This window comes from Scomber japonicus, chromosome 15 (assembly GCF_027409825.1).
Source record: "Scomber japonicus isolate fScoJap1 chromosome 15, fScoJap1.pri, whole genome shotgun sequence".
Classification (NCBI taxonomy): Eukaryota; Metazoa; Chordata; class Actinopteri; order Scombriformes; family Scombridae; genus Scomber; species Scomber japonicus.
This window is the reverse complement of record NC_070592.1, coordinates 18,746,558-18,889,861: the sequence shown is the minus strand read 5'-3', so window position 1 is coordinate 18,889,861 and position 143,304 is coordinate 18,746,558. Positions and strand designations below refer to the sequence as shown.

General features: G+C 40.7%; 10 protein-coding genes and 1 pseudogene across 11 annotated transcripts in view; 2 read left to right on the top strand and 9 right to left on the bottom strand.

Moving 5' to 3' along the window:
- The window catches only part of LOC128374165 (serine/threonine-protein phosphatase 6 regulatory ankyrin repeat subunit A), a 15,529-nt gene extending 1,564 nt beyond the window's left edge, over positions 1-13,965 (top strand). Inside the window, exons 2-29 of the mRNA XM_053334434.1 lie at positions 2,235-2,318; positions 3,072-3,150; positions 5,177-5,247; positions 5,923-6,123; positions 6,199-6,286; positions 6,420-6,562; positions 6,721-6,828; positions 6,906-7,010; positions 7,575-7,653; positions 7,851-7,965; positions 8,301-8,383; positions 8,465-8,528; positions 8,714-8,782; positions 8,958-9,098; positions 9,240-9,351; positions 9,504-9,530; positions 9,941-10,015; positions 10,139-10,340; positions 10,511-10,598; positions 10,760-10,877; positions 10,993-11,212; positions 11,313-11,400; positions 11,491-11,574; positions 11,672-11,820; positions 11,909-11,991; positions 12,267-12,349; positions 12,459-12,550; positions 12,636-13,965. Coding sequence (XP_053190409.1) covers positions 2,235-2,318; positions 3,072-3,150; positions 5,177-5,247; positions 5,923-6,123; positions 6,199-6,286; positions 6,420-6,562; positions 6,721-6,828; positions 6,906-7,010; positions 7,575-7,653; positions 7,851-7,965; positions 8,301-8,383; positions 8,465-8,528; positions 8,714-8,782; positions 8,958-9,098; positions 9,240-9,351; positions 9,504-9,530; positions 9,941-10,015; positions 10,139-10,340; positions 10,511-10,598; positions 10,760-10,877; positions 10,993-11,212; positions 11,313-11,400; positions 11,491-11,574; positions 11,672-11,820; positions 11,909-11,991; positions 12,267-12,349; positions 12,459-12,550; positions 12,636-12,934 — 3,150 coding nt within the window. The 3' untranslated portion in view covers positions 12,935-13,965. The remainder of the gene's footprint in view (positions 1-2,234; positions 2,319-3,071; positions 3,151-5,176; positions 5,248-5,922; positions 6,124-6,198; positions 6,287-6,419; positions 6,563-6,720; positions 6,829-6,905; positions 7,011-7,574; positions 7,654-7,850; positions 7,966-8,300; positions 8,384-8,464; positions 8,529-8,713; positions 8,783-8,957; positions 9,099-9,239; positions 9,352-9,503; positions 9,531-9,940; positions 10,016-10,138; positions 10,341-10,510; positions 10,599-10,759; positions 10,878-10,992; positions 11,213-11,312; positions 11,401-11,490; positions 11,575-11,671; positions 11,821-11,908; positions 11,992-12,266; positions 12,350-12,458; positions 12,551-12,635) is intronic.
- btd (biotinidase) lies at positions 13,947-17,558 on the bottom strand. The gene is made up of 6 exons (XM_053334413.1): positions 17,272-17,558; positions 16,270-16,419; positions 15,939-16,090; positions 15,113-15,290; positions 14,428-15,012; positions 13,947-14,348 (listed from the first exon to the last, which is right to left on the bottom strand). The coding sequence occupies exons 1-6, from the start codon at positions 17,494-17,496 to the stop codon at positions 14,076-14,078; spliced, it is 1,563 nt and encodes a 520-aa protein (XP_053190388.1). The 5' UTR covers positions 17,497-17,558; the 3' UTR covers positions 13,947-14,075.
- A 6,830-nt stretch (positions 17,559-24,388) lies between these two features.
- On the bottom strand, positions 24,389-46,965 carry snx13 (sorting nexin 13). Of its 2 annotated transcripts, none has more exons than XM_053334411.1 (25): positions 46,828-46,965; positions 37,849-37,961; positions 37,628-37,730; positions 37,408-37,497; positions 35,015-35,136; positions 34,805-34,923; positions 34,537-34,641; positions 34,262-34,350; positions 33,916-33,999; positions 33,627-33,765; positions 33,387-33,475; positions 33,025-33,124; positions 31,959-32,152; positions 31,734-31,838; positions 31,399-31,569; positions 30,978-31,047; positions 30,077-30,219; positions 29,838-29,945; positions 29,618-29,728; positions 29,305-29,466; positions 28,869-28,940; positions 28,638-28,783; positions 27,968-28,036; positions 27,770-27,882; positions 24,389-27,185 (listed from the first exon to the last, which is right to left on the bottom strand). In XM_053334411.1, the coding sequence occupies exons 1-25, from the start codon at positions 46,837-46,839 to the stop codon at positions 26,950-26,952; spliced, it is 2,865 nt and encodes a 954-aa protein (XP_053190386.1). In that variant the 5' UTR covers positions 46,840-46,965; the 3' UTR covers positions 24,389-26,949. The 2 variants fall into 2 exon arrangements, with proteins under 2 accessions (XP_053190386.1, XP_053190385.1); XM_053334410.1 differs by having other exon boundaries at positions 46,471-46,959.
- A 13,388-nt stretch (positions 46,966-60,353) lies between these two features.
- On the bottom strand, positions 60,354-60,902 carry twist1a (twist family bHLH transcription factor 1a). Its single transcript, XM_053334425.1, has one exon. The coding sequence runs from the start codon at positions 60,900-60,902 to the stop codon at positions 60,354-60,356; it is 549 nt and encodes a 182-aa protein (XP_053190400.1).
- Positions 60,903-63,169: 2,267 nt separating this feature from the next.
- Positions 63,170-63,634, bottom strand: LOC128374164 (fer3-like protein). Its single transcript, XM_053334433.1, has one exon. It carries the CDS (start codon positions 63,632-63,634, stop codon positions 63,170-63,172), a length of 465 nt encoding a protein of 154 aa, XP_053190408.1.
- Positions 63,635-75,422: 11,788 nt separating this feature from the next.
- Positions 75,423-81,035, bottom strand: polr1f (RNA polymerase I subunit F). Its single transcript, XM_053334415.1, has 4 exons — positions 80,742-81,035; positions 78,661-78,802; positions 78,347-78,555; positions 75,423-76,421 (listed from the first exon to the last, which is right to left on the bottom strand). The coding sequence occupies exons 1-4, from the start codon at positions 81,029-81,031 to the stop codon at positions 75,923-75,925; spliced, it is 1,140 nt and encodes a 379-aa protein (XP_053190390.1). The 5' UTR covers positions 81,032-81,035; the 3' UTR covers positions 75,423-75,922.
- A 2,936-nt stretch (positions 81,036-83,971) lies between these two features.
- Positions 83,972-92,516, bottom strand: LOC128374161 (transmembrane protein 196). The gene is made up of 5 exons (XM_053334430.1): positions 92,352-92,516; positions 89,136-89,192; positions 84,870-85,005; positions 84,132-84,250; positions 83,972-84,043 (listed from the first exon to the last, which is right to left on the bottom strand). The coding sequence occupies exons 1-5, from the start codon at positions 92,514-92,516 to the stop codon at positions 83,972-83,974; spliced, it is 549 nt and encodes a 182-aa protein (XP_053190405.1).
- Positions 92,517-94,933: 2,417 nt separating this feature from the next.
- LOC128373914 (4-galactosyl-N-acetylglucosaminide 3-alpha-L-fucosyltransferase 9-like) lies at positions 94,934-97,206 on the bottom strand. Its single transcript, XM_053334110.1, has 3 exons — positions 97,189-97,206; positions 95,670-95,785; positions 94,934-95,321 (listed from the first exon to the last, which is right to left on the bottom strand). Exons 1-3 carry the CDS (start codon positions 97,204-97,206, stop codon positions 94,934-94,936), a joined length of 522 nt encoding a protein of 173 aa, XP_053190085.1.
- A 1,023-nt stretch (positions 97,207-98,229) lies between these two features.
- Positions 98,230-121,952, bottom strand: LOC128373913 (4-galactosyl-N-acetylglucosaminide 3-alpha-L-fucosyltransferase 9-like; annotated as a pseudogene).
- Positions 121,953-137,487, top strand: itgb8 (integrin, beta 8). Its single transcript, XM_053334107.1, has 16 exons — positions 121,953-122,095; positions 123,231-123,316; positions 125,315-125,483; positions 125,648-125,754; positions 127,361-127,500; positions 128,389-128,554; positions 129,778-129,936; positions 130,120-130,215; positions 130,531-130,623; positions 131,720-131,860; positions 133,011-133,431; positions 133,595-133,817; positions 133,924-134,027; positions 134,624-134,740; positions 135,829-135,992; positions 137,359-137,487. The coding sequence occupies exons 1-16, from the start codon at positions 122,023-122,025 to the stop codon at positions 137,485-137,487; spliced, it is 2,388 nt and encodes a 795-aa protein (XP_053190082.1). The 5' UTR covers positions 121,953-122,022.
- Positions 137,488-138,696: 1,209 nt separating this feature from the next.
- sp8a (sp8 transcription factor a) lies at positions 138,697-142,331 on the bottom strand. The gene is made up of 3 exons (XM_053334106.1): positions 142,190-142,331; positions 140,308-141,516; positions 138,697-138,702 (listed from the first exon to the last, which is right to left on the bottom strand). The coding sequence occupies exons 1-3, from the start codon at positions 142,208-142,210 to the stop codon at positions 138,697-138,699; spliced, it is 1,236 nt and encodes a 411-aa protein (XP_053190081.1). The 5' UTR covers positions 142,211-142,331.
- Positions 142,332-143,304: the final 973 nt, after the last annotated feature.

The window sequence follows — 143,304 nt, the reverse complement described above, 5'->3', positions numbered from 1 at the left end:
TGTTTGTTCACGAGGACAACACCAGCATTCATGGGATTTACTGCTGACCTTTGTGTTGCTCGTTTGTGCACGTATGTAAGACGGAGCAGTGTGTGTGCATGCGTATGTGTGTGTGTGTGAGGGAGTGTGAATGATTGCGGTGCTACGTGCGAACGTCTGTCCCTGATGCGGTCGGAGCGGGCTAGCCGTGTGTGTATCGTGGTGCTGGAGGAGGTGGAGGAGGACGAGCCCTCTTCTTCACCCCCACCTCCTCCTCGGCCCAAATCGTCCCCAGACCGCAGATCCCATCATGCTCCACGAAGGGCCGCTGCTGCTGCTGCTGCTGCTGCTGCTGCTCAGGAGGACAAGGTGAGACGGGCCCTTCTCCTCATGTCCCTGGTTGGTTGATTGTGCTCAAATTAGATGAAAATCTTTGTTTCGCCAGAGGTTTTGTCACGTTTTAAGGTTTCCGCAGCTTTTCGTAAGACTGACGGCATTCATCAGGATTTAAAATGGATAACCACACTTCTCACACCTGGCCTGAAGTTAAACCTGTGCTTTTAATCACAGTTACACAGCCCATTGCATGAAAAATACAATGTACTGCCAACACATGTCATCCTAAATATAGCACCAGTGTAGTCACCGATATAGCCGTGCCATATGAGATGACTGCTGGTTTGTATAGATTATCAGCAAAGCCTCGGCCTTTGTAGTCTCCAGCGTTATCTGTATAAAGGGCAAGCCTACCATGAAACACAGTAATACGTCTTTTCATCCTCTTTGAAGTGGACAGCACGGAGAGGGAAGACAGAAGACATGCCGGCTCCGTCGACAGGGTTTGTGCTGCTGGTCTTCGGTGTGTCTACCTATCAATGTAATAGGCATGAGACTGATGCCGACATGTCTGACATCCCACTTATTTTTAGGATGGATGAAACGAGAGAGGGATGAGGGGAAACAAATAGTGGTTGAGAGTAAGGTGCTGGGTTTGCATCATACTACGTATATAGTACTGAATGGCATAACTTAAATCTCACTTTACCTTTTGTGGCACTCTGGGAAAAAGGGTGCATATGTGACAAAGTGTTACAGATGAATGGACACAGAGCCTCCATTGACTCAAAGTGCTGGATCAGACTGAGGATAGGTTGAGAGGGCAGCAGTATAATTTAGAAGGGCTTTGACATTTGAAGCCTCTTCAGTATCATCGTGTCATATGTACATGTAGGAATTTTGTTTATTTCATCGAAGCATTTTCAATGATGCAGCAGCAAAGGGCAAAGCAATGACAACACTAAGTTTCAAATATGAATTAATCCCTTTCATGACTTATTAAAACATATTAAAACATAGATATTCTGCCATAGTTGTAAAATGAGGAGAAATGCTGCAAAAAAAGATGAAAAGAAATGCTCAAACGCTTGAATCTTAGTGACAAGAAATCATTTAATGAGACAAGTTAATTAGTTGATAATTATTTTTAAGGTTTTAGATTCTATTTATTATCCAAGATAAAAATAAAAAAGGCACAAAAACAACAAAATAACCACAAATATGAATGTATCATAAGGCTACTGTGTGGCGTTGAATTGTGAGCTGAAAACAGCTTCACTTCCTTTAACCTTTGATTTGAATGGACTCCCGTGTTGCCCACTAACACCTTTTTGAAGGTTTATGGTCGGGATTGAGCAACAATGTCTTTTTAACTCCCACTCAGTATCAGACGGCACCACGCTCTCATGCCAATAATAGAAAAGTGTTCTCCGGATGTTTTTGTATCATGTTCATTTGCAGCTTCCTCCTAACTGAGGGGAATCTCTCACCTCTTCTTTGTATGACTTTGTTTGATTGCCCCAATAAATAGTTGTGCGGAGGACATGTTTAAATATAATAACCCTGTCATTTTCTCCCACATTCCTCTTGTCTTTTACTTCGCTATTAACTTTTTTTAACCGCTGGCCTCGCACCACTAACAACAGAGCACAGCTTTAACCCTTCAAACTCAAATACTTACATTTACCTTTATGCTACATGCTGCTCCGTCATAAACAAATCGAATATGTACAGCCGCGTGTGACCTGCGGCCTGGTATTATAGGGTCTGTGTGTGTGAGAGAGTCGAGCGCTCACACACAGTCAACTCTCATAACTCTCACTGATAACACAGTTGTCAGGATACAAAATTACTGCCTTGCAAATCGAGGATGTGGTAGTGTAACATCAGCTCTTTTTCTTTTTTTTTTGTCTCTGTAGCCGTCTCTGCTGAGAGCCATCTTCAACGTGGACCCAGATGAAGTTCGCTCCCTCATATTCAAAAAAGAGGATGTCAACATTCAGGTAAGTCGCACTCTTCTCGGTACCTTTCTCCCATTTTATTTGATAGTTCTCATCACACACACGTCATATTAAATATGACTGAGGAAAGCAACAGCGGCCAGACATCACTCTGCGATTGATCTGAGCTCGTATCGATCTCCTGACTGACTGAAAGTGCCTTCAGGCAGCTTCTTAACCATTAACCAGGAAAAGGCTGTTCATGACAACCCGTCACCTCCTGTTGTTGAAGGACATACACTTCACCTGATCTCTCTCCTTTTTTTGGCTCTCCTTTTACTTTCGCTCTGTGCTTTGTTTTTCTCTGTGTGTTGCTGTGTTTCTGTGGGACTATAATGCTGGGGTCATCACACTGAATCTTCCTGTAGTCAGCAACACTGGCCCGAGCCTACTGCGGTCACATGACATTTGTTTATAGCCCCACTCTGCTGATTGCTCTCTACTGCACTGAAAGAGAGAGGTGGGGGTGCAGCAGCAGCAGCAGGGTGTGTTGAAGTGATGGAGAGAAAGAAAGAATACAAGTGAACATATGATAGATATTTTCTTTCTATTTGTGGGTCTAGTCTCATGTTTCTTGTGGTTTATACAAGTGTGAGTTTTATAGATTTTTCTCTGGCATGTGATTTGTGCCTTCACTTATTCATGGGGTATGTTTGTGTGCCAGCATGTGTCATAAGGCCTATCTTTGCAAGAAAAAGAGAAATAAAACACATACTTAAATTTGTGTTTTTCTCTGTTTTTGGGTTCTTCTGTCAGGATAATGAGAAGCGGACGCCTCTGCATGCTGCAGCCTACCTGGGAGATGCTGAGATCATTGAACTGCTCATCCTCTCAGGTAAACATCAGAGGTTTCCACGAGCCCCGGCTGCCAGACAAACAGCTACGTCCTAAGTCCAGTCAGCTACTTTATTATATTAATTTTTCATTCTAATAAAATAGTTTTGATTAACAAGTCATGTTTTGCTATTTCCACTTCAAAACAACACAAGCATAATGATAAAGAAACATGCCCATCTCTCTGTATCAGTCCCAATCAACAAAGGACTGAACAGAAGGGCCTGTCTCAACCCCACATGCTTTATTTGAGTATGTGTGGTGCACTCAGCTAAGAGGTTGTGTCCTGCCAAGTAGGGAGCGGGCAGTCGTCTGCAGTGTTTGACAAATATTAGCGAAATAACTGATGACAAAACACATTAGGAATTGCATTGATTGCACAAACAAGGGACATCCTCATTACACGTGCTACTTTGGAAAAACACTGGTGGCATTTTAAAAGTGCCTAAAAGGTTACTGAAAGTTGTGCATTTTCCATATACGTCACACAGAGCTTTATGGGCTTAATGAATGAATGAATGAATGATCTGCATTGCGTTTTTTACAGCAGGGCCGTCTCTAAGCCGCATTGCAAAGACACACGAAAACAGGCAATGTTGCCAAAGTAACAGGTCAAGATGATAATGAAGATGACGAGAAGTTGAGTTGATTCAGTAGATTCACATGATATGAGTCAAGTGATTCACTTGTTTTATTTTATTTTTGGCATAGGTTTATTTTAAAAATAATTTAATTTACAACTGATACAAAAGCTAGATAAGACATGCAGTTAAAAATATGGTGCCACTTTGTTGAATAAGAGTGCACTTATGGTTCTAGTAAAACAATACATTAACCATCATGGTGGCATGATAAACCTTACAGTGAAGAAGGTCATATAAATATATAAATAAATAAATAATAATAATAAATAAACTCATTAAAACTTAAAATATGCAGTAATAAATAAGTGTGTATGATGGAATAGTAACAACGAGCCAAAGGTCACCAAATTTGAGCATTTATTACCTCTACTGTAATTTCTATTGGAAACTTTACTCATCCATTAACATTAGCTGTTTGCAGCCATTCCTGTATGTGTCCATTTGGCTCTGTGTTTAATTTGTGCAATCATATTAACCCTCATCATGGTTTATTAAATTCATTTATTCACATATCAATCAGATTCACTTTGCTGAATGTTAAAATCTACTATTGTGGATGAGATACCTGTTATTATCTTCATATAAGTTCACCTGTATTAAGAGAAATGTTAGAATAACTTGAGCTAGATACTAATGTAGAGGATTTATCTCTGCCTTATTTTAAGAGGAGTTTCAGACAATTTGAGTTATAATACCAAATTAAAGTTAATCATTTATATTTTTTGCCAAGCATTTGAAAACCGCTTTCATTTATCCTTCAGGCTACATTGTTTTGTATCAGTTGACCTACTCTCTGCCTGCCTGTTTTCCATCTCTCATTCTCACATGTTGCTCCTCTTCTCGTCACTAGTTTGTCATGTGTGTATGTGCTCTCTGCTCTGTGACTGTCACTCTGCCTCTGGGTGACTGGTGACATCGCTTGTGATTTATCAATCATCTGATAGGGTCTCTGTCGGCTTGGCTTTTTGCGAGGTGGGGTCAACACAAGCGGAAGGGAGGAGTTATGTGCGTGTGTGTGTGTGTGTGTGTGTGTGTGTTCACTGTTTCTCAATAATGTGAAGAGCTAGCAACAGGTGCAGTTTCAGGTCTATTTTAACCCCCAAGCTGTGCCAAACAGGATCATGAGAGTTTTATGTCTTCCAGGCAGTATTGGCTCAGATAGTGCTCCCCTCTCCCATAAAGCCCTGAAAAAGGAGCCTTTTAAACTTTTAATTTGTGTTAAAGCTTTTTCCTCTTCATCTTGATCCTACAAAGTATTTTTTGAAGATCAGACATTCTTTTCTGGTTTAACTATGTTTCCCTCTGATGTATCCACTAATGTTTACATTTACCTGGCATCTCTCTTCCTCTCTCTCTCTTCCTCAATCTCTCTTTTCATCCAAGGAGCCAGAGTTAATGCCAAAGATAACAAGTGGTTGACTCCTCTTCACCGAGCTGTCGCCTCTTGTAGTGAGGTAACAAATTACTCAAATGCATACACCAAGTTGTACTCTGGTGGCAGACTACCGCAGCCCTGTGTCTTTTTTCCCCCTGTCAAAAGTAATTAAATGAGTCTCACAATTTAGGTGGCTAAAATTAGGTTAGCCACCACAGTGGCTATTTGATAGACACATTTGACCTGTCTCGGGGGTATTTCCCTATCACAACAGTACTCTGGCAAAAAAAATGCTAATTCATAATAATTCATAATTCAGTGAGAGCAGAAGACATAAGGTGGTGCAGCAACACACATAGAAGACAGAATATCTTGTAGTTGTAACTTGCGTTGAGCTAATTTTCTGCTTACCTAACAGTCATGAGATTGAAAAGAGTGCTGCCATGAAAATTTAAAATCTGACCTGAAAGGGACAAATAGATTTATTCACTGCGCAGTGTGTTGCTGTTTGATAAGCTTCGAATCTCTTTGCCTACTCTGCCTAGTCATGGGCAACATGCCCACTCTGACACAGCTCCTTGCTGTCAGTATGAAAACACCCCCTAAAAATAGCTAAGATTTTTAAAACCACCCACACACAATCAAACAACCTGCACACTCTGACATGTGCTTTGTCAGACCACTGAGACATGTTCGAAAATAAACCCTCCGTCTGCACAATCTGACCCATGCTGCTCTCTCTGTCATTGTCCAGGAGGCAGTGGCGGTGTTGCTGAAGCACAGCGCAGATGTTAACGCTCGGGACAAGAACTGGCAAACGCCGCTCCACGTAGCGGCTAGTAACAAGGCGGTACGCTGTGCTGAGGCACTGGTCCCGTTGCTCAGCAACGTCAACGTGTCTGACCGGGCAGGACGCACTGCCCTGCATCACGCTGCCTTCAGTGGTCATGTAGAGGTTTGTCTCTTTTTACTTGTATAACACACAGACACATAGGCGACAGCACCTTTTTCAATTGTTTTTGTGTGACAGATGGTGAAGTTGCTGCTGTCCAGAGGAGCCAACATCAATGCATTTGACAAGAAGGACAGGAGAGCCATCCACTGGGCAGCCTACATGGGTAAGATTGTTATAATGTGGGATTTTATTTCAAGTACAATTGCCACTACTCCCCTAGTTGGGGCAAAATTAACATGTGTGGACTGGATTGAATCTGACTCATCTCATACTCTCCCCTTCCTAATCTGCTTCAGGTCACCTGGAGGTGGTGAAGTTATTGGTGGCCAGTGGTGCAGAGGTGGACTGTAAGGACAAGAAGGCCTATACCCCACTCCATGCAGCCGCCTCCAGTGGCATGAGCAGCACAGTGCACTACCTGCTGGGCCTGGGAGTCCATGTCAGTACACACACACACTCATATATGCATGCATTAACCTCGTTTAACTTTCAATTTACAAGATATTCTCAATGATACTGATATAGTATTAAAATTTTAAAAATAATGTTTCCCTCTAAAAGCACACATTAACACAGATTGTTTCTCTCTCTGCTTAGGTGAACGAGGTAAATGCCTATGGCAACACTCCACTCCATTTAGCCTGTTACAATGGACAGGATGTAGTGGTCAGTGAGCTGATCGACGCCGGAGCCAACGTCAACCAGGTGTGTGTCTGTGCATGAGGTATAGTAAGCACGGTAATTACATGTGTTTAATTACTGTTTGCTGCCTTTTTCTCCAGGTGAACGAGAGGGGGTTTTCTGCTCTCCACTTTGCTTCTTCCTCACGCCAGGGAGCACTGTGCCAGGAGCTGCTGTTGGCACACGGAGCTCACATCAACATGCGGGTGTGTTCACATGCAAATGCTCAAAACTGTAGCTCAGGAATTATGTTTCCTTTATAATTATGTATGAAAATCAGCCTTATTTATCTTTAAAAGCATGTGTGATCATGTGTCAGCATGTGTGTCAGGGCCAAAATATTCCTGTTTCCAATCTTTAATAGAAAGTAATCAATAGAAAGCTCCCACTTACACATGTGATGTTCTTTTCACTTGGTAGTGACCAGAAAGTTGAACTGACAGTGTTGTTAACACTTCGGTAGCTCAGATGGAAACTGATATGGGGTTCCCACAGCCTCAAGATGTAGGGCCATATGGAAGACGAAGGGGGAGGTGGGCGGCTCCCTTAGGCTGCAAGCTGCTCAGGGAATGCGTGTGTGTCGTCCACAGGGGGTTTCACATAGCCTCCCTTCATTCTCAGCTCTTTATAACACTATAGCAGCTAGAGTAATGTACCTCCACATGTACTGCAACACTGATATTTAGACTTTATACTTTATAGAAAAATCATAATCATGTTGTTTCTCCCTCTCCGCCTCTCTCCCCATATCTCTCCCTCCATCTGTCCAGAGTAAGGATGGTAAGACTCCCCTCCACATGGCAGCTACCCATGGCAGGTTCTCCTGCTCACAGGCCCTCATTCAAAATGGTGAGAGCCCCTACAGTGTGCTGTCTGCTTTATGACTGAAGTCAAATTTGCATTTGTGGATACTGATTATAAATGTTCTACATGTGTGACACAATATGCAAAATAAATGTCATCCATCTTTTTTCTTTCACTGCGAGTGCTCATGTTGTTTTCATGGGAATACATACATATACTTTTTTATTTTCGTGTGTGTGTAGGAGCTGAGATTGACTGTGAAGACAAGAGCAGAAACACTGCCCTTCACATTGCTGCCCGCCACGGCCATGAGCTCATCATCACAGCACTCGTCAAACACGGAGCCAACACTGCCAAGTTAGTAGCAACTGACATTTAACCATCTGTCAATCTTCTCATTCAATGTAATCTTTGTTTCAGTGATAAGAAGCACATTTAAATGATTTTTACACTTTTGAACAAAAACATTACACTGTTAATTTTTTTTATTGTTGCTCTCTTAATTACCTTTATTTGTGTTAAGCAAATTCCTCTTCCTGCAATATGAATGAAAGCATTTTAAAGCCTGAGGAGATGTTTAAACTCAGGATAAACTTGTCTTTCAACCTGTTCAGTTTTTCTTTAGAACTCTAAATGTAGAATACCCTCCATATCATGCAACGACTTGTCTTCTGTGTCTTTTATCTTTTCAGGAGAGGCATTCATGGGATGTTCCCTCTACACCTGGCAGCTCTCAGCAGCTTCTCAGATTGCTGCAGGAAGCTGCTGTCCTCAGGTACATTAATGCTGACGTTTTTCTTTTCGCTGGAATTACCTAGTTGACATCAAAATTGATTCTGTTTGCATATTTCCTCAGGATTTGACATAGACACCCCTGACGACTTTGGAAGGACCTGTCTACATGCTGCTGCAGCTGGAGGGTGAGTCATTATTCCTGCTTACCGCCTTTCTAATGTTTCATTTCTGGTCCTCTTTTTGGGGGGTTTCTATAATATATTTTGTTGAATGTGATGTGAGCAGAGAGCTCAAATGCATTTGCATATGTGTGTTAAATTATGTAAAAAAAAAAATCAGTAAAATTTGTTTATGTTGTCTCTCTGACCAGGAACCTGGAGTGTCTGAACCTGCTGTTAAACATAGGAGCAGACTTTAACAGGAAAGACAACTTTGGAAGGTGAGTCAAGCAAAGTTAAATTCTTTTGAAGGTGTTAAACCAATAAGAGTACAGAGATCACAGTGATAGTGCCAAAATGACAACTAGAAAAAAACAATAAAAAAAGCTGAAGACAGGAGTAGAGTGAGAATCCTCACTGGCACAGAAAATGACTTTGACCCTCTGACCATCCCAGGACTCCACTACACTATGCATCAGCTAACTGTAACTACCAGTGTGTGTTTGCCTTGGTGGGATCCGGGGGAAGCATCAATGAGCTGGACCAGAGAGGCTGCAGCCCCCTTCATTATGCTGCTGCAGCTGACACGGATGGAAAGTAAGTTCTGATGTTTAATTGATCCAATTAAAAGCAAAGTATCTCAGTGTATCAAATAATCCTTAAAGTTAAAAAGGGTTATTGCTTACAAATGTATTTTCCTCCTGTTTATGTTTCTGGATGTTGTTTTGTGTTTGACAGATGTGTAGAGTACCTGCTGAGGAACGACGCTGATCCAGGAGTGAGGGACAAGCAGGGCAACACTGCGGTGCATTATTCTTCTGCTTACGGACGCACACTCTGCCTGGAACTGGTGGGTACAACTACCACTGTGAATGAAAATGTATTTCCAAAAAGCCTGCAAATCATGTAAACTAAATGCGTTCACTTTCATGTCCTAAAAGGTTTCTTTTAATTGCAGAGAATACTCCCATCATGATCAATCTTTGTGTGTGTTTATTTTAGATGGCGGGTGAAACACCTCTTGATGTGGTAAGAAAGTTATATCTAATACTTGGACTCTTTTCACCTAACTCAGTCTCCCCTCACAGTAACTCTTTGTGAAAGTAGCTCCCTCTGCTGGACAGATGGGGAACAGAATGAGTATATCATCTGCTAGTCAGATGGAGCTGGTGTAACCCTCTTTTATCTTGTTATTGGTTTGCTAACAGTGCAAATATTTTTTTCTCTTTTAACCTAAAATTAGTTGAGGGACATGTATTTGCAAACACTGTCCCTGTCTGGTGCAGCTGCTCAGACATTGTTAATAACGCAGAGTAGTGTGACCATTGCTTCATTTTTGTGTAACATCAATGTGGCGCAATGACTTATTTGTAAACATAAACATATTGTGCAAACCTCAATCTGCAATTAGTAATATGTGAACCACCTTTGTATTTTAGTTAATGGAGACATCAGGAACAGACATGCTGAGTGATTCAGACAGTCAGGCTCCCATCAGCCCACTCCACCTGGCGGTGAGTTCAGGAATGTGTCAGTATTAAGATGTTTGTCTCTCTGCCATGTCGACTCTCTCTGTATCTATCACTAGTCAATATGAATTGTGTGTGTGTGTGTGTGTGTGTCCTCCATTTATCCAGGCTTACCATGGACACTGTGGAGCATTAGAGGTCCTCCTGTCTTCCCTGCTTGATGTGGACGTTCGCAGCCCAGAGGGCCGGACACCCCTCAGCTTGGCCTGCTCGAGGGGTCATCAGGAGTGCGTCTCCCTCCTGCTGCACCACAGCGCCTCACCTATGATCCGTGACTACTCACACAAAAAGACGGCTATACATGCTGCAGGTATACATATATGTGTATATATAAGCGGGAAAGCCCACAGACACATATTATCATGTTGAAATGCCTTAACATCACACAAGTGGGTTTCACTGTGTAGCTTTTACAAAGGAAAATCTGTTGTGTTAATGTAAGTAAGACCCTGTGTATGTATGTGTGTGTTTCTGCCATAGCTATGAATGGCCACCCAGAGTGCCTGCGCCTGCTCATGAGCAACAACGACCAACACATTAATGTGGACATACAGGACACCAATGGACAGTAAGTGTGTGTGTGTGTGTGTATGTGTGCAGAGAAAGTGGCTTAGTGTCGAAGCGTTTTTCTTATTTTATTATACCATTCATGTATAAGTAGTTTCAATTTAACAGTAAATAAAATAAACAGTGTTATTGTGTGTTGTCATTTTCCCACAATTTGTAAAGGACACCTCTGATGTTGGCAGTGCTGAATGGACACACAGAGTGTGTGTACTCCCTGCTCAGTCAAGGAGCCAGTGTGGAGGCTCGGGACCGCTGGGGCAGGACAGCCCTACACAGAGGGGTGAGATAATTACACACACACGCACACTAACACTGCAATCATATTATATCATATTGTATTATAAGATTTATTTAATTATTTAGAATGTTTTACATGCTCCATTTTTTTCACACAGGCGGCAACAGGCCAGGAGGAGTGTGTAGAGGCCCTCCTCCAGCGGGGAGCCAGTATATGTGTGAGGGACATTCGGGGCCGCTCACCTCTTCACCTGGCATCTGCTTGCGGCCGGGTCGGTCCCCTGGCTGCCCTGCTGCAGGCTACCAACTCCTCACACACTCAAACACACCTCACTGACAACCAGGGCTACACTCCACTGCACTGGGCCTGTTACAACGGTACTGAAGCACTTGAGACTCATCATTTTTGTTCCTGTCTGAAGCAGAAATCTGTTTGTGACTCAATTTATATAATCTTTTCCTCTCTCTCTCTCTTTAGGATATGATGCGTGTGTGGAGGTGTTGTTAGACCAGGAGGTTTTCAAGAAGATTAAGGGCAACTCATTCAGCCCGTTGCACTGTGCTGTGTAAGACAGTGTGTTTGTTTTTTCAATAATGCTTTCATGCAGATACACTCTGGTTTGAGGGTATGTGACAGCATATGTTGTGTGTTTCAGTATGAGCGATAACGAGGGAGTGGCCGAGATGTTAATTGACTCCCTGGGCACCAACATCGTCAACACCACTGACTCTAAGGGCAGGTGAGAGATGCTAACAGATTCAAATGGCTTCATCTTTTTATGAGAGTTATTCAGTTGCTCTGTTCTTATATTGTGGACCATGTTCATGTTGATGCAGGACCCCCCTTCACGCCGCAGCTTTTTCTGACCATGTCGAGTGCGTCTCCCTGCTGCTGAGCCAAGGAGCTCAAGCCAACGTAGTGGACACGCACATGCACAGGACACCGCTGATGATGGCTGCTCTCAATGGACAGACCAACGCTGTGGGTCAGTACACTTACTGACACACAAATACACTGCAAGTCTTTGATTTTTAAAGCATTGATATATGACCATCTCCATTCATCTGTCACAGAGATGTTGGTGAGCAGCACCAAAGCAGACTTTACACTACAGGATAACAACAGGAACACAGCCTTACATCTGGCTTGCAGCAAGGTAACCACACACATTTACAGAGGAAAGAAATGCTTTGTAATTCACTGGTCATGTTAAATTATAGATTCCTGATTGGTCTGGAAAGCAAATTTGTCCTTCATGTTGGAAGAGGAAAGCAAAATATATGTTCCAGAAATTCCTTATAAGTGGTTATCAGTAGTTAATCATGGCCATGTTGGTGGAGGGACAAATGTACTTTTATGAAATGCAAGACATGACTATACTGCATCGTTGAGTGTTTCATTTTTCACTTTGTTCCTCTCTGCTACTGTCAGGGTCATGAGACGAGTGCCTTGTTGATTCTGGAGAAGATCAGCGATAGGAACCTCATCAACTGCACCAACGCTACTCTCCGGACGTATGTATTTCTGTCAGGTTGCAGGCAGACTCTCAGCTGTACAGCGGAGTAACTTACTGACGTCAGGTTGGCTTATTTTAACAGAGTCTGTCCCTCCACCTCTCTGCAGGCCCCTGCATGTCGCAGCCAGAAAGGGCTTGACGGTGGTTGTCCAGGAACTTCTGAGGAAAGGAGCCAGCGTGTTAGCAGTGGATGAGAATGGTCAGCATTAATCTCTCTGCTTTAACCCATGTTTCACTGTTCTCTCTCACACACACTCTCTCTCTCGCTCCTCTCTTATCTCTAGGCTACACTCCAGCTCTAGCCTGCGCTCCCAACCGTGATGTTGCTGACTGCCTGGCCCTTATTCTCAACTCCATGATGCCCACCTCACCTATGGTCACCATAGCAACTTTGCCCGCGCTCTCTCTTACTCAAACAGTCATCAACCACCACCCCACCTCTAACAACATCTCCAAAGGCGTGGCCTTTGACGCCCCGCCTCCTCTGAGGCCTGATCACGCATCCTACTGCAGGCCGGAGCGCCCGCTGTCCTCTATCTCTGGTGATGACGAACTGAATGACTCAGATTCAGAGACGTACTGAAGACACACCCCTGCTATGGGACAGAAACCCACAATTCTGGCAGGCTAGCCAGCCACTCAGGAGCCTTAATAGATCACTGACAAGGGACAAAAGGAGGGAGAAAATGGAGACAGTGTGCAGATTTTTTCTTTTTTTTTTTGGTAAGCCTCCAAATCCAAGATGAACTAATGTTGTAAACCAGATGTTTGTTTCCTTAAGGTGCATACCTGTGTGAAAGTAAATGTACTAAATTATAGAGTAAGGTGAATACACATTACATTTCTCTCAGACAGTATCACTGTATGGTCAGTAAAATGGCCGGTGTCTTTTTAATTATAAAGCAATGTCATTTTTCTTTTTAAATGATGCTCCTCTGTGCTGATATCTTTTTTGAGTTGTTTCAAGCCTTTTCACAGTTTTTCTTCAACTATTAATACAAGCATTTACTGAAGAAAAGCTCAGAGGACTACGATTGTCTATGGGAAAGAGAGAGGGACAATCTAATGGGACCAGATGATAAATTAACTGTTTTCCCTACTGTACTTTTGAGTTTTTATTCTCCTTCAAGCTGTCACGACAGACACTGATGCCTGTGACTTGGTAATACCAGGTCCTTGATTTTGAACCACTTCTCAATTCCTAGAAGAGGAAGTCATCATTGAATCCTATGAATTTATTCTGAGTGGAGAGAAAGACTGAATCCTTGGGAGCTGACTCTGACAGCAGGTGGATGTAAGAACTGTTTACTGTTTGATTGGTTCAGGAGTCGGTCGGCTACATGAATGAGCAACACCCGAGGAACTTTTAACTTGCAATGCTGTAACTACTTAACGTCTGTGTACTGTACTGGAGACAGGGAAAAGTGGCTGACACTGTGTATCTGTGTGTGAGACGGCGTGTGTGTGTGTGTGTGTTCGTGTGAGAGTGAGAAAGAGAAATTAATAAATATTGCCTTTTTAGGAACAAGCAACTTTCAGGCAAAGGATGAACACTTCTTGGTGCAATGTTTGTAAAGATTGAGTAATGAATGAAATAAAGATATTTGTTTTTAATTTTTTTTTAAGTTTAAAATAATGTGACTCAATACAAATGTGTGCAATTTTTGGTCAGAGAAATTCATTTTTTAAAATCAGGTGTCAACATGTGTTTCATATCTCTCAGTTTATTCATTGTCCAGATGATACATGCGGCTGTACAGACAGGCAGTGACCAGGCCACCTGTCATGTTTGAATGTTTCATAGTCACCAGACCATTTGCAGTCTTCTCCAGATGTTGTGGCTGCTCTAGCACCAGACGGCTAGCCAGAACTGACGGGTACACATATTTCGTATTAAACTTCCCCTCCAAGAGGAAGTCCATTTTAGTCTCTGCATTTTCCACTTCCTGTCCACAGGAACTGGTCTCCAACCCTGCACAGCGGACTACTGCACACACCTGTACACAGAGATAAGATAAATGTAAAAAGTGTCACGTGAAGCAGTTTTAAATATCCCAAATTATTTTCAGTCCCTACTTGTACAGCGTAACGCCCGTTGATGATGTGTGTTCCAGCAAATGCTCCCAATGCATAGAGCTCTTCGCTGCTCTTAAACAGCTGGTACTGCAAGCGACAGCAGAAAGCGCCATCACACACATTCAGTTCGCCCTCTGTGGCGTTCAAGAGGACGAATTTAAAAGGGTCGTACATCATGGATGAGGTAAAGGTGGAGAAGGGAGGGACTGGAGGAGAAGGAGAATCATCAAAACAGCTGTCCTGGTGACAAAATCCAGAGTCTGCAGCTGTAGATGATGTGGACTCACTCCTAACTTCCTCCTCCTCCTCTGTGGCCATGGTCTGCCCCACCCCCAGTGGGTCTAAGACTGGCACCTTGGCTACCAGCAGCCTGCCCTCCTCTGGGTCTCCTCTCTGGGCGTGGTGGTAGATGGCAGAAAAAGGAGTGTAGATGCCACTTCCTGTCATGATCAGTCGGTCGTCACGAATGTTGGCTGCAAGTAAGGTGATGTTGGCACCCAGGCTGAATGCATGCTGGAACTGGATGGTGTCCAGCAGAGGAAGCTGGTTCATCCAGGCTGTGGGGAAGATCATCTGACGCACACCCTGAAAAGGAGGTTAGAACAGAGCAGTTGGGGATCAAACACAGAAAAGTAGACCTGGATACACATTTTGAGTCAAGATGTGCATGCATATCATTTCTTACCCTCTCCAGCAGGGTAACAGTGGGCTTGTGGAACAGGATGTCGAAGCAGGTGATAAGACCAAACCTCCCAGCGAAAGGTGTATCAAATGTGATGATTTCAGGTTGTGGCGGACTGTCAAAGGCCTCCTCGAAGTAGAGGTTGTGTTTATGATAGCGTGCCACCAACAGTCCATCTGAGCTGTATGAAAGAAGATATTGTACAGTTCAAATCGATTACACAAATAATTCAAATGCTCTTTTTACCACAGATTCACTGAATGGCATCTTATAATTCAACAAGCATTCATATATCTACAAGTACAGGACTATGGAGGAAGAAGTATTCAGATCTTTACTACCAATACAGCAATGTGAAAACACTCCATTACAAGTAAAAGCAAAATGTAACTGAAGCATCAGTGTTAGAGCAGTATGTTACTGTTGTAGCTGCTGCAGGAGGAGCTAGTTTGAACTAATTTATATACAGTTCGCTAGTTTAGTCTGATGGTTCCCAACATAGGGGTCGGGCCCCTCCAAAGGACCCTGACTACACACTGCTTTTTGTAAGATGTCAAACACCAAAAAGGTTGGAAACCACTGGTTTCATCTTTAACAAGGTGTTCATATAGAAATATTTAGAACTAGTGAAGTAAATATACCTCAAAATTATATTCAAGTACAGTACTTCAGGAAATGTACTCTTTCATTGACTGACCCAGATTGTTCATCATGTTTCTGTCGCTGTAATGAAAAAGTCATACTGGGTCACACTAGTTGGAGGAAATTACTTTTTGAATTTGCTGGACTGAAATGTTTCTACAATGTATCTAAAAGGGTTGCATTGCACCTGAAAGCCACGTTGGTGTTGAACTGCCAGTGTCCATCAGAGGGACAGGACGAGGAGGGGTCAGTCATCAGGGGGCAGGGCTGCAGGTCGGCCATGTTGGCCACCAGGTAGAGGCTGTAACGACGAGCCATGCAGCTCAACCGCTGGAGAACCTGTGGGACACAACACACACATTTACATTGTGATTGTGATAGACTTGTGTGAGTTAAGGCGTAGAACAGCCTATGGTGTCTCCAGGTGAAGATAATCCAAGATACAGAAGAACACTTGCCACCATACAAATATCACCTACATTCTTAAAAATGTAAAATCTGAAAGCATGTCTGTGCACCTCGGTATTGTTGTATCTGCCCGGCTCTGTGCATGGGTTCCAGCTCTCCTGCTGAGGGTCAGGGATGGTTTCTAAGTAGCTAGAGATGGACGTACGGGTGAAGTTGAAACCCTGAAGACCATCCTCTGGAAACACCAGGATCTGGGCACCCTGAGAGAGAGAGAGAGAGAGAGAGAGAGAGAGAGAGAGAGAGAGAGAGAGAGAGAGACTGCTGTGGTGACTATGTGACACATTTCTTCATCTGAACATTATAGAGATAAAACATAAGTTTACTGTGGTTTACTACTACACTAGTAGTTTGCAGTATTTCATAGGGGTGGGGGAAAAATTCGATACAGCATAGTATCGCAATATTTTGCATGACAATATTGTATCGATACATGGACGCCATGTATCGATCTTTTATAATTTTTGTTATTGCAAATGAAAATTGAAGTTTATTTTCCTTTGGGGACATAATTTGCAGGTGAAAAAAGATAATGAATCGCAATATATCGCAGCATATCGCAATATATTTAAAATCACAATAATATTGTATCATGACAAGTATCGTAATAATATCGTATTGTGGGGCCTCTAGTGATTCCCAGCCCTAGTAATTCATACCTTTATGTTCCAAGAAAGCATAGTAACAAAAACAGGGCACTAAAATTACTGTAACTTAAGATATTACATTTATTTGAATAATTAGGACAGCTAAGCCCTCATATTAAATCATTGGACATAAAAAAATAACTTAAAATAAATTTTAGCACAGGAGGAGTTCAATTCCAATTCAATGGGGGGCCAATTCAATTTTTGGCCCCCCATCACTTACATTGTAAAAGCATTATGATGAAGGGATGTCTTAATGGCCAGTATGAACAGGAGGAATGATTACAATAAGAGTCAAGTGTGTCAGTGTTCAAAATCGGTTAGGAGCTGTTACCACACCTCACAGACATGAACTCTGGTGTTTCTTAAGTGATCAGCACTGTTTCTCTGCTCTCGTGTTGTCCATACCTGCTGGGCAGCCAGGGCAGCCTGCTCCTGGTAGACATCCAGGTTCTTGTGCATGTGCTGGAGGGCAGCGGAGCGGGATATAGGAACATGAGGCTCCGGGTTCAGGATTACTCGATGCTCGTACACGGCAGCAACGTACGAGGAGTCCACATTGTTGGACTCAGTTTGACCAACGACACAGAAACTGAGACAAACGGCAAAGACGAAAAACATGTTTTCTACCATTAGAGACAGAAATGGTTACACCACAGTACCAGAGAGGTCAGAGGGTGGAACAAAGTCCTTCTTCAGGCACAGTCTCAGCTAATCATTGCCAGGTTTAGAAGTGATGCAACTAAACTGCATGAATCTGAATCCACACAAGTATTGTCTGCATTTTCAAAGAGCACTAGGCAGCAAAACAGCTGGGACATAAACAATGCTTTTATGTTGAAAATACTACACAGGAAACATAAAGCAGCTGATCCGGAAGTACTTTGTAAATTTGACCTCTACTCATGGATGCCTTTATCTCAACAGCATGAGAAACTCCTGCGATAAGTTTGGTGATTCGTGTTTGAACATTTGAGGGTCGTTTGAAGAGACAGACTTCCTGACCGCTTTGTGTTTCCATACACCTTTATATTAGCGTGTTAGCATTAGCTCACGTCCGTCCAGTACAATGTCAGCAGCACCAGAAGCAGCAGCAGCAGGAGGAGGAGGAGGAGGAGCAACAACAGGAGGAGCAGCAGACGCCCCTAAATCCAACCAGATGTTCAAGAACTGCTGGAGTTGCCGCCTCATCTCCGGTGGTGGTTTGCTCATCTCCGGGGCTTATGTGTTCAACGCAGCCCGGAAAGTGATGCGTCTAGGCGGAACCACATCAGTGGGGACAGTGGCTCAGATTACATTCGCTGCATGTGAGTTGAACAGTAGCTTTAGTTCATATTGATCAGTCAAGTCCATTCAATGTGTTCATGTTGGGTCCACACACCATTTAAGGTTTTCTTTCAACTTGATTGACAATACATACATATTACAATACACATAACTATTGAGAGTATTAGAGATCAAATAAAAGAATCAGAAAAATACAAGCAGACAAAATGATGCAAAGTAAAAACATACATAATGCAGAAACTGAGAGAAATAAACAAACATGCTTAACCCTTTGTAGGTCTGCTCAACCGTTTGGTAGAGGTCACTTTGTGTTATGATATCTGGTTAAAAAGAAAATCTATGTAACCCAAACATTTATGGCAATATTTACCACTTGTGAGGTATGTAATGTACACAAAGACCATCCTGTGTTATGATTGCTAGATACAGGTTGTGTGCTGGTGTATAAACGAAGAATAACACAAATCACTGCTGCCATAGAGATCCTGCTGGAGACATTTTTGAAGTTGTTTTATTTTTTCATCTTGTACATGAACAGAATGAGTTTTGAACCAACAATGTCTGAATGAGGTCTGTAAAACATACAGTTTAGGGTAAAAGAGGAAAAAAATCCATGTTTTATGTTGTCATGGCCTCCAAGAGGTAGGAAAAGCAAAGAAGTTATTTTTTAAATAGCATTTCTTGGTGTGACCTACAAAGGGGTAATAGACTGTGTTTACTGTTTCAGTGCACTGATGTCTTTTTACACAATAAAGTTTGTTAAACAATGATGATTGATTAATAACCACATTTGAGGGATCACTGCAACAAAAAAAAGTGTGGTTATGTAACCATTCTGTACATAGAATGCTCTCAGCCAATATATGGATCCCTCCCCCCTAATATTGGTATCAGCACCAGCCCTTAAACTCCAGTATCGGTCGGGCCCTAATACTTGAAGTAAATAAGCAATATAGCAGAACAACTTGAATACTGATTTTCATTTAAGAGTTTGAAGGACATAAAATCAATTGCTTGAGAGTAGGGTTGCAAAGGGGTGGAAAATTTCCGGTAAATTTCCGGAAAGTTTCCGGTAAATTTCCATGGGAAGTTAAGCTGGGGAATTTTGGAAATATTCCAAATTGGAAACTTTCCATGGGAATTAAGGGAATTATGGGAATTTATGGGAATTAAATGGGAATTTATGGCAACTGAGGGTAATTTAGTGGAAAGGTATCATCATTTGATTGATTAATTGGATAAAAAAAGTCCACCCCTTCATTAAAAAACAGAACATTATTTTAAGTTGACGATGAAAAAAGGTGCACAATGTCGCTTGATGTCCCTGAGCTGTTGAAGTTATATTAAATTATAAAATTATTTATAATTTAATATTAAAAATATATATTAAAAAAGCAACTAAATGTTATTATTCTTAATGGTTTCACACACAACTCTGAAAAAATACAACAATGTGTCTGTGAAGCTGTACATCCCTGACAGGGGTGTGTCCAATGTGTCCTGGTGGAGATACAACTCATAAAATCCAAAATATACAAGACATTTTTAAAACTATTAGTTATTGTTATTTACTAAGGTGCAAATGATATAACTAGTAACATCAAAGTTCCACTCCTGTCTGTTAAAGTGATATTTACTGTATAAATTGTGGTTTATTTGGTTTTGACCAGTTTTATTTTTTCCACCATAAGGCTAAATATAGCACTTACACATAAAAATATCCCTAAATATATTACCATATAATGTCATCAAAACCACAGGCTCAAAAGTCTGGCTTCAAGTTGTGTGCTCTGGGCTCAAAAGGGTGGTCCAGAACTGTAGAAATCATCTGTGCATGTGATGGAGGAATGCACAGTGCATGTAGGGGGCGTGGTCTCAGATAGCATAGATATTCAACTGTACTGCATGATATCTGGTTGTGTTAGTCAGGATTATACTAAAATATTATTTTACACAACTATATTTAAGTTCCCTAATAAGAACCTACCTTCAGTTTAGTAAATTCCCGGTTTATTCCCATTAATTCCCATTAATTCCCGTTAATTCCCGTTAATTCCCATGGAAAGTTTCCAAGTTTGAAAATTCCCGGAATTTTGCAACCCTACTTGAGAGTTTTCTTTTAGAGCATCATTCTTTCAAAACCTTGTCTGTCAATCCTCTGTTTATGTTTCAGGTTTGGCTTCATGGGGGATCGTTATCATCGCTGACCCAGTCGGAAAAGCAGAGAGGAAAACATGAAGACTGTTCAGGAATGGATCATTTCAGAATGAATGTGTATATTATCTCTACATGGACTGCAGGGTGTCATTCTTGGACATGAATGACACAAAGTGAAAGAAGCTGCTGTAAATGATATGTGGTGTTTGTGAGGTTTGATTTGTGTTGGCACTGAATGGACTGACTGAGCATCGTGTAATATTGTATGCTATTAAAGATTAAATGAATCTTATGTTTGGTTAAAATATGCCTTAAAATGTGTCATCATTGAAATGTTATGCATAACACATCCAGGATTATCAATCATGCACTTTATTTAATACAGTCAAGATAGGAATAAGATTATTGTGGAAGTGAAAAATCATTGAAAGAGTGACATATAGTAACAAGATATAATAAAATAACATAACAAGGTCTATATGTAGAAGTTTCTGTTCATTAATGGTTGTTGCACACCCCTAAATCAAAATATTGAGATGCATGTCATATTTAATGAACCCCCCCCCCTCCCCCAAAAAAATCATTATAGAGGGTTCTTCATGCTAATTAATATTTTCAATTTGCTGATTATTGGCACTTCTTAGTCATATCACAAGCTGGAACAGAAAATAGAAACAAACCATGAGAATCCTACCAAGCCTAGTGGGATGTGTGTAATACATGACAAACATTACAGCAATTAACTTACCAGATGTGCCCTGGTGTTGGCTGGTTTTTCAAAAAGGTGCAAAACTGTTCATGACTCCTGATAATTCACATCTACTGTAAATGTTCTGGTCCAGATAACTAATTAGTTTTTTTTAGGTTTCTTACCAAGAAGGTCAACCTCTGAAAATAGCCAACACAGCAGCTGCACTGAGCCACTCACATTACCAGCAGCACATTTACTGAAGTCAATATCACTTACATCATTATCATATGTTTATTTCCACACAGTCAATTTACTGAGCTGAAAGGATTCGACCTGCTGACTAGCCAAAGTACAAAATACATTTCCAACTGTGACCTTTGTAGTTCAGCTTTGTAGATCTATGCCTTAAAAAAAAAAAAGAAATCCCCAAATGTGCATCTTATCACTAGCCTTAATGTTACTTGCAACAGGTCTGAGTGTTCTAGTTTACTGCTGTCCTTATCACAGTTTCTTTCATCATGCAGCACATGGTATGATATGATACAATCCACAAAACTCAAATATTATAAACCATCTCTTTCCTTATTCATTTAGATCCATTAAGCCATAAACTGTCCTACATATCATTAATTCAATTAATAACAGTTATAGGATTCTGAGGCAAGTTTTAAAAAAAGGGTTTTTCTGATTTAATGTCATGAGAGGTAATGAGGGCAGGCGAGGGTGGTGCAGCACAATATAACACAAAGTCCAACAACCAACTTACACCAGGTGTCAGTTTTCCTTTTTTAAGTTGTCTTCTTATACTTGAACAGTTCTGATCATTAAAGTGCTTTCCTGAATGTAGGTCATCTTTTCAAAGCTCCTTCCAGCTATGTGCTCTCTGTCCCTCTGCTCCCCAGTCCTGTTTTAATCAGGTGACTTAAGCATCCACACCTGTCTGAGTGGCGATGATGCATTCTGGGAGATGTAGTGTGTGCAAAAATGGCCATTTTGTGAAGCTGCAGCCCATCCTGTATGGGAATGTACTGTAGCACCCCTCTGCTGCACCTCGTATTACTGACAGTGAAATCAGCAACCACAACCACAAGATGTTTTTAATAGGGAAGAGGAAACATTATTTAATTGTACTGTCTCACCTGTGCTATCATATGTAATCCAACACAACAGCCCTGCCATAAATTCTACTTTTATGAAGCTTATCCAAAGTGTTCCTTATAGTTTTCCCCCCTCATGTATGTTAATGGGGTGGGTGGACTAAATATTGGGAACACTTTTCAATATAATGCACTCCAGTCCACCGTCACCCACTACGACCTATATAATAAACACACAGTTAAATGATCACCTTTCTGACAATGTCAACAAAAACTGAAAATGTATACGCTTCCTGAAAGTACAATTTATGGAACAGCTGTTGTATTGTATTGCAGGTTGGCACCATGCATGGCTGCCTCTGCTATCAGTGTATGAATGTGTATGTGAATGGGTGGAAGGTGACTAAAAAGCTCTATATTTATGGAAAAACTGACATTTGCATTAAAAGGGAAAATCTAAGGACTTTTAAAAGATGTTCTCATGTAAGGACATGGTTTGGTCCTGTTTGTGTTTTGCTGTTGTTTTTGTTTCAATTTTTTATTTCTATCATTTTTTATTATAATAAATATATACATAAATAGCAGTGCTCTGTCTTTGCAGGTAGATGACAAACACACACACACACACACACACACACACACACACACACACACACACACACACACACACACACACTGTCACAGTGATATTCTGGCCAATACCACTGCTGTGAAGGTCAGAGTGGATATAGGAAAGTCCCATGATAAATACTGACACAGTTTCACTAACAACATCCAGCTGGTGGTGTGCTTGCACAAAAAGTAGTGAAGAGAACCCTGAAATGAAAAGGACACTAATTATTTATAACTTCAGGTATACAATGCTGTTTTTATTTGCTCCATTGTAGTCCTGAAAAATTGTATTCCTGGTATAAATTATGAAGTGACCCACTATTCATTTTAAACTAGCCTGACTGAATAGCCATAGAAAAGACCGAGAGATATGATTGGGGAGTAATAAAGAAAGGACAGGAGGTAAAAGGGAGCATTATACTGTAGCAGAGATAAACATCAAGGCCAGTTCAGCAGAGAAAGTCACACTGTTTCAAGGTCAAAAAAGACATCATGAGAACTGGAGTAGAAAAAATGTGTTGTTGAAGTGTTAAAGTGTTTTTTCCCCCCAATCCTAAAAAACATCATCTTTTTTTTTCCTTTGTCAGGGTACCAATTATATAGACTCTCTGATCTGAATCTTGCTCTAACACAGTTAAAGGGAGGGGTGGGGTGAGGAGGTGGGGGCTGCTATAACAACTCTATCTGACCAGGATGAGCAGTAATGTGGAAGCCGAGTCATTTAAATCTAAACTTCTCTTGTGTGTGCTGATATAATAAAACTATGACAATACAGTCCACCGTAAAGGCATTTATTTAATTGTAGTTCATTCCCACTTACCTGTATTTAGTAAGTAAATGGGGCATGTGGTATTTTTCATCTATGAAAACAAAATGACTGGAGCAAGTGAAAATAATGATGACATTTTTGCACAGCTTCATCATCATGATGGTACTTTTCTGTTAAAAGACACTTCTCCATTTCACAGCAACTTGGTCTGATTCAGCATTTGCCTCACAAAAAGACATCCATCATATGTAGGAAATAACATCGGTTCTTATAAGATGAATAAATGGCAGGATTTTTACTGGTATGAAGCTGAATGATGATAAATGATGAATATTAATCAGTAACAAAAACTGGCATCACAACATCTTTAAACTGACATGTTTCCATTGTTTTGGCTCTCTCTTATAACTAATGATAGAGACAGGCATTTTAACTCATTTTAATAAAATACACGCATTAAATTACTATAAAGTGTTCAAGTACTCGCAAACACAACCCAAAATCTAACTTGAAATTGTGTTTTAAATTAACACCAAAGTGAAAATGTGGTTATGCTAGTGCACTGCACATTCATTTTGTTGAAATAGCTCAAAACATCACTCTTATGTCTGGTTGCCATTCTACCTGTAACATTAGACTGAGTGACATCTATCTGTGACTGTAGAGATCTATCATTTTTGCTGTGTGGATCTGTGCAAATAATCACAGATAGATAGCATCATAGATAACATGGAACATTAATTATATATATTTTTATTATAAAGCAAAAAAAGAAAATGCGATCACGTTGAATGAATACTGACATCCAAATCAAGCACTCTGGCTAAGACCCTAACTATTGATACAGAGTAAACACATCTAGAAGGATGTGTAAATGCAGCAAGAAAACACACTGAAGACACCGTGCACACTGTGGGTCAGTTAGTCTGAGTTATCTTTTATTAGTGTTATACTGATCTGAGCACAACTGCTCACAAGGAAGAGTTTGATAAGCATGATGCAAAAAAACACCCTAAAGTCGTTTTCAGTCGCGTAAAATGATCATGACATTCTGATTGATTTTTTTTTTTTGAGGTTAAAGAAAAATATGAAAATAGAGTTGACAGTACATTTAGGCACACTATTAACACATACTGTACACAGATATGCACAATTTTCATTATCATAGATTCATATATACTGGGGTTAAAAAACAAACAAACAAGCCTTCCTGTATGGAGAGGTGTGCAGAAAGTTAAAGGTGATATCTCCTTCTCCACCGTGGGGACAAAATATTCGCCTCTCTGTATGAGCGGCTCGAGTTCATGTCCTCCTACTCAGCCAATCAGAGTCCACCAAGGCTGCTCAGTGCAAGCAAATCACAGCAGACGAGGGAGTTCCATCCAATGACTGCAGCAGAATGGGGCTCCGTTCAGCTCCGTTCATGGGAGACGCTCTCCCACAGTTGCTACGGTAAGTGCTCATTAGCAGTGATTCCATTGGTCACAGGACACGGCTCTCCTGCGAGCCTATTGGACAGGAGGAGGGGGTAGCGGGCAGGAGGGGGGGGGGCTCCCCTCCAGCTGTCAGTTCATAACGACAAAGGTCTGTTCACACTCAACAGAACAGGCTTGAATGTGTAAAACACCACTTATGGGTTAAAAAGAAGCAGTTGTCGGTGGCTACCTCTGAATAAGCTGTAGCCCGGTGAGCTGATCGTCACACAGAAAAACACCCCACCACTGCCGAATCATTACCCAAAACACAGGTTCTGCACGAGTGGGCGGGGGATGAGTGGAAAACACCCCCCGCACACCCAAAACTAAAACAAAACAAAAAAAAAACGTCAGACTTATAAAACAAGTCTGTAAAAATAAATGTAGTACTTTTACAACAACGGAATGTTAAGTTGTTGGGATAAGAAGACATTTCTGGGGAAACGTTTCATGTTTTCTTCTATTAAAACAATATGAATTACTTTTTTTTTCAGTATACAATGATTCAAAATGCACATGCATTAACAAAAAAAATATTGCACAAAATTAAAGACCTTTTGTCTGAATAAAAGTGATTAGGGATATATCTCCATATCTCTATCTTGACTTCCTTGTAATGTTCAATCTTGTGAAGGAGAGCTACTTCTAGCGTGCATCTCTCGGTCAGTATATACTGTATATAGTATTAAGGCTGGTTCACTAGCTCACACTGGCACGGTTTCTGACTGAAGAGGGTTGCATCTTCTTGCTTTACTCACTCACACACACATATTCACTCACTCACTCACACACACACTCCCATTCACACAAAATTCTACACAAGCCAAATACAGACTAGACCAGAGAGTACATTCTTTGAAGCGTACATGATCGTGCGCTTTGGACAGCCAGAGCTGAGCCTCCCACAGAGACCAACTACAACACACTTCAGTGGGTCCTCAAAGCCTCACCTTTTAGATTAAAAAAAAGGGTTAACAATGCATTCTTTTTCTTCACATGATTAAAGATATGAAGCACAGTAAAGTTCAGCGTTTCCCAACATTGAACCAGTACACACACACACACACATACACACACACACGTATGAACAGCATGAGCTTTGGTTGTCACAGGGTTACGACAGTAGCGTTAAAGGGGATGTGGCCTATTTTTTTTTTTTTTTTTTTTTTTAAAGGATCATGAGCGGTACAGATGATGTAACACTCTGGGGGGGAAAAAAGTCTCATCATATCTCACGTGAAGCACTGAGGATGGAGAAAAAAAAAAATCGGACAAAAAACCTTTTTTAAAAAATCATCCTTTCGACCCATATTTGTTCAGTCACATTTTAAAAACAGTGCCTCTTAACCCAGTGCTATTGACATATTTGGTTGCTATGAAAACAAAATTATTGTCTGCCGTTTACAAGTATGCAGCTTTTGCAGATAAAACGTCTACAGCATGAGGGTAAGTTTGACTACAGCTGAGTGGCCAGCTCACTGAGTTGGTGGGACTGTGCTGGCCAGAAGACAAGAAGCGGGAAAGGTAAGGCAAGGTGTGGGTCTATGCTATCTATTCCTGCAGTTTAAAAACAATACAGTATTTGTGGTCTGCTCTCTGGACCGTGAGAAAGCAGCATTGACTGGCCCAGCCAAAGCTAAGCACAACAACAACAAAAACTAAACAAAAAATTCAAAAAAAAGGGGGGGGGGGGTGGGGAACATAATGTAGACTAAAAGAAAGACTGTCATGGTCAGTCTTGGTGCAAATTACAGATTTTGTGTTTGCGCATGTGTGTGTTTTTCAACCTTCAGTTCTGTCTTGACAGAAGTAATCAGCTGGATAATTGGGAGTGTTTTTCACTGAAAAAGTGTGTGTGAGGGAAGCGGTAGGGGCAGAAATCACACATGCATACCTCAACGTTCACCTCAAGCCCCTCTCCCCCCACACTCTCACTTTTAGCTCTCAAGTCTGCGTGTCTCTCGTCGGCCCGTGTCCCGTTGCCTTGGTCCTCTCCTGTCACCTCTTGAGGGAGGAGGATTTGAGTTTCTGGCTGTATCTGTGTATGCGTGGAGAGCGGGAGTGCAACTTGACAAAGAGCTCGGGGAATTTGTACTGAGGGAACATGGTCTCCAAGAAGCCCTCCAGGAAAACGTAGACAAGACGACGGTTCATGGGTTGGTACTGAAACATGTCGAAGACGCGCAGTATGCCCTTCCGCGTGGTGTCCGCCCCAATGATGTGCTTCAGCTCATCTGAGGCAGAGAGAGATATACCATGGAGACATCAGCAGTGTGCACAAAATTCACTCAATTTTTTGCCCTGAGGTTAAAACCATTGTAGTATTTGTGCTGACCAGAAGGGGAGCTATTCTAAGAGGCTGACATCCTGTGTTTAAGTGCATTTACCAAACTAACCAGTTTAGCCCTCTTCTGTGGAAGTCTTACTTGTAAAAAGTGAAAAATACAATTTTACACTTCCATTACATTTCACATTTGTGTGGCTTGTCCAAGTAAGTTTTAGAAAGTGATCTGCAGAGTTGTAACAGTTTCATTATTGCCCCCATGAAGTCAGAGGGCAGAAAACACCCACTGCAATTACAGTTGGTGACAGTCACAGTGGCCACAAGGGGCAGCAATGAGTCCAATCTACACTCCAATCTAAACGGAGAAAACGCACAAGGTGAGATTCACGCCCTATCAGATTGTCTTTCAAGTGTTTTTTGGCTTCAATGATGAGGACTGAATATTTAGTTTCAAGTTTATTGACAGTTCAACCTCTCATAAAGTGCAGCAATCCCAAATGGACCCAGGTGATAAGTGGAAAAAGTGTTTTTCACCTGGCATGATACCCAGCAGGCTGGTCTTAGCGGCGATTCGTGTCCTCATGCGGATGTTCTTGTCCCGACGGGGTGGCGTCTCAGCCAGAATACCATTGGGCCAGTAAGAATCCCTGTACAGGAGCAGAGACACTGAATGTTACTCTCAAAACTCATTTAACAACTGTGAATGATTTTCAAGAAAAGGTGAGGGGTTACCTAAATTTCTTGACATAATCTGCCACCTGCTCTGGTGAGGTCATGTAGTCAACATGGTCCACAATTTTCCTGCAGAGACAAAGGGAAGATGAGTGTGTGAGAGTGTGTGTGTGTGTGTGTGTGTGTGTGTGTGTGAAGCCAGTTGTACAGTGCTCTTTTTGTCTTGTGTGGAAGTTGACTGAGGGACTGTGAGAGTATTGTCGTGTGTGCTTGTTTTCAGTGTATGTACTCACACACATTCTGTAAACTTATTCTAATTCTACTGTTTGTCCAAGTTGAACTGGTTTTCCCATAAATATACAGTTACATACTATGCATATTAGGTCATGAGTTGTTTGTTTTAAGTACCATATTTGGATTTACATGCCTAAAAAACAACTGCTCTCTTTTCACACCAAGAGAACAGCTTAACATAATGGAACAAAAATGCAGATGCCATATTATTATATGATTTATAATTTATAAGTCCTCTTAAAGAAAATACATCAAATTCAAAAACTAAAAATCATTCTTAAACCAAATTGGGTTCTACAAAATTATTAATAGATTTAGTTTGGGATAATTTACAGACATGTTTGGTTAGCGGGTATTTAAATAAATGAGACACTAAAAAATATGCTCAGTGTATGGACTGTGTGTCTGTCTGTTCTGAGGACTTTGTGTGTCTGACCTGTTGATGGTGTCTCCATATGTGGCCCTGATGAGCTGCTGCAGCAGGTTCTTAATGTTCCTGCGTAGCCACTGGTTTTTCTCCTTGAGATCAAACACCTCGTCCATCAGCAGCAGCATTACCCGCAGTGGAATGTTATCATCGACCTGGACGCACAAACACGTGTGAATGACCACTTCACCCAAAACACAGGAAACAAACATCAAGCGCTCAGACTGCACACTGACTCACGTTATCGTCTAACTGAGCGGAGACTCGACAGTGTTCAGGGTCGATGTCTGACTTGGGGAGGAGTGGAGGCACCTGTTAAAGTAAAAAGAAGACACTGGATGGTTAGGAGTTGGATTAACTGTCTCATCAGAGTTGTGTTGAAAAAGTGGTGTCAGACATTTAGATATTATTCACAGATACAGCCTTTTTTATAACACGTTTCATTGTCAGCCTGGCAGGTTTGATCAGGTTACATGAGTTTGGAACAGGTGTAAAAGTGGTTGGTAGTAGAGAAGATCCAGTGCCAGGATTTTTGATAAACACAGCGGAATTGTGTTAAATTGAAATCTATTATAATTATAGCAAAGTGAGTGTAAAAAGCTAAAACATTTAGAATCAAACAAAAGAACAAAAGCAAGGATGCAAAATACATCAATGCAGTAGCTGAGTGCAGTACCTTGAATATTGACTGTTTGATGTCCTGGCCCAGTCTTTCTGACATGCGACCCATGTTGTCAGAGACTTTGGTCATACCCTCAGCCAGACTGTCTGGCAGGGCCTTCACTGCATTGGACACGTTCCTCATGGAGCTCCGGAGAGGATTCACAAATGTGTCTATCTGATAGTGGAAAGAATCCAAAATAAAATGTTGAGGTTTTTTATTTTATTTTCAAAAAACACACATGCCAAAAGCTTAATTGTGAGCATTATATTTTGCAATTGTTGTTAAATTACACTGAAAAACTTTTTCTTTAAAAACATTAAATGACCTTGCGAGCAAACTCTCCTTTGCCCTTGCTGTAGGCCTTGTTCTCTAAGAAGTCATAGACATAAGGAATCAGAGTTGGGCAGGCCTTCACCATCTCTGGGTTCAGCAGCAACTAAAACACACACACACATACACACAGATGATACACCCTCGACAAAATGATGCACAGCAATAAAGTTGTTAACATGAAACTAATCAACACTATCACATAAAACTGGTACCTGTAAATAAGCATTGAGGTCCTTTTTTCTCTTCTCCAAGAAGTCTCTGTCCATGTTGTTGAAAGTCTTTTTCCCTGGCAGCTTGAGGATGGACGCCAGGTTCTCAAACTAAAGCAGAACATGAAAAACACAAGGAGAACAGTTGTGATGTGTTATTTCTGTTGTCTTTCCTCTGGGACCAGCTGCACTGATCAAGAAAAAAAAAAGTCAGTTTTGTACATCTGCTACAACAAACTCACCTGTTCAGTGATCCTCATATGGAAGTCATGGAAGTCAGAGTAGCGCCGGTAGGTTTTCCAGCAGTCCTCGCTGCCGTCTTGGGTGCGTCTGAACACAGTGATGGCGTAGAGTGCGTAGGTCTTACCGTGGTCGTTGCAAACCCCTGCAGCACCCCAGAAGCCGGGGAGACAAGCATCAGCTACCCCGCCCGCAAATACATCCAAAAGGGGGATGATGGATGGGGGGGTGGATGAAAGCAGAAGAAAGGGAAAAGAAAGAAAGGAAAAGAAAAAAAAGTGTGTGCAGGTACAAAGAGGAGGGGGTAGGAAGAATAAGTGAAAGAAAGAATGCAGTAAGGCAGAGGGCATGGAGGGGTAATAAAAGGGAGGAAAATGAACCAGAATGACAGGAAAGGTAAGGGAGGGAGGAGGAAGGAAAAGGGGAAAAACAGAATAACGGTGAAGGTGATGGAATGAAAGAAATACAATACGAGAACAGTATGTAGTGACATAGCAGACATGCAAATGAAAAGAGCTTGGAGGTGAAAAGTTGAAAGAAAAAACAAAGAGTGCAGGGAGGAGCAAGAAGGGACTGACAGATACCCATGTTTGAATTTGTCCTGTGCAGGACAAATTCAAACATTCTTCAACATAAGCTGTTACAACACCAAAATACCACACCAAGCATAAGTCAAATTAAACGTCTTTAAACCCTTTAAACATGTGCACACAAGTTACCAGGATCTAGCATTAATCCACAACCCTTAATCTAAGACTTATACTTGCAAAACCATGTTAAACACCAAGCAAAAAACTGCCACCGTGTTTTATTTTTTGTAACTTACAAAAGAAGTATACTGAAGACTAGATATGTGTGTGTGTGTGTGTGTGTGTGTGTGTGTGTGTGTGTGTGTGTATGTACCTGTGTCGGAGATGAAGGCATGTAGGTGCATAGTTTCATCATGGCAGGAGTTGGACAAGTCGTCCAAAGACTGAAATCACAAGAAATAAGCATTATTAATGAAGAAGGTTACCAACAGCGACACAGCACATGTAGTGCTGCTTTTACTGTGCATGATGAGCTACAAAGATGAGCCAGTTGGCGCGCAGGTGGTCGAGTGGTTAGAGCGTATGCCATATACGCAGCCGACCCCGGTTCGGATCCCGATCGGAGGTCCTTTGCTGCATGTCACCCCCCCCTCTCTCCCATGTTTCCTGTCGATCTACTGATTAATAAAGGCGTCTATGCCAACAAAATCTTAAAAAAAAAAAAAAAAAAAGATGAGCCAGTTGTGTCTCCACGTCTGCATTTCTAAGCCCTGCAACAAGAAGTGAAGACTCACTAGGTTTATGCTTCCTGTTGGAGAGCCATTGAAAGATTCCCCGTCGCCGTCATCAGATCCCCGGTAGCTCGGCTCTTTCAGCATGTCCAGCTCTGCAAGCATGCGTACGTACAGAGGACTCTGCTTGAAGGAGGGGTAGAAACGCTCATCACGCAGCATCATGTCATACACCTGTGGAAAAACATGTGAAACCATTTGTTAACAGGCAGAAAACAGGCAAGCAGCACATGTAACAAAAAGAAACAAACTATAGAATAAAGAAAACTAAAACTTATGCAAGTAACAAACATGTTTTGATCTTATACATATTAAAGTCTGCAGAAAGGATGTAGTACCTTTCTCTGGATGTCATCAAATATCTCAGGTGTGGGGTCGTCTTTCTGTAGCGCCTCCCCCAGTTGTATTACTGATAATTCATCTACTTGCACTCTGGGAGACGCCTGTTGGAGAGTAAAAAGAAAGAAAGGAAATGGTCTGAAACGCCACAATATTTGTACATTTAATCTCATTCATGGGAGAAACGACTTGTAATTCTCACGTGACCTTCACATGTGTCCTACCTTGTCAGAGAGGTATTGTTCATAGACACCCAGTGCAGCGGCTTTCAGCAGCCCCTTGGTGGCACTGGGCTGCTTCTTGCCATCTTTCTGCCAGCCCAGCATCGCCTCCAGCTGCTGCTGCGCCGTCACCCTGTAGCCCTCCACAGTGAGCCAGAAGAATAGCTCTGCCTGGGCCCCCGCTGCCTGCATGAAATCTGAATCAACAGACACACAAGTTGGACCAAACAGTCTGTGTCTACTGTAGCACACAGTAAATGCCACACTACTTTGAAATTTAGCACCTAATATGTTTGGCTGTTTGAGATCTTGTAACTAAATTTCCCTCTAGTGTTACATGCAATTTATAACAATCTTTCTAAACTGCTTTGTTTAATATGAAAAAATGATGTAACTTTGCCTTTGGCAGCTGATAGTAAAACCCAGCTGTGAAATTTCTGATTTGGAGCGAAACCTTAAGTGCAGCATACTTGATCCCACAGAAAACAGCAACTGATTATGTGTGAAATTGACTTTTTTTACATTTGTTACAATCTCCAACTTCATTCAAATCTTGTTCTTCTACTAGAATGTTTTTCTTCACTGAAATATGGATCTGATAATGGGGGCCTTTCTCTCTTTATCTTTGGTTGGTGACTAATGGTGAACAAACCTATTTTCCTATAAAAGATGACATTTTTTCATTTTAAAAGCAACATTCATTCTAAAATGACAGAACTAGTCATGCAGTCCAAGCTGCTTGCCGGTGCTCATTTTTCCACACCAAATCTGACGCAACTTGGCTTCACTCCTGGTTTTCAAAAAATGCATTTAGACACAGACACACATACACACTCAATCGTAATCTGATCTGTAAAGCAGAGTGACCTTTTAAAAATTCTGGCAAGGTCATGTGAGACGGAAAAGGAGTGTATCTAACGAGTCAGGTTGGGGTTATAAATTCTAGAGGAATGGAATAAGTTATGGATTATAAAGATGATTAACAGAAATGTTCAGGATTAAGGCCTCTGGATGACGACAGTGATGTTTGGCATTCGTGGTACATGTGATGATGCATTTCCAAAATTACCCATGAAGAACTGCAGGGCAATGTTGTGGACAAGGATATGATCCAGCGGAATAACACACAGCTTGCCGAAATTGGCTGCCAGCTTCAAGGCATCCACCTCCTACACAGCACAAGGACAGGATAAGCGAAGTCTAGTACACGTAGCAGAATCAATACAACTGTTTTCTTAGTCTAGCTGATGCAACAAGACAAAACAAAACAAACTGACATCATGCAGGCGGCATTTAAACATCATACTAACAAACATCACCAATGAAAAATCAAAAGTGCTGTTGGTTACATCAAGATAAATAGTAATATATGTCTTTATACATCTGCTTAAAGATGGCTCCTCCAGTGTCACCTGTGCAGCAGTTTCTCACCTTGCCCGAATGTAGTCTCTGGATCCTGGTCTCACACACCTTCTTCACAAACAGAAGACTGTTAATCTGGTTCTTGATTACATTGATGTCTAAAGGACAAAGAAACAAAAGGACAAGATGAGGAAAAGAAGAGATGAAAGCATTGCATTTATTTAGTGTAACTTTTCAGATATCATTTGTGCTTCCTCCATGACAAATTGCACGTGTCTATCTGTGTGTAAATTTAAAAAAAGTGTTCACCATCTCCTGCTGTGTCCAGCGAGCGGAGGTACTGCAGCTCCTCCAGCACTTTGTCCTTTACGGCCTCCAGCTCAGCAGGCTTGTCTGTCAGCTTCAGGATGTTCATGAAGGCTTCATAGTTACAGCTGGAATCCCGAATCTACACACACATACACACAAATGCAGTTTCTGTCAGGATTGTTTCTTAGATGCAGTCTTGCTTTGATATTTTTCTATTATTTAAACAAAATGTCAATTCAAATAATTGCTGATAGGTTGGAGGTATGGATGTATGCGAATCTTAACTCACCATCCAGATGACAAACTGATTGATGTAGTCTGGGTCGCTCAGCTGATTGATGAGAGGAAGCAGCACACCACGCGCCAGCACTTCCTACAGGAACATCACAGCACATTTTCTACATTTTCACAGAACAATTTAGGATACAAATATGCAGTCACATGTGCCGTGTAGACTTTTCTGCAGTCTGTTGTTGGGAAATAATACTCAATCAATGGCTGGGAACCAAAGTAGCAGCAGGATGTATATCTATATTTACTACTCAGACCATTTAAGTTACATGAGTTGTGATCATTCTTCATGCAGTGTAAGTGAGAGTGAGAATTTGGTGTTAGTGTATCTTCTGTGCACTCACCCGTAGGAAGTATCTCATGTTCTTGTTGTGGAAATCTCCAGGAGGTAGTAACAGATACAGAAGCAACTCACACAAGTCCCGAAGGAAACCTGATACACACACACACGCGCACACACAGGCACACACAGGCACACACAGGCACACACAGGCACACACACAGAGTTTATGTTTAGTTTTTACCAGCTATAGCATGAACCAAAGTAACACATTTGTGGGAAGGATTGTGTGTGACAGTGTGAAATGTAAGGTCAAGGAGTCTGCAGAAGTGTGTTTACCTTCTTCATCTTTGTGTGAAGTGCACACTACATCTCGACAAATTTTCCTTTCCATCTCCACCTCGGCCTCAAAGAACGAGTCCACCAGCTCGTCTGTTATGTCCCCTGTTCGGACATCGCTCGTCGTTATTGTCATTATCACCACTAATGTCTCATCATCTGACTTTATCGTTAACCTCTTCCCCTCAACTGTAACACAATTTGACTGTGTAGTCCATCACATGGTCACGAGACTCTGAACTGAGTGAGAAAGGAAGTGTGTGCTTACTTTGCTTGTCCTCTCTGTCAGCGAGGCGATCTTGGGCTTTTCGAAAGACACGTAAATGGGTGGCAAAGTCGTCCACCAGGCGAGTGGTGAAGTAAGGCTGCCAGTCCACCTCTTTGGACCTAGACACAAACACACACATAAGTTTACAACTAACACATTTGGCTGGTATGAAAGTCATCACTTTTATTATTTATTATATGTGTCTTATACCGTGTGGAAAACTGGACGAGGGCATTCTGCAGCGTCTGCCTGATCTCTAATAAGAAGGACTCATCTTCGCTCAGAGTGTAGTACCAGTATTGGATATAGTCTCTCAGAGCAAATTGGATCACCTAGAGACACAGAAACATGGGAGTTGGCAGAGAGCGATAAATAAACAAGAAAGTAGAGGGGAAGGGGAGAGAGAGAGACAGAGAAAGGGAAAACAAGGGAGAAATTGAAGTAGAAGTGCAAATTAGTACAAAGCAACACAATCAACTGGATTGAGGGGGATGGAAAGTACAGAGAGGCAGGGTGGAGCAGAGTTGACTGTAAGACGGGTTAATAAGACTTCTCTGGAAGAAAATCAAATCTGTTGATAGTCAATGTCTAGTACAAACAGCCAGGGAACAGATTACTGGACTATGAGGTCCATGGAGACCTGGATAAATCAATCATGCAGCTGTAAGTCTGTTACACACAATGGGGATGCATCTGAGTAGTATGATTAAATCATGTCAACACATGAATCAGTGTAACCTGCTGCTCTGTCTGCATCTGCTGTATGAGACACACTCTCTTCATATATACAGCAGGTAGCAGACAGTATTCCTAAAAAGTATGAATATGTCTTTTTCTTTTAAAACCTAAGTTATTGAAGGTTATTTCATCAGCAGAATTTGTTTTTTAGAATGTGACGAAAGCTAACCTGATGTCATGGTAGCTGTGTGAAATCTCACAGTACAAATGCTGCTGAAATGATTAGTGAGCGTTCTCAGGGAGGAAGGGAGGACAGAAACACCATAGTAGAGCAGTGTCATCTGACCATCCCAAACTGCTGTGTCTGCACTTAATTGCGCCAGCCATGCTGCTTTGCTGTGAACATCATGCTAAAAGCTTGTTTTCTACTGCAAGTGTTGTGACCACAAAAACACGTGAAAAGGAAAACTGTGACCGCCAGACAAAAGCCAGTAAGCCCGTCTTCTCTGTCGGTAATGCTGACAGACTAACCGCCATTTAGAGTGTCTATTTACTAATGTGTGAAACTGAAAACATTGTCAGTTGAGTCGCAGCTAGTGAGCAACCAGCCCTGCAGCAGTCTTTTAATACACAATAGATGAAGGAAAGAAATTTGGTGCAACACTGACAGTGTAACAGTACGTGGAATTTCAGTTCCGCTTTCTGTTAGAACAGTTTTCAGTTTTCATCTTTTTCTTCTGTACAGTAAGTTTGATAAGATTTCAGAAGTCTACATAAGTGCAGCAGTATCCGCTGGCATGATTTAAGTAAGAATATTAGAGCTGCAACAATTAGTGGATTGATCGATTAGCTGCCAAATGTTAAATTAATTACCAACTATTTTGATGATCGATTAATTGTTTTTAGTCATCTTTTAAAAAGGAAATTTTCCAACTTCTCTGATTCCAGCTTCTCATATAGAATTTCTTTTTAAATATCAAGTTATTACAAAGGAAATTTGATTTAGTTTGAGCCTTTATGAGGTTAGAAATATAATCACAGTGGATTCCAGTACTTAGTGACAAAATTCCAGTGACCTGGATTTTAAAAGCAAATTTGTTGTGTCGTGTCTAGAGAGAAAGTGGTGATATTAACAGCCCAGCATGAGGATACAAAAGAAAAGAAATGAACAAAAACTAAAAATAATGTGTGCAGGAGACTTGCCCATCCACCCTCACCCTAATGTAAATGTAGGAGCAGAAGTGAGATTCATTCAAGTTGAAAAAATGTTTGTGCAAACGTGTACCAGCAACATATTTTGTAACACAATATGATTTCATTCGGTTATTAAGTTATTTTTCACAATGTTTACCACAGTAAAAAGCAGCTGATTATGTGTGAAATCATGTTTTCCTTTGTTGGAAAAACAGATAGAAATCAGCAGGCATTCATATGCATATATATCAGTTAACAGACATCCTGCTTAGCATTCATCTACTGACACACCAACAACATGGAACAAACTTCCTGTAAACATGAGGCACCAAGGCTTTAGGGGGTCATGGTGAAGTGGCTGGACCAGCTGATGGGTCAGATGGTGACTAAAGTGGACCGGTGTCCAAAAAGTCTTAAGTGTTACTATTTATTGCCCAGTGTTAATCCTGTTATATTTGTTTCTCTCTTTAGTTGTTGTCTCATTATCATCTAAGCGGACTGAATGAACACAAACACGATCTATATGCTGGTGATACTATAATAAGTGGCAAGAAAAACTTCAAAAAGGAAAATACAAAAATAATGTCATTAATACAAGTCACATCTGATTTTTTCGCCCACTGCATTTCCCCATTTTGACTGTCGAGGTTACAAACATGTCGCTGGTGGAGCTTTGACACAAGTGCCAAATTCACAGGAAGTCATGATATGTAACCCATAGAAACACACACCTGTTGTAGTGGCTCATCTATGAAACTGGAGCCAGTCAGTCTCCTGTCAATCTTTATCGGCTTCATCTCCAGCCGCATCTCATCCAACGTCTGAAAGAAACAGAGAGATGTGGTGAAGTGTGAGTAATCCAATCAATGAAAACTTCAATGTGCTAACTGGCAGTTGATTACCATCTAATTAATCCATTTGTGTTGGTGAAGTCAGAGTGTGTGCATTTACCTTCACTATACCAATTTGAGTGGGCGGCAAGTAAGAGTGCTCGCACTTCTCCAGGTGTTTCTCTGAGTTGATCTTTCCATAGAGCAGCGTGACCGCAAAGCCCCTAGAACACAGAAGTGAGAACAAGAGACGATCTAAATAACCTGCTCTATGTATCTTCGGTTTCTTGTGGTTACTGAGAGGGAAAAGGTTTATGTAAAGGCATGAAACTCTTCTCTCACCCTCCAATGAAGCAGAAGATATAAAAGGCCAGGTAGAATATGGCAAAGGGTCCAAAGGTGACGAGGAACAGCACGACTCCAAGACCCCCCCATCCCCAGATGGACAGACTGGCCTAAAACACAGAAAAAGACAAAACAAAGGATAAATAATCCATGCATTTCAGCTCGTGCTAAACAATATAGTCTGGCTAACTTCACTAACAATGATTGTCCAATTTAATGTTTATGAAGATAGTAAGGAAGTAGAGTAGAGTAGAGAAGTAAGGTTTGTCTACCTTAATAATGTGACTAATGGGCTGTAAGTAGTAATCAGTACTACATTTTAAATTTTGATTCAAACTCCTCAGTTATATATGTAAACCTATGATTTATATGATATCAATTACGAATTGCCCCCGTCAGTACTCCATCTTAAAATGGCTTGTTTTTTCCCTTCTCTTAGCGCCATCATAAATTCCCCATATAAAACTCTCAGAGCTCCGCTGTTCACTCCATTGTGAAGGAAAAATAAATGAGCAAAGCACTCTCAAAATCAGACCAGACGATTGTACTGAACAGTGACGTCATCCGCAGAACAGAAAACACACTGGTCTTCAACTTTAGAAGTTGGCACAGGAAACAATTATTTAAAAATGACCCACTGTGGTGTGTTGTGTTGTTAGAGAGTATCACACAGTGTGTGTGCATACTGTGTCACATCCTATGGTTTTCCTGTTATTGTCAGTGCAGGAAACCAAGCTCTCTTTTCCAGCTAAAAACTCTGTCCCAGTTTTCCACATAAATTACTCTAGTTGCTGTGTACCTTTTTGGGGACAATTCCAAACCATGCTAATGCTACAGATGCAACGATTGCATTTGTAAAAACAGCAGAAAACTTGATGTTACTTTTATCTGTTCAGTCCTCGAGCCGTGGAGTAAAGGCCCAGGCTTCAGACCAAGCTGTGTAAGCAGCACTGGCACAGACAGCAGGGCTAATATTCAGGTCAGTTCAATGAAGGCTAAGAGTATTTAAACTGGCAGTGGCCTCCATCATAGCTGCTGCTGAGTGAAACTTTATTGATCCCACATATTTACATATTACACCCATGACATCCAGAGCAGGTGATAAGGTATTTTGCATGCGGGCGTATGCTGGAGGTTCCTGCTCATAAAATTTGCAGTGTCATGAGATAACGCAAGAAATTGAATTGATCTACGCAACCCATGGTGACACCAGATAAACTCCCTGAGTCACTCACACTGTGACTGTGGCAGAAATAGGAAGAAGCACTGACAACAGGATGATTATCACTGATGATCTTCAGCTGCCAATGCCATACATTCATACTAAAGTCTGCTAAATAATCAGATCCACTGATGGAACCAGAGAAGCACAGACCGAAACACTAACACGTTGTTTTCACTGCCGCCGTCAGCCATGGACAATTGGATGACACACATTAGACTTGCTGCCAACTGTGTCACATTCAGAAACATGGGCCAGCCAGTTCACTGTGTATAGCATGACCGCAAAACACAGGCATGCTTCAGAATCAGTGGTGAGCCAACACGAATAAAGTCAGTTTAACAAAAACATGTTAAGCTAAGGGTAACCTGCGTCTCTGCTGACGTGCAAATCCAAAATTTGATTTATGATAGAAAACACCTCAGAAAACTCATAAGAAGGAACCACTGAACACATCTGCATATGCATAAGGCAACTGCGGTGGACAATGAGTATGAATTTCATTATGCTTCATTTCATTATACTTCATAAACTCACTGGGATTGTTTTGGTTCATGGTGAGAACATTTCAAGGCAGAGCTGAACTCCTGCCAAGCGCAGATGCAAACCTCATGACTAAGATGTCCTGTAGTTGGTTTTATGTCCACCCCTGACCAGAGTATCTGCTGATACAAAGTGCCAACACCAGTGGAAGTAATCGCCTGGCCTGTTACTGGTGGGCTGCGTATGGGACGGCTATCTCAACCATATGAAAACTCTTCTCAAAATATGACTAAATAAATCATTCTCAACATCTCATCCAGTTTCAACACTTTAATGCAGCAGAAAACAGAGATTAAAACTGTAATTAAAATACTCCAAAGAGTAGCCTAATATCCACAATAACTACAACTTTTCTTTAATTAAGCGTGGCCTATTTATTCCACACAATATCTGGACTCTTCTGGCATTAGCTGTTGTAGTGTGATTGGTTGTTGTTGCATTTTGTGCTGACAGCCTGTCAGCGTTGATGTCTTTATTGCAACCGGCTGCCATTGTTCTGCTCCACAGTGCATCCAGAGCACGAAGGGTTACAGTAAAGAAATCAGATCTGGCTCCATTGTAGCCGATAGCAGTCAATTAAAAAAATGACTTGACTGGCTTCAGTTCAGATTTTGCAGATCAGCTTGTGACATGCTCAGTCACCACACCAGCTGATAACACAGCCCACTGGAAAAATTAAAACCTGATGCTGATGGCTGCCATTGACTCTGACCTCACCGGCTCATTGTTAAACCACATTTACACAATTTAAGGCTTGTAGGAGTGTAGGCCGAGACAAGACAGCAGAACTGGTTTGAAACATATGGGGTTAACAGCATCTCAGAGCACACCTTGGAAAATTATGACGCACAGTAGACAGTCACTTAGTTTACTAACGTTGTTATGAGCAGGAAATATTAGAACATGTTTACATGCAAATGCAATAACCTGATTACTGTAAAACCCTAATTTACAGTACGTGCAGCTGGTCAGTAATCAGTTTAATTTCCTACTACCACATGTACCACATTTTGAACCAAGGCTGGTGTATTTTAAATGTTTTAGTTATATAAGACTTTGTAGACTGCAGTTTCCTTTTTTCTCAGGTCATTTGGTCTGATAGAGACACAGTGAGAGTATGCAAGGTTTTTTTTAAGCTGTGGCTACAAGCTTATTTAGACTTATCTCAGTTTCATTCATACACTGCAATTATTTTGGATAAAAAAGAGGCATTGTTAATGTTTCCTTTCATCATTGTGCAGTGCTTTCTTGTCTTCAGTCTTTGTCATGTATATGTGCACATGCAAAAAAACGCCCCAAAAAACCCAGTTATGCATATAAACTGTGTAGCGACTGCTTAACCCACCAGATTAAGAAAGCCAGGTTTCTTATTGACAAGAAGTTTACGAAATGGGGTTATTCCATGAAACAAAAAATAGCCAGGAGCTTTTAGTGCATGTCAACACATGTTTCTGGGCTGCAGAATGTGTCCAAACTGGCTTGACTAGACCGCTTTCATTACGTCAAAACTGACTGAGACAAAGTCAGGTTTAGGACAGTTTAGGAGTGGTAGAAATACAAAGGAATTCTATTCACACCCTGCCTCAAACATAAACTGTTTTTTAAGTATCTCTGACACTTCACAGGCAACTACAGCACAGTTATCCGACACTGCGTTGTCGCCATTTACAAGAACACAAAAGGTAATGACTTCCATGCAAACCACATTGAACAGTGTGACCGTTAGTAACACATCTCCTCTATTTACCTTTCACCCACACAGCAGAAACAGAAAAAAGGCAGCTGCTCCACTGCTGGCAATGTTCAGAGGCTTTCAGCAGCTCACTGCAGCCATTGCTGACACTTTTATTATCATCAGGCCAAAGCTACATGCAACATGTGACTCTATTATACACAAAGACGATAACTGTGACAATAAAAGCCTCATAACTGTCTGTATTATCCATATAGTGTAGAAAATACATAATGCATCTAATTTTTTTGGTGCTGGTGCATATTCCAGTAAATACTGCAGTTAAAAAAATATTTTCTTTGAACAAATATATCATTAGATGTAATGACAAGTTAAAGTGTAACTTTTAGAGGATAGAGTGAAAGTATCTGAATGTAGTTGATATGGGAAAAGGAATTCCAGTGTGACGTGAATGGTGCCAGTGAGCGGCTGTGAATGTGGAGGCTATCAGTAGAGCTGTGTGATGAAGTGATGAGGCTGCCGAGGCTTGGCTCTGTAGGAGAGATGATAACCAACACGCTTGAGTCATTACAGCTTACACTGGATTTTAAACATGAACCATCTGTTCCAGTGATTAACACCCAAGCCCGTCGGGAACACACACACACACACAGACATAAACATCTAAGCAATTCCTTACACAACCCACAATAAATGAACACACAAGCCTAACAATACACAGCAGTACAATGTTTCACAAGCATTTTAATCTTAAATATGGGTGGGTGACACGTAGGCCAGACAGCATGGCTTAAAATAAAATTGTTTTACTTTTGAACAATTTCTGACTGTATAAATATAGTTAACATCTTGTTTGTGAGCATTTCATTCAATAAAAACTTAAAAAGGGACATGTAGCACCAATTTTCAAGGCTATCACTGTTTTTTCAGATCTATCTTATCAATGTTTTAAGATGATTAACTGGCAGACTGTCTGACTCCACAGTCTGCACCTCTCTGTATCAGAGTTTATGTTACTGAAATGAGTCAAACATTGTTTGTGAGAGAAAGATAACAGATGGCTTCACATTATAAGAACAAAACATACTGGATTAATTCAACTGATCTCCAGCCTCTGTGATAAAGGTTTCTATTGAAAAAAATGATATAATGGCCAAGAATCAAGTAGAGAAATATTAACTGTTCAAACTCAATTAACTCTAAAACATTTTATTACTAAGCTAAGCTAACCAAAATTGCAGCTTATGTTATATTATCACAATATTGAAGCAGTGCCACACAGAGGCAAGTCTTCCTGAGAGGCACTCCACTGTTTGATGCCCTTGACTTGAAATACATTAAGGCATACACACGCAGCCTCTTATCAGTGTCTTGGAGATTATGATTTTCCAGATCTCCTGGTGCAACTTGAACACGACTGCACACATACACACACAACTCCAGCACTGCACAAACACACTTATGGGAAGATCTGCTCAAGGGTGGATATTTCTATTTTTGAAACCCATGCACAAGTCTGCAGGCGCTTAGCCGCAAGGCCGATCGGTGTGGTGGTCATCGGGCAAGATGTTACCTCAGCCCATTAAACCTCTCCTCTGGGAGATCCATGGTTAATGCCTGAGAGAGAAAGTGAACAGGGCTGACTGGTCATGCTGGTCTAATCCTCCAGGACCACCATGACAGAAAGAGCTTCTATATTAGGTTTAGGATTAGTTTTTAAGACTGAAAAGAATAACCAAACTGAGGCTGTGCATTTAAAATAACTGCACCAGTAATGATGGTTAATTCATTCATGTACTTTAGTTACTGTTGTCTTGTTAGTCTTTTCTTGAAAAAAAAAAAAAAAAAAAAGACCTACCAATCAATTTGGAGTGACAGTAAGGTCCAATGCTGTATTTTGATGGCAGGTGTAACCTTGTGTTTACATTTGCAAAGTGATACTAACATGTTTAAAATTCAGTAAATACTCTATTAAAGAATTTAGCTGAAATCCAGTTTACCAGCACGTCTCACCCTTTCTATTCTGCGAAGGTGGTCTTCATCATCAGATGGCGCAACAAGTACAGCAGGAGAGCAGACAATTGTCAAAATGACTCAACAGACCAACAAACAACAATGAACCCAGCAGCACTAACCTGAACAAATATATGACCATGATAACTGGATCAACTAAACCTCTTTTTTTGTCATTACAATTAAACTAATTGTTTTTTATCAGTAGAGTACTTCACCTTCAACAGATCTGAAGTACCACTTAAAATGTAACAAGAGGGGTATGTGAGGGTATACTATGTACACACTTAGCCCTGATATGCATTTAAATTAGATGTCAAGTGGGACTAAAAATGAGAAAAACATCCAACTATAGCCCCACCCACAAATTGCACTACATTTCACCCTGGAAGTATAGATAGAGGAAGTATTCTAAATTATGAGGTGGTAAAGACTACACAGTGTAATACCGTGTGTATACAAATGCTTCCCTAACTACATTAACTGACTGTAATGTACAGTCAAATTCAAGTTAGATGAGTAGAGAAACATAAATATAGATACTGAAGAGTTTGATGAGAATGAAAATTATGTGAATCATATGCTGTGACCTTCGCAGTCATCAGATCTCAACCAACATGAACCCCTATGGGACATTTTGCAGTGTGGGTTACACAGCCATCATCAAAACACTAAATAAATTCAAATGTTTTGGAAGAAAGATAGCTGCTCTGGTGATTTGTGGTGGGTCAACACCTTATTAAGAGACCTCAGGTTTGTTCTGATGTGTCAGCCATCTGTAAAACAAAACCCCAACAAACACAACCTGTAGCTACAGTGAGGTACCAAAGCCAAGTACGTCTTGGCCAAGCACTATGTTTGTCCCTATTTTTCTGTTCAATTTAATGTATCCAGTTCCCTTGTGCTGGGTTTGACTCTGCTAAATCTGCTGTTACCCTGGGGAAGGTGAAGTCAGCCACATGCTTCCTGTGATACATACTGAGCCCCCAGTTACTTCTTTTCACCTTCTAGTGAGGAGTTACTCCAGGAGGGTGTAAAGAACTGAAGGCTTATGTGCCATAAACACAAGAATACACCCAACTAAAAGCAATGACTGAATCAGCAACCTCCCACCTGTAAACACTGCTCAGAGAAGTCAGCGGCACACCTACTAAGAATTGAACTCCAGCCCTGCAATAGTAGCTGACTGAACTCCCTGTGCCACACCAAAACTCAAACAACAATAAAATCCATGTTGACTCGTGTCCCATCCTGATGCCACATGTGAACTACATTCTGTCTCAGCATGACCTGGACAGACAGTGGATATATCTGGATACAAGACAGAGGTCTGAATAGGGCTTAATTCTTAAGATGTGACAGCTTGTTTGGCGGGGCGACGACTTCTACTGACAGAAGGAACGAGGGAGAAGTAGACTAGATGACAAGCAGGCCTGATGTGACAAGTGAGCTGGCCTTAATGTCCACCAAGCTTTGATTAAGACACCTTAATGAGATTTGGTCAGGGGTGAAAAACACTGAGATAACTTTGTATGCCTATGGATAAACACACAAAAGACACTCCCATCTCCCTACAAACAAAACAACTAAGAGTACGAGGGTTTTATTCAACAAGCTATGTGGGCAAGCAATTTGCTCAGGTGAGTATATCAAAGTCAGCTAGAAAAAAAAGAGTTAATGCCACTGTCCACAGCTAAACTTGATCACACTATTCAATAAGCATGAAAGCATGAAAAACAAGAGCAACAAACATTCGAATAACAATTAACTGTGTAAACATGGCTTTGACACCACATGACACAAAAATGCAAATCATAACACACAACAAATAACTGACTAAAACAAACACAGTCCCAGCCTTAACCCTGGAGGTGAGGCTGATAGAGGGGGTAGTTAAATGGACTGAGGATAGTAGTTTATTAGCAGAGGATAAGCCTTGGATGATGATGATGATGATTATGACAATGGTAAGGAGGGAGACTGTGTAAAAAAGGTGAGAGTGGCATCTATCCCAGTATGTCTGACCTCACTTCACACCTCCCATCCATAATATCAGTGACACTACAAACCTGGTTTAAAGCCAAACCTAATCACAGAAACACATGCCCATCATTCACTCCAGACTAAAGGTTACTCAGGAGGTACACTTTACAAAGAGCAAGTGTTAAGCTACAGTTTAACACCTGACTGCATATTATACAGACGTCAGTACTCCCTGTCAGACATGAAGAATAGTGCAGTGGCAGCTAAAGCCTAATTACTGAGGCTAAACCTGTACTTAAACTGCTGGAGCAGTGCCAGGATGTGGTTAGGTCACCTGCCACTCAGGTGAGGTGGACAGTGTGACCTGTTTGCTTATCAGCAGATGTAACGGCCAGCGCTCAATCAATTTAAAACAGGAGACAAGCATGCACTGAGAAACTGCACTGTGAAACTGCATCAACTGTAGCAGAAGTCCAATGTCATCATAAGTCACACTTAAAAAAGGGCCAGTCAAGGTGTAATCAGTATAACCACTGACCATCAACAATGGACTGAGAACAGCTTATTAATATTTGAAGACAAGCCTGTGTTAGGCCAGTTGTCTGACTGGCAATCTGACTACCTAATGTCACTGAAAACATCTCCACTGGACAACTGTGCATTAATGTCTCAGACTCAATGCACAGCTAAAAGTAAGCTAAGGAGGAAATGCCACGACATACATTTTGATCCTAACAAGTAGCTGTTACTGCTTCTTATCAGAATCAGCTTTATCTTTACTGGCCATGTATGTTTACACATACGAGGAATTTGACTCCGGTGTATTATCTCTCTGTGCAACAACGCAACACTCTTCAAAAATATACTACACGAATGACTACAGGTGAACTATAAACAGGATCTAAATAGTGCAAAGTGAGCCGGGATAAATGTTAAATGGTAAAAACATATACACGTATATGCATAAAGTATCCATGTAGTAGGGAGCATGTATGGCATTATGTATGCTTGCCACCAACATAAATTATAGCTAACACTTAGAAAAGACAAATAAGTAAACAGTCCACAACTATGCAGACAATCACCCCTGACACCAAACTTTCTTTCTCTTTTAACGTCGGACTTCAGTCTCTCTACCTGTGCAAACAGCTAACGCCCAGCTCACCTGTGTTTGTTGTGATGTAGAAACTCGTTGTTGAGGGACGTTACTCATAATCTAAACGCATATTACCGACATTGCCGATGTCGAGCTAATTCCAGTACGGTGTTGACAGTACGGATATCCTAAGCTCCGCGTATTAACGCAGCGTTAGCTGTGTAATCCCAGGTTGACTGCCACTTATGGCAGGCAGCCTTCCTGGAGACACAGAGGCTGTGTGCCGCCCGTCCTCTCCCCGCTCAGGCTCTGTGTTTACCTGCGGGGCTAAAGGCGCTAGCTGCTATAAGCTAACTAGCCTTGTCTATCACTGGAAAACAAACTACAGTAAGGATAAACGCGTCTTTTCCGCCAGTGCAGACTTACCTCTGCAAACATCGTCTAAAAGGCTGCGAGTGCGGTGGCTCTGGCTAACCCCACCACATTGTTACAAACGATTAAGACTGTTTTTTCTCGGTTAAAATCGCTCGTATTCCCAATCTCCGTACTCTCCTCGGAGCGTCGCCATGTTCGCTGGGTTTACGTCCGTCGGCTGTCCCGTTTTTCGACGTCGTGCTGCGATTGGCTATCAGGCGATGACGCAGAAACACACCCGTCACTGATTGACAGACACAAATGCAGAAAAAAACAGACACAAATGCAGTAATAATCTCTCCTGTAGCTTTCATGAGTTACTGCCACCATGAAAAAAAAATCACTGTGCAGTTATTCACTCTCAGAAGTGACTCTCAATTCTTTTAGAGGTCTTTTCCACAACACTTTTCCTAACACTGTTTACAAAGAATTATGGGGGATATTAAGACATTTCACAGCAAGATTATTCTTCAAATATATGTTCTTGCAACATAATAAAGACTGCACTGTAAAATAGTTGATCAATTATTTAATAGGCTAAAAGTAATAATGAACGTAAAAATGAAATAATAAATGACTTAATTTAACTGAATGATGAATTATTAGACGGTAGGGTACTTATATTCAAGCAGACATAACTTAAATTCTGTGAGATTAAGTGGTAACAAGAAAAACCACAACTTTTTAAAATATTGTGATGATTATTTAATAAATAGAAAATGTGACCCAGAGCACAATTTAACTTATAGTATGTATATATCTGTGAGTCAACAAAAACATACAATTTTGTACCTTTATTCTAACATGATATGTGTTCATGTGTGACAGAATTAGAATTCCTACGCTTTGATAATATTGTTCCCCTGATATTAGACACCTCGGCCAACGAAAGTGCATTATTAGAAGACCAGAGTGCACTCTCTCTGATTACATGTTTGACCAGTGGCTACCTGCAAACCTGGTGATAATGCATAATGTATTGCCCTTTCAGTGGCACCTTCATCAACCTGAGATAAACCTTACACTGCCTGGCAAAGAACGAGAAGCAGTGAGGAGAACAGAAACAGAGATAGAGTGACAAAGAGTCCCAGAGTGACTGAAAAAGATTGCTAATTACAAAAGATCTCTGTGCTGTTGTAAGTCATGGTACCTGTCTCCAGGTGAGCAGAGTCCCAGCTGGGTCACACAGCAGGAATGGATGAAGCAAAATAAAGTCGCTGGCTGATCCGTGTTCAGGAGAGTGGAGCACGCTCACCAGGCAGCCCATTCTTTTAATGTCGAGCTGCATACAGAAGAGGTCTCCCCTGTCCTCTCATGTTTCTTGTGCATCTGCCTGTCTCTATCTCCCACTGTCACTCACACCAACACACACACAGTCAAAAACACACAGGCAAGTTAGGACAGTAGACTTTATACCCATTCTTTATGAGTTACAAGGTGTTTATGAGACAAACATGTGACAAGCTATAAGTGTTCCTTCATGCAGTTCTGTGAATACATGAAGGTCAACATTGTGATTTCCTGTATGCAGGAAATAAGACAACACTGGCTCTTCATCAACCTGTTTCACCAGTAATGTCAAATACAAAAACTTCTTCAAAGCTCTGACTTACACTTTCTTAGAAGGGTCCCACTCCTGACACTTAGGGCCGGTGGTATTTTTAGACTACAGACTTGCAGCTCCTACCCTGCAGTGCTTTGTTTTTACCACTAGAGGACCCTATCAATCCACTACCAATATAACTCCTGTGAATGGGGTGAATGAATGGGTCTAAGATGAAGTATTAGTGGAATGTCTTAAATAAATCATGTTGTGCATGCCAATCATAGCTCCACAACGTCCAGTAATCCCTTGGGAGAAAATCACATTACCACTGCAATGAGCCATAAAATGCTAAGAAGAATTTGAGTGCTATTATAGAATATCTACTTTTTTATGGTATATTTACCACAAGATTAAACATACAGGTTAAAGCCAGCGAGAAAAATGTGCTCATTTGAAAACATTTACTGAAATAGTGAGCACCATACTGTTTACACTGCCTTCTCCTCATCTTCTGACCCTTCTTGAAGCTCTGAAGCAGGAATCAGTGTATTTTGGAAAACATTATGAATGTATGCTGACTGACAGCAATGATTAAGTGATGCATTGGTGGTTTTAAAAGGTTTTAACAATTTTCTTCCACAAAATCCTTGTCACCATTGTGATCCATTGTAACTGACTGAATTCAAGCTGTCTTAAACTTGTCGGACATATAATAATAATAACATATTCTCTTACTGTTTGAGTGAGCTATGGCCAGAGCTCCTCTGTCTCTGTCTTACCTGCTCTAAGAACTTTGGGCACATATGCATGAGCAGACCTCTTCATTAGTTGGTTTCAAATATTAAACAACAATATCATGGTTATTAAGGTATTGTTCCTCTGAAGTACTTTTGGGTTGCTTTTGGCACAAATTTTGGTTTCCTATATTTACCTGTGTACATTTGTTGCATGACCAACGAGTTGCTTAAGAACTCAGAGTTCATTTGTCATTTAAAAGAGCCAATGACTTATTTCCAGACCTAACACACTCTGCTTAGTAAGCTAATGAGTGACCTGAGGCATGTTGGCTATGATGGTTTGGCCTAAAGGAGAAGGACCGGTGTGTCATAGTTCAGAGGTTGGGAGGTGGAATGTCACCAGCAATGATAATTTAATGACGAAGAAAAGGTAAGTAGGTAAACATCTTTGTTGTTGGGTGGGACCCTCACATTTCCAAAATGTTTCCTTTTAAACTACAAGAGAAACAGTTCATTCTCTGCTTGGCTATGTTTTGTTCTGAGATTAAGAGGAAAAGTTTGTAAAATCATGAAGTAGTAAAAGCATATCACTCGATAACTGTCTTTTTTACAGATAGACGTCATAGATGGATGACAGATAAACTCATAAATTCCATATTGAAGCACTGTCCCAATGAACAATACAATTCCAATAAAAGCTATGTATTTAATAGGCCTGGAAATCATTTTTAAAATTACAATACCAGTGCCCTTAAAGTTATACCAATACCTTCTTTTATACTTCACTCATATATTTATTGAATAACTGTAAATAACTGTTCAATGAAGTATTATCATCACAGACTGTATGGGTTGTAGCTGCTGCAGTAGTTGACCAATTACACACCACATTAAATCGAAGAATGCTTGTGGTTAGAGTTTTTTTCTAGATCTGGATGTAAAATGGATTGAATGCAGGTGTTGTTTGACTGGAGACATTTTGATATTACTTGGCACTGGATTATAATTGGTCGATACCTTAAAAGTGCTGATACCAAGCTCTAGTATTTAGCCATATTTTGGCAAAAATATGAGCTTTTGGAATGTACAGATGGACATAGAAGAGGTGGATTATGCTGCAGAAGCAGCTTGAGCGGGATCTAACCAACTGAATTCAGTTGACCACAGCTACTGTTTTCTGTCAAGAAGGGAACTATAAACTTTTTATGGCAGCGTATCACTTTATCTCATAAAATATTTCAGAGTTATAAGGTTGTCACATGACAGAAGTAACAGAAGGAAGTTGTATTATGTAATTTGTGTCCTCCATTGCACATTTGAGTGTGTGTATGTTGATGTTGAGCCTGTGGTGGCACGGTGACACAATATAGATTAGGGGTGACACTGGCTAAATGTTTGCAGATGAGGGTTCCAAAATCTAATCACCACGGTAACAAGGGTCAACAGAGTTGGCCAGTGGGCCAACTTGCTCAAGGCATTGAGAGTATTAATGGGGCAAGATGTTTACTTCAGAATCAACCACTTGTGGGTATGAGTGCTTGCATAAGGCTGAGTGTGTGTGTATGCCCTCAATTGTCCCTTGACCATTCGCCTGGGGGGGAAGTGTGTTTGGCTGCTAACACAACCTTCTCCCCCCAGATCTCAGCATAATCCACACAGTCACAGTTCGGACAGAAGGAGGAGAGTAGACACTTCCTGGTGCACAACAAGCATGTCATTCTGTGTGCGCATTCCTGTGGTCCGATAGTACCCGCTGTCACACATGGACAACACAAGATGCATAGTTTACTGTCCTTGTGGGGAAAATATTTCTTAGTGAATAATATTTGGCATGACATTGCACAAAGACAGAATAACAAGCCACATGCAGCTTCAGCACTGATAGCTTTCCAAAAAATGTTGCACACCAACCACAGCGCATCATGAAAGCGAGAGAATGAAAGCATAGAAAACCAAAAAAGCACGAAGTCAACAGGTAAAAGAAAACAATTCTAACTTCAGAGGTTGGGTCATGGTTTGTATGGAGTGCATTCATACAGTGCTTTTCAACTTGTGGTGAAAAGCTAAAAGCCTCTCCTTCTTTCACTCATACAACGATACTGAACAATTTGAGATTTAGTGTTTTGCTCAAGGACATGTTGACATGTGAACCGTAGGAGTTGGAGATCGAACCAACAACCCTGAGATTAATGACCTGCTCTCCCATCTGGGCCAGAGACACCTGCAAGTTAAACACGTATCAGTTAAAAACTATTCAGCATTTCAACAAAAACAGTCTTGTAAATCATGGCAACATAAGTCACATACAGTCTAAAGGGGACTAAAAATACGACTTCCTTGCATGTAACCAAATATAACCCCACATTGAAACAGTAACTTAGCTCCTCATTTGTCTTGTTTTTTCTAGCTCATTTGACTTCTACTCAACAAAATTATTAAGGGGTACATACATGTTCTAAAGACTAAAAAGAGTCACTAGGTCAATAATCAATCGCTTGGGCTCATGATGAATGATTTGCAATTTACTGGCAGTGGTGCATGCATTGTGTTGCACAAATGATGGAAAACCTTAACACGCCATCAAATTAGACTGGAAATTGGTTAATATTTAAAACAGGTGTTACTTCCATGCACTTTACTTTGTCATAATGCATATTCACCCATTAAAGGGGTTTAAAACTCCCAATAAAAGTACTGAAAAACATTTAGGCATGAGGCTATTAATATGTAAGGAGACAACCTTTTAGCCAATCATTTTATCGCACTGATCCCACTCAAGCTTATGGTCAACAGAAAGCCAAATCCATACACCCACCATTGATCAAATGTTGTCTAAAATATATAGATAAAAGTTTGATTTGTTGTCTCACAGTTGCTGGTGAGGTCACTTAAAGGAGGTTTTCCAGTCTTAATCGCCCACATTATGTGTTAAACTGGGTGGTTTTGTTGTTTGTTCATTCTTCTTTTCATAAAACCAGCACAAAATTGCTCTTTTTATCCTCTCCCTCCGCCTTTTCACAGTTTGGTTTATACAGTAAAATAATACAGCCACGAAGAGATAAGGAAGATCTGTGTTTCACTTTTCAAAAGAGTTCAAATAAACCTGCTTTTCATCCATTTAGGAAATTCCACAAAAGCGTTGTGGGGATACAGTGGGCAGGAATACCACAAGTCTTCAGGGAACACCGCAGGAGAATATTTCCCGGAATTTCAGGGCCTGTGCAACCACAGCAGCAGCTCGTTTTGAGTCTGAATGCAGCTCATTTTGAGATAACGCAGGTAGCAGAGCTTTTTGTCTCCTTGACTGTTCCTCTCTGGAGGACCCGAAATGAAAACAATAAATGGAGAGAAGAGGACAAGGAGGGAGTGGAGGGGACGGAGAAAATAGAGAAGAGAAGAAAAAAGGTGCATTTTTCAAATGGTGAATAATTTGTCTGCCCTGACATGATGCTGCGCAGGACCAGTTCCTGTGGCTCAGGTTTCAGTGTGTGTGCATGAGTGTAAATGTGCTGCGGGGGGAGGGTCACTTCCTGCACCAACTCCTGATTTTGAGGGCCTTTTAGATTTCTGGCAAAGTTGGAGAGAAGATGCAGTAAAAGCAACTTAATAAAATATCAAAACATGACATTGAGCAGCATTTTAAGTTGAAATTATCCTTAAGTAAAAAACCCTGTTTTCACAAACACAGGAAATAGATGTAATACAATAAAGGCACAATCTATAAATCAGGGTTTGTTAATAAAGGTTTATGTTTTATTCACTTTGGGATATACAACCCACATTATTTCATAGCATAACCTTCCTTATATTTGCATGTGTGTGAGTGTGAATTAGTGCCTTAGTTCATGCAGGTGCTGTTCATGTATGTGTGTGGCCTTGGGAAGACGTGGTGTATGGTCAGCTCTAAGCTAAACAACCTTGTTCAGACATTATGTTACCCCTCCCTTTAAAGTAATGTCATGCCCACCATTTAATAGCAGAGTTGATATCCCTGTGGTGCCTTTGCTAATAAGCCCTGTTTATCTTAAAGCTGTGGAGTGCCAGGATTTAGTACGGTCAAGTTGTGTTATTATGTGAGGCACTTCTCTCACTTCCTCTCAGACAGCCCAGCCTGTCTGTTTGTTCAGCATTTTGTTTTAGCTTAGTTTTGCTTATTATATTTTCTCTCTTCTTCTTCACTTTATGCATTGGTTGTGTGTGTGTATGTGTGTGTGTGAGCGTGCATGCACATGTGCATGTGTGTGCGTGTGTGTGTGTCCAGCTTGGGTCTTGGCAGTGTCTGCTCTGAGGTTTCTGTGGCTGCAGGTAGCGGACCTGTTCACTTAAACACTGTACCTCTAATGTGCTCCAGATGATCCAACTATTTATAACTCTCCCAACACTTAGACACACACACACACACACATACACTCACTCACACACACGTGAGTGCACACACTCACACACACACACACTCACTCACACACACGTGAGTGCACGCACACGCACACACACACACACACACACACACACACACACACACACACACACACACACACACACACACACACACATACACACACTACTTTTCTGCCCTGCTGTATTCCTGGCGCCTAGCTTTTTACTATGCTATCATTTCTTGAAACTAGTTTGCTGGAAACAATCTCTCACTCTCTTTTACGCACACACACATAGGCACACAAACACACACACACAAACACACACACACACACACACACACACACATACATACACATAGACACATTCTCTCTTTCTCTTTCACCATCTCTGTGTTAATGTGTCCTTCCTTGCATTTATATGTGCTTTTGGTCTCAAGAGGACCTTTTGCCTCTTTTTTTAAATAGGTGGTGTTACTTTACACTCTTTCCTGTTGTGCCATGACTCCAGTTTGTGCATGTGTGTGTGTGTGTGTGTGTGTGTTTCAGTTAGGATGTTGGCACAAACCTTCACCAGGCAGCCAGTGGAGGAGAATTATGGGGCATTTAGGCCTGTTTTACAGGACCTGAAAAAAAACATGCAAATGGTTCATATGACACCAAATGCCAGGCTTATAAAATCACACGGCCAACACCTTCTATGAGAGAGAGAGGAAAGAGAGACATAGACAGAAAACATAGTCAGAAAAGCAAATATAATGTTCTAATATATTTTTTTTTAAGTAAAGGAAAAAAAAAAGAAAAACACCCACACGCTGATTCAGAGCACAATTGGCTAGAAAAATGCTGGCCGGCGATAATCACAGAATCAGCAAGACTATGTTTTCTTACAGTCCCGGCATTTTTTCCCTTTGTCTCGGTGTGGTTTTCTTACTTTGTTAAAGTCCACTCACATGCTCCAGCAGTGCACACACACACTTTTTGGTGGACGGCATCAAGTAAATGCTGAGGCATGGTGAGTGTTTTTGTATTTGTGTGTGCAGAGGTAAACAAAAAGGGGAGAAAGGGGGAGGAGGTTTGAAGAGGAAGAGGAAATGAGAGGAGAAATATTAAACAAAGTGGGGGAGATTATGAGATAGATAAAAGGAGAGAGTATCGTGAAGTGGAGGAGAGGAGAGGGAGAAGGAGAGATTTAGAGAGCTGAGGCTGAGGAAAGAGGGAGAAAAAGAAAGGCGGAAAGAAAGGAATAGACCACCTCAAAGTAAGGAGAGAAGGACTGAGGAGGGAGAAATAAAGAAGGTGGAGAAAGAAAGAGAGAGACCACCCCACAGTGAACACCAGAGGGAAGGCTGCAGTTCTCAACGTCTATTTCTCTCCCAGCACAGCTCCCGTTGGACCAACACTGAAGCTGTAGTTGCTTTTACTGCCAAGTTATCCCTCAGTTTACCCTCATATGTGTGTGTGTGTGCATACTCACTCATGACAGGAGCCCTCACAACGCCAGTAAACTGCGGCTGTGCTCAGGTTATTGCTTTCAACAGAGAAAAGCTTGAAAACTATATAATATGGGATGATGCAACATGTGCATGCGTGTATGTGTGTGTGCCTATGTCAACTGAATCTCATATACTGTAAACAGCATCAGAACAATCCTTTTCTACTATTAACAAAACAAGGAAACACACATTTCCCAACTGAAAGCCACAATCTCATCATTGTGAATGGGCCTATGTTGAGTCAAACAATGCCCTCTCTCTGTGGAAAAAACACAGTGTGTGTTGTGCCTGACCTAAAAGGCCTTTCCACACTGATAGTCCATAGATTCTATTCATGATAAGAGACCAGTGTGGTTTTATAAGGTAAACATGGAGAAAACCATTTAAACCTTCATCAATACACCCCCTTAAGTCCCCCATTTTCAGGCAGAATTAGACATTCAAACAGCTTAAATCCAATAAAGGAACTTTGTATAGGGTGCAGTAAATTAAGTTAGGAGACAGAGTCTATGTGTTTGAATGGGCCGTGCTTGTCTTTGATAAAGCGCGTATGTTTATATTCCTAAAGCGGGGCCACTGTGATATTGTCTGGTATGTGGAGAGTTATAAGAGGCTTGTGCTTAACTCAATCTGCAAGATAAACAGCCCCGGGCAGGAGCGCTTCGTTCTCTTCTTCCTGCCCCATTTCTTGGGTTTTCTTCCTCTTTTTTCTCACTTGAAAGTCAATCTTCAAACTCTCTCAATCAAACATTTTTATTCCTATGCAATAATGAATATAATAATATGCATAATCCATACCCACTCCTCTGCCCATACATCTGAGTGGTATTAGTGAAGTGAGTGGAGGTGAATGTGGTGGCTCGTGGTCCAGCTGGGGGTCACCGCAGTCTGGGGACAGGGTCAGTTTGAGAGGTCATAGGTCAAGAATGATGGGTGCAGTTGGCACCGTCCTCAGGGAATGTGAGTGTGTGTGAGTGCTTAATGTGTTACTCTGCTGCCAACTGGGAATGTGGACTCACTTCCTCTGTTTCAGTTCCCTGTCACTCTGTCCCTGCAGAACCCCCCTGGCCCTATAAAGCATTAATGCCAATTTCATTTGACCACAATACTGTACAATACAATATAACACCATATAATGATTATTTCATTATTTTTCACAAGCTTAGTAAAACAACCTTGTGCTTAATGTGTTAAGCACAAGGACCTGGTGCATTTTCCAGGTCACCCAATTGGTTTAGATCAGGTTTACGCAACATAAGAAGCAGATTTTTTTTCCAGCCAATAAAGAAACATTTAATCATCCAATTTTAAATCACCAAATTAGAGATACCTTGTTTTAACTGGACTGTGATGATGTACTGAAATACATTTTGTTCCCAAACTGTCTCTTCAGGTAAGGATAAAAAATATCTAAACATGGTTTAAACATCTTAAAAATGACACAAATGTCAGTTTGGACTCTTGGAGAATATTGCGCTTCTTTCATAATAAATGTGAAATAATGATGGCAGCATTTGTAATGCTGTGAATGCTGTGAAGAGATAACTCACAATTCTGGGACTCAGCGACTGGAATAATAGATGTGTTTCGACACTGTTTCTACAGAGCATCACACCAAATTGATCAGGTAGACTGCATCCTCAACCTGCCCCACATTCTTACACTGATGGCATATAAAACTTGTTTTTAACTATGATGCACAATATAAATTAAAATGCAAAAACCTCTGAGTGAAGGAGAATTAAATTTATATGTCTACATGTTCAAAACTTCAGCCAGTTCACCGTTACAGTCGGTTTGGCAAGAGATGAGTAGAGACTGAGGTTTGAAGTGATATGCAAAGCAGTTTTTAATTTTATTTCAGAGAATGTCCTCGGGTATGATTGTCTTGATTTGAGATGTATGATTCAAAAGCAGCGGAGCGCAAATAGAAAAGAGACCTGAGGGCACACACGGGAACACAGGTAAACACAGTCATGATGAACACACACAGCTTCAGGTTGAGATGAAACACAGATAATTAGCAGTAATGAAAACCAGACCTGCAAACCTAGTCTGTGTGTCTCTCTGTGTGTATGTGTGTGTGTGAGTGTCTGTGTATGTGTGTGTGTGTGTGTGTGTTTGTGTGTGTGTGGGGGTGTCTGTCTCAGACCAACTTCCTCTCACCCCCCTGTCTTTTTATGGTGTTGAGCGTTAATGTAAACCAGGGCTTGTTACTCTGTAATGGGGAACTTCAGAAAGAGATGGAAGTGAGGGAGACATAAAAAATAGAGGTAAGACAGGTAAGCCTCTGCTAGAGTGATGAAACAACCCAACAAACTACAACTATACTGTAGAGTGAGAAACCCATTTTTGCAGAGATTTACAGCTCCTGGCATTGTTAAAATACACACAGTCCTGCACCTTTGACTTTTAGATCAGTTTAAAGACTGCAAGGCCAAAGCAGGGAGATGGAAACTGTGATTAATGAGTGGGAGAGAGTGTGTGTTTCAGTCATCAAAGAGTCTATAAATCATAGCACACTTAAATCCAGATAGCCAGATGCCTTCACACTGATAACAAGCGGTCATCCCATTACCTTCAAACGTCAAAGGGGGTGCAGGAGCTGAGTTGCAGGAGCTCTCTTCCCCCCTCTTGATAGGAATGTATTTCCCTGTTTGGTAGGCATGAGAAATCTCCCTCTTTGTGTGTATAACCTATGTGTGTGTGTGCGTGTGTGTGTGTGTGTGTGTGTGTGTGTGTGTGTGTGTGTGTGTGTGTGTGTGTTTGGAAGCCTCAGAGGTGACATTCCTCCGTGTCAGAGCAACAGCCTCAAGTTTAAGATAACACGGCCACGGTGATCTAAGGGTGGGAATCGATTCCCCCCGGTGGCTGGTGAGGGCCTCAGGTCAGAACTGATGGCTTTACCTTCCGCACGCAACCCGTGATGCAAAAACACAGTAATGCTCCCATAATCATCCCTCAACAGTCCTATGGAGAGATGTGGAACTCACTAGTGAGTACTGAACTCAGTATCTTTCCACTCTCATTAACTAACTGACATCACTGTTGTAGTCTTGTAATTGCTTATTCCTAGAGGAACCTTTTTACTGTGACATAGTAGCCTTCGGATATTTATTACAGGACGTTTGTTTGGTTTAAAGATTGAGAAGATCCCATTTAGTCCTAAAGTCTGTTCTAATCTGATCCTACCCTACCCGAATACATCTAAGAACATACTTTTCCCCAAGGATTTCTTTGATATTTTAATTCAACTGATGAGAGAACATGACCTGTCCATTTTGCAGAAGTCATTTAATTTGTTCCATTTCTCATCTTTATAGGCAAGAGGGCTATCAACATCTATACAAAGAGTTTTAGAAAAGAAAATTGTTTTGTTTTTGTTTTTTAGCACAGCCTGTCTTCATTTCACTTGATCTGTGGAAGAACCAACCAGCAGTAATGAAGGAAGTATTCAGATCATTTACTGAAATGTTGAGCAAAATGTAATAAAATGTAAAAAAAAATGTAAATAGTGAGCAAAATGTACTTCAAGTATAAGTTTAATTCCTGTAAAGTAGAATGGCTCCTATCTGTGTTTTTTATGTTATTGGCTCATTAATATTGCTGCATTATCATATCGTCTCTTAGTTTAATGCATCATATTTTATTAACTGATCACATGCTTTATAACTATAGCTGCCAAATAAAAACTGTATAGTGAAGTTTAAAGTACAATCTTTACATCTGAATTGTAGTGGAGTAGAAGTACAAAGTAGCAGAGAATGGAAAATAAAATAAATAAATACTTTATTAGTGTACTTTCTCACCACTACCAACCAGTAAGAATGAAGAATTCAGATTTTTATTTATCAAAAAGTTTTGTTTTTATCATGTAAGATGTTTATATGTGGATAAGTGGTTCTGTTTCATCATAATTACAGGTATTTGTAATTACATGGTCTCTCCAGTTTACGGTATGACCCTTACTCACCCCTTTTATCTGCCAAAGCTCTTGGGGTAGCTGCTGTAGCACCTGCAGGAGACTCCCCTGCTGACCTGTGGCTCAGAGGACATCTGGGAATATCATGCATGCCTCCCACAGCTTTACATTCACCCTGTTCAAACAGACCACCGGCTAATTATGGTTTTCCCAGATCCCTGAGCTCAAGAAATCACTACAGAATAAGCCACGGGAATGAGATGTTTTCTTTTGCCCCCTCCACTGTGGTTTAGTTAACTGGGGATTCAGCAACAACCAATGAAAATAAACTCTCTAGTCTTTTCATTGGCCTGAAGTGTAAAGACTATGGGAAATGAATTTGTGTCAAGATTGTCAAGTATTTAAAACAATTCCTGTGTGTCAATGGAGTGTCCACATCAGTGAATTGTCTTGAAGGTGACCATTTTTTAAATTAAGCCTTTATAATGAATAGATACCCAAAATGATACTTTCATCTTTTATTAGCAAATATTTACAAGACTCAAAATGTGCAGACTCCAGATCTATTCAGCATTCTGTGATATCCCAAAATAAATAGCTTTTATTTGAGTGGGGGAAAATGAAGTTCGAACCTGTGTAGAAAAATAAATACAAATACTTCATTTGCTTTGAAACATTGTCACAGGGAATGTGAAATGAATTGTCATTTTTCTCTCATGTTTCAAAACAGAGCAGTTCCTCAGAGCTCATTTTGTTTTTACAACATTCATAGTCGCAGTGGTCTTTCTTCATATCCGTCCTGTCCCATAAGTGCTCCCTTGCAAACATAACAGTCCATGCAACGGGAAATATGAAAAGCCCGCTCTCCTCTGAGGCCTAAAGCACAGTGGCTGGGCTGAGTTTTGCCTCTCTCAGTCCATGTGAAGAGCCGGACTGATCCACTGGGCCTTCAGTCTGGATAATCTGTGAAAAAGATATTGTTTTGATTAAGAAAAGAACATGATAGCTAAGACTTACTTCATGCTATTTTAATGCAGTTGAATATGTCCAATGATTCAACCTGATGGTGAACAAATTGATAATAATGTCATTTTAAACCCCCACTGTGTTTGTAAGCACTCAGTATGATGTATACATTTTACATTGTAAAGTGATGACATATCTTGGATCTTCCCACTGTGCATGATATGATGGGTTTTTTGTACCCTCTACCAGGACTTTTGCCCTACCCCTTTCATAACAAAAATGACTCAGGTAAAGTGGAAGAGTGTGTAGGAGCTGTAAATACAAACACACAAATATTTCCTCTGATGGATTGATATAACTATATTATTTAGATTTTTCTGTGCGTAAAATGCGCAAATGGACATTTTGGCACAACTTGGTACAGATTTCTGTCACTGCAGGATGAAAAGTGAAAGGAGCTCATCTTACCGTGCTGTCCCATCCATAGCAGCCCTGCTAGTGGGACGTAGTAGACAGGGACCACGAGCCCCCCATCCTCCAGACCGAGAACGCGTAACTCAAGCGCTCGTGCGCCACGTAGCTGCAGCTGGTCCCTCGCGCTTCCAACTCGTCGCTCTGCAGAACTTGGCACAGGAAATCGATGTACCGGGCCGCCAGCTTCAATGTCTGAATCTTGCTGAGTTTGTCCGACGGGAGGGTAGGAATAATCTTACGTAACGACGTGAATGCCTCGTTGAGGGACTGCGTCCGTTGCCTCTCGCGGATGTTGGCCATTACGCGCTGTGTGTGTAGGTCATCGAAGGAGGGCTCTGGGCTGCTGCTGCCTTCACTGCCGCCGCTCCCAGCGCTGCCTCCTCCACCGTCGCAACTCTTCCTGCATTTCTTCTTCCCGGGGTTCGGACTCTCCAGGTCCCCATCTTCCTCCTCGTCCGCGCTCCTCCGGGCCGCTCGCCTCTTCCTCGCCCCTCTGCGCGGCAGCTGACGGTCGGTCTCCTCCTCGCTGTTTCCCGCACTGTCCATCGGGGAGGAGTCCTCTTCTCGCATCGTCTTCTCCAACACTTTTCTATGACCTGTTGGACGGTTACAATCTCATGCAACCCTTGCCCCGTATTCCCTGAACTGGTTACAACATCAACAAACACTACAGGTAATAATGAGTGTGGCCTGCAACTTGGGTGAGGGCTGATATTACGGTAAATCTCGTGCGCCACAGAGAGGGAGAGGTGTGTGCCAGACTGGGACGGCCGGGGCTCTTATAGCGGGGAGCGGACAGGAGGATTTTTGGGGAACGCTGTGATTGGGTGAGGAGGGGTGTAACATAATACCACAGGAGAAAGAAAGGACTATAGCTATAATATCAAGGATAGAGTATAAGACATGCAGACTCATTCACACAAGACTGGGAACAGGGGTGTATTTGAGATGAAGGGGCGTTGTTATTGAATCATTTTGTAGGTGCAGCTCTTTGCAGGAACAGTAAGATTTCTCCCTCCTTAAGGGATAAATTGTGCCTCTCCCACCCCACTTTACTGTCTCAAATGGACAATAGTCCTGTTTCCAAACACTGGCTTAATTTATAATAAAAGTGAGCTATTTGAATTCATTTGAAAGTCTATAGAATTATTTTGACAAGAAAGGGATCTGACAGACCATCAGACAAGGCTCCTATCTCACTTACATGTCTTGATGTGGGTTATATTTATATTTCTTATTTGGTTTCAATTAAAAAGATTGTGCCATGGTTCCCAAACCATATTTTGCAGTCCAGTTTAATCCGCTGTAACAGGACATAACAGAAATTCTTCTACAAGTCCCTCTCTACATGTCTAGACACTGCCTGAGATGGGAGCAGTGGTGGCGGAGAAAAATATCAGTCCTACTGAAACACAGGAGGTTGTCACAGCAGGAGGCCTGTGCTCGTAAGCAGACCGAGGTGTTTATTTTCCCGTCAGCGGCCCCGCGTTGTGGTATGCGCTTGAATGGGTCTGACTCCCGCAGGGATCTCGACACCGCGGCTCAGGTTTAAAAGACGGGCCGTCCCAGGGAGCTCTCAGGGCGGATCCTTGTGCACAGCGGGATCGCTAAGGCGGTGTACTGCTGCAGCGCAATGCAAACACTGGAGGTGATAAAGATGGACAGGGGAAAGAGAAAGAGCCACTAGCGCACATAGACCCTAAACACGCACACATGACCACCCAGCTCTAGGCCCTGACGGGAATATATTGTATGAAATTCCAGCAGAAATAGCCTGCCTCTACATGTGGCTGAAACTAGATCTGGCCACTTCTGGAGGTGGTCTGTGGTGCGAGTTACCAGCTGTGAGGCCTCACCTCTGATGAAGGAGGATGACAGACAAGGAGGTCACATTGTGGCACAAGAGCCTTTCGGACCTGCACCCAAAAAGCATATCTCTGTCTTCTACATGAAGTGCATGTTTTGAGGTTTGCCGGTCTCTCTTTTATCTCTCATCATATCTCTGACTCAATTCACACCTCAGTGCCAAAGATTATATCCAGCCTCATGGTGAGCCTTGGATTTGTGATTCAAATACCATGCATAAACCTCATTAGCAGGTGACACAGGTGATAAGGCCTCCAGTGGCCAATAAATAGTTTTTTTGTTTGTTTTTGTATGAGAGGAAAACCTCTGGCTGTTCTCAGCCACACCTGCTCTGCGACTGCCAGGTGAGGCCAGCGTCTGTTTCGCTCTCCAAGGTGCTGAACAAAAACTCACCTGAGGCTTCAGCCTCTCACTGCACTATGACTCAGAAATCCTTAAATAATATATAAGCCAAGCCTATCTTCTATTGAATATATCAAGGTTGTATTAAAGTGTGCAGAATATGATCATCTACTTTTTTAACGGCTAATAGATGCAGTCTTCTAAATATGCCTACAAAATAAATTAGGCATAATAGTAGGCTATACTTTGGCCTACACGAGTTTAAATCTAATTGTATGTTTTCCTTATAATTGCAATGCAGAGCAAAAAAAACCGCATACATTACTTTGGCCTATACATTTATTTATTAAGCAATAATAATATTATAATAAGGAGGTGTTCTTAACTTATTTATGTCACATCTTATAATTTAATATAACAATATTATGTTGGCACTGATATATTTTTCTCAGATAAAAATGTGCTTGAAACTTTGTAAAAGAAAAAAAAGTCTAAAATATTTTCTTAAATCCTTTTGTCTACCTTTATGATTTCATAAACTGGCCTGTGGAGCTACATTAAAAATATTTCAGCAGTTCGTCAATGTGTCTTTGTCCAATACAGTCCTGTTCATATTGGACTGCTGTGACTCAAGTGTTCTCCAGCAGGTCCCTCATGAAGGAGATGTAGACCATGGCCAGGCGGAGCGTCTCAATGCGGGACAGTCTCTTCTCGTAGGCGAATGTAGGAACTTTCCTCCTCAGTTCATCAAACGCCTCGTTCAGGCTAAACATCCGCTTCCTTTCTCGCACATTGGCAGCTTGCCTCTGGACCACGGTGATGATCCTCCTTCGTTTGGACTGTGTGCGTCCGTGCGCCCCGCGGCTGTAGTACTTGGGTGAACCCATCACCAGATGCTGCGCAGTGCTCACCCCGTCTTCCAGGTCCCGGCTCCAGGGAGAGTCGCTCAGGCGTGTCTGGTTGTCCGGACTAGACGAGTTATCATCCACCTGCTGTTTTGCTCCCAAAGCGTACTTCTGCGGAAAGTCCATCAGGTTTATATCACTGACAAAATGTATTAACGTGGAGTCCAATAAGCGACTTTGCATCTCCATATTTAGTCCCCGACTGCACTCTCGCTGTGAATATGTCTGATTTATCTATGCTATTCAGTTAATCTCACAACTGTGTTCAGGACCCGCTACAATCATTCACTAAAGCAGCATCTCAATAAGTATATCCAACCATCTCCAAATCCGGATAGAGCACGATAGGGTGAGATCCTATTTGGCTCAATTCCAAGAGCCTTTCCAGCTGTTTTAATAAGTTGTCTTTGCCACCTCACAGCGTGACATCTTTCATATCTCCCTGAAACCTCTAAATTGAGTCCATTTCTGTCGTTAGTCGGTGGGTAAATGGGTTGAATTCAAGAAGAGAGGCTTAAAAGGCAGAGAGGAAGCTGCAAGGCCCCGCCAATTGATGCGCTGTCCTTCTGGAGGCCCTTAATGAGCTTCTGAAGAACGGAGGCTCTCGACAGAGGGTCATACAGTCTTGTTTGCACTTTCCTCTCTGCTTCAGAAGCTAAATAATGACACTTTTATCACTTAAACAGGCCAGAGGAAGACCAAACACAACATTCCCTAACAGTCACTATACACCACAAGCTTTTCTGTTGCAAATTAAAGCAAATAGCTGTCCGTTTCCATGGCAGGACACAGTCCACACTACAGGGACTGCTGAGAAGGACACTGGTGTAACTGTGGGCTTTAATCCTCTGGAGAGAGAGAGTGCTGGGTCATGAAGAAGTCTGCAGTAGTGAGACTACATTTGCTGTTGTGTTTGATGATAATAGATGTGATGGCAAAGATGTGAAAAGTGATTAGTGGCTGATCATTTAAGTCTGACCTGAATATTTGGTTAAGGCTTTGTTGAGACTACTTTGTTGAGACTAACGTTAAAATACTATTTAATCGGTTGGCAATAGTTTTTCATACTTTCCTGAAAGCCAATAGTGAAACAGTTGATAGATAATTTCCCCACTAATTCATGGCCATGTTTTATGTGCATAACAGATCATTCTGTGCAGAGGAAATGCAGCTGTGAACAGTTTTTACTGCACATTTTGCCTTGGTTATGACCTGCAGTGATTAATTGCAATTGATTGTAATGCTGAGCAGAGCAGAAGCACATGCATATTTATTTTGGTTATAGGTGCTGCTGTGTCCAAAAAACTGAGAGTAGAGACTGTTGAACTGCTTCACAGTACAGTTAGATTATGCACAGGCGGACATCAGCCCCACATTTGACTTGCCAAATAGAATTTCCTTCTTGGTTAACCTAATAAAGCTTTTCAAATTTAATACAATTTTACTTTAATGCAGGCAAGACGACTAAGAACACAAACATTGATCATCCTAATAACTGAATAGGCAGTGGGAAGAGTTATATTTGATACACAAATCAGACATGGAGGCTGCCAAAACTGTCTCTAGAGTTTTAGTTTCTCGGGGTTCAATAACTCACTCAAGGGCAACTAAACTATTGTGGTTGAAGGAATTGGAGGAGTACGCTGTTCTGAAAGTTGCTGAATTCAGCCAGTGTTGTGCTGGTGGTTTTAAAGCTGAATTCACATGGTGACAAATTGATCCAGAGGCTAGATTGAATCCAACTTTCAGCTTTACAAGACTGGATGAAGATAATTGATCTCACAAAAAGTATAAGAAAATGACTGATCCTCAAAGATAAATTCTCCTTTGGATTGTCTTTTGTGGGAGGTCAAAGGTCATGACTGATCCAAGAACAGCACACATGCAGGGCAGAGATATGTACTGTGTGGGAAGTTGCAAATCATACTGCAACAAAAAGAGTGAAAGCATCTAAATGCATCTGTTTAGTGGTCTTGTGCACCAGTATAGATTTGAGTGGCCAGACCTATGATGTTTTTAATAACACTGACAGTCGATATGGTAACACTTAATCATACACTGATGTCAGTGTTAAAAGACATTTTTAAGGAATGTTTATTAATGCAATTTGTCAACAACTGATCATATGAAGCCTCTATACCTGGTGTATGAACGTGTACTTACAATATATCTTTATGTGTTTAACATTTTAAAACCAACCTGTGAATAATTTGAACATATGTGTAAGCTGTCATTGAATTACTTATGCTGTAAGAATTTCTTCTCTTCACAGGTATATTAAGCATTTGTTAATTACTTATATGCAATTTATGGATAAATCATTAGATGAGTAAAAACTGTTGACAAAGACATTAACACAATGCTCTTACATATGCTTAAATAACATTGTAGTGTGATATATCATATGACATCAAGTGCTTACACGGTACTTCTAGAAGATAATAGGGGCAGTTGAAACCAAGTGTCACTGCAAGTTCTAATCAATCATATATAAACAGACACAAATGTCATAAAAGTACTCCAGAGTTTGCTAATCCCTGTTGTACTTTGGTGGTTTTTGTCTTGTTGTCAATCATCGATCAATACAAAGAAAAGTTGAGGGCTCTTTCACAGTTTTATATCTGCTTTGAAGTTGCCTGGAAGTAGGAGTACTGATCAACTTCCAGTAGCTGTGAACACATCAGTGACGCATCAGAAACCCTCTGCCTTTTTTGCATGTTGAATTGCCTTATACATTCCTGTATGATTATTTCATATACACAAGAGTGTTACAGCAGCGAGTGTGTCTTGTATACACACTCCAACCTAAGTGTATCTTCTCCATCTCCCTCCACCGCCTCTTCTTCCTCTCGCTCTCTGTTTTCCTGGCAGGCAGATAAACATGATGGGACATTCCGCCGGTTGTCGTGGAAACGCTGAGAAAGCACAGCTGGGCGGGAGAATATGAGGTAATCTCACCCTGGGGCTGCTGGGTAAATATTGGTCTTAAATAAGGAGTAAAACCCCAAAAGAAGCACACACACAAACACACATGGATACACACACACACACACACACACACACACACACACACACACACACACACACACACACACAAACACACACACACACACACACACACACACACACACACACACACACACACACCTACAGGGGTTTATCCTCAGTTTTGGACAGACCTTCACAAAGACACTCATAATGGCCCATTTCCTGCTCTGTTCTGTTATTACTGGTTGCACCAAATTGATGATAGTTGATGTGAATAATGTTTGTGGAGGTAAACAATGGAGGTTTGACAGAAATGACCCCAGTGTGAAACTGAAACCTTGTGATGACGTATGGAATTTAAGTTGAATTCAGTCAAATAGATTTTCTTCATGTCTAGAAAAAACTGTATCAGGTTATGATATAAATTGTTTATGTTTCAACAGAGTCTCAATGTATTAAAACACAGCTTCATTTTAAATTTTTAACTGAGTGACTGCACTCAAATACCCAACTCAGTCCATAAATTGTAATGCATTATCCTACAGCGCTGCAGCAGAGAGAACACTTGACACTAAATTCCTCTTGGAATTTGGGACCATATATCACCATAATACCACAGTAAAATATGAGTAGGCGGCCTGGGAAGTACCAGAGTTGGGTTCTGCATGTTGGGAAACATGATTTCACTGATTTCACATGATTGAGTGTGAAAAAAGTGTGTATTTTGTGTGTGTATGTGTGTGTGTGTGTGTGTGTGTGTTTGTGTTTTCACTATGAAGTTAAAGTTGTCATTTGGTAGTTTTTTACTGTAGACATCACTGGAGAACAGTATGTGTCCAGTGTGCTGCTCGAGAGCAGCCAGAGCTGTTCTCACCATGTAAATCTGTCTTCCAACTCCTCCTCTGGCTCTGTCCTCGGTGTGCTATAAGAACACAGCCAAATCTCTCCCACCACCACTGTAAATCTGAAATTAGACACTTCTCTCTCATTCTGTTCCTTTGTCTGTTTCACTTTCTCTCCCTATCCAGACTCTTTCTTAGTTGCTTCTGTTACTTTTTCTTTTTTCTTTTCTTTCTCTTCACGTCACTGATTGAACAGAGTACAACCCTCACCTCTCTAACTAGAGTTGAGCTGGCGTGAAAGTTGATGTTGCACATGTTGTTGCATATAAAGGCAGAATTGTTATACTTACATTATAAACCTTGCGCAATAGATTTTGGCAGTACTGCACGTAACTATGGCCATGCCAATAAAGCGAATTTGGATCTTGAAGCTGAAATTTTGAGAGAAGCAGGGAGTCAAAGGGAGACAGAGGGAGTATGGGGAGATGAGTTTAACTCCTGACCTATCTGCCTCTTCTTCATCATGTCACCCTGATGCTTTCTCTCTCAGTCTTTCTTTCCTTTAGCTCTCCACACCCAGAATCTGACTCATTGGTTCACTTGTCCCACCTTCCTCTGAATCTCACCCTCTGATTGGCTAGGCATTTTAGCTAACAGCCAGTCATGGGGTGTTTACACAGCTGGGTGGCCAGTGAAAGGTAGGGCTCATGTATGTGTGTGCATGTGCGTGCTCGTGGAAGTTGGATAAACCCCAATACCACATCATATATCTCCTCCTCCCCCCCCCCTTCTCCATTACTCCCCCTCTTCCTCTGAACCTACACCTCCCACTCGCCAAAACCGCTGCATGGCCTCAACTCCTCCTTTCTGAATTACCCCTCCCTCTCTTAATCCATCCTCTCAACTCCGCCACTGCCACACTAAAAATCTCATTGCGTGGCTCCCTCCACCCACCCTCACCCAATGTCAGCACCTTGCCTCTGCTCGCCCCCTTCTTCTGCTGTCTGAGTAATGTCTGTGTTTATTTTTTGAAAGAAGGTCACCCACTCTTTACTGTGTATTTTAAGGGTGCCATGTTTCATTTTTTTTAAGACTCATATTCTCAACTCTACGTGTGTTGCGTGCCTAAATTGCCGGGAAGAGTGATGCCACTCTTTGATGATAATGATGATGACTAAGATTGGAGCGGCATGCCTAAAGCAGTTTGGCAGTGTAGGTTTATCCTGTACATGTTTGTCTGGGTTTGTTTGTGTACAAGTCATAATTTGTTAAATCAGCATCTCTCTGTGTTCACATTGAGGTAGTTTTTTGCGAAATATGTTTACGCATGACTGTTCCAGATAGATTGAGCTTTTTTTCCCTCTCACCACAGCGGTAAAACTGCTTAAGAAATTAGGCAAGTTGGAAAATATGGACAACACTGAAGAGGAATAGCCCTAATTCTAACAACCTTTGAATGAAAGCATGAATATTTATCCTCTCTGCTGGGAGGAGGCTTGTCAAGTATTCACAGTATCCAAGTGTCAAAAGAAATTTCTTTTTCCACCTTTTCGTCAGTTAAATATGATTGGACACAATGTTTGGGAATTGTGCTGCATATTTATAAGGATTGGGCTGTAGCCCTTACAAACCTTAGGGAATTTATTTCTACCGTAAATGTGGATGAAAATGATGAATATGCTCTAGCTGATTCTGAGCAGATGCTGTGAAAAAGAATGACAACACAATAACAACCGATTGTACGGAAGGATTTAAAAAACAGATTATGTTTCAGTGCCTTTCTATGAAAGTGATTTTCTTAGTTTCTGGTGCTTGCTTTGTAAACTGCCCATAGACTGTATATAAATATGAATGCAGGGAAGGGTGACATCACTCATTAGTTTACAATGGAGCTGGTTTGAAGCACAGAGTTGCTGCTTATAATGTATGATGTTTTCTATTTTACAAGTGCAGGGTCCTAGTAGCCTGATAGAGCAGCAGGTGAGGGAACTGTCAATCACAGCTGCCAATCAACACCCACACAGCGGACACTGAAGCCTACTGCATAAGTCTTCAAATCTTATTAAAGGAGTAATAATTTCCAAAATGACCACAGGCACACTTATTAGTGGACCTGAACTTAGTGATTGAGACCATAATGACTCATTGAAAAAAAAAAAGGTGTTTCTAGAGAAATGTTGACGTTTTTTGAATGAGAGCCAATAGCCAAGGAATTTCTGGAGCCAGTATCAAGTGTCCATTGGTGGCATTGCACTTAAAGGTACATTGGTTTCAACTTCAACTTGTGGTTGTTGCTGCTTGGTACAGACATGAGAGCAACAAGTTGTGGTTTTATAAGGGTTTTGGGACTTTTCCTCCGCCGGGTGCACTGACTTCCTGGAGTCTTGTTGTCACTGCAAGGATGCCAGACAACTATTGGAGGCTCCAGAGAGTCATTGTGCCTGGCCAAGAAGTGGCCAGAAGTGTGAAGTGTGGTTTCTCATCTAACTCTTGGCAAGAAAGTGAGTAAGCCTATTTCCCAAAATGTCTAACCGTTCCTTTTAAGATGAATACAGTTGACTACACAGCTCTTGATAGCCTTAAATCTTTATCACAGCTACACACAGTTTGTTGAATCAACTCAAGTAAATGGAAATGCTTCTCTCACTGTGAATCTGAATCCAGTGTCCTCCGGACTGATGAGAAAACAGATCAGCTGATGATTTGCAACATTTCCTAATTCCTTGGGAAAAGCGTCACAGTGTTTAATCTTTAAAAAATGTGCTCACACCACTTATGCAGCTTCCAAAAGAAAGTGATATAAGAGTTACAGGGGTTTTGGAAAATTACGAAACTTAAAAAAAATCACCTTCAGCTCATGTTTACATGCAACTGTGGTGCATGTTGATTATTTCTCATGCTACACTGATAAAGTATTTGTCTGTTTAATTGTGTGTTAAACATATTGATCACATGTAGACTTTGTCATTAATCAAAATGTGCTTGCTTGCCAGAGTCAGTGGTTGGTTCACTGATCAGAAGAGCCTCTTTCAAATTCTTGTCAATTACTTTATAAGTGCTTTTCCAGCAATCAGCTCTAATGTACACATCATCATCAGTGTTTTGGCCACCCAGGCTTCTCTCTCTCTCATCATCTCCTCTTCTCTTTCTTTTTCTGTTTATCTCACCCTCTTTTATACCCATACCTTCAGCTCTGCAGTGTGACATAAAGGTTGTCATAAAAATGTAATAATAAAATATTTAGTTGTGTCCTGGGTATTGTCCTGTAAAGCTACATGACTAAACATGAGATCATTTTTTCCAGACCCAGAAGCTTTTTTTCCCTCAAGGCTTATTTATTTTTCTGTGGTTTTGGGAGGTTTTGGTCGAAAGTCTGATGATATGCTGTGTGTGTTCCCCACTTTACCCCTCCCCTCATTACTCCTCTCCGCTTTTCCGCTTTCCTCTCGATTTATATGCTCAAGGTGATAAAGATAAATTTTTTACATTAGCTTGTTGTTCCACTGTAAATCATGAGGCTCTGTTTGGCTCTCACAATATGATTTGGCCTCATTTTTTCAGTATTAGCTTTGTCTCTGTGGATGATGTTACAATCATAATAGATGCACACAGTTAAGATTAAAAAGTAAGTCACACTTTTTCTTTTTGTCCTTTTCTTGTCATATTTCCCCAGTGTTTTGGATGTAGGAGTTACAGTTTGGTCTGAACACTGTCTAGACGCCAGTCTAGTCTTCTGATTATACTGAGCCCTATTAATCTCACTGGACTGGCGGGCCAAAGCAAAGCATGCATGCACTCACACACTTTCACACACACATGCATGTGCAAAACTCAAATACAAGTAGGCAGACACAAAGAAAATAAGGTGGATAACTGAATAATGATATGCATAAAAGTAAGAACTGACATGTCATTTGGGTGCACAAAATATCAGATGGATGGAAAAAGCGAAAATATGAAGTAATGTTAGATATGAACAATGAGACAATATTCCAAATGAGAGTGCGGAAAATAATACATACAATAATATAACATGTTATGTGCACAAAAAGAAGTATGTACCTGCACTTATTTTACACATGCAGTGTCAGAACACTATTCAAATCGTTTAATAAAAGTTGAAAAACCACAGTGTAAAAATGAAAACCCTACACTGAAACAAATATTACTCATAAACTGTGTTGAAGTGAAAATTATTTCACATTTACACATTTATGAGTAAAGAAGTTGGAAAAATATGACATTAGAGAAGTTAGAATTGGCTGAATAGCTATGTGGAGGGAAAGTTTCAATACCATCATTAAAATCATTGTTTGTAATTGTATAACAGATCTACAGAGCAGGTAAATAATATTTAAATTGAGATAGTTAAACTGACTATATAACTTAAATTTTAAGGAATAGTGTGTAATAAGTATGCTTATTTGCTTTCTTGCCAAGAGATATTTGAGAAGTTCTATACCATTCTGATGTCTGTCCATGACGTAACAATCAGCAGCTGCTTAGCTTAGCTTAGCATAAAGATTGGAATTGGTGAAACTTTAGCCTGGCTCTGTACAGAAGCGTGACGATACTTTTTACGTCTTTAAAATGTGGAGCATTGCATTGCAGGATAGTTAGCAGAAAGTCCCATGGACAATAGTTGTGTCCATGGCATATACACGGTTCCAATGTGGAGTATTTGAGGACACTTCTCATCCAACTTTCAGAAAATAAACAAATAAGTGTAGTCTATTTTGAAACTGTTAAACTATTGCTTAATGGACCAGTTTGTAGGAATTAGTGACATCTAGCAGTAAGGTCTGAGGAACAGCATTGTGCCCAAGACGTCACTACTGGTGATATCCAAATAGATTGCCTGCATTGGGAGCTGCAGTGTGCGGACTCTTCTCTTGATCTAGCAGTGAGTTGCAGACTGAAACAGACTGAATACACCTAACCTTCCCCTTAAAACCATGTAGGAGAACCCACAGTGGCAGCAAAACAAAGAGTGCAAAAGGCCCTCTTGAGACCCAGTGTTTGGTTTGTCAGTTCTGGGCTACTGTAGAAACATGGCAGTGCAATATGGTCATCACCATGGAAGAGGACCTGCTCTTTATGTAGATTTAAAGGTCTCATTCTAAGGTACGATTTGTATTGTCATGGGATTATACACTAACAAAAACATATTTATGCTATATTCCACAAAATGGGATCCCTGGAACGTCAAAATAGTCATGTTAATGTCTAGGGGACCTCTCCTGTTTGTTGGGTATTAAATCCTTATTTTGTTGTTGTCCACCTCTCTCCAGATGCAAAATGTTACGCACTGAGAGAAGAAGAGGTTACACTTAACTATGAGAGTGTCATGTCCTCTACTTAAGATTAATTAAAACATTTCACTGATGAGTCCCAGAGGTATACACCAGATAATAACCGCGTGAAATTGGACATACACACAATAAATCAAAAGACAAACCACGAGCAGAATGGTGTCACAGGAAACACCCGTCTGTCGTCACCAGGGTTACTGAGGGCAGGATGGTGGGTGTCGGGTGCCAAGGAAACAAACTAACTATGGGAATCCAGCTCACCAAGTAAAAGTAACGTTTACTTTCAGGGTTAAATGTGTGTGCGCATGTGTGCTTGTATTTGTGTGTGTGTGTGTGTGTGTGTGTGTGAACATTGATCCCTTGGGAAAGAGTTTAACGCTCAAGCCGGTCTGTCTGTGTGTGAGCATGGGCTATTTGCCTACCTGAGGGAGCGAGCTCAACACATAAAAAACAGAGATGCAAAGCAGAAGTGCCAAAAATCTCTCAGAAATGCCTTTGAAAATGCCATAAAGGGATTTCATGGATGTCAGTAGGCCTGTGAGTGATGGGCTTTGATACGATTCAGTCCTGGCTGGGCCGTGTTGGAGGATATATGGCCACAGTTGCACAGCTCTGACTGGTGGAACACTTAAGGTTTTATGACCTGCTGCCATTTGGGGCTCTGGGACCGAGCAGAGTGCCGACCACATACTAACTAATTAGGCCTGGCCAAAGGGGGTGTGCAAGGATGGGGATTTGTGGACTGCGGGTTGTGGATGTGGTGTGTCTGCATGAGCGAGTGAGCCAGTGAGTGTGTGGCACGGGTCGTTGCTGTCTGTGTGTGTCCTGAACCTGGAGTATTGCGTCAGGGCGCCGTTTGTTCTCTATAAAGACTCCAAGGGCCCTTTCATGTAGGAGCCGCCAGCCTGGAAACTTTGACACAGGAGATAGAAAGACAGCCAACCTCTGCACACATGAACACACACACACACACACACACACCAGAAAACACTCCTATAGAGGCAACGAGAGGCAGACAGAGGTGTGAGGAAAAGATAGGTCTTGCCTGCTCAACAAAAACAACACTGCTCCTATTGTCTCATCTCTCTCACCCTCCTTCTTCTTCTCTCCATCAGAGGATCATGAAGATAAACGACCGTGCCTAGATATGAGAGTCCAGTGGCAGGAGGGGGGTGTCTGAAGTGGAATGTGTGTGAACTGCACGCTGCCTCCTATAAATCAGGGAGACAAGTAGGAGGAGGAGGAGGAGGAGAAGAGGGAAGACAGGATGGGGGAAGAGGGGGAGGCAACGCGTGAGGGGAGTGATAGCAGGAATGACAAGATAAATGAGTGGTGATGGGGAGGGTGGGCACAGGTGCACACGGGCAGGGGTTGAGATCGGGCATAGAGGCGCAGTAAGCAGAGGTAGGTCAAAAGAGGACAAAAAGACAAACAATGAACCACATGAAGTCCACTTGAGAATGTTTTTCGAAGTATTTTGTGTATTTTTGCAGATAAAACAGTGGCAGTTCCTCAATCTGAGGTCATCGAGAGTATTCTGGGAATTCCGGGAATGATTTGTAATGACTATGAGATTACACTGTATGTTGGATTGTCGGAAAAGTTCCATGTTCTTCTGCTTAAAGCTAGAATATAGGTAACATGAAACATGAGCTTGTATCAGTTCCATTTTGTATGTTTTCATGCTGTTGGCAAGATGTAACATTTCAGTGAGTCAGTACATTTAACTCCTTCTTTGGTACTAGGGCGTCTTTTATAAACTCTGAACTATTAATACCAATATGTTACAAGTTCTTACAAAATATCACATTTTGGCTGCCAAGTTATGAAAAATCCCATTGACCATCATTTCCATTTGGTAGTGATGCAGTTGCACTTCATGAATACGTGCTTGTGGGTTTCATGCATTCTAAATAGTCACATAGCCCAAAGTTGTACATGTTAAAAAGTCATTAATAGTTTTAATCATCACAATTAAAAATCCAAGGGCTAATAAATCTTTAATGGATGTTCTAACTTATAACCTCTTTATTAAGGGTACCTCATCAGAGAGTTGTACCGTCATTTCTTAAGAGACTAGACTAAGTCTGGCTACAATCAGTCCTAGATAACAAAGTGTAGTTTAATATTAATAGAAGAATACATAGATCGACTCATTCTTTCTTTGCAGTTATCTGACTTGACTTTCTTGCAGTGATTAAAATGTTCTCTTTGGGTACCCTATCTTTGGGATATGGAAATGTAATTAAAATAACAAATCATCAACACTAACAATTAAAATAGACATACTGATCTCAGTGACAGAAATATAGGATCAGGTGTGACAGAAGATGAGCCGAGTTAATTGCAGCTTCTTATCTGTCCTCTTTGGGCAGCTCCCGATAAGCTCTTCAACTCTTAGCACCTCACAACTAATTAGACTCCCCACTGAAAGGCAGGATTTGTGTGTGTGTGTGTGGGTGTGTGTGTGTATGTGTGGAAGTGGGGGTAAAGAAAACACAAAAGATATTTAGGCTGTCTCTCAGCACTTTATCACTTGACACCCACTGGTCAGAATAAAAGAGCTAGCTGTGAAAGTTCGGCATGAAAACATCCATTCTTGCTATTATGTTATTACAAGAATATATTTTCCCACAAATCAAAGCAATGTAATATGTTCCCAAACTTTTTCAAGATTTCAGAGACCCCACACATTTCTAAAGAAGAAAAAAATGGAAGCAGTACAAACATGCCAAAATATATATATTTAATTTCCATTTCAGTGGCTCTCAGTCAAATGAAAATGACACACCTTTCTGTGAAAACTGTCCATGCAGAACAAATCATTCCTGACTGGACAGGACGCATTTCATGAATACTGAACATTTGCTGTGAAAATGTTTTTCCTTCCTTCCATTGAGGCAATCCTCAGGACTGAATGGAGGCACAAGAGAGAACAGAATATCTTTCTTAAATTGAGTTTGTCTCACTAGTCTAGCATTTGACCCTCAATAATAAACAGAAGAAAGTGTAGACAAGGTCTCACTCGTCTTATGTCCAAGTGTGGTATTGTGAAGCAGTTGTGCTCCCCCATCAGGCAAAGTAAGGGAATCACAATTAAGTGAGTCCTGATCTGTGAAATGTTCTGCTCTCCTCTCATCTACATGTCTGATCCTCTGGTTAAATGATTTTCATGGAAGAACCAACCATGTGACAGAAATCTTACTTGATTAAAATGTTTAATCACTAAGGCACGTGAGTATATTCCTCCAGAACCACGGTTGTGATTAAATATCTTTGTCATCACATCACATTTTGTACACAATTAACTTGCTTTCCAGACATAAACACTATTTTTAGGCAAACTGCTCGATTTTCCTCTTTTTCTTGGACTTTGGTGGTTCCGATTCTTCACTAAAACCTGATGTGACGTCGCTACCAGTTTCATGTTTTCTTTTCTTGTTTGCTTTGTCGCTATGGTAACCGCTGGAGTCGCTGCCGTGGATCTCCAAAGGAGAGAGCTCCACCTCCTCTGCTTCTTCTTTCAGCTGCTTCTCCTTCTTCTTTTTCTTCTTCTTTTTCTCGCCGGCTTCGTTGCCGTTTGCATCTTTGTCTGTTGTTCCATTCAGCTCTAATGTCGTGTTACCGTCCGGCTGGCAGGAGGGTGTTACTGCCACTTCCTCTTCTCTCTCTTCTTCTTTGACTTTGTCTTTCTTCTTATTCTTCTTTTTCTTGGGAGTGTCTTCAGGAGACTCCTTGGTGGGTTCCGGGGCAGGTTCTGTGTCTGGCGGCTCTTGCTGGTCTGCAGGGAGGGTCGATTCTGAGCTCTCACCCATAGCCAGCAGCTCCTGGACCCTGAGACACACAGACAAACGGAAAAGTCAATCATGGGTTTAACTACATCCTGAACACTTTGAATCCCAGAAAAGTCAGTTTCTACATCACAAAACTATCTGCTTCAGAAAAGTGTAACGCTCAAAGAATATCCAACAACAAAAGGAGACAACTCTGAACAAAAAATAATCAGTGTGTGCTACAGTCTGTTAGTAAAATAATGCTACAGCTCTTCAACAACCGAGCAAATTCCATAATGTTGTTTACCAGCAGCTGAATACGTTGACGGGGTTAACCCCAAACTTTGCTGCCTGAATCTAAACCAGTGAAGTTGTCTCCCCCTGTACATGCTGACCACATTCTGGAGGCTGGGGCAGCGTGTCTGGTACACAGCCATTAAAAAGGTCACTCTAAAAGACCTGGCTAATAAGAAAATGAGATAAAGATATGACATTCACAAAATATGTTAGAGAGCCATATCTTAGTTTGAATTTCCTGTTCTAGTAAACAAATACCTGTATTCTTAACTACTGAATGTAGTAATAAATATGAACAAGTCATGATCTGAGATTTTATCTTTATTTTTCAGTACAAATACCTAATAAGAGCTCCACTGTGTACTGTGTTTATTAAGTGTTACTGAGGTAAAGATGATTATTAATTATGCTATTGATTTTACGTAATATTGCCCACCCCTACTTGATTACACACATCGTAAGTTTGTCATTCAGTATTATTACAAATGATTCCAGGTTAGACTGATGGTCATTTTTTCAACTGCAGTTAAAATCCCTTAAAAACCACCTTTACTGTGTCATAATTCTTTCTCCTGCCATTTAAGCCGAAGCTTTCAAAAAACACAAGTTAATATTTTTGAAAATAATCCCCAAATTGGGGAAATTTAACTCGTCTTATGATTTAAAGGTTGTGGTTGTTATGCAATATATTGCTGTTTATCTACTTCATATTTTATGCTTGTCCTGAACGCAACTAACCATTTTTGACCATCTTTTGATGAAAGCTATTTGATCACTTCATCAGAATCCCTAGTGGTAGAGTTTTTGGTGTATTCCCATTGTTCAACCATTTCAGTACTGACTGAAGCTTGAAACTTCATGGGCCTGATTTACTAAGATCCAAATGGGTACTAAATTGCGTGTAAAGTGCAATAGATTGCATGATCTACTAAGAATAACTGTGTAAATGAAAACAGTTGCAACAGGGTGCAGACAGCAGTATTTAACTGAGGGTTTTGTGTGTCTGAATGGAGAGTTTGAATGAGCAGAAAGCTGCAAGCGCAAAATGATATGTGATCAGGTTCTAGTGGAAGAAGTTAACAAATATATTGAGTTATAAAAAAAAAAAATATTGCCAGAAAAACTGACATGAGAGAGTATTTGTGACAAAGTCAATGCTGTTAGTAAAACCAAAAATATTCCACTCCAACATATTAACACGGGTGGAAAATCTCCATCCTGTGTGTATTCTGTCATTGTGCCTCCATCTCCTCGTCTCCACAGTAACAGAAGTCATCTGTGCCCTTCAAAACTTATGATTTATAGACGCAGTTAGCATCAGAAAAATGACCTTCAGGTTTGGTAAATCACAATGCGTGTGCTAAATAACATATTTGCATTTTCTCCTCCCTGTATTTTGCACACTGGGGTTAAAACACCTCATATTACATATTCATTATGGCAAACGTACTAAATGGACAGTGCATATTATCTTGCACAGTTGAAAGATGCAAACCTCAGTGCGCTGCGTTAGTAGATCAGCTTATATATTTTTTGTTGGTGATGTTAAGTTTGCACACGTTTTTACACACGCAGACCTTTAGTAAATCAATAAATAATTTGCTATGCTTGCAGGGATGGCTCAGATCCCACTGCACACTGGCACACTGACACACAAACACACACACACACACCCCACTGCACACTTACTTGGTTCTGTCCAGCCTTCCTCTGATCAGCAGGACCCCCGCAGTGTCAGCATCGAGTGTGGTAACCTCAATCTCTATCTCAGTGCCGATCCTCGGCCCTGCGTCCCTCCAGGTCTCCACAGAGACTAGGTTGGGTTTGGGAATGCTGGCATTGAAGCAGCCGTGCACCAGGCAGCCCACGTGGCTTACACTTAGTTTATTCACCTTACCCTGTGAAGAGAAACAAAGTAAACATTAAATGACTTGACCATGATGCAGGCAGGCGAGAGGTTTTACAAAAATCTGATGTGTCTGTAAATGTAAATCAAATCTCACCAACAGTGTCTGTCCTTTTTTGGGCTGAAATACAATAAAGCTGGCCTCTATGTCCATGTGGATGTAGCCGCTGTCATCGTAAATGTGTCCATGCTGCTCAACTATCTTGATGTTGTCATAAGCTAAAGGAACTCCCTTCAGACTGCAAGAGAAAAACGGGTCAAGTTGAGTTAGCTTGGCAGGAGCTAAAATAGTTTAATATTGAAATTCATGCTATGGAACATTTTTCTGGGTGTCGCATCAGCTCAATTTTAACACCAATACAAATACTTGCACACAGATACAAAAGAAAGCAGGTCATGATGTCATCTGACACCTAAATCTGGAGTGCAGGACTCTGGCAATGAAAGTGATTATACTGTCTACATTACACTTACGACATAGGCTCCCCTGTAGCATACTCCGTCTCTACTGCTGGGGCTGTAAAATAGTGGATACATTGTTTTGACTTGTCTCACTATCAGAATTTAAACCACTCGGTCTGATAATATTTGGAAAGTCTAGAAGAGCCACATGATTATAAACTCTGATTACTGTGAGATGCAGAGAGATTCACTTCAGAACCGTTACCAGTTGAAGCTTCTCAAATAGGCTTACTGCTTTTCTCTTCTTTATATAACTGGTTTTCAACTGTTACTGTGAGATAAACCATTTGAAGACATCACCTTGGGCTCTTGACTGTAATAGTCTTGTCAGAATTTTATGGCATTTTTTGGACCAAGCTATTTATTCATGAATCAAAATATGAATACATATTATTTCAAATGGACTTGCATTGCCAAGGCAACGACCACAAGAGAAATATGGCAGAATTCGGTGCAATCCGTCAGCTGTAGAGTAATTTCTGTCCCTCTCACACTTCATGACAACTGGAAAAAATTCGTCCCATGTGAGCATAACGGTTCACTCACACTCTCCACCTCTCTGACCTGAATTCAGCGTCACTGTCCACAGAAGCAGCCGTCTGTCAGCTGGAGCTCCTGCAGAGCTGAGAGAACAGCAGCTGGACTAACTGCTTTCACCAGACTCACTGACAGCAAAAATGTACTGAACCTAAATATTTTGCATGCCGGCTCCTCAGGTGCACACAACTGTGTTTGTATTTATTGATTTGGTGATACAGTTAATTAGTTCAAAGACATATATAGAACGGGATATTTGTGTGACTTAAAAAACTGCCTGCTAAGATTACACTTCACTTAACACGACAAAAGAACATAAAAACGTGTGGGGGTCTCCATGAGACTGTCTGGGATTAAATGATGTTTGATACATTTAATAAAACGGAAGCGCCTCTGTGCTGTAATAAAACACTTTGTTTCTAAATAGGCCATAGTCTCTACCACCATTCAACAAGAGCTGGAGATGGGAGACTGTCAGGTCCTCACGCAGACAGCTGTCCTGATGACTTCCGCCTGTCCTGTGCACAAGCATGAGCGTGCCCTGCTGCTGACTGGTTGGAGTAATGGTTCAGTCTAAGCCACTTTTTGTGTTTCTCATTTACAGAGCCAGTGCTGTGTATGAACAATGGATTTTTTAGCACATGCACACAATGGACAAATAATGGACTGTGAGTAGATACACCCTGAATCTGATCAAATGTGTATTGAGCAATCCTTCTCCAGAAGACACTGACTAACTTTAACCACTGGTTACCAATCCTACTTCTGGGTACCCCATTTGGTCTTTTACACCGTAGACTGGAAAATAACTGGAAAACACAAATGTAAATCATAAAATTAATTAATACTGAATACAATTTTGCTGCCTCAGTTTCAGCGTCATGAGTCCTGATTATGTGCATGCTGACTGACTTACAATTTACTTATTTACTTAGATTCTGTGTCCGATAATGGATCTACTCCTGCGTTTAATGCGCTTCCACGAGGTTGACCGTCCGTTTCAAAGCAGGTGACAAACACATATATTAAATAGAGGCTTAGCATGACGATAGAAATGATTGACACAGTTTTATTAGTGTGTTTGTGGACTTTAATGGGGGGTGGTGTCGTGCGCTGCACAGCAGCAGGTTGGACAGCGCAGATGAAGCTGTGTGGACAGAATGTTTGTTTTTGTGTTACCTCTCTGAGAACTTGAGCAGCTCGGCCTCCAGCTCCTCCTTTATTCCTGTCTTCTTCTTGTTCAGGTACATGGGTGGCAGGGCGATGTGTCTCCGATGCGTGTTCATGACCAGACACGAGTACGGCGCTGATAGCAGCTCGGAGGCGGCGGCGAACGACGGGACCGCGCCCGCATCTGTGTCCGGCTTAGAGGACACTCCGGCCAGCTGCTCTTCGGCGCAAGCAGCGGGGATTTCGCTAGACATTTTCACGTGTTTTGGGTCGCCTTCAACATGCTCTAAGTTCGCCATGCTGTCCAAGAGGACCGGAAGACAAACAACAACCTACTTCCGCTCTGAGGAGCGCTAATCCTTTGGTAGATATTGAAAACAATTGTTTATGTCTCCTCCTGCTGGTCAGGAGGTGGGATGACAGCTGACAATTCAAACAAGTATTTAAGTTAAAGCCCTAGATGTATTTTTAACCACATAAATTACTGCTATATTTACATGCATTTTTCTTTAACTGTTGAGTCAAGCAAAATAATAAAAGCAAACTCCTGTTATTAACAGAAAACATGTTTTTACTCTCTGCCTAGTGCATTAATATATATGTTGCATGTAGTTGCATGTGGTAACACATATGTTTCTCAAAATATGACAATGTAATAGGTGTAAAATTCAAATTTCAAATATCAAAAAGATGGGAAAACAGGTGCATCTCAGGGGCCTCAGAACCTCAGGAAGCCCCCAAAGCCCCATATTCACTATTGGCTTGTGGTTACACAATTCATTGTAATTTTGTTTGAGAATATTGGAATATGCATTACTAAAGCACAGTGTTTACAGACATGATAAGGGCTTTCAGGTTAACTCTGTTTTATTACCTGATTTAAGAGCCTGTCTAGAAGAGGGACCCTGTGTGAATATCTAGATTTAAAGGATAGGTTCACATTTTTTCCAAAAACAATAATTGGGTGATCAAATGAACATTGACATATGTTTTTCTTGCTGTAATCATTCTTCCTGTTCATACTGGTTAGTAAAGTATCTTTTTATAATGGACGTTCAATGTAAGTGATGGGGGACATAATCCACAGCCCTTCTTTTATATTTAAATGTTAATTTGAAGCTAACATCAGGCTTCATTTATCCAAATCAGTCAAATCAAGTCACTGTCTTTTCGGTGTCAAATTTCTCTCTCTATCTCTTTATGTTATGATGATGTTATCCTTGAGTTCTTACTTACTTAATAAAAACTATTCACATGCCCTTTGTTATATACACTTCAGGTCAGGTCTGACTAGCCTGACAAGAATGCTGTAAAGCTGTTCATCAAGAGACATTCATCGATTCTGTATCCTGTTCTTACCTGCAATAGCACATTAAGATCATTAGGGTGACCTGAGGTGTCAGTTAGTGCAAAGAATGCACACACACACACACACACACACACACACACACACACATGCACACACACACAAACAGACACACACATGCACACACACACACACGCACGCACGCATTAAATATTGTAGATATTCTAGTGTTACTGTTTTCTGACAGAGCAGCACCGCAGGAGGTCACACGATTCAGTGTTTCACACACACACACACAGTCAGTCTCCGAAGTGATGATGTTTCCAACACTTCAGAGGACACAACATTCATTTAACCGTACATGCCTAACCCCAAGCCTAAACTTTCTTTCACTTTAAACCGAGTCTTGAACCTAAAGGTAATTATTCATATTTACGGGGACTTACCTTTTGTCCCCATAAGGGAGGGAGTCCCCACAACATGACTGTTTAAAAAGATTTACATTCTTTTGTCCTCATCTTGCTCATGAGGAATACCTGGACTACACAAACACACACACACACACACACACACACACACACACACACACACACACACACACACACACACACACATCCACAGAAACAGGCAGTGTGCAGATCTTCTGCTCTCTGGGGCTTCATGGCGCACTCCAGTCTGTTGTCACAGTGATAAATAGTGACGTGGTTTCTTAGTCAGCAAGAGCTCCCAGCGGCAAACACTGTAATGAGCTATTGAGCAGCGTGATGTTGTCAGAGCAATTGTATATCTTCATAAGAGGTCACATCTGTGTGTGTGTCTGTGCATGCACATAAGCATATGTATGATTGTTTTTTATTGCAGCTTTTGCTTTGTGAAGCACTTAATATCCAGGTTTGAAAGTTGCTATAAAATAGATTTACTGCATCGTGTAACTTTATGATGAGAATGAACAGAGCCAAAGGCATCACTATGTTAAGCTGACATCACACAGGGATGTCGTGACTTCCTAAATCCAGCTTCACACTGATTATGTTGACAGTGCGTCATATTGTACACTTGGTTTTAAGATTAACAGCATGCATTTATCAAAAGATAAACATTTAGTGTATTTAGTGTATTTCAGTATGATGAAATGGGCTTAATCTTTTGGGATCAAACTCATCTTACTGCTCACTCCGTGTGTGTGAATTAATCTCTCAAAAACTAGCTACAATGAAAGATATTATCGACATCACTGAAATAATCCATGTTGACCATCATTCAGATTAGTCATACTTTAATTGAATTCACTTTTATAAGAAGCTTTTATAAAAAATATGTTTGATTTATAGATACGTCTAGAGTCCTGATATACAAGCATGATATACAGTACATTGCGCATCACTGTATTTTCATGTCAAAGCATTCCATTATCAGATGATATACTATACAGTTTACTGATCTCAAGATCTGCATTCCATAAACCCATAACAAGAAGAGAGAGAGAGAGAGGGGCGGGGAAGAGAGGACATCAAGACTGAAATAGCAGTAGCTCTTCAAAACAAGTGGATCAGCTGCATGCTTGGTCTGTGCTCATCACTTTGAGGCATCTGATGGATAAAATCTATCCTGTTCTGCTCATTAGTTTAAAGGTCAAATGATGTAAGATGTCAGATGTTTGTCACCTGAATTGTCACCAAAACGGCGGCTCTCCATCCTGGCTTTGGTTTGAGTTGATCAGAGGGGGTTTGAACCCATGTCTGCATAATTTTTCAAAACACAAACGCCTCCCTTTTGTTGTCCAAATGTTGGTCTTGCTCTGGCGACAGTCAGGATATGGTTATATGCTGCAGCCGCAGAAGTACATGCTGTATTTGTCTGCAGACAGCAAGCAATTCATATACTGTCTCTGTTTCAGTGTGTCCAAGTCGCCTTTGGTGGTGGTAGTGTCACATCATGGCGATACGGTGGTGTGTCCATTGTAGGAAATTTGAGGGATGCCGTTACTGGAGTTGTCCAGGATCTCCTGTTAAGCACACATATAAACATATTTCTGTGGACTTTTAAGCCTTTTTGACTCTGATATGAAGTTCTGTCCTGCTGCTGTTTCCTACCTTCTCTGTCATCTCGTGCGAATGGTGAAGCGAGTGTTCCCTTTCCAGGAACATCCTCTGCTGCTCAGAGCTAGCTAGACGACAGGTCAGCCATGTGGATAATGTACAGGAGGAGATGCCTGGACAGGACAGGAAAAGGGAAACCAGTTGGAAAAACAATAGAAGAATTCTTTATTTTCATAGTCCCTTCAGATATGTTTTATATACTAATTAAATGAAACGAAACAAGCAAAAATATACATCTGCCTTCTCCCTTATTAAAACATGCTGAGTGTGTGAAAATGCATATGTTTAACTCCTGGACACAAGATATTTGCTATGTCACCGAAAAACCCATTCTCAGTGTTTCTCAGGTGTGTAAGATGCAAAATGGACCGTGACTGGCTTCAAAACTAATTTAAAATCATGCTCATCTTAAACTTTTAACCTTCAGTAGATGCATGTGAAAACAGCCTTTTAGTGTACACACAGAACATCATTCTGCACAGTGAAGCTCAAATGAGTCTGAATGACATAACAATAAGCAGAACATATTTCTTAGTAGAGATGGAGTTGATGGGATGAATGAGTGTGCTAAACTATCTTTAGTATGACATACTCTCTGAGGAAATTATTTTAGGGGAGACCCAGAAGAAAAATCATGGTGGAGTTTGATTTTGAGCTCTGGAGAGGTCAGGGTGAAATCCTTTTGTGTTGCATTGAATCACATAATGCAGTGTTGTCTAATTTAATGTTTACCCAGACAGGCCAGAGTCATGGCAGCCAGGTGGATAGAGCGCATGGAATCAGGTCGTTTGCTCAGCGCACGAACAAACTGGAAGTTGAGGATACCGCCGATCAGACCGCAGATACAGCACGCTGAAAACAGGATCATCTGAGAGACAGAGAGAGAGAGAGAGAGAGAGAGGTGGGGTGGGGTAGGGTGGGGTGGGGGTGGGGGGGGTTGTGTTAATGCAAATGCAAAAATTGATATCCCGTCCACAAATCTGTAAACAAACTGACAAAATGTGATGAAATGGGATATATACAAACTACAATTGAGCTTCCATCTCCATTATTCTGCTGTTTAGGATGGCTCCTGCTGCAATGAGTAATGTGTATCAGACAAAATAAATCTCATTTCCTATTAGAAAATTGGATCGCTCTCAAAGCTGACTATCTTATCCAGAAATATTGCACAGCTTGTAAATATGCTTGCATCACTCATGCGGCGTATATGAATGTGTGTGTGTGTGTGTGTGTGTGTGTGTGTGTGTGTGTGTGTGTGTGTGTGTGTGTGTGTGTGTGTGTGTGTGTGTGTGTGTGTGTATCTTGACTGTGTGTTAGAAGGTTGGCAAGATTTTACTCTCAGCCTGTAATAAATCATAAATCGCAGATTATTTGAATTGTAGGCAGCAACTGGAAAATTCAATCTCAGTATGAGAATAACATTTTTCCAAATGGGAAAATGATTGAAATACTGTTACTTTGTAATCAGAATAATATAATCCAGTTTATTCAATACAACTCTCTGCTGATTGTGTATGCAAGTATGTGTGTGGGTGTGTGTGTGTGTGCGTGTGTGTGTATGTGTACTGTGTCGACAGTGCAGGTTTTCTTTCATTGCTCCCAGTACAGATGCCTTTAGTGCCTCTAACCGCATGGAAAAGGGCATCTCCAATTTCAGTCATTACCCTGTGAAGTGTGGAGTGCAGCTGGCATGAGTCCGGAGCCAAACCAACCTAATGCAATAATCACCCCACAGGCAGACAAGGAGAGAGGGGATGGAAAGAGATGAGCAGAGTAAGATGGAGAGGGTTAGAGCACCAAAACGAGTGGGAGGATGAGATTGAGCCGAGAAGGCAGAGAGATGGATGAGAGCGATGAAAACAGGAAAGAAATCGAGAAAGAGACGATAGGTGGGGACAGATAGGGTGAGATGGGAGACAAAGGTTGAGGGAAGTCTCTGTTACAGCAGATTGTGCTGACATTGATCCGTCATTAGTACTCTCCCTGCAGGAGAGAGACAGATAGACAGACAGTCAGAGAGAAACACGAGGGCTCAGAGACAGTGAGAGAGAGCGAAGCATCCACTGAGTGAAAAAGACAGAAAGAACGACAGAAAGAGAGGAGGAGAGGTGACTGCTTGTCTCCTCTGGTTTCCTCAGATGTCTCTTTCAGAACACATTGTGTGCACCTGTTCAGAGGACAACACACACATGCACATATACACACACACACACACACACACTTTTGAGTATTCAACAGGGTTAGACTGTCCTTACTTGTAACTTCCAGGGGTAAACATGCCTTGTGTGTGTGGTCAGTATTCATGATACAGAGGTGATACATTTGCATCCTCAAGGCTATGTGATATCGATACGTACACTTGAAAGTACATATTCAAATAACTACTGTGTGTGACTAAAATGTGATACTATTCTCTAGTGTTTTCATATATTTTGGGTTATCAACAAATCTTTCAATTCAGAAACATAGAGCTAATGGCCCATTTTCTGTATATAATAATCAAGATTAATTTGGGTGTGTCTCAAAGGCTCTCTTGCCTCACAAAATGGAAAATGTAGTGTCTGAATTATGTTTCCAGTTGTCTTTGTTCCAGTCAACTGGAAATAGATCTTGATAACATGGATTAAAGCATTAATGCAATTAATTGGCACTCAAACCCCACCACTCAGTGTTTTGTCTCACTTCATCTCATCAAGTTTGTTTGAGGTCAGCATCACCAAGAGCGAGGGATTTCAACCAGAACAGAGAAGAAGAGGGGGAGAGAGAGAGAGAGAGAGAGAGAGAGAGAGAGAGAGAGAGAGAGAGACAGAGACAGAGACAGAGATGAAGTAATGTCTGACTTCCACTAAATACTAATTTTTAATTGTGGGGGTGGACACTTTCTGAAGAGCATGAAATGATACAGTCTACCACTACCCGAGGAAGCTGGTGTCCTCGGCTAACATTGCTATCTATCAGAGGCTGTAGTGAATTTAAAGGTTTGTTTTAAAGCGACAATGAAGAAAGAGTTATTATATGAAATTAGATGACACAAGATGTCCATTGGTACCATTTCATGCTAGCTTGTTGGGAAGGGGACTAAATAGCACTCCAAAGTTAAACCAAATTTTAGTGAGGAAATAAACTGGCACGGTCAATTTCAAAGGGGTCCTTTGACCTCTCACCTCAGGATATCTGAATGAAAATGGGCTCCATGGATACCCATGAGTCTTCTGCTTACATATATGCCCACTTTATGCTAATCTTATGCAGTTTGGGGCAAAAACCACGCAGTGTTTTTCCATGTAGTATAAATCAGTTATTTTTGCCTATTCTAAAAATGTTTTATTTGAATATTTCTGCGTATTGGGATCCCTAAACAGTCTTCACAATTGTATAAACTTAACCTCACTGTATAACATGGCCTATTGTGACTGCTAGGGTAATCACATACTCATTAAGCTTTACAGTCACAAACTAGAGACCTCAGGCATTCAGATGATGTATGGCTTCCTGGAACTGACAATAAGGGAGTTTCAGAGCAATTTCCAGAACAGAAGTGCTCGCCACAGCATGGATTTTTCTATTGTGTTCCTCAAGGTCTTGGTGTCTTAATGTGGTATTTTGGGGGGATTTAAAAAAACAAATGGCAGTTGCCCAAAAATTGCTACAACAAGTTGTGAGACATAATTAATGGCAATTATATACTTCCATCATAATACTCTAAACCTTATACACTCTAAACTTTCAAAATTTGATTAGGCCCCTAAACATTACTACTACATTAATTTGATACAGTGCCGAGCTGCATCTCAAGTTAATCTCCAGGTTCCCAACTTTCAGATGATGTATACCATTTCTATGTGGCATATACTGCTGACTTGCTACCTTCCCCTAAAGATCCCCTGATAAGGGGGTGGGAGTCTCTGATAAGGGGGTGGAAGTGGGTTATTTTTTTTTTACTTTTTTTTTTCAAATTATACTATTCCTTTATGCAGTTTAGTCAGTTCAGCCTATTTTCTGACTCAGCCGCTGTCTGATACAGGACGTTGCAGACAGCCCACTATGTTCTGATTGCTTAGCTTTCGGAAGCTGACCCTCAGCAGACATTCAGCGGTTCTGGAGTTGATGTAAATAAACAGTAGTAGTAGGATTTTACTTCATTTACTCATTCTTTACTCAAAATGGAAACTTCTAACATACATCCGTATATGTTTGAGCCCTGTTCTGATCTGAACTATGAAAATGAACAATGTTAACAACTGACAGAACAGGCAACAAACAGTACCAAATGGAAAGCCATTTGTGGGCATGTGTGAATGATTTGGCGTCTTCAGGAAGAGGAAGTAGAGAGTAGGGGTGGGAGGACGGGTGTATTGAGGGGGGGTCAGCGCCCAGGTGGGGACTTCTAATGCTCATGTCTACGATCTGGGAGGGATTACTGAACAGTTTGGAAGTTTGTTTGCTTTGTTTCTGTTGTTTCTGCTTTTGTTTTTTATTATGTTTGGACTTCGGATGATTTCTAATTAATTGTGCCTCTTGGACCTTTCAGAAAAACCATTTGGACACTCTGGATGTAGGCGTGGTTCCCCTTCAAGGGGATGTTTGTTTGTACTGTAATGTCCTTTCATTTTGTTATATAAAATGGTGGAAACATTGAATAAAAACAGTTGATCACAAAACAAAGGAAGAGGAAGTAGAGGTAACTTAGCAAACACAGTACTCAGAGCAGGCTGAAGCCCTGCCTTTTGACTTGTAGGGAGCATTTTTACATTCAATTTCAAGTTTTGGACCTTTGACCAAGTTTAACTTAGATATCCAACATCATAGCAGAATACACGATAAGTGACAGAAATTCCCTATCATTTTATGTTCCTATTTAAATTCAGCTTGTGTCACATTACTGGAGTGTTCTTCCTGTCTGTTGCAGCAGGAATATGCTTCATAGGAAAAGATTAAGAACAGATTACTGGTTCTTAGGAGCAACAACCAAACCAAGGATGTACAAGTACTTACAATAAGTCCTGTCCTCTTTCGAGCGCACAGCACCCCACACATCCCACAGACCAGAAACTGTAAAGAGAGAGAACAACACATGAGTCATTGAACAGTCTCAAAAGTGAATTTGTCACTGAGAAAATTACTGGTTAAGACACTATATAAAATGTACTCCACACCATCCACCACCTTCCTGACAACTGGAAGGGTGAATGTATTGTTTACACTCTTGTTATTCAGATATGATGCAATTTTCTCCCCCTAAAACAAGGAGCGTGTCATTGTGGGTTTCTAGCAGGAAGCCATAATGTCCTAGATGTCAGTGAGTCAGACTAAACTGGAACAGCACGGTGGTGTATTCTGCTGGCAGAGCGAGCATACAAGTGAGACAGCAGAATGAGCTGCATGCTGCGTGTTTTGCTGAGTTGCAAGCAGTAGAGAGTGTGTGTGTGTGTGTGTGTGTGTATATATATGTGTGTGTGTGTGTGTGTGTGCGTGTGTGTATGTGTGTGTACGTGTGTGTACGTGTGTGTGTGTGTTTACAATCTCAGTATCAATGTTCTAATTTGACAATACTTTATTAGACATTTTTAAAGATCTTGAAACTTACATTTAATTTGTCCATCTAAAACCTAAATCATTTACATTTCATGTCAGTGGCTTTTTAAAAGAAAAAATATAATAGTTGTATTTTATGATTAAGAGGACGAAAAAAGGTTCTTGGGAAATATTCTTTTTGCTCTGGGTGGCTGGAGATGTCTGTGTTGGCAGCAGTTGGCAGGCTGAGCCCGGCAGGGGAACTACATACAAAGTAAACAAGCATACAAGCCATGAGCAGACAGCGTATTGTTAGACATGGCATCGAAGAGTAAGGACCACAACGGCCTCCAACTGGGCCGAAGTGACATTTGCAGGTGCCATGCTGTTTAGTGTGCTGCAGCTGAGCAGCTGAGCAGCTAATTAGTGATTTAGCCTGCTAACTGACATTAGTGGTGCTATTTTTCACCAGTGAATGCTTGTAGGGTACAGGACAAGATGTGTCCTAATGTGTAAGAAGGCTTTGGTAGGAGTGCTCATGTGGGTTGTTGTTCAGAATCTGTGGTCTTTTTTTGTGAAGCAGGATGGTAAATGAAGCAATTGTATTTGCTGTATAAAAGCTCTATTTAAGTAGACAAAGACTTAACAATAGTCTGATGAGTTAATGCAATGATAGGGGGGAAAAGAGACCTCAAAATATAAAATATACATTTGTCCCTTTTTGTGAAAGTTTTTTTCTCTAAGGAACAAAGAGGACATGTGTTATACCGTAAAAAATCAGTTATCAGTATCAGTTGGACTTTAAGACACAAAACTAAGTTTTAGTACAAAAATGAGGTTTTGATTCCCTGAGTATCACTTAAATAGTCTAGTACCTATAGATAAAGAAAAATAAATATTTTTTTGCCCTTTAATTCATATTTGTAACATATGTAAATAATGTACACCTTGAGGGTCTATCTGCTTCCAGGATTTCACTAAGTTTGGTTACTTTCACATTTTTAAGGATGCATTTATTCAAATTATGATTGGTCCTTTTGTTTGGATATTATAGTCTCAAAAAGTCTGTTCAGACAAACGCCTTTTGCCCTGAAACAGACAAAAGTTTTAAATAATAACTCTTCAATGAACTCAGCACAGACTTGATTTATTTCATGAGTAAACATAATGTTTCATAACTTGAGCTGAAGCCATGGACATGTACTGAAAAATGCAGGAAATGAATGATGATCATTTTTTTTGCTTCTGCAGGACAGTACATCTATCATCCCAAAATCTTGAACATTTAATTAGTTGGAAACAATGTAGAACTGTGACTGCAATTAACATTTGACATTCAATCTACTTTAAGGGCAACAGCCAGTCAGTCTTAATGACATCAGATGTAAACCTTTGAGTGATCATGAGACAAAAGCTGACTCAGCAGACAGCGTTCAACAGCTGTGAGGTTGAACACTAAGACGTCACATTGCATATCAGCTTTGTCTGCTGTGCAAGTACACACGTTTCACCTGCACATGTTTTGAAGGATGCAGCCCATACGTATCCCTTTCTCCCTCTTTCTGTTTTTTTGCACACCCACACATTTACACACACTATAGGAATCTTTTAGATACTCAAAATGTATAGATGTTTCTTTATGACTCATATTGTCTGAACTGTAGGGCACTTACAGTAATTCTCAGTCAGAATGTGTTTTTTCCAGCTGGGCCAACAGTCACAATAAAGTCTCACTCAGGTGATTCAAGGTTATATACTGTATCGACACTAAAAACGTCAGAAACTCAACTTTTCATTGTGCAGCAGCAAAATCAAGTCAACAAGGCTTAAAGTGGCACAGTAACAGGAGGAGACATATTTAGAAGAGAGAGAGGATGATTGCTAGTAAAAGCTTTGACCCTCACCACCTCTGAGGAACAATTGAAGCATGAATTAATGAAACTGATCTTCAGCTCCAGCACTGAGGCATCTAGTGGACTCTCTGGCATCTAATAGGAAACACATAGAGGTCTTCAATCCAAATGTAAGCACAATGTTTTAGTCTCAACCACAGATCTTAACACTAGGAGGATGTTAAATATAAAAAGTTGGACAAGCCACATCCACTTAGTGATTAATATTGGGGGGAACAATTACCAATATGAACACAAATTTAAATAGCTAACAATTGAAACATAGACAAGTCCTACATTTAGGAAAAAAATAACTTTTTAGGAGAATGTTCAGTGTTTTTCAAATATTTGACCAAATCCAAACTTATAATGTCACTGAATGAAATCATCAACCAAACCAAAAGAAGCCACTTCATGTTAACAGATAGGTGTATTACAACACAACTTCTGCCATTATACTAATAACCTGACAACCTAATCTGACAAAGATCATATGAAAACTACCATTATCCTCACTTAAAAGTAGAATCAGGCATTAATTTCCTTCTACAGATCTTTGCCCACATGTCTTTATTTCATTTTATACAAAGGTGTGCAGCCTCACTCCTAAAGAATCACAAAACATTCCTTACAAAGGAGGATAAGAAAGACTGATGCTGAGTCTAAACTGTGTCTGTGCCCTTCACTACATTCCTGGAGATAGTCTACTTAACCTTTCTGGGGGTAAATAAAAGGTAGGGGGGGGGGGGGGCGGGGGGTAATTAAGGGGGTGAAAATAAGGATAAGAGTTGTTCCCAGGACGTACACAGAGTCCGCTCCACACCGGAGAAGCGTCGCCCTGCTGCGGCTTGTGCTCTCCCCGGACCCAGCTGATGCCCACGGCTCCCAGGACGATACTCGCCACACCCAGGCCCACCTCCACCAAGGACAGAAGGAGCAAACTCCACAGGATCTTACGGCTGGAGCACATCCTGCCCCGGGCATCTCTCCAGGTCCAGCAGGAGGCGGACAGAGGGCGAGAGGAGTCCGCTTCTCGGTGTTCCGAGGGCGGCGCAGCTCTATTGACTCATACCCGACATGAAAATAGGATTTTATCCAAACAAGTAGGTCCAAGTAGAGTCAAAAGAGTAAAATGACCCTGAGAGATTAGAAAAGTATAAACTGCAGCAGGCAGAGGGCTGGCTTTGCAGTTGGATATTATTGTGATGAGAGCGTCAGCTGAAGTTCCTCCGTTTGCAGAGGCGTGTGTGCCGCCTAGCGCTGTCCAAGGTACTTAAGCAACACAGCAAATACACACACGCGCGCGTGCACACTCAATAAATGAAGGCACGCGCACGCACACACACGCGCAATCCAGAGCCGTAGCCAGTACTTTATAAATACCGAGGTCATGTGGAAGAATTTAAATGATATAGGCAGGAATTAAATGAGCCCAACCCAACGTCTAGGTTCAATCAATTCAAAGTATGTGTGAGATAGTGTGTCACTGGCTAAAAAGAAAAGTGAAGAGATTTAAAGCACCTTTCAGCAGCAGGACACTTACAAGTGCTTTACAAAAGAACACAATAAAAGTGGGATACAACTCAGACATTACAATGCTGTCAGAGTGCAAGATAATTATTCCAAGTAGTACTCCTGTGTAGTTTCTATTTATAAGAGCTAAGAGTTGGAGCACATTTTGGGAGTTTTCTCCAGATATGGTACATGAAAACTAAATTCATGTTTTTGCATTATTCCTTAAAATCCTGTCAACGGCACACACAGATTTTATGTATCAGGAATGACTATATCAGGGCAGCTTGGATTGATAACACACACACACACACACACACACACACACACACACACACACACACACACACACACACACACACACACACACACACACACACACACACACACACACACACACACACACACACACACACACACACACACACACAGAAATATACAAGATTGTTGTTATAATTGTTGCAATTTAGACATACTGTTCCAAAGTTTTAACTGTGAACTTTTAACTGAATTGCATACTGCACCTCTCAGAGCAGTGACATTCCTTCAGAATCATCTCATCTCTTCTACCTGCAAGAACGTTACAACCTTAAGTAGCTTATAAGAATATGTAGAGCTTTCATGCTGTTTCCCGGGCTGAAACACAGGAAGTCTTTATGTTAATTATATTAATTTAATGACACCAAATTAGATCACAATCATTGGCTGTATAATCCTTACTTGGCCTCATAAATATTCAAGCCGGTTGGGAGTTAATGACTCAGTGGTGTCCCCGGGTAAAACAAGGAGCATGTGTCTCAGAATGTAATACTATAAGCCATGTATGTTTTACTGTGAGACTGCAGATTATGCTTAAATTTGACAAAATAATTTTAGAGAGAGAAGAGTGAAAGTTTCTCTTTTTGTGTAAAAATGTATCACCCACCTTCTTTGTTTGCATGATTACGTGCCTGTGTGGATGTAAATATATTTAGAAAAGTAAAATTATGCATGAAGCTCCAGACTAAACTTCAACATCAATATAGGAAAAGTCATCTTAGGAATTAGCATACCTAACACTAGTTTTGGTTGAATTTGACTTTATTTTGAGACGTCCATCTAACACAGTGGAGGTAAACAGATTAGACAGATAGAAATATATTAAAGCAGTGTCTCATTCCAGACACAGTGTCCTTGTTTCTCAGTAAGCCACAGAACACACTCTGCAAATGAAAATATCTGCTTGGCGAAAAAACCAGTAAAACCATAAAATCTGTGTGTGCCAAGTATGAAAATATTTGTGTTTTTAGTAATTTAGGTGAACTGTCCCTTTAATGTTCATAAAGGGCATATGATGACTTAGTTTGAGCATTTTATTACAGCTCTGTCTACATTTCAAGCCCCAATGCTCCAAGAAAAACATAATCTTTTATGTCACTTTAAAAACGCCAGCAAACTTTAACAGTTTTGAAACATGACTCATCTGAAATGAGGTAGATGAATTCTAAATATGTTTCTCAGCTTTCAGCTCTTCCCTGTGGATATATTTTTATCTCTATTTTATAGATGTCAAGGCAACAACCACAGCTAGACTCCAAGTCATAATTTCTTCTTTGTATCGGCATATAAAGATATGTTTAGACTTTGGTCTGAAGTTCTATAGTTGGAAAGGTTTGCTCATTCATACATAGTGAATATTCATCTCCATCATCAATTAACCACAGTACATGATTTCCTATACGTCTTTCATCAGAAGATTTTTATCAGTATTTGTTTAGAGACAACAGTTGCATTTTTTTTTTACAGACAATACAATAATGAGGACATTTTAGCATACTGAAGATGCCAATTTGTTTAATAGGCTACTTGCAGAGGAAGGGGAGATCGATAAAAACGTCATGGAAAGAACCACTTGTACACATCAGGCACCGCTCTGTGATCCTTAGTTATACCCACATGGTCATTGTCCTGGCAGATAGTGTGTACAAACTCACAATTTAAGAACCTGCATAATTTAAAGTACCTCATAAAAGCCTCATTATCCTTATCCACCCCCAGAGAGAACTCAGCCAGTCTTCTGGTATCAGGAAACTCATTCACATGTAGAAAGGAAGTACCTGGGGCAAAATCCTCATAGTTACTTCTTGGCAGGCCGAACATTATAGGCATAATGCCAGCTGTAAGAGGTCCACTGAATGTTTCAGTAATGTAATCTCTGTGAATTGAATTCTCAAAGGAAAGGTAGAATTTGCAGCTGCTAATGGTCAGGAAATAGCTCTCACCCCTCAATGGTGCAGGAGCTGTTAAAAACATCAATGTGGATGTGTTTTGAAAGCTTTCGAAAGTAGATGTAACTCTCTCCTGATCTCTCCACAATCAAACAAAGCAAGCATTCCTTCATAGGCAGCACAAAATCTCCATTTGTGTTCTTCTAGACAGTCAGTTGCCAACAAACATGGATATCTGCATGCTTCCTGTAACTTGTATGGATTAAAAAGGCCTTGAGTACCTGGTATCCTGCATGTGTTGCTTGTGGAGTATCCATATTAAACCAGATCCTGCTCTGAAATCTGGATGGAGAGGTCATCTTGGGTAGCCCTGTGAAATCAAAACTTCCTGAACTTGGGAGCACAAAGCTCTGTCATCTGTAAAGTGGCAGTTATAATTACTGAAAATCTTCTCACAGTCCTCAAAATCAAACCTTTTGTTTTCAGGCCAGAACCACGGTAGCACAATTAGCTTGTCAGTCTGTTATGTGGCTGCAGGGCTGTTTGGCTGTTTTGTAATCACTGATGTGCTGTGAAAATTAGTCTGCTTTATCAGCTGATCTCAATGAGCCAGGGGAGGATGACATTTTGGAGATGGAAATGACTTATAGTACATTAAAAACAGGTCTATGAATCCAGCTAGCGTGGGAATCACTGTCAGGGTGACTCGTAAAATGCAAAGAATGTGGGTGGGAGGCCATATTAAATCTGCAAGGAAAGAAGAATCCCTTATCATTGGCAACACATTTCCTCAGCAGATTATTGGCATCATGTCAATATTAATATCCCATAAAGGGTATCACATGCACTTTTAAGTGTCTGAACTAACTGTGAAATTGAAGATTTTTAAGAATTTATAATCTGAATGTCTAAAAAACAGTATAACCACATTTTTCCTAAAACGCCTAATGACAATATAATGTTTATTTGGATCCAAATAGGGAGTTCTGGCAGGGATAATGTTTGATTTCCAAAAGCAGCTGGGTGTAAATGAGGTAGAAAATTGGTCAGAATACTTGCTTGTTCCTTGGAAACTGAAATTATACTGCTTCTTGGTAGGTGAATGTGTAAGATTTCTCCAGGATCCAAAGTGAGAAACCACACAGGTCTGACAGTGGAAATAAATCAAGAGTTCTTTTTTACTTTTCACATCCTTTGTAGGGTACAAGGGTTAAGATCTTCAAATGTGACATTCGACTGATGTTCCATTTACTTATTAACATAACTGATTTGTCAGAACAAAAATTTAATTTTACAACTACTGATTTTTGTTGTGTATTTGTTCACCGTCACAGTTTTTATTTATCATCTTCTTTCTGGTCAATACAAATATCCCTAATTCAAAAAACTAAAATTAATAGTAAAATTACCAGAAGTAATGTTAATTTTTTAACTCAATCTATTTGCATCACCATCCACTTCATCAGCTCCAACACAGATCTTTTACCTCCACTGAGTAGTAGTAGTAGTAGTAGTGTCAGTCAAAATAACACAAGAAAGCATGAATGAACATTTGACATAAAAAATGAACAGCAAACACTGGACACAAAATGTCACAAGCATGTTTGTCTCCATCTCAGCCAGTTATGCTGGATCATGTGAACAATGCAAAGACAGGCAGCAAGTGACAGCACGGCAGATTAATTTTCTGCAAACACCTCTGATCAAAGTGGAGATTATTACACAGGTGTTAGGCCTGAGAAATTTCCCCCGCCAAAAAAAAGAAGCTGTGTTCACAAATGCACTCTTTACCTACAGTGATCCATACAACTAATGTGATTATTACCATCACAGTCGGTTTAATCTTTTTTAGTCATAGTCAATTTTATTTTTCACATTTCGAAAAATAAAATTATATCACCATATGTCCCCCCTCTAGCTTACTCTATCACTGCCCTTCATTCACTTCATCATTAAAAATGGGTCATACAATGATACAAGTTCAACTTCATATACCATGTCAAACCCCAAATTCACATTTACAAATTGCTTGTTTTTATATTTGTTTGTTTTTTAATCAACAGTCCACCGTTCATTAAGATCATAGAAGAAAAAAAACAGAAAATGTAATCATATTTTAGAAGCTGGAACCAGTGAATTCGGGCATTTTTGCTTTAAAAATGTACTCATCATCAAAACAGTTTCTATTTCTGTCAATCAGCTAATAAATTAGTCACCTATAATCGCTCCTGCTCTAATCCAAATCCTTTATTGTTTTTTCTCTACTATTACATTTGACTCAGAAAAGCTTTTATTAGTTATTACTAAACCAGTGAGTGTCGCATTTTTGATAAATATTGACAATGCTGAGGATAAAACCAACAACAGATGCAATACACACATTAATATTTGAGGGAACAGTTTAGTCTAGTCTTGCTGTTAGTAAGATGAGAAGATAGTCACCAACAGTCTGTTATCTATAGACTATAGTAGATGCTTATCTCAGCTTTGTAGTTATGTTATATCATGTTTATTTAAACTATACAAAAAATAACAAAGTTAAAAAATGATAACTTATGTTTTTGCAGGGGGTTCTGGACTATTTGTATTTCTAGCCACACTAGTTGTTTATCCCTGCTTGCAATCTTAATGATAACTTCGGCTAAAAGACTGCTGGCTGTATTGCCTTGTCGATATTCTCATCTGACTCTCTAACATCTAAAACAGTGGATAACTTCTCAAAAGATCCAAGAAAACTTGCAGCTTAACCAGGTTCCAGCTAGTCATTTTAGTCAGTTCATCCTGATTATTTTAAACATAATGTTCTTGTGTCACAGACAGAATATATTAAAGTATCTTAAGCAATGTGTATTATTGTGCATTTGTGAAACACTAATGAATAATGCTCTCATTGTGGTTTTCATGAAAAGTACCACTCATTAAAGGTCATGAACCATATGGAAAGTCTTGTCTCTTGGCAAGTGGTCACAAGGGAGGCTGACTGAATTCATTGTTGATTGACAGTAGATGAGGAGTGACTGCATAATACTTCCTCCACTTAAAGTAATGCATGTACGCTTTATCTTTCACATCCAAGTAGGGCAGAAATTCTGCCAGTGACTTCGCATCAACGAAATAATTTATGTGAATGAAGGCATCAGAGGGAAGGAACTGTTCATAGTTGTCTCTTGGTGGACCCAAAACTACAGGGACACTGTTCCTGCCACAAGGGGTCCGCTCAGTTCTGAAATGAGAGGTAAAACTTAGAGCTAGCAATACCTGAGTAATAGTCTTCATATCTCAACCTTTGTCTTGCAAAAGCAGGGTCAAATAAATGAATCTGAATGTACTTTGCCAGTTCATGGTTATATTTCTCTTTACAGCTGTTCCAGCTGCTGGATTGCTGTTACTGACAACACACCAATTTGCCTTCCTTGGGCAAGACAGACTCATCTTACATCTCTGTGTTCCTGATTATCACTGTGATCAGCATCTCTTTTGTAGCTCAGTGTTAAATTAAACTGTTACCTTGGTGTTTGTTGGAGATTCCACATTAAACCAGATCCACTTCTGGAAAGCAGGGTGTGGACCATGTGGCATGTTTGGCAAATGCCAGTGTATATCTTAATGGAAGAAAATGAGTCACTGTGGTTTGCCATGCAGGGATCTGTCATCTGTCAGGACACATCAATCAATGTTGAAGAAGGTAGAGCAGGCTTTGAAATCAAACTTCATGCCGAGAGGCCACAACCACAGCAGCACTGTGGGTTTTTCATTTGGATTTATGCCTTTATAATCTTCTTCATAAGCCACAGTAGATATAAATGGAGAGAGATGGAGGCTCCAAGTACAGAAAGTACACAATAACAAAGTATATAGGCCCCAGAGCAATTATCTCTGCTAAGTGTGTTGTTTTACTGGAAGCTGTTGTCATCTGTGGAGGCAGACAGAAAAACAAACGTGATGATAATGAAATTATGATTTGCAACAAATTCAGCTATAACAGTAACAATTTTGCACCTAAAGCTGTACATTATAATGCAATCCAACAGCAGAGACTATATGATTTTCAGTTTTAGATTAGACAAAACACTATTTGAGTGAGCAGGTCACTCAAACAGTGACTTTCTCTACTTATATTGTTCCATTAGGAAGACGATTTTTACAGTATTTTACAAAAAAGTAAAAATCCAAATAAACATGGTTTGTGTGGTAGAATCTTATTTACAAGTTGATCAGCTCACAAGCCCTTGTGTGGGTCCCAACCTCAAGGTTAGGAACCACTGCTATATACTGTACAACTTATGGTATGTATAGATGTGAAAGTCAAATTTGTTGTTCAAGGTGGAAATCTGATGCACTTCTTTGTCAACCCGCTGAAGAAAAAATGTTTTTACGGCCTCTGGACAGGAGAAAATCAATGACTTGGGCGACAGCAGTAACGTCACACAGACAAAACACTGGATGTTTTCTCAATAACAAACAAACCCTGCCTCATTGATTTTCTTAAATAAAACAATCTTTTCATCTGGAAAATTTTGTTGATCTTCCTTTTTATTTCCACATCTCATCTTTTCTTTTTCATTTAGAGCACTACTTGGAATTGCTCTGAAACTAGCTGAACATTAAAGGTTGAATATGTAGAATATTTATTAAAAGCTATATTTTAAAAAAAAATAATACAGCCACGGGGCGTTTTGAGGGGTACAGAATGAAAGTATTGCTTTTCCATAAAAAAAAATATTTATTCTGAATTAATATTTTTAAAATTTTTTGACGGGTTCGACAATGACGTTCTGACACGTTCTGTGTACATTGTACCAGCCAATTAGCGGCCGGAAGTGCGGGTTGCCAGGGTTGTCTGTTGTTCCGGCGCAGCTACTGTAGGCTGGCACTGGGTGAAATGGAGTTGTAAACAAACACGGCCGTGTTGGACTTACTAAAACCAACTTCGAAGGTAAGACAGAATATCTGTTAGTCGCTGTAAATAAGTGGTTGTTTACCTTTGTATGCTGCTGGTTCACTGAGTTTTTAGCGCAATAATAGTGGTACTGTTGAACTTGCCAGGGTCTTAGCTTTCATATGAGATGCTATTTGTTTGTGTACCATGAAGTATCAAAACGGTAGCAATGGAAATGTGGAGAGTGGGTTGACTTTCTGACGCTATTCGGATTTTGATATTTGATCATTAACCTCTTAACGCACGCTGTTCCGTTCACGGGACGGGACGGATGTTAGGAGGTAGCCACACGTTCTTCTGAATGTTTTAAACACCAACCCTTAAACATATATACTCATGCCGTACATTGTTGGAAAGCTTAGATTGTTCTGATTCATTCAAGACCACTCACGACTTACATGGTTGCTCACAGCCGTAATAGTATTAGCGATTAGCTTGGCTAGCCACTCAGCTAAGTGAGAAAAGCTATAATGCCTACATACCTTCAAAGTCTTCCCTTTATCCACAACGATCATCTTATGACACAGGACTTTATGTACAGCTCGCCAAGTATCCATTCTTGTGAAATATGAAATCCGTTTCCATAAAACCGGAATATTTTCCTCAATATGTCCATGTATTTAGTCCAACACGTAATGTAATAACACAAATAACAAACTATATACGGTCCGTTTACGTCATTTCCTGACCTGCGCGTCCATCTCAGAGTACACGTGACTAGATGTTTACGACCGTGAGCCTCTTCTGCTTCTGACGACACCACACACAAGCCAATCGATGCTTAGGATTAGGCAGTACATGCAGAGACATTGCTGCTCCCACTGGCATGTTACAATGTAATGTACCTCGGTGGTTTCAAGTCAGTTACAGCGAGGGTATGTTCGCTTCCTGTTTTCAAAATAAAAGCACCAACTCTATCGTTATGGTTTTCTTAATAATAAAAGGCAACGGGTGTTTTATTTTGTGAAAATGACCGGAAGTGCGTTACTCGCTACGGCTAACTTGAGTGGCTCCGAATTCGCAGGAACAAAACTTTAAGCAGATGTTATTTGGACAAATTAGCGTCACATTGTTGATCTAAAGGGCTACTTTCTCGCCTAAAAAGGTTAGACATGTGGATAAAGTGGTATATTTACAGAGTTAGAGCTAAAATAAAATCCGGCACCGGACCTGGCAACCCGACTGCTGGAATTACTTTTTGGTTGTTGCGACTACGATCTCGAGACATTAGATGGCGTTGTTCTGCTCATTCTACATATTCTACCTTTAAGTTTTAGTAATTTTAGCATCTGTAAAGCACAGCATCCATACAGACAATTGTATCTTAAACAAAGTGCCCCACTGACAGAATGTCTACTCTCTACCTTTCCTAAATAAAATCAAGGCATAGGAACAGTATAGCAAGCCAACCCAACCCAATAAACACACATAAACTGATTTCTACGTATATGTGTACATACAGGGTTTTTAACTGATCAATGATCAATCGACTCGCTACGGAGTAAAAGCAGGTTGTAGAGGATACAGAATCATTGAGCTGTATATTACTGGAAGCTCTACTGTTTTACACGTGTGTTAACATTCATGTATTTAACAGAGTACTGAAAGCAAATGCAATTTGCAGAAAAAATAGAAGGACTGATTACACATCAGATTAGAGCCTACAAGGGTTTATTTAAACACATGGGGTCATGAATGTTTAATCACTCTTTAGCTTTCACTGTATGTATAATCAAGTCATGATCATGGTCATTTGAAGGCAGAGGAAAGCTGGGAGTTGTAGCGCTGATTGCAATACAACATACAGCATCAGCAATGCTTACTGCATGTAGTCACTCTATAATTTAACACATATGCCTGCACTCACAAAGGCACCGTATCCAGCCTGAACCCTGTATCTTTCAGCAAGTTGGTGTCCTGCTGTTGTCAGTCCATTTTGGCATGTGAGAGTCTGAGTCTCTGCCACAGGTCACAGGAAGTCAACCAGCTTCAGCTTGGTTGGAAGCAAAGACAGCACTACATTTAATTTGTGGTGATTTTGTTTTCTTAAAAACATATTAACAATAGTGAGGGTATAAAGATGCCAGATTGTATCAAATTATCTCTAAATTCCCAGGGGCTAGTGCAGGAAATATACTGTATCACTGTGAGTGAAATACATTGACATACAACATTTAATTCCTTAGATTAGATATGTTAAAGGTTTCATGGCGTCACTTACAAGTAAGGATTTCTGTGTGCAAGTTTTAGATGCTGTGAAATGTGCACTGTTGATGCTACAGATGGACAGCAACATATTTTTTGTTAAGCTACTGTGGGTAAACACAGAGAGTGAGTTATATGGTTGGTGTTTACATATGTATTTATTAAGGGTACGTAATGACAGCTTAAGACAGATCTCTAAGCACTTAGGTATTTTGCCTCTGTTCCCATTCTATGTTAAAGGTCATTTGTACAGCAGCGGAAAGACAGTTCTCATTGTAACCAGCAGAATTGTTTTCAATGGTCCATATTTGTCATTCTCAAATACACATATTAGAGACAGACTTGACAGTGTTATTTATGATGCAAATTACTAAACAATCAGCTTTGGACCATAATGCTCAACAGCATGCTGTGCAATTCATTCCATTTGTGTAAAGAGATGACACATTAAAAAAAAGTAATGTAATATTTTTTAACTGAAGACACCATTGCCATATTATTACACTGAATGTGCTAGCAAAGAATAGCCTATTTAGTTTAATATTCACTCTCCTTTTAGTTCTATGTCAGCACAGTTTCATTCACATATTCATGTATCAGCAAATACACATACACACAGTCGCATGAAGCTGTTATTATCATCACTGAGATCATCAGTGGAGACACAAAACCTGACATGAAGTACTTTTATTTTTAACTCACTGCAATGTCCAGGAAATGTCTGGCTCATTCACTACTAAACGCTGTGTTATGCTCCCCAGTTGGTTAACTTTGCCAGTGTAGCATTTGGTGCTTGGGAAGTAGCATGTTGGGTTTATCGAAGCTTCTTCTTTTTTTTTTTTTTTTTGCTGAAAACAGCTGCTGTTTCTGACACTGATGAGACTACTGAGTCCAAATCTGGAAAGACCAAAACAATGGCCAGAGAGATGCTACAATGCTCAGTAGTGTTGAGGAGAACTGCAGAGTTTGGTGGTAATTCTTTGTTTGAATAGTGGACCCTTTTTAGATTTAATCCTTTCTTAATATTGGATATAAACTTTTATTAGTACAGCTTTAATATGTCTGTGTTTATTCATGAACACCATCCTCCACAGAGATAAAACCAGCATAAACCCCACAAAGACATTTCACACAGACAGGCCGATGAAAGAAATGAAAGAGAGATTGCATTGATTTACAGAATCTAGTGGCTACAGTCCAGATATCACTGCTTCGGCTTTATATCATGTTTGTGGGACACTGGTTATGTAACGGTATTTTATAGCAGCAGCTTCAATTGAAAGTTGCTGTTGACTTCATCCTGCAGACTTTTATTAGTCTGGAATAAGATGCAGTATTTGGCCTGGTGCCTGAACTGCACAGTAGCCTCTGATCAATGGCAGACTTGATGACACGCTGATTTTCTTTCTCTCTCTCTGTCTTTCAAAGCAGCAGAGACTACACTGTTGTCCTCCTCTGTGTCCAGAATGTCCACCTGTCTTTATTATTTTAACCACAAGCAGAAGAAATGTATATTTATTTTCTTTCGTTGTAGCTGTGCTGTAACCTTCATTTCCTGGAGACTGCAGTGAGATAAAAATAAAACTGCTTAATGTCAGGTCTTCTGGCTCCCCTTATGATCTCAGTGCTGATATATGAGCATTTGAATAAAACTGTGCTGAGATATTTATTTCCATTAAATGTACTAATTGTATTAACTCTTCCATGTTTTTAGAAAACATGCAAATTGGTGGTGCAGTGGTGCAGTGTTAAGCACCGTCCCCTCACAACAAGAGGGTTCTAGGTTCAAATTGACCCTTTCTGTGTGGAGTTTGCATGTTCTCCAAAAATATGCAAGTTAGGTTAATTGGTGGCTCTAAATTGCCCAGAGGTGTGAGTGTCAATGGTCTGTCTCTATACTATAAATATTAGCCCTGTGATTGACTGGCGACCTGTCCAAAGTCTTCTTGCCAAATGTGTGAAATTGGCTCCAGCTCCCCTGCAAACCTCTAGAGGATAATGGAATTAATGGTATTAAATAGTGATCTTTAGGGGTGCTAGTAAGCAGATTTTGTCACCTTCAGACAGAGCTAGGCTAGCTGTTTCCCCCTGTTTCCAGTTGTTATGCTAAGCTAAGCTAACTGACTGCTGGCTGTAAATTTATCATGCAGATCATTATCATCTCACTTTCCAAAGCAAATAAGCATATTTCCCCAAAATGTCTAAATATCCCTTTAAGAACTGCAGCTGCATGATCTCATCATGCAAATGATGGAGAAAAAGAGGGGAGATTACATTTATCCAAGAAAACTTTCCTCTTACTGAGATAAGGGTAGATAGATTGAGAACTATAAGATTTTGTGTTTGGCTGTTGTCTTCTTCCTGTTGCTCTTTGATAGTTTGAGGGGATCAGATTCTGAAATTCATTAAAGCAGGATGTAATTTTAACTGTGGATAATCATTCCTGCCCTTTACAGGAATGTATTATTACACTGCATGAAGTGAAACTCCTGGGAGAGAATGACACATACCAGTCCTGTATCTCCACACTTATCTTTTGTGCTGGCCCAAGGCAGCAGCGGACAGGGGATATATAAGATATATAAACTTCTATCCAGCTAAGTGGATAAAAAGGCGAGTTAGCAGGAGGCGCCTGGAACTACGGTGTCCCCAGAGGCCCATTATAAGCTTCTCAGTGGTGCCATCCACTCTCAGTGTGGCATTGAATCATTAGGAGATATATGGCTGCCAGCCCATAATGAGTGTATCACCAGGCGAGCGTCAATCTGTCATCGCTCCTGGGAGACCAGAGTAGTGAGGGAGATCGAAGGCACCGCAGGCCACTTGGAGATTGCCTTTGTACCTCAGATGCAACAGTGTAGGTGTGACAGCATCAGGTTAGATGGCAAGTCTGCTGTTAGATTGTCTCCTAAAGGATTCAGGAACCACTGAGATACACAGATACGGACAAGGGATAATTGAAGTGCTTTTTGACACCACGTTTTCTGGCATTGGATCATTACAACTTGCAGTGTGTTATTAGATCGAGCTGATTTCCCTAGCTGTGCACTAGATGGACAGAGACAAAACACCCACTGTACTCCTACAGCAGAGTAGTGTTTCTATCACATCAGCCTAGAGTTTAACATGTGGGCAGAGATGCCCACACCAGCCAACACCTAAGGCAGAGAAATGTAGTTTAAAGACTTGTAATTTGAAGAAAGTCTCACTGTATAGTGACACATACTTTGCAATCATTTGAGTCTTTTGCAGGATGTAAAATACGCCTCTGTTTTTTTCTCTTCTTCTTTCTTCTATTTTAAATATCAGTTTTAAAAAAGAAGCTTAAAACCACAACAGTGCCTTTGTGTTTTTTGGGAGTAACTCTGGTGTTATATTGCATAACTTTGTTGCACATAAAAAATATAACAGTGTCTCTCAGAAAGAGAGATTCTCAAAGATTATTTAATGTAACGTGGAAAATTCCTCCACATTCATGTTGTACATAAGTATACATACAGAGTTTTGGGATGTAAAATGTAGCAAGGACAGCAGTCTGCCACTTTGGTCAGTCATTTGAGAGGACCCTGTTACACACACCATTAACTCGCAGTATCAAACACACACACACTCATTTTCACACTGAGCAGTTTTTATGCATCATTTACAGCGCATTATCAGTTCAACACAAGAAAACACTCACACATACACATAAACACACAACATAATATCTGCTATGTTTCAGTAAATTAGCAGAAAGCGTGAAGATTTTAAGTGTTTGAGTGCAACTTCTGTCCGTCCAGATGGTGCTTGGTCATGACTCTTTTTGTTCCGCTGTGAATGATTGGAGGGTATATGGCGAGCTGATCATTCATCTCAATCCTGAGCTCCAGATGTTCCACAGCCACACATCCACACACAAACAAACTGCCTTGCTCAAAGAAATCCATAGCTGCATGCATTATTTACTGCTGATTTCCTGTTGCATGTTAAAAAGAAAAACACAACATTTCGCTTCTCTTCTTTGGTGAAGCGAGTGTAAGACAGCACAGATTGTATTTCACCTCCTACTGATGACTTAGGAAAAGTGCCTGAACCTGAGAGGATGTTTTGTGTCTGTGTGAGTGCATTTGTGTGTGTTTTCAGGAGGGTAGGTTAGGGAGGGGAGGAACCAGCAGAGAGGGATGGAAGGACGACGGAAAGAGATAACAGAGGAATGAAGGAGAGAGGAGCTGAGGGATGAGAGAGAAGGGAGAGGAGGAGGAGATGAAGAAGAGCGATTATGCAATCAATCAATAGATTCTTACTGTGTTCACTCTCTGACAAAGACAACCAATTCTAAAATCGATTCACATTCTTGGAGTCACAGCAAAGAGGCACTCATCTCTTTCTGCTTTTGTATGTCTCTTGTTTTGTCTCTGCCTCTTTTTGAATCTCCTTGTTTTTAGCATACTAACACACTCAGCTAGAATCTCCTCTGCGCTTTCTGGTTCGTCTCTTGACTCAAAGCTGTAGCCAGAAATCCCTCTGTCAGCTCCTGACAGGACACAGCACTTGATAAGCGTAGGATGAGACAGTTTTGGTCATGGAAGGTCAAAGGTCACATGGCTGGCTCGCTTAATTAACGCCTTTGCAGAGAGAAAGGTTAACAAAAAGAACCTACATACTGGTGTGAAAAGGTGATACTACTATCGGTATAAAGTGGCTAATTAGCGCTTGTGCGTGCCTGTTAGTGAGTGTGTGGAGGGAATGAAAGCAAGGGAAGATGTGTGTTTTGTCCTTCCACCTTAAATGTGATGTGACGTGAGTTTTTAATCACCTGTCAGATCTGTCAAAGCTCATGAAGCAGTGCAATTGTTTCCTGTTTCATAACGCAAGCGAAGCATTTTCTCTATGTGTGCTTGCGTGCGTGTGCATGTGTGCTGGCTCCAAGGACTGCTGTGTGAAAATACAGTACTGCAGGGTGGTTTTGTCAGTGCCAGGAGAGTGGTGGGGGAATGCCCTTAAAATCTGGACAAAAACAACACACACACACACACACACGCACTGCAAAAACACACAGACACACATGTGCTGGCGTCACTCCCAGGAAGAAAAGCAAGAAAAAGAATGCATGAGGGAGAGGCTTGTGCTGTTGTGAAGTCATATGGCATTGGTAAACAAGTTGGGTTTTTTGTTTTTACCAGAACTGGGGAACTTTCTCTTTGAGTTTCTTGTTGGTGACCACAACATTAACAGAGTGAAACAGAAAGAGAGTCAGATAGGAACAGAAACTGTGAGGAAGGTAAAGAAAACATTGAGTAAAAAGAAAGAAAGAAAGTGAAAGAAAATGTTAAAAGTGACATAAGAAAGAAAGAAGACCATAATAGGAATACGCTTAGGAAAACGTCTTTTACAGTCATGGTAATCAAACCTTACAGAAACAGTTCAACAACCCTCCCTTACTGAGAGTTATTGGATGAGTTTGTCACTGTCGCTCCCTTTTGTTTAACCCAACTAAAACTGACACATACAGTACAGACAGCAAGTTGTAGATTAACAGAGTTCATGTTGTTACTGTCTCAGAGTACAGTGACAAATAACTTGCTGCATACCACAGAGATAGATTTAATTAATGAGCTTTACAGGTGACGTAGGTGCATTTTTGAGATGTGAAGAGAGCCAGGCTTGTCATTTCCCCATTCTATGCTAATCAGCTTCTTGCTCTTGTTCCATAGTGAGCACACAGGTTTCTCATCTTCTCATCTTGTCTGAGACAAACATGCACATAAACCAACCACCCATTAACACAGAGGCTGAAATGATTGATGCCCAAATATCCACATTTTGGACTCCTGTTTCTCTCCAGTGCTGTATATATACTACATATGTGTCTATTATCTTGCTTACTATGGAAATATTGGATAATAACATATTTCCTCCCAGTGGACACAAACACTTAGCCACACAGTTGTGCAGCTAACAAAACACAAAGGTATGGTTGTAGTCATTATGGCAGAAATCAATGCGATGCCTTTCACTGCTGCATTGTATTTAGGTCATTAGTCAAAGAGGAAAGGTGCTTGTTAGCAGCCAAATGTGTGTTAAAAAGTCAAAGGCGATTCCTAATGAAGCAGTAGCACTTTGTGGGCTTTTTCTTGTGGTCGATACTCTTCTCATGACATTCAATGTTTCAGTGAGGATAGAGAGATTTAAATGTCAGTGATTTCCCAAACCAAGTACTTACGCTCACACTCTCATACTTACTTAGAGATGAGGAAACTGTTTATTTTTTTGTTCATTTATTTTCTCTCAGCTTTTCCCGCCCACTTCGATTTCAGAGAATGATTTTCGACATTTACCAGGATGCCTTTCGACAGCTCCACAGACCATGAATGATGTTTTTCCTTTAAGCCTGCTGATATAAAAATGGAAATTTCCCACATACTTTCACCTTATTTCCAGTTCTTAAGCCCTGTGGTGCTCATGCAGATTTGTAATCCAATTTAAAAGCAAAAAACATCTCTTTAGTGATATGAGAAACGTTGATAAATGAATGAAGAATGAAAAATGTGAATATTCAAGACTCGATTTGGAATGAACAATTCTGGGTTTTAATCCAACTACACAGAGAAATAACAGCAGCAGCAGCATAAACTTATCATCTGTCTGTTGACTATTAACTTTTTTTTTCTTTTTTTATTTGTTGCAGCTGTTTCACATAGTTCAACGTAAGTCCAATAGGAAATAAAAAGCTCTTCAAAACATTCAAGAGGCTTTTTATTCTGCAAAAGAGAAACATGAAATGCATTATTACTCAAAGGCAGGTGTTGTTATGAAAAGAAACTACAGTAATTTGGACTCGCTAAGAGTTAGGATTTTATTAAGAAACAGTAGAATATGCTGTTAATCTACAGTGGTGCACATATGAAACCCCACACCTGTCTGTCTATTAGCATGACATGCTGCCTTTCTGTGTCTTTGTATGTCTGTCTGTGTGTTTTTGTTCCTTTAATTTTATTTGTTTATATGGTTGTTTTTCTTCCGTTCTCTCCCCTGATGTGACCTGGCTCACCTGTCAGTAAGAGGCAACTGTTTTGTTGTGGTTATATTGTCACCCTTACATTTTAGACAGCCATTCATGCATTATCCATCACGATAAAGCAAACACACAAACAAACAGACCAGGTGCTATCAGGCTATGCCGCTCTCACGTTGCTCTTAAAAGACCATAGCAATGGTTCTGCATGTTTTGGAGATTTTACTGCAGTTTTACATTACTGTTGGGTTTTCTTATTGCATGGTATGAAACTTGCAGGTACTTAAAATGTGCTATTGTAAGGTTGATCATTACATGTTGATTTTAATACTATAGTGAAATGAATGCTAACCTATAACTGTCTGAAAGGTAAAAAAAAAAAAAAAAAAAAGCACATTAAAAATTGAAGATCATGGGGCGCCCTGGTTGCATACTGGTAAACATGCATAGCCTAACATATAGCCCCAACATCCATCATTTGATTATGGCAGTGGACCTTTGTTGCATGTAACAACCCTCTCTCTACCTGTTTTCTGTCTCTATGCACATTCCATTGTCAAGTAAAGGCAAATATTACAAATAATAACCTTAAAGTTTAGGCTTAGATGTAGCTCATGTGTTTTGTATAGTATATGGTCTAAAATATGCTAAACAGGGAGATTTAAGGGAGCAAAGTTTAGATTTTAGAAGAGGCAAACTTATACAGAAACAGCTTTAGATGTGTGTACATACAGTGTGTGTGTGTGTGTGTGTGTGTGTGTGTGTGTGTGTGTGTGTGTGTGTGTGTGTGTGTGTGTGTGTGTGTGTGTGTGTGTGTGTGTGTGTGTGTGTGTGTGTGTGTGTGTGTGTGTGTGTTGGTGTTTGTGTTTGTGTTTGTGTGTGTTTGTGTGATGAGTAATGGAATAATAAGGCTTTCTCCATCGAAGATTCCTTAGGGAGACATATTGATCAAGGGGCCAATTGATTAGGAGGATTAATTTTCTTGGTGTCCAGGTTCGTGTGTGTGTGTGTGTGTGTGTGTGTGTGTGTTCGTTTTCCACACAGTCATGTTGTCTATCTATAAAAGAAATCAAATTAAGAGCTTGTATTGGGGAAAATCATCTTTAATGTTAATTAACTGAAAAAACAAGCAATAAATGTCATGTGAGTTGTGTTTGACACTCTTGCAATGAGGGTTGGCTACCATATGGTAAATTTTGTATTGACACTTTTAAAAGATTGAAACCATGTTTTGGAATTATTTCCTGTGTTTCCTAAATTGTATCTCTCAGCATTTGAACAGCATCTGCTGTGTGGGCAGCAGCCCTGCCAAGTAAACAAGGCTCTTATTAACTATTAAACACTTCACAAAAGGGACCACAAACACACACACACACACACACACACACACACACACACACACACACACACACACACAGACATTAACCAAAGCTGCACAAATGCAAGTACGAATGAAGAGTGAGTACGAGTCCCAGTGCAGAGTCAGTGGCCTCTTTTTCCTCTAGTCACAGTGAAATTGGATCTCTCCCTCCATCCCCTTCAAGGAGGTTGTATACACTTCACCACCAGGCGTCCAAGTCCCCCTTGGCCTCTAATAGAAGGACAGATGAATGACTTTGCAAGCAGAGGGCGGTCCAACCTGATTCAGCTCTACTACAGGCAGTTGTGGCCTTGAAACTGTTCTCGGAATGGTTACTAAAACCATCTTTAAGCTGAATTAAGGAGAGGACAATGAATCACAGTATCCAACAAATCATGTTCTCTGACCTTTAATCTGCAGCTGTAAAGTCAAAATGCCAAAAAACTTTTTTTTTCCACCATGAAGACTCTTTAGAGAAGGAGGAAAGAAGACATAAAATGTGAGCTCTTAGACATTTTTGTTTTGCATTTTTTAATATATGCTGACTTCTGTTTACAAGGTGGGGCCACAAGAGGGCCCTGTCACACAGTCAGAGCTTAGATATAGCTATATAGACACTATAGGGATATTCATAAAAAGCAAAAGGTGAGAATGTAATATGGTGCATTTTAATACCAGGAATGTCTTTATTATGTTTTTTTAATGGATTTATTTATTTATTGTATATGTTATGGGTTGTGCTATAAGTCTGAATTTGATTGGACTGGACTGAACTTTAGGGCTGCAACCATAGTGATTATTTTCAATATTGAATAATGTGAAGATTTTTTTTAAATCAATCAATTCACTGTTCCATAAACTGTGTAAAATAAAACATTGTTCACAAGTTTAAGAGCTCAAGATGAGTTGACTCCAAAAAAATCCTGAAAGATTTATCTCAAATTGGTCCTGTACAGGGCAAACCATTTTTACAAACTATACTGGCTACGTAGTGAGATTAAAAGATAGGTTCACAACTTTTCAAGTCTGTCTCAAAATTATAGTCAGGTGTCCATATGGACACTGAAAGAGAAATGTATTGGTCTTTGGATTTTGGACACCATCACTTACACAGCACATTAGGAACACATCTTTCCATTGCCAGTATAAACAGGAGGAATGATAACAGCAAGGAAAACACTTTTTAGTTTCCATTTGGACACCTGACTATATGAAAAATAGTGAATCTATCCTGTAAGCTGCTTTGTGTCTTCATTTCTTAGAGATTTATTAATCATGCCCACTTGCATTTTTACTTCTACTCAAGGAAGAACATATAGGTAAGAATATGAGTTTAGATTTCTTACTGTTTTAGTTCAATCTTAATCTGGTTGTGTAAATAACATACTTACTGTGACTTACATCCAAGTTTTAAAACATTTTTTAGATCTGGAAAGATTATAAGGAGAAACTATTAGTACAGTATGAGGTAGAAGGGAGGCTGACTTTCATCTAAGTTGTGAATGTGTGCGTCCACTCTGAGGGTGAAAAGGTTGACTGCATATTTTCATTCTCCACCTCTCATAGCCGAGCCCTGACCACAGGAGAAGTCCACTGAATGACACACTAACTAGTTCACCCAGGAAAGGAAACTCCCCGCCTTCCCAAAGGACGGCCGTTCAAAGTCCACTGAAGCAGCTGCTTGTTTGTGTGCATGCATTTCTAAGGAAAGAAGACGGAAAGAGAGGGGGCTGTGTCAATACACACACGAGCTGACTCCTTCAAGTGTACCGTCAAGCATCAAAGGCGAAGTTTCATACTGATACCCACAGCAGTTTGTTTTAATAAAAACAATCCCTCCTCTCTTCCTTTCTCACAGCAGATTCAGATTCACATTCAGAAACAGTTCAAAGAAGTGCTGAAATGCAAACTATAGATGAGTAGTTTTGTGGAGGGATGACATATTCATGAATGACGCATGTGGGAGGGACACACACACACACACACACACACACACACACACATGCACTCATTCACATCATCAACCTTACACTTGGACAAATAATTTAACGGATGACATGCACACCCACACAAAGTTGTAGAGGTGATGTAATAGCTTCCTGGATCTGCTGTTTTCCAGAGTGAATAAGTTGTTCAGGCCTCAGCCAACTGAAGGACAGTATACAGTATACAGTGGATACACCAAAAGACACACAAATCTATTTACACCACTCCCAATTCTTCCATCATACACCCAGTACTTGTGTTGTTGGATCCACCTCTGTTTGATTTTATGAATCACATGAAGTTTTGTTTCTCACAGTAATGCTGGCTGCACACTTAAACTAAAATGGACAGTGATGTATTTCATTTCAAATCAGCGCTTTATGCTTTTTTTTAACCAAAATATAATCTACATATACTGTATGCTGTTACATCTTGATGTCATATCTATGATCAAAGCACACCCACACAGGTGTTTTCACTTATTCTGGCTAATTAGTCTCCCGCTCAGGTAGAAGTTGAGCCGAGCAATACTTGAAAACAAAATATAAAAACATCAGGGGGGTTAGAGTAATGTCAGCCAAACACAGTCGTCACACCCACACAAAGTCCTCAGGAAGGGCCTTAAAGGTAACATGCACTGAGCTTTTCTGTCACTATTTTGCAGAAGATGTGGCTGTATCACAAGTAGCCACTGGATCAGATTAAATGAACTCTTAATAAATCTATGGTAGAAGCTCTGAAAGCATTAGCTTAGTTTGCACCGCAACAACAGCGCCCTCTTCCCAATTTGTCATGTTTTGCTATTTCTTGAAAAGTGAGGAGAAGTTGCCTGAAATGTTACGATTATTTTCAAAACCAAGAAACATCCAATTGTCTTTGGTTTCCCTTATGTATTTTTATGATAGGATTTCAAAATTAGTGCAATAGTTTGCTAATGTTAAAAACGCCTGGGTTCAAAATGTTCATAACATATTATGAGCAATTATCACATTAAAACTAGTAAACAATTACATAGTGTAACCAAAAGAGCTCAGAGTTAGGAATGCATTTTAATTTATGTTAACTTTGTGTTGAGATTGTTTCGTCAAATACAAAAATTATTTTTGTATAACTTCTACACGAGGATAAAGTTTAGTACAGATTAGTACAGATAAAAGTGTAAATTAAAGGCTCTGTATGAAACAAAATATCATTTTTTCAGGCACCACAACCGCATAGATTTGCAGTTCACTGTCAACTATAAAACATGATCTTTGACCTGATCTTATGTAATTAGCCAGTTAGACCAATAACAGGTGCTGTTGAACCTGCATCATGAGAAACTAGCTTGGCAGCTAATTTATGGCTACTTTGCTAAAATTTTAGTTTTTTGAAACTGTAACCACCTGCTTATCTTGCTCTGTACAACTTCATTATTGTTTACAGTACAGACTGTCCTTGGTATCAGCTCTCTACCACGTGAATTGGTATTGCTGCAACAAAAGCAGGGAAAGCACTGGGAGGTGAAGCAGAAAGAGTCCCCCGATCTACCTTTAGATTTCCTCAGACACCAAAACATTTTGGGGAATTAGATTAGATCTCTTATTCGGCTAATCTAGTTTATTATGAGTTTTCACTTTCCCTTTCCAGCTTACAGAGCTCCTCTTCTTTAACAAGGCCATGTAATAGTTCTTCCTTGCCCTCTTTTTTTAGGTCAAAAAGCTGCCTGAAAGATAGAACATAATCTTCCATATGTGACTCCCTCACTTCTAATATTCCCAGAAACAGTGAGTTGGCGCTTTTGCTCTAACCAGTGCCTCACAAGCAGTGGGACGACATCCATAAACAGCGGGGGCTAATCTTCTGGTTTCGTTCATGAATTCAAATTCTTTATGTGAATTTCAACAGAATATGATTCATTTTTAAAATTGTGAACAGATAGTACATAAATCACTGTGGAAGTACTTCTACGTATCTTTAATTGTGTTGCATTGAGGGAAAACAACCTGTTACTCACCAGCCTCAACTGGGAAAAGGACACAATGGCTTCAGTGAAGCCACATTGTTCATTTGCAGCGGAACTATTGCTGTACTGACACAGATAGTGGGTGTATTACCTGGAAATCAGAACCAATTTCAACATGACTGCACAAACAACCTCACAGTTGTGTCAGGGAAATATAACCTGGGTGGAGATTCAAAGGAGCCAGTGGTGAGTGTGTGTGTGTGTGTGTGTGTGTGTGTGTGTGCATGTGTGTGTGTGAACTGGAAGGCTAGCTGAACCACAGGATGGTATATCATTGTTACTCCTCCCTGCTGCAGCCAGTACTGCAGTCAAAATGTGTTATTTCCCTGAATATAGACACTGTGGCTAAAAATCCTTGAGAATGGTAACCTTTCTCTCTCCCTCCCTCGCTTTCCCCTCCTTTTTCGTGAGGCTGGCACAGAGCCGGACAGCAGCTCTGTCAGCCTTGATAGAATTACAGTTACAGAGAGCTCAGCAGCTGGCACCCGGGATGTGGGTGAGAAAATTAGGGACTCTCCAAGACTCCCTGGTGAGCAGGAAAGGGTATGATGAAGAGAATAATTAACCAGCCTCTCCTGGAGGTCTCTTCTTGCATTTCACTTTCACATTTAAACACATTGACAAAGAGTAAAATGTGTCCTTCTGAAATGCTAAGTACTGTAACAGGTGTCCATCCTACAAGTTCTCAGTAAAAGGAATGCAGAATTCTGGTGTATAAAGGGAGATTTTACTATTTTATAATTCTGTATTTTCTTTTAGCACTTTGTTAATATATTTGTATAAATAAGTACCATTACTAGCTTTCTTCTGAGTTTTCAATTGCTTGGTTTCATGGTTTTCATCTGTTTCTGTTCAGCTATCATGACGAGGATTCAGTTGTAATCATGTGACCCATGTATGGAATGTGCCCATTAGTTCGTGCTCCTGGTCTGACCCCTCTCCAGTCAATATTGTGATCAGACTGATCGGCTGATGTTGTCTGTTTGCAGCGTTCATTCAGTCTTTTGTTTCCTAGCTGTCGCATTTGGGGAGGTCTCATCTTTAGTGTCTACCAGTGGAGATCATAAAGTGTTGTCTATAGGTTTCTGATTCCTGGTGACCTTAAAACTCTGGTTTGATCTTCTGGTAGCCCAACCATGTAAGGGAGTCACACATTAGTGACTGGTGACAACTAAGCTAATTCTGTCCTCTGATTAAGGTGAGATGTATTTAGCTCTGGAAGACATGAGTGAGTGGACCTTGAGTAGAGTTAAACATCAGCACCATTGAGTTCTGTTAGTCAATTTACCAGATCCCAAAAAGAACTGAATTGTATGGAAGTTGTTTTTTTGTTGCTTACTGAAACCACTGAGAAATACTGACCAGAAACACATAGGTCACTGTGGTATTGGAGTGTCTGTTATGTGCTGATAGTCATGCTGGTGGTTGAATGAAGCATAGGTTTTTGATTGTGTGCGTGTATGCATTTAACCACATGGCCACCAATGGTCAATGTAAATGTCAGCATTGACATGGTTAGAACCACGGGGTTTCCTCGGTTATGTACAGGAGGGACCATGCGGATGTTTTTGGAAATTTAAGTGCATGCTATCATTCATCCATAAAACCACAAAGGAAATATTTGATCCAGTTTCTTCCCCTGAGAATTACATCTCTATTCAAATTTCTGAAAGTTATGTTGACAACCACAAAATAATGTTCTTCAAACACAAAAGTTATGAGTAAAACATTAACTATGTCATGTTTGTAGCCTTCACAGGAAAGTGATAAATATAGTGGGAAGTTGGTCAAGTGGCATGAATGTTTTTACAACAGTAAGCAGCAATGGTTTATGGGTATTGTGGTCTTAACATGGAACAACACTTGCACAAACCACTGGTAAGAAGGTGGGGGATTTTATCAAAGTGTCTCAGTTACTTTGTGTTACTGCTGCACTGTGGAAAATGTCAACTATTGTTCTGTGTCTTTGCAACTTCTGCTATAATTAACTTGTTTTTCATTAAGCATAATGAGCTCCATTAAGCTTGAATTCATGACTAAGGGGCAGTGCCCATTGGTATTACAGGGTGGCTGATATCATGGAAAATTACTCAATTCTATCTTTTCTGTCTTTTTAAGTTATTTGAAATTTTGAAATTAGCAGCTCAAGAGCTAGCGTGTTGAGGTAGAATCTGTTACTATGTTACTAAGTCTTTACAGCCCTCCAGAGGATTGAAGTTTATGTTAAGAATGGTCACTTTTGAAGACAATCTTTCTGTTATCGGAAAGTGGTTTGTGGTGGAAATTGTCTTAAAACACCACACACAAAGATGAAATAATACACAAAACACTAATAGGTTGAAGACCAGCATACACTCAAAGTGGCATCAACTCACCTCAACAAGCAAAGAACGAACCTAAACTATTATAGTTTCTGAAAGAACAAAGCAATGACCTGTGATCATTTAAAAATAATAATTTTGGTTCTTCCTATATACTGTCCCATGTCTCCAGCTGTAGCCATTACTCCCTAAGGAAATGTGCATTATTCATTAGGTGGTCTTCTGATTGGCTGGGGGCCACACCTCCAGCCAATTGAAATAGCTGCTCTTCTATAATATTGATTTCATGTGAATAGCTTGGGAATCTGAACTGTAGCATTTAGATTGATTTAGAGAAATCTAAATGTCTTTTGGTGAATAAAATGTCACAGATATGTTTAAAATAGATTCAGTATTTACAAAATAAGTTGAAAAGGCACATAATACCAGATCTTTATTTTTATTATTTATTATTTTTAATTATCAAACGTTAATGTTTTTCTTTTACATTTTAAAGTGAGTAATTATTTGGTCATGAAAGTCTAATAATAACATATCTTGTAGTAATTTGCACTATTGTTGTTAAATGTAATTGGAAAATGCATCCTTTTATCTTCAAGGCTTCTTTGCCAAAGCAGCACCTTGAAGTATTTTGTACATTTACTCCCCTTAATTATGTTTTTCTGTTGCCTCGTCTGTCTCCTCATCATTTTTCACTGAAGGTTAACAAATGTATTATTCATGACAAACAGATGCAAATTCCTTCCCCAGCAGTAGCCCCAATAGACAAACAAACAGTGCAGCCACGCGACATGTATCTTAAATGAGGTCTATGATTTTCGCTTTATAACAAACTACTCCCTGGTTGGTATCACTGCTGATTTTTCTTCCAAACCAAAAAACCCACATCATATGTGAAGGTTGTGCAATGGAAGTTGAATGGATGCAGCTTAACAGTTGTTGTCCTAATGTAACTTTCCTGGTTGCATGTAACAGCCTGTGGTCTGACTTCTATTTGAGTTACCCAGGACGGACAACACAACAGTAACAGTATCCAACTAGAAACACCCTGCAGATATTAATGAGATGACTAGCTGCCCTCATTGAACACACTACAAAACATGGCTGCAATGACCAGTTGCACACTCTTGAGCACACACACAGAAACATTATTTCCTCAACAAAGAAAATAACCTCCAGAGCAAAAGCAGAATATTACTTATCACTTTTGTTTTTTCTGTTGTTTGTCCAAAGGTGGCAAGCACACATTTCACAACAAAACTGCAACAAAACACAACACTTTGTTCCCCAGACACTGGGTGTTGCTCCCTTGATACAGCCTGGTGCTCCTTGGATGCAAGGTATTGCTCCTCAGACATAGCGCATTGTTTCTTGGACACAGCCTGTTGTTCCCTGACCACAGCCTGTTTCTCCCTGACCACAGCGCTTTGCTCTACAGACACAGCATGTTGCTTCCTGGACACAGGGTGTTGCTCCCTTGATACAGCCTGGTGCTCCCCGGACGCAATATTGCTCCCCGGACACAGCACATTGTTTCCTCGACACAGCCTGTTGCTCCCCGACCACAGTGCTTTTCTCCCCAGACACAGCGTGTTTCTTCCTGACCCTAGTGTGGTGTTTTGAAGCCACAGCTCATTGAGCCTATCAGTGTTTAGTGAACATGGTTTATAAAAAACAGTTTGCAGGTTGGGTGATGCAAATTTGTTCTCACCAGTCAGCAACCACAGTGCAACAGGAGCCTCTACATGTGTGTGAGCATATAGCAGGAGGCATGGGAGGAATCACCAGCAGTAGACTCACAAGAGTTCAAGATGGAAGTAGAAGTACAGAATGGTCTCGGTAAGTGTAATATTACTATACATTCTACATTTGTATTATACCTGGAGCCAATTTTAACCATTTTTGTTAGGTAGTTGAACTTTAACATTGATCACATGTTTTGTATGTTACATCTTAATCTTTAATGTAACTATTAACTGTAGGTGTCAGATACTTTTAGTGGAGTACCAAATATAATACTTAAATGCTTTAACCTTCACAGAAAATTAAACTAAAAAGTGTGCACATGTAGAAATAACATATGCTTCAACAATACATTTTTGGAAAATAAATATTAAAAAACAGATCAGCAGTTCATTGGGGATTCTGGACAATAGTCCAATTAAGGTTAAGTTCACACAATAACTGTCAGATTGTTTCCACTGTGACATTCAAAATAGTGAAGTGGTCACAATAGAAACAAGTGGGCTCAAACTAGACAATGTCATCACATGTTGAAACACTTCTATATTACTATCACCTGATAGCCAGAATCAAATTTCAGTTCTATGTTGGATTTCCACGTAGGAGACTATTTGACTAAATTATTACAAACACACAAAAAACAAACAAAAGCAGAACAGGAACTGTAAAGAAGTAAGGTTTCTCAAGCACTATTTTTAGACTTTATGTTGTGACAAAGAGAAGTAGGTCTGTCTGTGGCTTGTGATTCATTAATTGCAGTTGCCAAATTTAAATCACCATGATGTTATTGCTGATATGCAGAATTGACTTTAGCTGCTGTTTAATTTTAAACTCTAGATAGTCTCTCTTTAGACTCTTGTCTAGAGAATTTGAAAACAAAATCCTTTCAGTCAGTGTGTATGCACTGTCTGCGTATTAATGTTTGAACGTAGGTGTAGGAAGATTTAATCTGAAGGGGAAATACAGTTAACTAAATGCCAGATGTAGACACAGTATGAAAGGGGAATTCATTTAGCTGTTTTTCTAACTGAATCATTATGATTAGGAGAGAAAATACTACATCATTTACAATTGTGCAATTGTTAGACTCCCACGTACAGTAAATGTTTCAGAATATTTCAGTGCACACCATTTCAGATTCAGTCAGTCTGTGCACTTGTGTTGGCTGGTTAAGGTCAGTGAATGGGAATCCCCAGTGGGGTCCCGTCTCCCCTTTGACCCCTTCTTTGTCCTTCCATCAACTTATCCAGTTGCGCCAAAGAATGTGAGGCTGAAAGGGGAGTGTGGGAGTCACTTCAGAGAGAAAACCAGTGAGAGGAGTTGACTTTGAGTGGGGATTTGGAGAGAAAGGCAGGCAGGTGTTAGAGTGGGAGTGGTGGTTCAAAATTGGACATGAACTAGGTTAGTGTGTGTGTGATCGCAGAGTGATGAAACCAGACCAGCGTGAGGGAAAGCCCAGCCGACTGCTAACACAAACACACCAGGGGGAGAGGAGGAGAAAAAAGAGAGGGGGAGGATGTGGAGGTTAGTAAGGTGGGGGAGAATTGACAGAAGGAAGAGTGCTTTGTGTCAGCTTTACAAGGAAGACAGCTGTCATGAAGATGCTGATGTTGACCAGTATTGACAGGACAGAAGGACTGTTTACACCAGAGTCCATTACCAAGTTTACTTGGCGGAGAACAGATCCATATTTTGTCCGATCCTTCCTGCCACTGCAGCACGGAGAGCAGAGACTTGGCGAGGCATCTATGAGTGAAGGGCCTTGGAATCTGGATTTCAGAGATGTTTCACACACTTAGAAAACAGTGTGGTGTGTGTTTGCATCATTACCATAATTGAGAGTGACTGTTAAGAGGGCATGCATGGGGAGGTGTTGGCACTCCCCCTCCAAAAAATCCTGTTTGACAAATTATGTGAATGAATGAGAGGAGAGGCGTAGCTGGCTTGGCTCCAGCGCTCCTGAACGATGGATAAGGTCACAGAGTAGATAAGGGACTTGTGTGAGTGTGTGTGCTTGGTGTATTTCCTGCTGTGAATTGGTTGCAACTGCTGGCATTTTCACAATCACTGTTTAGGCAACGTGCCAAGCAAAACATTGTCTGTTTTATCTGGTAGACCTCTGCCTGAGACAAGCATCCGATCATGCCAAAGATGGTAGACTATTGTGTCTTTTGTCACAGCCCAGCTCTGTTTTCCCCCAGCTTAAAATGTTGAGTTGTTTAGAAAGTCTTTGGCTCCTGCTCAGTGGAGCAGCCGGCGGAGCGAGGTTACTCCATGTCATTGGAATCTGTGCACAATGGACCCAAAACCCTCCTCCCCCTTTAGCACCAGCTTGTGAACCCCTCTGCAAGAGCTCTGGTTTTACTGCCCCCCCAATCTGCCCCCGCACCCCCATCCTCCATCCACAGTTTGAGTCCCCCCAACACACATAGGAGCCCTCAGTGCTGTTAAATGGCTCCCTGAAGAAGCAATATAAACATCAGTGTTCAATTCAAGGCCATAGTTCAGCTGGAATGCACCCCACCACAACTGCTTGTAGTAAGCACTTCTTCCTCTCTCTCCTTATTTGTCTCTCTTCCCTCCCTCTTTAACTCTCTCTCTCTCTTTCTCTCTCTCTCTTTTTCTGATAGCCTAAATCCACGGACAGCGTCGTTGCCATGGCACCGCCTGTGAGTCAGTAGCCTACAGCGGTTAAAATACGCTCACTCTCCTGGTTTTACTGTGGGATGTTCAGTCACAATGCTGGAGCGCACCGGCTGAACGCAGCACTGGCAGCCATTGGTGTGCGCTGTAACTCCTAGCTCTGTCCCGGGATGAGACTTCAACTGTGAGACTGCGAGGTCCGTCGTGGAAGCAGACCCGGACACGTCGCACACCTGCGGCTGGATGGAAATAGATGGAGGGAGCCGGCAGCCGAGCTGTCGCCGCACTCGACCGATTACTTCACCTCCTCTCCTGGTCCACGGGGGAGCGCGCTTGTAAGCTGATTTGACCGGGGGATGTGAATACCTCTCCGGGATTAGAAGGTTATTGGGTGAACGACAATGCCCCGCGGCTCGGTCCGGCACTCCCGGCTATTGTTAGTGCGGCGGCAGACGCACGGTGCCCGGTCTCCCCCGGTTCCACGTCATCTCCAGTAGCTGCACAGCCTGCTCCTCTGCCTCCTCGCTCCGGTCGTCCTCCCGGTGAGGATAGGATAATATGACTTCCTGGCTCCGCACATACGTCCCTCTGTGTCTCCTGCTCGGCTTCTTAGGGGTCTACGCAGAACCGGGTGAGTGGAAGCTCATTAGGGCCAATTACATCATATCCAAGCAATTAGCCTACGTCTTGTATCATGTCAAATCATCACTGCGCAACATCAGCCCCCATCCCGCATCAGTGGCATCTGTACTCTCTGCAGGGGATCCACTGGTTTCCCAGATCTTTTTTCTAAGACACAAATCTTTTTGAAAATAGATTTATATATGATGACGCCTCTTTATGAGCATTTGATCCCTCAATCTCCACAAAACTGTCATTATCACATATTAGAGGAAGACTGAACATTTTAAAGCAGTCAGACATATCCTCACTTAAATGAGTGAAATAGATGCTTATTTTTAATGGGGGAACCTATAAAGCCTCCACCATGGCCCAGGGCCCCAGTCTGAGAGCCAGGAGAGCAGCCTACACTACACCAACTTCTACTTAAGCATTTATTGATCAGATATAATTAGAATTTAAATGTTTCACCTATTCAGGGCTTTGCCAGAGGCCAGGAGCGCTAATTGGGTCAGAGCAGCTTGTTAGTGGGCTGTTAGTGATGCTCAGACCTGCAGCCTTTCTCTGTCCTACATTTCTCTATCTCAGCTTACTGCAAGGGTTGTGGAAAATGAGATTTCAGCAAAATAAATCATCTCAATGAATCATTAATCCCACTAAAGCAAGCCTGAGGTCCAATTGTGCCATTTGTCACCTGGTAAAACCTTCAGTCTACATTCTTGCTGTATTATTATTTTTTGCTAACACTGTATAATACTGTCTTGCAAGAGTGATTTGCCACATCAGCTTCATTCTATTAAAAAGTTCATGCACTTGTAGCATTGACTGTTGATTGACTCATGATTGACTCATGATTACATATCGTTTGTGTGTATGGGTGTGGGAATGATCTATTGTGCAACTCCAATGACTGAAGCACCTGCTCCCACACTCCCAGCTGTTTTTCCACAACACAGCTGGCTGATGTGCACTGAATAGCTCCATATGAGAAGCTAAATGGTGCTTCGATCATTAAAAGTGAGCATGAGTTCTCCACATATCCACAGGGGATCGGCTGCATGACTAATGAGTGCTGACACACACTTTCTTTCATATGCTAATTGAAATAACAGATTATTTTGCCTCTTCCCCTCTCTTCTCGACAGGTGACAGTGCGTGTTGGTCTCCTAGTATCGCTTCTTGTGCTGAGTGCCTCAGACGTGGACCACAGTGTGCCTGGTGCTTCAAAGAGGTAGGACTGCGTATAAAAGTGTGTGTTTAACTGAGAGAGAGAAGCTTAAACAAAAAAGGGGAATGTGGCAAATATTCAAGAGCATTCCTCAGATGACATACACCAAAGCTTTGATGCCATCTACAGATGTGAATATAATGCAAATGTTTGCGCTCAGTGGCTTGCCCTATGACCTATTTGTGTGACTGCATGTGTGTGAATGTTTCCATGCGTGCGTTCTCATGCAGCAGACACAGAGACAGAGCCACTTTCTATCCATGTGTTTAGTCTAGACACATCACTGCAGTTCTGTGCATCCGCCTGCATGTTTGTCAGTGTCTGCTGTTCCTTTTTTGATGTCTGTCTGTCTCGTAAAGAGTCCTCCTGAAATTACTGAACAGAAGACAAAAGAACTACACCCACTCACACAAAACTGCACCGGTAGACCAGACTGTCAATATGTGTTTGTTTAAAGACTTCAGGTGGTTTCCCACCCTGTAAACCTTTACCTTATCTAACATCATTAAGTAGGGCTGGCTTCATTGGTGTGTGAAAGCATTAAAACTCTTTTAAACTCCTACATACACACACATACGCACACACACAGAAACACACAGAAAAACACACACACACACACACACAAACTCACAAGAGCCAAGATGGGAAAAGTACTTAAAACTGAACAGGTACAATACACACGCACGTTCACACAGCCGTTGATGTTCGGTGCCAGCTGAAGGAAAGAAAGTCCCGGGAAGTCTCCCTGAATCTTTCTGATATTCAGAGTTGTTAGAGGACAAATTATAGCCACAGAGGGGCAGCTATAAATAAACCAAATTCAGTTTAACTTTAAGGTTCATGCACCGGTCACATATTCAGTTTCAGCTTTTATTGTAGAGAGTTTGCTTTGCTTTCATTCAATTGCTGTTTTTGAAAGTAATTAAGGGTATTCATTCCCCATCTGCACAATCCTGCTGGTCATGTCGATTCTTCTATTTATAGTAAAATGACTCAAGCCATCATCTTCTGAATGAGCATGTTGTAAATATTCATCTAGTCTTCGATCTAGTGTTATGTTTCTGTATTTGTGTTTCTCACAGACTAAACTACCAAAGGTCACTAATCTGCTGAAAAGCTCCAGGGCATGACACTGATGTATTGTTAGGTTAGCTGGCTGTTAAGCAGTGGAGAGGTTAGCTACACAGCATAAAGATTCATTCAATGAGGTGTTGATTAAATTATATCCTAAATAAGAGAGAGCCCATCGACCAATTTAAGATCTATTATATCTATTTAAGATTTAACTTTAACTCTTTCTTCAGTGATCTGATGACTGAACACAAACAACATTTTCTTTCTGATATTTCAAACTAATAAGTAACTGAATCACATAATAAAACGTTAATGGTTCTCATGGCAGTGTAACAATGTAGAAAATCAATACAAACAACATCAAAATGTCAGAAATGAATAATGAAACCAAAGTGACTCATTTTGAAACCAGTTTCAATTTGCAATTGCTTTAAACCAAAGTGTTTTAAGCTAACAGGCTTATCACACTGAGTCCAAAGCTCACAGAGTAAAAGCAATAGGTACATTAATACATACATTAAAAACTGTACTCTGTAAATCTTTTACTCCACCCTGCTGCAGTGCTCCAAGTAGAAGTTAATCATTAGATAGAAGAGATCTGACAGAACAAACTACACATTTGTAATGATCATATATTTGGCAGCATCATAGCTTCTGTCTGTGAGGCACATGGGAAAGTCAACTTGACCCACTTGTTTGTGTCACTTCACTCATTCCTTACAAATCCGATTATTGTGATAACATCTTGAAACACAGCATAGTTGGATTATCTTTACAAATGTCTAGCAAGTTTATTCTTTTGTCTTTTTTCATTTTCTGTGTGCTTGTTTTTCTATTGTATAATTTCCTCACCGTAGATTTAAAAACTGAAATAATTAAAATATATTAAAAGAAAAGTACCTGATCTTGACCATGTGTGACCTCCAGGACTTTATGGATGGAGCGGGCCCGAGCCATCGCTGTGACCTGCCGGTGAACCTGCTCAGAAGAGGCTGTGGACCAGAGTTCATGGAGCAGTCGGAGATTAAAGTGGTCAACACCACCACCAGCAGCACACAAGTGTCCCCACAAGACATCAGCATCACCCTCAGACCCGGTACAGGCGCCTCAGGATTTGAACATACTTGTGTCTCAAGTAGGACTTGAAGTATAAAATGGTGGATCTCTGGTTTGCTTTAAGTTTCTTGAAGTTAGGTGTAGAGTTATCTGCTGTTATTTTATTATGTGTATGTGTGTGTGTGTATGTGTGTGTGGCTCCAGGTTCAGAGGCCAGCTTCAGAGTGGATGTGAAGCAACTGGAGCGTTATCCTGTGGATCTATATTATCTGGTGGATGTATCGGCATCTATGCAGGAAAACCTTGATCATGTAGGTGTTCATATGTGAGCTATGACCACCATTCAGTGAGTCAGTATAGAAGCATTACACTCCTTTTTCTTAAGGAGAGTGTAAGAATTCTGGAATCATTAGGGGTGTGACGATACACTCAGCTCACGAGGCGAGACACGATATTGGGTTCACGAGATCGAGACAAGACTAGATTTTAACTATATTTTTAAGAAAACTTCAATGAGGAAATACATGACTGTTCTTTTATTTGAAATTCACAAAATGGAAATTGAATTGAAATATTTTAACTAGGGCTGTCAAACGATTACATTTTTAATCGCGATTAATCGCAGAATTTCCATAGTTAATCGTGATTAATCGCGTTTTGAATTGCATGTTTAAAATCCTGCTATTTTACATTTCAAGGCAGTTTTAAGCCCATAATGTAAAGCATTTCTTACCAGAGTGTCTTAACTGGTAATCAATCACGGCTCTGCTGCGACTCCCACAATCCAAAATGGTACTTTCGTGGAGCTGGCTGCACCTGGGTGTTTAGCGTGGAGGTGCTAACTCAAACTCCACGTACTCCGGTGGTAGTTAAACTCCGTTTGACACAGGTTGCATTTTACTTTTGACTTGTCAACTGAACCGTCTGGAAGTTTTTTAAAGTTAAACAAGCCGTTCAAAAGTCCAGTAGCTCTCTTACTTTCCATCAGCGCGGTAGGTTTACTGTAGGAGGCCACTTCAAAGCATAGCGCTACAGCTAGAGGAGCCGTCTACGGGTGAGTAGAAGGGACAAAAAGGCTTGCAAAATTAAAATGCGATTAAAAAAAATGAACGCGTTATGGATTGCATTAATCTAATTGCGATTAACGCGTTAACGCTGACAGCCCTAATTTTAACTTATCATCTTGTCATGAATCACTTTAGTTCTTCTTTCTAAATATATAATTATCATATGCAGTATGCAGCACATATAGATATATATTTTATAGATGGATACTTTTGGTATTTATGGAAATAACAACCATAAATACAAAAGTTAGATACGATCACAAATACCAAAAAGTAAATTATAGAGTAGAAAAAAATCTAATATATAAATATAAATTGAATAAAGTATCCATTTATCAACAGTGTAGTGTGACTCATTTTACTTTTTGCATCATTAGGCTTCCACAGCTGCGCTAGATTCCCTCGTTCCTCATACTTCAGGCTCTCAGTGTAGAGACCTGAGGTCAACTTACCACTGAGATCTTCTCAACAGGTAGAAGCTGTAACAAGGTTAAAGATCCACAAGTGATATTATAAAAAGAAGACATGAAGTGCGAATGAGCGATAGAAAACCGATCGTCTTTTTCTTTGTGCGCCCCCTGTTCACGAGACTAACTTCTTTCTCACGATATGTCGTGACACGAGATCTTGTCACATGCCTGGGAATCATCACAACTTTTTTATACAAATTCTCACACTGTTTTGATCATGGTCGGAAAAAAATAAGACCTAAGAACGCAGCTAACAGTTTGGTATTAAATCATTTAGGCTTTTTATATGGCTACTGTGTTTACATTTGGGATGATAAACAAGCAAGAAACGTACTCATATTTGGCTTCTCCAACCTGTGTCCATCTTCTGCTTGCTACAGCTGAAGACGGTGGGTGTAGCTCTGTCTCTTCGTATGATGGAGCACTCTTCAGACCTTTGGCTGGGTTTTGGCTCATTTGTGGACAAACCTGTATCCCCTTACATCAATGTCCATCCCTCCAAGATCAACAACCCCTGCAGGTAAGGCACACCATTTTAACAGCTGGATTATTGAACTAGTCTTACCAAGCAATGTTCATCATCCTTATGTAGCTCATTTCGTGAATTTTCTTGCAATCAATATCATGTATTTTTTATCACCATTGGAGTTTACATTTTTATATTCCTGAAATAACATGACTAATGTGTAATTTGACTGATTATTCATTTACAGCCATGCTTGCTCTGGCTCTGTGGCTGTAGGCTACTTGGATGCAGCAATGCTTTGAGTTAAAACAGTTACAATGCAAAGTAATAAAATACAAAGTACAGCTGAGCCTGATGGGAATCCCATTACAATATATTCTAGCTATAGATTTGCAGGTATTTGGTCATACTGTGCAAAGAAAGGTATTCACCTGATGTTGGCACTAGAAGAAAAGTTGGAGGAACACCAAAGTTATTACAATTCATCCTGAGGGAAGCATGAATGCTTTCACCAAATTTAATGGCAGTCCTTCAAATGGTTGTTTTCATTCAAAATCACAAATGTCAACCTTATGATGGTGCTAGAGGAAAAATCAGAGGATCATCAAAGTCTTTAGGATATGTCTACTGGGGATCATGAACATATGTATAAAATATTGTGCCAATCCATTGAATAATTAGACAAATCTGGCGCCCCACAGACAGACAGTACAACAGCCACACTGCCAACTTGGCTAAAAAGATCCAAGCAAACTGCTCCCAATAATTGTTTTCAATTGTAGTGTGAGTCAAGCAAAGACTCATTGTTATGATAATGAGCTGTGCAGGGAGACCGAAACAACAAGCTTTCAAGATTTGTTCATTTTGGTTGTTGTTCTGGAGCTCTGCATTCTTCAATGTTGCAATTAAAAATGTTTTTGGCACATCTCTGCCTTTCACCAGTGACTTTGAAATCCGCTGTCGTCCAGCCCACGGCTTCCATCACGTCTTAAGTATGACAGGGAATATGAGTGAGTTCACACGTGTCATCAAACGCCAGAGGATCTCCGGTAACATGGACACACCTGAGGGAGGACTGGACGCTATGCTGCAAGCTGCTGTCTGCCAGGTGTGTGTGTATAATGAGAGAATGGGTTATAAAAACATTTTGAGATCGATTTTTAGTTGCTTTGTTTTCAGGGCATACACGCTTTATAAGTAAGGGCTTATTTGTAATGTCCTTCTTGAATAGCTCTGAAATGTGTGAGAACCCTAATATGGTGAGAAGTCTGCATAGCGGTGAAAGAAGCATTTATTCTGGGAGAATGGTGGCATTCTGACTCAGCACTGGATAGCACCACTGGAATCCCACTAAGTAATGACAGCACTAATCGGGAATGACAGACACAGACACATACACACCCACACATGCACACACGCAGATTCACAATTGCTTATACTATGGCTGCAGGAGGGCTTTGAGTCAGACCATGCTGGGGGCCCTGAGTAAGTAGGCTGCAGGGAAACACCACAGTAGTCATGAGTCTAGAAATAGATTCCTGATTATGTCATGCCTATGTTATAAGATCAGTGGGTTTTCTTAAATACACACATGTGTAGAAAGACCCACACAGAACCCTTTTTCTCACACTGCCTATGACGAGTCACAGACATAAAGACGGGGTCTCTGTGACTGCTGCTTTTCCATGGGAACTAATATGGTTCAGATGAGGAAAATGTTTTGAATTTGGAGTATCTTACCACACATGCAAACATTTAAAATATAAATTATGCACATATTTTCCACAGAACTCTTCGTGTGTGTGCTGTGGCAAGTGATATGAAGTAATAGTAATGATGTAATTTGTAAAATATTCTGTGACTTTAGGTAATTGCTGTAGAAAATGGATGCTTCCATGTGTGGGGTACCAGACTGAAGCATCATCTATGAGGGGCATGAGGGACTTCATCTCATGAATTTGGTGTTTGATAGTTTTATATTAGTTTTATTTATTTAAATGTTTGTTCTTAGGCTGCTCTCAGGTTGTCTTTAAGGAGGTTCGCTTAGGCCATTTCTGCGTGCATGCTTTTATGATTCTTTTGGCAGTAAATGAATTTGGCATAATTTAAAAATCATTCCCTATCTTGGCCAGGACCATGTGAAAAAAGGTTAAATAGTGTTTAAATAAATTAACAAAATAAGGTAAATGACAGTTATGTCTGATAAGGTGTACTTTGTTTTGTCCTGTAGATTTGTGATGGTTGTATGGTTCAGATCAAAGCCAGTTTTTTAAATTACCAGTAAACATAACATTTGGATGACATTTTGAGTCTTCTCTGTCTCTCTGTCAGAGAGAGGTGGGTTGGAGGCCAGAATCCAAACGTCTGCTGCTCCTGATGACCGACCAGCCGTCCCACCTGGCCCTGGACAGCCGCCTGGCAGGAATCGTCACGCCAAATGACGGCCTGTGTCACATGGAGAACAATGTCTACACAGCGAGCACCAGGATGGTGAGATAGCAGATCCTGCAGGCTCACAGGAGCTACACTGAGGATTTATTATAGAGTGTGACATATTAACTAATTAAAACCCACATGGTCACATGCCTACATGGACTGTGTACACTATTGTTGTTGTCTTGTGAAAAGCGTGTTTCTCTGAAAAACTGTTAATTTAGTGTGTGTCTGTCTCAGGACCATCCCAGTGTGGGCCAGTTGTCTGATAAGCTGCTGGACAGCCATATCTACTCTATCTTTGCAGTGGAGAAGCAACAGTACCAGTGGTATGAGGTAATCTCTCCTACACACGTGCATAAATCAACACTTGCCTATGCTGTCATACATAGTTTTCACAGGTAGGGAGACTTCTTTTTAGCCAGAAATGTTCAACATGGGATCAGCAAACGCTTGCCCTGTTCATGAGTTCTTAAGCAATGCTGTGAATCCCTAATAGCTGCTGAGGAACAGCATCAGTGAGAGCTCCAGAGCTGAACTCAACTCTCGCCTCTCTTCTTTATCAAATTTGTTGCTATTGAAATGGTATTGATATGCCAGATTTGTGACACTAGTGATTTTCTTTCTCCTCATCTACCTTTCCTTCTCTAGGAGTTAGTGCGTTTGCTGCCTGGCTCCTACCTGGGAAAGATAGGCTACTTCCAGGCCCCAAACCTCATAGAGCTGGTGGTGGATGCATACAAGGTACAGAGCACTCACCTACTCCCTCTGCAACTAGAGAGAATGACTTCTCTCTCATTTTTAAATTTCCTGTCCCATCCTCCCTCTGTGTATTATTCATCCTTTAGACCACAAACAAAGAGCAGGGATAGGTGAAAGGTTGGGCAGAAAAGTGCAGCAGCACAGCATGACCTGCATCCACAAGCCCACGCAGTCCCAGTTCAAAAGAGTTGATGCGTTAGTCTGTTCATCTGCTGAGGGAACATGAAACTTTTATTTTGGCTTTGTTTACTTTAAAATATGCAAACTCAGTAATAGCACAATCTTGTTCACAGACCAGGCTTGGGAATACGTGATACTGAAGTATATACTCTGCTTATAAGTACGGAGGAAAACTAAAATTGCATGAAATTAAGTTTGTTTTTGGTTACTGAAGGCCTAATGAAACAGAAAAACGTAGATGAGAACAAGAGGTTAAGGAGGGGTTAAGGCCTTCTGTGTGCATGTGTGTGTGTGTGTGAGAGTGACTAGGGGTTTGTTCAGTTGGCAGCAGTCTAGGCTATAATCTTGCCTCAGGCACAGCGATCCATTGTTTGCTACGAGAATCTGCCGAATCCACAGTTACCCAGAACTGTGCACAGCCCCACATACACACACACACACACACACACACACACACACACACACACACACACACACACACACGCAAGCAGCAGAGCCCAAACAGAAGCTGGCATTATAATAGCTATCAGATCCCCACGGAAACCATGTGTCCTAATCATGGACGAATACAAAGATGCTATTTTTGGCCCCACCTCCTTTTTCTCATAAGCCCCCTCGTATTTCAGAATGAAAGGACGACAATGAGTTCTTTCTGAGGACATGTGACAACTTTAATTAATCACGGTTCTCCCTTTCTGTCTCTCGTTCTCCCTCTTGCTTCATTACTTTTCACTCTCTCAAATGATGATCATTAAAATTTTAAATCGTCACTGTTCATTCTTCAGACTTTTATCTTTTCATACAGTCCCCTCAAATTTAATACTTTAAAGAATTTCTCAATTTCAGGTAGTAAACTTAATGTTGCTTTTTCATTCTTTCTCACCATCTCTGCGCCCAGAGGTTGTTGTCGGAGGTGGCGGTGTCAGTGTCAGTTGAGGAAAAGGCAGCCAGCAGGTACTGGGTGTCTGTGTCTCCCATCTGTCCTGACGGGTCCACTGCTAGGGACCAGAGCTGCTTGGGGGTACAGATCAACCAGACGGTAAACACACCTTCAGTACACAAAAACACTGGAGTACACACACATAGCCGATACAGTGAAACAGCTAAATGTCAGTCATAAAGATCTTTGAATTAAGCTCCCAGAAATGTCATTTATTGGTTGTATTGGATTAGTTTGACAAATTCAAACACGCTGACAAACACATCACTGAGAGCTTTACGTGACAGAAAAGATTTGGTAAATAATCCAAGTTGAGCGGATTAGGGGCTGTATTTAACAGGAAAATATTTCCATGTGATTCCATGACCTTATCGTCCAAAAATCCTTTCTTTGCCTATGAGAGGCTTTTATGCATGCAAATAAGACATTTGTTTTTTTCCAATAGTCCATTGAACTTGTAGTGCTTTCATACCTGCTTCACAAAGCCGCTTAAGAAAAGGCACAATACTCACTTGAAGATTTTAGTGCTGCTGAGAGTTTGCACTACACAGATTTTCTGACTTTGTTATAATGATTAAACAGAAGGCTAAGTGTTACAAAAATGTTTAGTTATAACAACCAAAGAGATATTTTGGTAGCCATGAAAACATTTCCTTTCTGCACACTCCCTGCCTATGAGACCCTTCTCCTCTTTAACCTTCCAGGCCTCTTAACTTTGTTGACCAAGATGCTTAGTCACTGCTCTATAATTACTCTATTGTGCAAAGAGAGTAAAGCTCAGCCTTTTAATCCATTGGTGGATTAAAGTGAATTACGGAAAGTACACACACAGTTAACAGAATCATGATAAAAATCAAGTGAAATGCCTGACTGTATGCATTCTCCTTTCCACATCAATGGAAAGGAGAATGGTCCAAATTTGTTAAGTACTCAGTTCCTGGTTAAAAGCAATTTCAGTCTTATCATAGATTGTTATAATTATGCGATGAGTGGGAGCTCATTATAGGTTATATTTAATAGCATTTTGAACTGACTGCTGCTAAATTACGTGTTTTTTTAACCTCTCTCAACCTACTTGAAGATATGTCACCCTCCTTTCTAACAGCTACCACAACTGAGCTTTTAAGCGTACAGTGTTTTTTACCCACATTATAATGTACTGTATGTCATTAAATACAACATATCTGCCTTCTCAAAAACCACTAAAACATCACTTAGTTGCTGTTAACTTATTTGTCTTCTTGTTCAGGTTTCTTTCAATATCACCATCGGCCTGCGATCTTGTCCGGATGATGGTGAAGATGAAGACATAACAGTGACGATTCGCCCTGTGGGTTACAACGAATCCACCATTGTTAGGGTTCACGCTAAATGTCACTGTAGTTGTGGACCAACAGGACTCTGCCGTGATGGCAACCAGTCACCATGCAGCGGGACTGAAGATGGCACCAATTTGGAGCAGAGGCCAGATCGGGGATTTCTTAAAGACTCAAGCAGAGATTCAAACTGGAATTGCAGAGCAGATGGGTCTGATGTGGACTGTAGTGGTCGGGGATTGTGTGAATGTGGGAGGTGTGTGTGTGAGCAGAGCAGACTCGGGACAGTGTATGGGAAACACTGCGAGTTAGATGACTTTTCCTGCCCTTATGAAGGTGGACTGCTGTGCGGAGGTAAGGAGGAGAATAACATGGGCACACTGAAAACTGAAAAAAACACTTTTCATCATATAAATTAAAGTCAGAGAGAATTAAAAAGAGATTAAAATGGTAATAATATGAGTGCTTTTCATGCACAAACTCACTTTTTCATCCTGTTTCTGCCTGTCTTTCACAGGACGGGGTATGTGTGTGTCAGGTGAATGCGTGTGTGAGGACAGCTGGACAGGTGATAGCTGCAGTTGTCCCATCTCCACAGCAACATGCCAGTCGCCTAATGGCCTGCTGTGCGGTGGGCAGGGCAGGTGTGTGTGTGGAAAATGTGTGTGTGATGACAGCCAATACTCTGGAAACTTCTGTGAGAGATGCCCTGCTTGCCAAACCACCTGCCAGTCATCCTGGTACTTTTAATTTTACACAAAGCATGATGGAAACTATTTTTACCTTTTAATACTGACGCAATTATACAGTTATATGTAATTTGTTCCATCTATCTCTCTCACTCAGGAAATGTGTAAAGTGCCACCTGTCTCATGGTCTCACGCAACAAGAGGCGGGCCACTGCAATGACACTTGTGCTTCATTGGTGGGCTATACGGATGATGTATCAGGTACATCTGGTTTGGCCAATAGAATTTTTGTCTGTGCACAATTTCACACCGTTGTTGTTCAGAGAGAAGCTGCTAATATATAAGAACTATGATGTGTTTTGTAAATTTAATTGAAAGCTTGGGCTCCATTTGAGCTTCCTCTTTGTAAAAAAGGTACAGCTTGTTTTTAATATTTGATGAGAACATAAAAGTGCATGAATTGATCTTTTTGGTAAATTGGGAGCAGCAGATCAAGCCAAAGATGAGATCTGACAAAGTATCACTTCATTAAGTTGTTATGGTAAATATAGAAATGATCAAATAGTTTACCCATTTACACATCTAGCAGATACAGAGCAACTTAAGCATTCATTCACATTTGTGTCCATCTGATTTATGTAAGTCACGTTACATAATCTGACTCTTTAGCTGCTTAATGCCTCGCAATGTTCACCAGATATGTACAAACTATGTCTGTCTGGTGTTTAAAGTCAATAAAGTCAAAAACACAGCAACTCTCTAGTAATATTACTGTGATTGATTCTTTGGTTTTCAGTAATCCTACAGATTTAAAGTTCAACATGTTTGGACTGAACATCAGCTCTCTCTTATTTTAGGTCAAGTGGGAGAGATGTGGATTCAGTGTATGTACATCAGTAATGACAACTGTCGCTACCGGTTTCAAACGAGCTCAGAGTCTGGACTGAACCAGCTTCACATTAGCACAAGACCAGGTATAATGCCAATAAGCACACACACACACACACACACACACACACACACACACACACACACACACACACACACACACACACACTCACACTCACACTTGCTTCATTCCAGGTCACTTCCGTTGCTACCATTGCTGGACTACTGCACCCTGGTGTATTTGAGTCAGCAAGCCTGCTGTCAGTGTGTTACAGCTGTATTTTACATTTCCCCTCAGTTCTGTTCCCCAATCCCTTCCTTGATTTTCACAGTCATGCACACACACACACACACACACACACACACACACACAACTGTACATACACGTACACAACTTGAAACACACTAGTCCACACATGCCTTGGGATACACACACACACACACACACGTATTATTGCACATCCAAGTGTTACAGTTCATCCCCGCCTTACCAATTTTTGGAACAGCACTGCTCATTGTGCGTCCTCTGCCCCCCATCACCCCTCATCCCTTCACCCCCCACCCGTACACCCAACGGGACACTCTCTTCCTGCTCACACCCACTCCTCCCGGGTGCAGCAGGAGCCAGGTCTCCATGGTAACCATGTTACAAAATGTCAGAGCACTCTTTGGGCTCTTTGTATTGAGCGATGAGCCCGTCATCCACACATGCTCCCCAGCAGATACACAGCTAACTAACTATTCAGTACAGCACCACTGGCACAGCTGCCCCTGAGTGAGCTGTGTGCGTGTTCTCTTTAGTGGTGGAAAGAATCTAAGTACATCTACTCAAGTACTATACATAAGTAGAATTTAAAGGTACTTGCACTTCTATTTTATGCAGCTTAATATTTCAGGAGCTAGAGAAAGGTGGTGCTCACAAGTATAGAAGTATAAATGTGTGTTTGTTTATCTTTTGTGTGGATGTGGTCACGAAGAATCTCTGCACCTGCATTTCTTTTTTTGACTGCATATTTTAGTGTGTATTTGTGTGTACATGTGTATGTGCGTTGGTGTTTGTTTAAATTCCACATGACTGCAGTGCTTACTTTCCTCAACTTTTTTTCTCACCACAGGGAAATGCAAAGAGCCCCCACAGTGAAATGTGTGTTTGTGTTTATGTGTGTGTCCACAGAGTGCACCAGCAACAGCCGGCTGGTAGGAACCTTCCTGAGTGTGTGCGCGCTGACAGTACTGTGTGGGCTGGTGGTGGTGGCTGTGTCCAGACTAGTGCTGCAGAAGAGAGGCTGGTCACCAGGGGACGCCATTGAGGATGCAGACTATCACTGCACTGTCAAGGTCTGCTCACAAAGGTTCACACAAAGCTGGATGTGGTCATAATCAGCACCACAGGGCTTTAATTTAGCAGAGCTGAGGCATCTTTGGAGCTCTCAGGGGCATTAAGGCACCCCGTAATTCTTTTATTTTTGTTCATGCACGCTGTCTGCTAAAACCAGGAGTGTGAAATTTGAGTCTGCCGTCAGTAGTACAGCTGTATTTTACATTTCCTCTCAACTCCCAGCTCACCATCTACAGCGTCCAAATTTGTGACCTTACAGTGATATACAGCACCACTGAGAAGAAAAAAGGGATGGAGGTTTTAACAAGGGGTGGGGGATTTCTGGGGATGTGTTTGCATACATTGGTTTAGACTGCTACTTTACATTAGATTAATCTCAATATCATATTACACACTCTAAAAAGTCATGCATCTATTTAGGTTCAATTTAAATTCTTGAAAGGGGCACAATTCCTTGCTAGTTGTGCAGATGTAAAATTATACTCTCAGGAGAGCTTTACAAGTGCTGTAAAGCTGTGCATACTTCCACAATGATTACATAATGTGACAAATGGTTTCTCTCTATTTAAAGCGATGTTTCGGCATAATTTTGACCTAGTGTCATATGCACCATGACGTCTAGCTAAACACCCCCTCACCCTTTCTTTTAATTTGGTCGCAAATTGGTGGAGTTAGAGCCATCGGCCGAATTGCTTAGTACAGGCTCCAATGGAAGCAAAAGTGTAACAGGTAGTCTCGTAAATGACCCCACTAATAATGCCTGGATTGTTATCAAACTTCTACAGTAGTACAAGATTTTGACAATGTTTAAAGCTTTAGCAGTAGCAGCAGAGTAAAAGCCATCAGGTAAGTGTTATTTTAATAAACTCCTGGTGTACTTACAAACTTTTCAATGCATCAATATATGAGTTAAGACCCTATTGTACTACTGTAGACGTTTAATATTTATGAAATCCACTGAAAATGAGCTGCTAATATTAAAGTTGCACTCCACTGATTTCACATGTTAATGTAAATGTCACAGGAGTTCTACACAGTCTGTAAAAACATTGGCAAGTCCTCTCTGGGGGAGCTTTTGTAAGTCTTACAAAATTACTCAAGTGGCAGTACTTGAGCTACATATTTTCAGCAGAAGATTGTATGGACATACTCTTAATTCTTTCCACTGCACAGTATTTATAGCCTTCACATGACCAATGTCCACCACCACTGCATCAATTTTGACCTTGTGATTTCCCCCATTATAGAAATGCAACTTTGAATCAAGCATCATGTTTTGGTTTAAATCTGTCTGTATATATTCATGGATAAACACGTGTTCATGCATGTGGGTGTGACTGACTGCATATTTCTGTCACCCATCAGGACCTGTCATACATTCCTACAACCAATGAGAAGACAGTTACCTACAGGAGGGACCATCCACCTGAGCGGCCCGTGGAGATGCACATCCAAGTTTCCAAGGTGCCCCTCGGCGACCCCTGGCATTGTTAGGTGGAGTCAAAGGTCAAGGTGAAGATCAGAAGGAAGTCAGTAGAGACATTCAGTAGAGAAGAGTTGGACTAATAGCTTCTCTCTTGCTCTCTCTCTTAACCTTCATATACCAGCTCTAAGTGAACACTCTGATGGTAGTAAACTAAACTATGAAACCTCTGTGGAATCACAAAATGAACTGAAATATTTTTCATAGACTGTGTGACTAATGTGGCCAGTATCCTGGAAATCGAAATGAGACAAAGTGCACAAGTACCCCACCTGTTCTTCCTCTGTAGCAGCGGGGAGGCTACTTCTTCTACAGGGTAAAAGGTGATCATTCCTCGCTTTTCAGCCATGTAGCAATTACTGCTCTAACTTATGAGTGTGTATGTTTGTGTGCGTGCATGTGTGTATGTATGTGTGTGGTGCAGGTTCCATGTATTGATGCTTGATCTAGGCTTTCTATTTATAATTTGGTAGTTAAAACACTACGTTTTAGGTTTACATGATTGTCTGGCTGTCAAATGCTCCAAATGTATTATTTCGCTGTCTTAATCTGCCCCCATGTGGTCAGTTTGAGGTATGACATTTTTTTTTCTCCAATAATACTGTCTACACATTCCTGACCTCAGCTGTATTGCCTTGGGATTCGACTCATGAGACACACCAATGACTCAGTACGGCCTTGTATTTTTCATTTTTACTTTGAGTAGATTTTTCAGTGATTGGTGGTGTACGTTGTTCTAGTGTTTTGGAAATGTTTCATTGTATCTTGCATTGTGTTCTTGTGAATGGAACAAATTGCATTGCATAATACTGTTATTTTAAGGCATTTCTTTCCATCATTATAGGGGAGACTGTAGTTTCATGTGATTTTCAGTTAATAACCTGTTAGACTTGCACTAGAACAATTATTTTGCATTATACTACTGAAAACTGAGGAGGCTCGTCATGACAGCACAGAACTGGTTAGTGGGTTTGAAGTAACTCTTGTATGGTAAATTGGGCATTAGAAGGCATTGCAGTGATTGCATTTGAAGCTAATATAACAAAATCCACTGGAATTACAATGGACATATTTTAAAGTCTGAGCATGTGACCTCTACATCAGAGACAGAACTTTGTCTGCATGAGTCTGTTTAATGATGATCATCTGTTGCTACATCCAGCTGCACTGGACAGAAAACTTTACACTTTGATAACAATGCCTGGGCAAAGGTACAGTCTTCATCTCTAAAGGTACAGAGATCAGAGATGGAATTACACTCCTAACACCCTTCATGCACTAGATCCTCTTGATCCAGAATGCCAACTGCATGGCATCTTGTGAGAATTTCGCTTGCCCGATCCTGTTACTCTTTTTGATTTTTATTTAACGCAATGTTTACAGCAATAGCTGCTCTGTTTTACTGTAAATCAGGAACACTAATTATTATTTATTGTTATATTATTATATTTTCTTTTTATTTGATATGTTAATTGTATTATTTTATAGTAAGGCTACTTGAGCTACAGATAGCAAGTACTGTTTGTGTTTATGAAGAGCAGTCTCTCTCTAACCCTGAGAGTAACTCAGCAATAAAGTACTAATCATCTCATATAACTGGACAGAGTTTGGAGTAACAACCGCACTTTTCTCTGTAGCTTTGCTATCAATCAATGTGACTAGTTGTGTAGCATGAATGTTTTCATCAGAATAAAAATGTGCAAAATTTTTTATCATTTCTGTTGAGATCTTCTGCTTTCCTACAACATTGAATTATAACTTTTAAGAAAAATGTGGCCTAAGCCATGTTAGTGAAATAGACATGTCCAAATAGGCATTATTAAGACATGAGCAAGTGAAGCACAACTAGTGTCTTATTTGCAAGATACTTTGTGTTTTAATGAATATTCTGTCACTATTCTAAGTATGGTAGTACATTTTTGTGTTGCGTTCATATTTGCAGTCCAACTAAATGTACGAAAGTTAAAAATTTCACCAACTTTTTCATTCGAGTGTAGGATCCAAACCTACACTTGAATGTGGCCCAACAAACAGCCACAGCTGAATGTACAATCTGAACACTAGGTGGAGATGCACACAAAGGCAACTGAGAGGAGTGTTGCTGAAAAGTGATTGATAAAAAAGGAGCAAGTTTTCACTGGTCATATATCCCCAACTCAACTGAAATATTAATGATAAGCGTTTATAACAATCTAACACTCCATTTAAAAACTACATGTTTGTGTTTGACTCATTCTAGCAGTGCTGATGATATTTGTTGCCTCATTTACACTGGTTAAGATAAAGATAATTAGTCTTATATCAGATATAAGTTATACACTGCTTATTTTTTTTAAAAGGCTCTTTAGTCACCAATTATAATATGCAATAAAAATTATAATATGCTTAAATGATAGTAGGCATGAGCAGAAATGAAAAATGTCCCAAAATTGTCCTGTTTTATTGATACCAGTGAGATACAAGCAAGATAAATTATAACACTTAGTGTTCCAACCAACGATGTTTTAAAATAACCTCCAAAGATAATGGCGGAATCAATGTATGTAAAGAAATAAGCCCTGATAAAAACAAATAATCACTTAATAAAAAGTAGAATAAATTAGGCACAGACAAACGTCTTCAAATAAACTGTAGAGTAAACGTGTATTTTAAAGAAGGCTAAAATAACATAGATGAGGTAAGGAGATAATGTTCATCCGCAGCTGAGTTCATCATAAAGTGCCATTTCAGTCTTTAAGTACACTCCATACAGGCTGGTATACAGTGTGATCAAATGCCCATGTGTTGCTTTGTTCATTTAGTTTTGCAAATTATTCCCCCGCACTTTGTACCTTGTTTCTCTGGACAGTCTCACGCACGTGCAGCTCGGGTGACTGTCTCGGGCTACCAGAGACGCTATTGTCCGTGTCGCTGCTGGTCTTACCGAGTCCCGGTTCCCCGCCGTCTTCTGAGCCCTCTGCGCTGTGCGTCCTTGCGTGCTTGCTCAGGTGGTCGGAGCGCATGAACCTTTTGTGGCAAGTCGGGCACTCGAATCTCTTCTCCCCGGTGTGCGTGCGCAAATGCCTCTGCAGCTCGTCGGAGCGCGTGAAGCGTTTCCCGCAGAAGAGCCAGTTGCAGACAAACGGTCTCTCTCCGGTGTGCCAGCGCAGGTGAGCCTTCAGGTGGGAGGTCTTACCATAAACTTTACCACAACCTGGGATGTGACAACTGTGCAAGCCCCTCCGCCTCGGGCTCGCGCCCCCCTGGCCGAGGCTCTCCGCCTCCTGGCAGTTGGGACAGTCACAGGTGGCTCTGCCGGTGTAGCGGCGTGAGGAGGAGCGAGAAGACGCCGGCAAAGAAACTACAGGCGCTGCTGTCAGCGCAGGGGCACTGGACGTGATGGACTCTGAGTAGGAGGCCGGGGCAGGTGGTCTGAAGCCGTCAAACAGGTGTTGCGTGGCGGGGAGCAAATGCTGAGAGGTACCAGAGCTGAAGGCGGAGCTGTAGTCAGTGCTGTAGCCGCTCAAAGGAGATGATAACCCGGCCGGGCTCTGTGTGTCCACCCAGCTGGTACCCATATCCCACCAGGCTGAAGACCCGTTATTAACCTCCCCCACAGGCTTGAACCAGGACTCATAGGGATGCGAGTGCATCCTTGGGTATATCCCCGCGATGCTTTCCATTGAGGGGGGGAATTTGGCCAGAAACACAGACCGCTGTGCGTGCGGATCGGGAACACTGGTATCTGATGGCACAGCCGTGTGGTACATCGACAAATCATTTCCAAATGGAGAACCGGCGGTGGTCACTGAGAAAGCGCTGGAGGTCTCTGTCAGCCCCGTCCCGTTACTCCTGGAGGTCCCAGGGGGAACCTCGAGTGAGGTGAGGCAGGTGCCAAAACTGTTGCTACCTGGGGCGCTCCGTTTCCACGGGTGAAAGCCCCTGACGAGCCCCGGGGCTCCATCGGAAAGAGCAGGGGAGCATGATGGACCGGGCTCACCGATTCTGCTACAGGTGGCAGCCAGCATAGCCAGAGGGGTGCTGCCCAACCGGGGCTCCTCCTGAGGGGAACACACAAACATTAACGTCTGCCACGCCAGCAAGTCATGGCCAAATACAGTGTGCGTAAAGACGCGCAATAAATATAGTGCCCCAGTTATGAGCACTGATAAAATACTTTGGCTCTTAAGGATCAAACTTATGTCAATCAAGAATGGAGCATAGTTGTTCATTTTATAAACCGCTTGATCTAGTTTTATCAGAGAAAGTGGGAGCAGCCATGCGTTTTGTCATAAATGAACTAACAGCACCGACACTGCAGAAAGTCAACGATTTCATATTCCGAAAAATCAGAATACATTAGGATGGGGTCTAACATCAAATCCTCAATTGTTGCTTTTCTTTTCACTTGAGCCAATAGGCTACTTCTCCATGCCCAACATGTAACAGCATTCATTAACTCTGTAATAATTAAGATTTAAAACATCAGCCTCAATAATACTATTCATGCAAATTAGCAAAGAATATGCTACATAATCTGAGTTTTAGAAGTTTATTATAGGTCTATAATTATATATATATTTTTAAAGTTTTAGGTTACAACAGCAAACCGGGAAATTGAAAAAGAAATAATTTGACTATAACTCTATGTTTTAGCTTTGAACACAGTCACACTATAATCACATTATACTAATATGATTAGTAGTTTCTCTGTAAAATATAATATAAACTTACCCCTAGCAGTGTAGCAGCCATGGTCTGTGCTTCCTCGGGCTGTGCGAGTGTATGTTTGTGTGTGTGTGTGTATGTGTGTGTGTGCTCGCAGTGACTGGATGTAGTGAGTCTGTGCTCAGTCTCTGACTGCTTTGGTAGTTGTAGCTTCTTCATGGCTTTGAAGCGCCGCTGGGAGCCTGAGGACCAATCAGAGAGCAGCCCATAATGTCTCTGAACATTTGCGCTCCAGGTCGTCGTAAATTTGAAAGGTGAGGTCTCACGAGCGCTCGGTAAAACTGCAACAAAGTGGGTGAGGAGAAGTTCAAGACAATAAGTAAGCAGTGATGGATAATCAGAAAGGTCGAATATTTGGCCATACCGGCCATTAGTGGGCCAAAGGGTACTTGACAATTACATTCTTTTTTTTAAAACCTATGCCTACACGTGCTCTTCTACATTCATTATGACTTATAATTATTATCAGTTTTATAATCTTTTAAAATGTATTAACAAAGGTCTGACACAAGAGGGTCCATTATGTATCAGACAGTGGGTAACTCTGGCCTAGGCCTGAGGGACCCCATGAACCCCGTTCATTGTGTCCTCATTGGTAATTTGATTAAATTTGTGAGGAAACATGCACAATTCAAGCAAATCAAAGATTTTATTTTAAAAACACAAAAGCAACACTACTTTCCAGTTAAAAGTTATATTGTATTTTTAGGAAAAAAGGTTCTTGAATATTCAAATCAACTTGCCTGACTGGATGTGTCAGACAAAAAGTGTCTTTTCAGATAAAGCCTGCTGTCTTTTACTGCTGTTGTGAAGCCATGCAGTGGGAGAGGCTGATGAATGAGAGGCTGGCCCAGTCCATCCCATCCTGTCCCTGGGGCGTATCCAGTCAGCCCTGGGGGAGGGAGGGGAGGACACCATCACTGCCTCCACAATTTCATCTCATTCAAGTCAAAACAATTGTTGGCTTTCTCATGAACACCTCTTACTGTGATTTCTTACAACCAAGCTCTTAGAGACTGTATACACTGTGAAGGAACATCTTTATCACCTGCATGTGTACATCTAGTTAATCTTATTAAGTCAAGAAATGGTTGATCAATATGATGACGCACACCCTGGAA

Excerpts from the sequence above, each read along its gene's own strand:
- sp8a (XM_053334106.1), bottom strand. The coding sequence starts at position 142,210 with ATGGCTGCTACACTGCTAGGG. Across the intron at positions 141,517-142,189 it reads TGGCTGCTACACTGCTAGGG|GAGGAGCCCCGGTTGGGCAG; the intron begins GTAAGTTTATAT and ends TGTTCCCCTCAG.
- snx13 (XM_053334410.1), bottom strand. The coding sequence starts at position 46,518 with ATGAGTAACGTCCCTCAACAACGAGTTTCTACATCACAACAAACACAG. Across the intron at positions 33,766-33,915 it reads ATCAGTTTGTCATCTGGATG|ATTCGGGATTCCAGCTGTAA; the intron begins GTGAGTTAAGAT and ends ATGTGTGTGTAG. Across the intron at positions 28,784-28,868 it reads CCGCTCAGTTAGACGATAAC|GTCGATGATAACATTCCACT; the intron begins GTGAGTCAGTGT and ends TTGTGCGTCCAG.
- LOC128374161 (XM_053334430.1), bottom strand. The coding sequence starts at position 92,516 with ATGTGCTCCAGCCGTAAGATCCTGTGGAGTTTGCTCCTTCTGTCCTTG. Across the intron at positions 89,193-92,351 it reads CGGTGTGGAGCGGACTCTGT|TTTCTGGTCTGTGGGATGTG; the intron begins GTACGTCCTGGG and ends CTCTCTTTACAG. Across the intron at positions 84,251-84,869 it reads CATGACTCTGGCCTGTCTGG|GCATCTCCTCCTGTACATTA; the intron begins GTAAACATTAAA and ends TGTCCTGTCCAG.
- LOC128373914 (XM_053334110.1), bottom strand. Across the intron at positions 95,322-95,669 it reads TTTACAGATGACAGAGCTTT|GGGTGAGAGCTATTTCCTGA; the intron begins GTGCTCCCAAGT and ends TGCACCATTGAG.
- LOC128374164 (XM_053334433.1), bottom strand. The coding sequence starts at position 63,634 with ATGGAGATGCAAAGTCGCTTATTGGACTCCACGTTAATACATTTTGTC.
- btd (XM_053334413.1), bottom strand. The coding sequence starts at position 17,496 with ATGGTAGAAAACATGTTTTTCGTCTTTGCCGTTTGTCTCAGTTTCTGT. Across the intron at positions 16,420-17,271 it reads CTGCCCTGGCTGCCCAGCAG|GGTGCCCAGATCCTGGTGTT; the intron begins GTATGGACAACA and ends TCTCTCTCTCAG. Across the intron at positions 15,291-15,938 it reads AACACCAACGTGGCTTTCAG|CTCAGATGGACTGTTGGTGG; the intron begins GTGCAATGCAAC and ends TCTTTCATACAG.
- itgb8 (XM_053334107.1), top strand. The coding sequence starts at position 122,023 with ATGACTTCCTGGCTCCGCACATACGTCCCTCTGTGTCTCCTGCTCGGC. Across the intron at positions 123,317-125,314 it reads GTGCCTGGTGCTTCAAAGAG|GACTTTATGGATGGAGCGGG; the intron begins GTAGGACTGCGT and ends TGTGACCTCCAG. Across the intron at positions 125,484-125,647 it reads CAGCATCACCCTCAGACCCG|GTTCAGAGGCCAGCTTCAGA; the intron begins GTACAGGCGCCT and ends GTGTGGCTCCAG.
- polr1f (XM_053334415.1), bottom strand. The coding sequence starts at position 81,031 with ATGGCGAACTTAGAGCATGTTGAAGGCGACCCAAAACACGTGAAAATG. Across the intron at positions 78,556-78,660 it reads AAAAAGGACAGACACTGTTG|GGTAAGGTGAATAAACTAAG; the intron begins GTGAGATTTGAT and ends TTCTCTTCACAG. Across the intron at positions 76,422-78,346 it reads GGAAGGCTGGACAGAACCAA|GGTCCAGGAGCTGCTGGCTA; the intron begins GTAAGTGTGCAG and ends TGTGTGTCTCAG.
- twist1a (XM_053334425.1), bottom strand. The coding sequence starts at position 60,902 with ATGCGAGAAGAGGACTCCTCCCCGATGGACAGTGCGGGAAACAGCGAG.